This window comes from Chiloscyllium punctatum, chromosome 36 (assembly GCF_047496795.1).
Source record: "Chiloscyllium punctatum isolate Juve2018m chromosome 36, sChiPun1.3, whole genome shotgun sequence".
In the NCBI taxonomy this organism is placed as follows: Eukaryota; Metazoa; Chordata; class Chondrichthyes; order Orectolobiformes; family Hemiscylliidae; genus Chiloscyllium; species Chiloscyllium punctatum.
The window spans coordinates 3,936,966-4,081,144 of NC_092774.1; the positions used below are offsets into that span (position 1 = coordinate 3,936,966).

At 44.3% G+C, this 144,179-nt stretch overlaps 1 long non-coding RNA gene and 1 gene segment (V, D, J or C); one reads left to right on the plus strand and one right to left on the minus strand.

Annotated features, from left to right (window-relative positions):
• Positions 1–11,732: 11,732 nt before the first annotated feature.
• Positions 11,733–106,320, minus strand: LOC140460187 (uncharacterized). Its single transcript, XR_011953900.1, has 6 exons — positions 106,160–106,320; positions 79,781–80,060; positions 63,153–63,220; positions 35,618–35,715; positions 27,630–27,775; positions 11,733–14,052 (listed from the first exon to the last, which is right to left on the minus strand). It is a non-coding gene; the product is annotated as an uncharacterized lncRNA (long non-coding RNA).
• Positions 67,800–80,521, plus strand: LOC140460185 (immunoglobulin heavy constant mu-like). The segment is given in 7 exon segments: positions 67,800–67,913; positions 68,387–71,339; positions 71,431–71,748; positions 76,708–77,010; positions 77,102–77,419; positions 78,783–79,103; positions 79,802–80,521. Coding segments are annotated over 6 exon segments (2,148 nt in total).
• Positions 106,321–144,179: the final 37,859 nt, after the last annotated feature.

A 144,179-nucleotide genomic window follows, 5' to 3' on the forward strand; every position in this document is an offset into this window, starting at 1 on the left:
GGGTAGCTCTTTCTGCACCGGTTTGAATGGCCTATGTATTGTAACATTTACATGATTCTATACACATACAACATTAATGTGTTGCGTAACCAGGAAACCACTCATTTAAATGGCAGGTATTCCAGTGCTCCTTCTACAGTGATTATTAAAATTAAAAGATCATTGGAAATAAGAGCAGGAGAAGGACATTTGCCTCCTTGAGCCAGCTCCACTTTTCGATAAGATCGTGGTTGACCTGGGCTCAGCATTGCTTTCCTTTCTGTTAGGCACAACTCTCAACTCCTTCAATGAAAACTCTGTCCAACTCAGCCTTGACTGTGCTCAGTGGCCCAACCTCCACTGCTTTAAGGGAGTGGGAATTCCACAGAATCATCATCCTCACTCCATGATGAAATTCATCCTTATCTTCAACTTAAACGGACAAACACCTCAATTTTAAACTGTGATCCCCTAGGAGAGTCAAACATCTTCTGACCATCAGTCGATACTGCCAAACCCCCTCAGAATATTATTGGTTTCGTGAAGATCATCACTCATTCTTCTAAATTTCAATCCATAAGGTCTCAACCTGTTTAATCTTTCCTCAGAACTAAACTCCCCTCATCACAGGAATCAGCTGAGTGAACCTTCTCTGCACTGCTCCAACTGCAAGTCCATCCCTCCCAATATGAGGAGATCAAACTGTGCACAGTACTCCAGGTGTGGTCTCACCAATGCCCTGTACAGTCATTGCAAAACGTCTCTGTTTTTACACTTCATCTTCTTTGCAATAAAAAAAACAACTTTCCAGTTCCTGTCCCAATCACTTTGTTTGCTTACATGCTGACTTTTTTGTGATTCATACACAAGGACGCACAGTTCACAAGGTGGAACATGTATTGGTGAAGATAAGAAATGCCAAGGGTTCGAAAATATTGGTGCCTGCTACATACAGGACCCTATCCAGTCCCAGAAATGTAAGGGAAGACATTCAGCAAGAAATCAGAGATACATACAACAAGGAGCAACTGTAATTATGGTCCACTCAAATTGACATGTAGATTGGACAAATCAAATTAGCGATGATATTGTGAGGGAGGATTTCCTGGAATGAGTAGATGGCAGTTTTTTACACTAGTATGTTGAGGAATTAACTCGAGATCAGGTTTTTCTAAACTGGGTATTGTCCAAAGAGAAAGAAATAATTAATAACGTTGTTGCACAGGATCTCTTGGGGAAAAGAACCATCATACAATTTTTCATTAATGTGGAAAGTAAAGTAGTTGAATCTGAAACTATGGTCCTGATTCTAAATTGAAGGGAAATACAAGGATATAAATTACAAACGTGCAATAACAGATTGAAGAACTTTACTGAAAAGTTTGATAGTGGAGAATTATTGATGAATATTTAAACAACTTGTGCATGAATTACAATAATCATTCATTCCTGTCTGGCACAAAAATAATAGAGAAAAGACAACTCAGCCATAGCTTCCACAAGAAATGAGGGTCAGTATTAGATCCAAAGAGGAATCATATAAAATGACCAGAAAAAAGCAGCAACCTGAGGATTGGTAGCTTTTAGCAATCAGCAAAAAAGGACAAAAAAGTTGGAGCTCCAGTGACATGCCATGTTCCCACACCAACATTTCTGTCACAAGCCTGCTGCAGTGTTCCAGTGACCCTCAGTGCCAGCTCAACAAACAACAAATCATTTTCTACTAGGGCTCAACACGGAGTTGAATAACTTTAGAGTCTGATTTTGTCCTTCCATACTTTCTACCCATCTCCACCCTCTGGTCCTGTCATGACACGGGTTGTTTTCAGCACAGCCTTCCCATTCTTTCCTGCTCTCAGCTCTCCTTATCACTTATTCAGCTCCCTTCTGTATTGGCCTATTGTCAATAATCCCCTTGTTTGTCTACCCCTTTCATATCTCTCTCTTTCTCTCTCTGGTCTACATGTCCACTGACCGGCTTACGTCTCCCTTCCCCTAACCCCATCTCATCTTCAGCATAAATCCCACTTTTTCACAGCATTGTTCTAATGAAGAGCTGCTGATCTGCAAAGGGTAACTGTAAAGGGCAGCTACAGAAAAATTGTGGCTACAACAGAATTCATAGGACAAGAGCACTGCAATTGGTGAGTCGTATCTTGACTCTCCATAATTTTCTACAATATATAAGTCCCGAACCTGGACTGTGATGGGGGAATACTCTACACCTGCTTGGATGGATTCAGCTCCAGTGTATATTGATAGACAATGGCATTGGGGAGGGGATTTTAAGACTTTGGCCCAGCAACAGTGAAGAAATCTGAGTGAGGACGGTGTGTGGGTTGAATGGGAGCTTGCAGATGATCGTGTTCCTATATATCAGCTGGCCATCTCCTTTTCATGGTGGAGGTTATGGATTTGGAAGACAAGGACTGATAGGGCCCTAACTATGATAGGGCCATGGGTAGTGTTTTAGAACAGAGAGACTTCGGGGTTCAGGTACATAAGTCTTTGAAGTTTGTATCACAGATAAACGAGGCGATTAAGAAGATATTTAGTACCTTTGCCTTCATTGCTCAGACGTTTGAGTATCAGAGATGGGATATTTTGTTGAGGTAGTATAGAACATTGGTGAGGCCTCTTCTGGAATACAGTGTCCATTTCTGATCGTTCATTTGCAGGAATCATATCATTAAACTGGAAAGGGGTCATAAAAGATTTACCGGGATTTTGCCAAGAATTGAGAGTTGAGACTGGAAAGGCTTGGATAATTTTTTTCCACTGGAGCAGAGGAGGTTAAGGGTGACCTTCTTAAGGTTTATAAAATCATAAGGGACATAGATAAGGTGAATGACAAGGGTCTTTTCCCTAGGGTGGTGTTGTTCAAAACTAGCAGGCATATTCTTAAGACGAGAGGAGTAAGATTTAAAGAGGATATGAAGGGCAACGTTTTTACACAGAGAGTGATTTGTCTGTGGGTGAACTGCCAGCAAAAGTGCTGTATGAGGATACAGTGATGACATTTAAGAGACATTTGGCTAAGTGAGTGAATAAGAAAGGTTTGGAGGGATAATGGGCCAAGCCCAAGCAGGTGGGGCTGGTTTAGTTTAGGAACTTGCTTGACATGGACTAGTTGTACCGTTGATGCCCTCAGCGCATCTCATCCACTTCCTGCACCTCCGCCCTCGAAACCCACCTCTTCAACTGATGAAGGGCTCTTGCCTGAAACATCAATACTCCTGCTGCTCGGATGCTGCCTGACCCTCTGTGCTTTTCCAGCACCATACTCTTGACTCTGACCTCCAGAATCTGCAGACCTCACTTTCTCCTTGTTGTACCGAAGAGTCTGTTTCCGTGCTGTATGACTCTTAGTAAGTACAAGGCAGACGATGAAAGAATGAAAAAAGAGGGATAACTCAGGAGACATTATTAGAGATGTTGGAAATCCTGGGTATGTGAAAACTGTCATGAGGGCACTTTACCCAAATGGTCGTAGCATTTTTAACAAGGTTGATGGGTTAACAACACAAATAATTCAGAATGAATATGATTTAGTCGCCATGACAGAGACATGGTGACAGGATGGTTCCAATTGGGAGTTAAATACCCAGCTATCAGACTATTCAGAAGGAAAGACAGGAAGGGAAGGGAGGTGGTATAGCTCTGATATTCAAGGACAACATCAGGGCGGTGCTGAGAGATGATATAGGTTCTATGGAGAAGAAGGTTAAATACATTTCGGTGGAAATGAGAAATTCTAAGAAGAAAATGGCACTGATAGGTGTAGACTATAGGCCACTAAATAGTAACATCATCTTGGGGCAGGCATTAAACAAGGAACTAACTCATGCCTGTCAAAATGGTATGACAGTTACCATGGGGATTTTAATCTACATGCCAATTGGTCAAACCAGATCAGTCAGGGTAGCCTTGAGGAGGAGTTCATGGAGTGCATCCGCAATAGTCTTGTTGAACAGTATGTAATGGAACCAATGAAGGAGCAAGCTGTCCTAGATCTGGTGCTGTGTAATGACACAGGAATAATTAATGACCCCATCGTTAGGGATCCTCTTAGCAAGAGCAATCACAGTATGGTTGAAGTTAGAATACAGATGGAGAGTGTGAAGATAAAACCCAATACCAGGGTCCTGTGCTTAAACAAGGGAGACTACAATAGGATGAGGGAGGCCTTGGCTAAAGTGGACTGGAAACAAAGACTTTATGGTGGGAAGGTTGACAAGCAGTGGAGGACTTTCAAAGCAATTTTTCAAAGTGCTCAGCCAAAGTATATTCCAGTGAAAAGGAAGGACTGTAAGAAAAGAGGTTATCTACCATCGGTGTCTCAGGAATTAAGGGAGGCTATCAAATTGAAAGGAAAGGAATACAAAGTGGCCAAGATCAGCAGGAAACTAGAACATTGGGAAACCTTTAAAGGTGAGTAGAAAGTCACAAAAAGAGGTGTAAATGTAAGTAAGATTGAACATGAGAAAAAAACGAGCACAGAATATAAAGATAGATAGCAAACGTTTCTATAAATATATAAAACAAAAAAGAGTGGCTAAAGTCAACATTGCTCCTTTAGAGGATGAGAAGAGGTTTTTAGTTATGGGATATGATGAAATGGCCAAGGCATTGAATAGGTTTTTGTGTCAGTCTTCACGTGGAGGACACGAATAACATGCCAGTAATTGACAAAGAGACGAAGGTAGGTGAGGACTGGGAAACAATCTGTATTACAGAAGAGGTAGTGGTGGGAAAGCTATGGAATGCATCCAATGGAACTAAGGATAAACAAGTCTCCTGACCCTGATGGAATGCATCCCAGGATACTAAAAGAGATGGTTGGAGAAATAACAAGTGCACTTGTGGTAATTTTCCAGATTCGCTGAACTTTGGGGCAGTTTCAGCGGATTGGAAAACAGCAAATGTGACGCCACTGTTTAAAAAGGGAGGTAGACAAAAGACGGGGAATTATAGACCAGTTAGCATAACATCTGTAGTGGGCAAGATGCTTGAATCTATTATCAAGGAAGAAATAGCAAAGCATCTGGATAGAAATTGTCTCACTGGGCAGACACAACATGGGTTCATGAAGGGCAGGTCTTGCTTAACTATTCTTTTGGAATTCTATGAAGACATTATGAACAAGGTGGATAAGATGCCACATGTGAGTCTACTGCATAAGATAAAGATGCATGGCATTCCAGGCAAAGTATTAGCATGGATAGAGGATTGGTTGACTAACAGGAAGCAAAGAGTGGGAATAAATGAATGCTATTCTGGTTGGCAATCAGTAACTAGTGGTGTGCGTCAGGGATCAGTGTTGGGACCATAATTATTTACAATTTATATCGGTGATTTGGAGTTGGGGACCACGTGTGGTCTGTCAATGTTGCAGATGACACGAGGATGAGTGGCAGAGCAAAGTGTGCAGAGGACTGTGAAACTTTACAGACGAACATAGATACTTTAAGTAAGTGGGTAAAGGTCAGGCAGATGGAATACAATGTTAATAAATGTGAAGTCATCCATTTTGGTCAGGGTAACAGTAAAAAGGACTATTACTTGAATGGTTAAAAAGTTGCAGTGTGCTGCTATGCAGAGGGACCTGGGTTTCCTTGTTCATGAATCACAGAGGGTTGTGCATGAATCACAGCACGCACAGCAGCTAATTAGGAAGGCAATTGGAATTTTGTCCTTCATTGCTAAAGGGATGGAGTTTAAAAACAGGGAGGTTATGTTGTAGCTGTAACGGGGTGCTAGTGAGGCCACACCTGGAGTACTGTGTGCAGATTTGGTCTCCTTACCTGAGAAAGGATGGACAAGCAGTAGAGGGGGTACAGAGGAGGGTCTCTAGGTTGGTTCTGGAGTTGAGGGGGTTGGCTTATGAGGAGAGACTGAGTCGACTGGGATTATATTCTTTGGAATTTCGAAGAATGAGGGGGGGAATCTTAGAGATACCTATAAAATTATGAAGGGACACGATAAGACAGACGTAGAGAGGATGTTTCCACTGGCAGATGAAACTAGGACAAGAGGGCATAGCCTCAGAATTCGGGGGAGCAGATTTCGGACTGAATTGAGAAGGAATGTCTTCACTCGGAGTTTGGCAGCTCAATTTTTGGTCATTAAATGAATAGGGAGTTAAATGGTATTTTAGCTTTTGATCCAGGTGTCAAGTTATTTTCTTCCATCTTTCCTCTTCTTCCCCCCTTCAATGTGTATGATCTATCTGAAGGAAGTGCAAAATAACATACACCCCTTGTAGGTATTGCTTTCCAGTAAAATATTCCTTTTGTTGTGTTGCTGCAGTTCCTTGTCTGAAACTGTTTCTGGTTTGTTCCCTTCTCCCATATCCAGAAAGATTTTCACTCACTCTTTCCAATACAATAGTAGACAGTGTAGTTTTGTGCCTGGGTTCCTATTTCATCCAGTCTCTCAACATCTTGTGTATCAGAGCTGTTAAGGGCAATCAGAGTTGGTCCATTTGCTGACGTTTGCAGTCTATGAACAGACATGTGCCTCCCTCATTCACTCTCTTCTGAATCCACAGTTCCCAGAAGTAAAACATCTCTGCACGGGACAGCTTGTGTTTGGGAAAATCTCACCACTTTCCTTGCACAATTCCACCTTTGTAGGATTTGACCCCTAATCAGCACACTGATGGGATTACATTGACATGGCCACTATGCTACCATTTCCCCTTTCGGATGTTTAGTGTAAATGTAGAGGATTCTTGCTCCAATTACACAGAGCCCTGGTGAGGCCCCACCTCGAGTACAGTGTATATGTTAATCTCCTGACCTCAAGAAGGACATTCCCAGACTAAAGGAAGAGCAACAGATTGGGATAAGGGTATTGTCCAATGAGCAGAGATTTAATAAGGTTATAATTCCAGGAGCTGAGAGGAATGGGAGTTATTCTAATTGAAACATAACTTTAGTTCCGCACCAGATAGAATACAGTGTACAGTTCTGGTTGCCATACTAAAGGGAAAATGTGATTGCACTGGAGAGGATACAGAGAAGATTCACCAGGATGTTGTTTGAGCTGGAGCAATTCAGCTATGCAGAGATAAAAGGAAGGTCACCACCGAGCTACTCTCTCATTTGAAAGAGATGACTGGTGGTGGTTTAACCTCAGGGTCGCCACATCTCAGGTGAAGGGAGAGCTTAGCCTGATGTAGGCACTGAACCCACATTGTCCCCGTCACTCTACTTTGCAAATGAGCCATCCAGCCAACTGAGCGAACCAAACCCCACAGATGGGGCAGGTTGGGATTGTTTCCCTTCGAGCAGAAAGGGCTGAATGGCCTTCTGATTGCAGTGTACCAGGTTCTGAGAGGCTTGGACAGGGGAGATGGGAAGAAACTTTTCCTGTTTGAAGAAGAGTCAGTCACACAGTGGTACAGTTTTATGGTAAAAAGCAGGAGGTTTTAAAGGGGATTTTTCACCCAGAGGGTGCTGCATAAATGGAATTCCCTGTGTCGTTCAGTATATTGAAGGCTGAGATATTCAGATTTTTTAATCATGAAGGGGAATTGAAGGTTATGGGGAAAAGGCAGGAAAATAGAGTTCAGGGGTTATCAGATCAGCTGTGATCACATTGAATGGCAGAGCAGGTTCGGTCGGCCAAATGGCCTGATTGTGCTCCTATGTCCTACTCAGCAGCCCTCCCCTGACCTGGAAACATTGGCTGCATTTGCTGCAGAGGATACAAGCTTCCAGTCAATCCTTCTTCAATGCAGGAATGGTGCCAAGGGCTGCAGAAGAACAAAGGACATATCAACATGTGAGGTAAATCCATGACCAGTCATCTGATGAGTTCTTTTGCTTTGGGTTTATAAAACTGACTGAGTCCAGGTAATTTACAAAATCCAAGTTCTTGTATGAACTTTCGAGTGAGTGTGGCTGACAGTCACACTGCAGCTAGCTGAATGTAGTCAGTCATGCTGATCAAACTGCTGCCTTTTTCTGCCATTTGGTCCTTTTATGTCCACCTGAAAGACTTTGCACTTGGTGTTCATCTTTCCAGTTTAAACCCTTCAGTGAGCCTCAGTGAGAATAGTGCGAGTAAGTCTGTCTGGTTGTAGCTCCAGCTAGTTGCTGTCTGATTTCAAGTCCTGCTGAAAGGGTTGTGCTGACTAGTCAACACCACCCCCCCACCCACTGCCCCGACCAACACCCCACCCCTGTCACAATTTTCAATCCTGTCATATATTGTCTTATGAGAATAGGGGACCACAACTGCTTTCAATATAAGTGCTGTAACATGTTTGATTGGCACCACATCAACAAACATCCACCCCCTCCACCAATGACACTCAGAAGTAGCATTGTTCACCATCTACAAGATCACTTCAGAAATTCACCGAAGATTCTCTGACAGCACCTTCCAAACCCACAACCACTTCCATCCAGAAGGACAAGAGGCAGCAGATACATGGGAGCACCAGCCCCTGCAAGTTCCCCTCCAAGCCAATCACCATCCTGACTTGGACATATATCACCGTTCCTTCAGTGTGGCTGGGTCAGAATCCAGGAATTCCCTCCCGAAGGAACATTGTGGGTCAACCAACATCACGTGGACTGCAGCAGTTCAAGAAGACAGCTCACCACCATCTTCTCAAGGGGACAACTAGGGATGGGTAATAAATGGTGTCCATGCTACATGAGTGAGTAAGAAAGGTCTCAATCCCAGATTACAAGTCAGACAAATCAGTTTTGCTATCAGTTGTTTAATGTGACTCACTGTCTCATAACCAGGTTGAATGCCTTCTGGTCTCCATGGAGTATCCATACCACTACAGCAGGCTTCCTTGTAAGGTCTGATGGATCTTTTAGTATCAGGTTTTGATCGATCGGGCCAGTCACAGGCCCTAGTCTACCAAATCTGATTATCGCTGCATTGTTAGAAATGTCTTTATCAAGCTGGATTTTGGATCAATGCCCAGACTTTGACTCAGGATATTATAACTTTACAGCTGGGACCAGGAGCTCAGAAAGTTGTAGTGCCTGCCCAGTGCCAGGGTGAAGGGCATTTCCTGGTTCGCAGAGACAAACCTGAACAAAGTGAGATGGATGTTTCTCTACATGGACTGATGTTATCAAGGGAGAGGAAATGGAACCAAGCAGTGGGAATCAGGATGCAAATCAGCCAGGATCTAATTGGGGAACGATAGACTAGTGAGCCTGATGTCGATGGTGGGCAAGTTGTTGGAGGGAATCCTGAGGGACAGGATGTACATGTATTTGGAAAGACAAGGACTGTTTAGGGATAGTCAACATGGCTTTGTGCATGGGAAATCATGTCTCACAAACTTGATTGAGGTTTTTGAAGAAGTAACAAAGAGGTTTGATGAGGGCAGAGCGGTAGATGTGATCTATATGGACTTCAGTAAGGCATTCGACAAGGTTCCCCAATGGAGATTAGTTAGCAAGGTTAAATCTCATGGAACACAGGGAGAACTAGCCATTTGGATACAGAACTGGCTCAAATATAGAAGACAGAGGGTGGTGGTGGAGGATTGCTTTTCAGACTGGAGGCCTGTGACCAGTGGAGTGTCACAGAGTGGGTGCTGGGTCCACTACTTTTCATCATTTATATAAATGATGTGGATGTGAGCATAAGGGGTATAGTTAGTAAGTTTGCAGATGACCCCAAAATTGGAGGTGTAGTGGACAGCGAAAGAGGGTTACCTCAGAGTACAACAGGATCTTGATCAGATGGGCCAATGGGCTGAGAAGTGGCAGATGGAGTTTAATTTAGATAAGTGTGAGGTGCTGCATTTTGAGAAAACAAATATTAACAGGACTTTTTCATTTAATGGTAAGGTCTGAGGGAGTGTTGCTGAACAAAGGGACCTGGGAGTGCAGGTTCATAGCTCCTTGAAAGTGGAGTCGCAGGTAGGTAGGATAGTGAAGAAGATGTTTGGTATGCTTTCCTTTATTGATCAGAGCACTGAGTACAGGAGTTGGAAGGGCGTGTTGTGGCTGTACAGGGCATTGGTAAGGCCACTGTTGGATTATTGCGTGCAATTCTGGTCTCCTTCGTATTGGAAAGATGTTGTGAAACTTGAAAGGGTTCAGAAAAGATTTACAAGGATGTTACAAGGAGGATTTGAGCTACAGGGAGAGGTTGAATACGTTAGGGCTGTTTTCCCTGAAGAATTGGAGGCTGAGAGGTGACCTTATAGAGGTTTATAAAATCATGAGGGGCCTGGATAGGAAACATAGACAAAGTCTATTTTCTGGCCCTAGAGGGGCATAGGTTTAGGGTGAGAGGGGAAAGATATAAAAGAGACCTAAGGGGCAACTTTTTCACACAGTAAGTGGTACATGTATGGAATGAGATGCCAGATGAAGTGGTGGAGGCTGGTACAATTGCTACACTTAAAAGACATCTGGATGGGTATATGAATAGGAAGAGTTTGGAGGGATATGGGCCGGATGCTGGCAGGTGGGACTAGATTGGGTTAGGATATCTGGCCGGCATGGACAGGTTGGACTGAAGGGTCTGTTTCTGTGCTGTACATCTCCGTGATTCTATGACTATGTGCAGTCTCGGTGGATTGAACATGCTGAATTGTCCATAGTATCCAGGGATGTGCAGGTTAGGTGGGTTAGCCATAGGAAATGTGGGTTATGGAATGAAGCGGACCTGGGTAGGATGCCCTTTGGAGGGTCGGTGCAGAATTGATGGGTCAAATAGCTTGTACTTGCACATTAGGGATTCTGTGACCCATGTTCTGGATAGCAGATCATCAAATTCACAAGAACATAAAATGTCTATTTGGGACTTCGCAAGAGTGCTGGAGAGGACTGATAGTATGATTGTTCTCTCCCACTCAGGAAGAGGTTTTGCAGGCAATCTCCCAGAGTCTGTTCCAACAGATAAGGGTATAAATGGTCTGTTTCTTCCCCAAAGGTCTGGGCAGCATTCAGGATACAGGGCTACGGTCCACTTCCCAAATTCCCACAATGATCGCAAATTTCCTGTCCATCTGTGGCGAGGTGGTAACCACAGCCCGATCTGAGAGGATATTATCAGATTTTCACAAAGACAATCTGTCTTGGACTGAAAACAAAAAAAATGCTGGATATCACAGTGGGTCAGACATGCATCCATGGAGAGAGAGAGAGAGAGAGAGGAAGCTAACGTTTCGAGTTGAGTTGACTCTTCATCATAGAATGCCTACAGTGTGGAAACAGGCCATTCAGCCCAACGGTTTCATACTGACCCTCCGAAGAGCATCCCACACAGACCTCCATTTCCCCTCCCCTATCCCTGTAATACTACATTTCCCATGACCAACCCACCTTGAGGCGAATGGTCCAGGGTAAGTAAGGAAATGAAGGGATAGGGCAGTGGCAGAAACAATGCAGATCTGTCTCCCCATGGAACAGATCGAGTCCTTTCCTCCATGTGGGGCCTTGTGGGATGGCCCAGCCTCCCTTGTGTGGCCCCCTCTCCTGCCAGTGGCTGACCAACCACCCAACCTGTGGGGGGAAAGCTTCTCAGGTGGGCTCCCTGGGATGCTGCAGACCAGCCAGACCAGGAACAGCTTCCTTGAGCCTGCCCTACCTTTGATGGTCATGGGTCATCTTATTCAAGGAAGGATGTAAATGCCATTGGAAGCTGACTGGAGACAGTTTACACCTGGAATTGGCAGGTGTTTTCATGATTGAACAGATCGGGGCTGTCGTTTAGATGGGTAAGAGTCAACTTCACTGAGGAGTCTTGTCAGGGTTAAACATCACACAACACCATGGTATAGTCCAACAGGTTTATTTCGAGGTGCTAGCTTTTGAAGCGCTGCTTCTTCATCAGGTGGTTGTGAAGCAGGATCATAAGACACAGAATTTATAGCAAAAGATTACAGTGTCATCTAGCTGAAATGATATATTGAATAAACCTAGATTAAGTCTTTCATTTTTTAGAATGGGTTTGCTAGTTTCGGTTCTTTAATATGTAAATCCCAGAACTTCCTTTAAGTGTTATGACATGGGATAAACACCTCTGTTAATTCAAACCGGAAAAGATTCACCCTATGCTGTAATCTTAAAATTCGAGAGACAAAGAGTTATCCCAGAGGTCACTATTTAAAGTAAAAATTAACAACTTTAATCTTGAAGTCCAACAGAGAATATTGAAAATAACAACTATTTCCAACTCCTTTCTCTTAAACCTATCTTTTACCTCCCACTCTACAATGCTGGTCTGATAAAAAAAATGCTGATTAAGATTCACAAAAACAATCATGTTTCAAAACCATTCAGCTTTGCTGAGTTTCCTCCGTAGATTTTCCTCTGTAGATTCTCTCCAGGTCGGTTTTGATGTTCTGCTGTGCAAACTCCTACCCCTGAATGGTACCTCTCAGAGACCTCTTAAACTAGCAGCCTACATCTGTTGTTCTTTTGGCAGTTCTCTCTCAACTGTTCAAAATGTCCGGTTTCATATCCGAAAACATTGGATCATTTCATTGGTTTTAATATTATCAAAATACAAAATTCAAACTTGATTGGATTTTGGTATCTTGGAGCATTATTTAAACTGATTGGCCGAATTTGAATTTATTTTTGTCTCATGGCAACCCAGCTACTCTATTTGTGTCGACTGTGTGTTACATTGTTACCTTGTTCAGAACACTTTGTGCTGTGTCAGACAGTTTTGCTAGCCTTTCAACTCTGAAATGTACAGTACCTCTACACCTTCGTAACACCTCCCTCCTTCAGAAAATAATGAACCATCACAATGAAAGAATGGTTTCATTTTTTTCTCTAATGCTTAACTACAATATCATGACATACAGATGACTTTGATTAAAGTTCAGATTAACCTATTCCCACATAAATATAACATTGAATAAATATCAATCTCATCTATACTTTATCAGTTCAATCAGCGATAACACATCTGCGATTACATTCTTCTCACCCACAACATGTACGATATGTAAATTAAAAGTCTGTAACATAAGACCCCAATGAAATTGTTGCATATTCTTGTTTTTAAAGTGCTCCAAGAACATAAGAAGATTGTGATCCGTGTACACAACTGTATCCAACACATTGTTTGTCACATACACATTAAAATGTTGGAAGGCCAGTACCAAACGTAATTGTTCTTTTTCGATCATGGAGCATTTCCTGTGGTGGATGTTGAGTTTCTTTGAAAAGTAACCAAGTGCCAGTTCAATCCCATCATCATCTTCCTGTAGTAGTACGGTTCCAACACCTATGTCACTAGCATCGATGGCAACTTTAAAAGGTTTTGAAAAGTTTGGTGTAGCTAAAACTGGTGTAGTGGTTAATATTGCTTCCAAACGATTGAATGCCTCCTGGCATTGTTCTGTCCACTGAAACTTTGTGTTCTTCTTCATCAACACAATTAACGGTGCCACTACAGTGCTGAAGTTAGGAAAACACTTCCAATAGAATCTGCTGAGTATCAAAAATCGAAGCACCTCTTTCTTAGAGATTGGTCATGGAAATTCCTCGATAGCCTTTGTCTTTGTGTTCCGTGACCAATGTTATCTCCCAAGAACGTCACCTCTACTTTTGTGAATTCAGCTTTGTTCAAGTTTATTATCAGTTTTGCTTCTCATAGTCATTTAAAGAGCTTTGCCAACTGTACCATGTGCACTTTCCAGGATTTACTAAAGACCACTACATCGTCCAAACAGACGACACAGTTTGTTAACCCAGTCACAACTCTGTTCATGAGTCTTTGGAATGTGGCGGGTGTGTTTGTCATTCCAATGAGCATCATGTTAAATTGATACAGCCCATCTGGGGTTACAAACACAGACATTTCTTTTGCTGACTCTGGTAAAGACCGCGCAGTAAGTCCAACTTGGCGATGCAGCTGGCTTGTCCAAAGTTCCCAATACAGTCCTTCAATGTTGGAATTGGATAGGAGTCCAATTTTGTAACAGTGTTGACCTTCCGATAATCCACATAAAATTGTCGAGTCCCATCCGATTTGGGAACTAAGACGATTGGTGAACTCCACTCGCTCTGGCTCAGTTCAATGATATCATTATCGAGCATGGCCTCCACCTCCTTCTGGACCGGTCTGGCTTTGAAAGGATTAAGTCAATAGGGGTGTTGTTTTATCAGAGCAGTATTCCCCATGTCTATTTCATGTACAAAGCATGAGTCCACCCCATCTGATTCTTACATATGTCCTTGGACTGCAGTAACAAACCTTTTAACTGCGTTCTGTGATCCTGAGACAGATAGTTTACTAACTTATCCCACTCCTCAAGGACTTCTTCATTTTCATCTATTTTGAGGCACACCCCAATCCACCCCATCTGGATTTGATTCTTTTCTCTGCAGTGCCGCTCCTAACACATGTTTCTCCAGTTCTTTCTCTCGAGTATAATATGGTTTCAACATGTTCACATGACATACCTGATACTGTTTTCTCCTATCTGACATCTTTAGTAGATAGTCCACCTGACTCAACTTTTTCTCAATTTGATAGGGACTACGAAACCTGGCTTTGAAGGGACCTCCTATCACTGGTAACAGTCCAACACATCTATCATCCCCTCAGGAAAACATCCCGAGTCTCGGAGCTTGTATCTACCACCTGCTTCATTCTATGCTGTGCCCTCTTTAGGTGCTGTTTAGCTAACTCACCTCCTCGATTTAATCTCTCCCTCACCTCCGATACATAATCTAAGGATGAGATCTCTGACTTTGGTCCTGTCAATTTTTCTTTAATTAATTTCAAAGGGCCTCTCACTCCATGCCTGACTATTAACTTGATGGGACTGAACTGAGTAGATTAATTTGGGGCATCTCAAATGCGAAACAAAACGAGTGGGATAAAGGTATCCCAATCATTCGGGTAATCCTGCCAGTATGCTCTCAACATGGTCTTCAGGGTCTGATGCTCCCTGGGATTCAGGATTTAAAGTGCTGTAAATCTAATCTACCCATAACCTCCTTAAACAGCCGAGCAGTTAAATTTGTCCCTTAGTCCGACTGAATCTCTCTGGGCAGCCCATACTGTGTGAAGAAAGCTACGAACTCCTCTACCACCCTTTTTGCCTCGATATTCCGTATTCGAATTGCCCCCAGATATCTGGTAGACACATCCATTGCGGGTAACAAGTACTGGTTCCCACTTTTAGTTCTTGGGAGGGGAACCTGCACAATCAATTATAACCCGTGTAAAATGTTCTTCAAATGTGGGAATTTGCATCAAAGGTGCTGTATTATTACCGCCTGTGGCTTACCTCCCCATTTGGCATGTATGACAATTACAGCTAAAGTTAACCACCTCCTTATGCATTTGAGGTCACTAAAAATATGTTAGTACCTCAGCCTGAGTCTCTCATACCCCTCGGTGACCTCCGACAGGTAGTTTAAGTATTACCCGTAACACCACATCTCTGTATGCTACCGGCATCACAATCGGGTGCACTTCAGCCCATGTCTCCTCTGCACTAACCTGCTGTGGTCTGCATTTCCATCTCAGGATTCTATCTTTCGGATAATAACCCTCAGGAATGTACTCTGCATCTTTTTCGGAGTACACATCCAAATACAGGGGACTGTGTGTGTGTTTTTGTGTGTCTGTGTGTGTATGTGTGTCTGTGTGTGGTTTGTGTGTATCTGTGTGTGTCTGTGTCTGTGTGTGTGTGTATGTGTGTGTCTGTGTGTGTCTGTGTGTGTGTGTCTGTGTGTGTGTATGTGTGTGTGTGTCTGTGTGTGTGTATCTGTGTGTGTGTATGTGTGTATCTGTGTGTGTGTGTGTGTGTGTGTGTGTCTGTGTGTGTGTGTCTGTGTGTGTGTGTCTGTGTGTGTATGTCTGTGTGTATGTGTCTGTGTGTGTGTGTGTGTGTGTGTGTGTGTCTGTGTCTGTGTCTGTGTCTGTGTCTGTGTGTGTATGTGTATATGTGTGTGTGTCTGTGTGTTCTGTCTGGAGACTTACCCCACAAAGGCAACTACAGCAGCAACAGTCTTGTTGTGACTGTGCACTCCAGATGCCCCGGAGAGGGGCTGGGTGTAGACGGGGGAGGGGAGCGGTGACAGGGGGCTGCGATGGGGGCAGGGACTCATGCACTTTGTGCTGGGGGGCAGGGTTGGACCTGGTTTCAGGGTTGGACGTGGTTCTGTGGGGCGGGGGTTGGATGGGTTGCAGGGACGGGGTTGGACAGGGCTCTGGGGGTAGGCGGGGTTGGGGGGGCGGGAAGTGGGGTTAGACTGGGTTGGGGGGCAGTGCAGGATGGGAGGGCAGGTGGGGGAGTGTTAGACGGGGGAGCAGCCAGGGAGCGGTGTTGGGGGCGGGCGGGGGCTGCGTTGTCTGCTGCTACTAGTCTCTTGAACGTGGAAACAGACTTTTAAAACTCCAAGCTCCTGAGGAAAGGCATTTAATGGATTTTCCGAATATTCGATTATCCAAACGAAATAGTGCCCGCCCATCTCATTCGGATAATCGAGTTTCCCACTGTATATCTCCTTTATCGTCTTGTCTTTCCATTGCACGTCCCTCAGCCTTTCAGGAGTAAACACTTCTGTCTGACCCTCTCCCTGTTCAGGTCTTTCCTGCACCATTCCCTCAAACAGGCTGTCCACGAACTGAACCTCAACTCCTTCATCTTTCTCTTTAGTTTTTGCTTCATGCTGTGATTTATGATCGTGGGATCTGGTTACTACACAGACTGGGAAAATACCAGGATAGTTCTGTTTCAACTCCTCAGTTTCTTGGTCTTCCTTGGGCTTCTCTATAACAAGGGATGTCACTCCCACCTTGGATCCTGCTAAACCATTCCCAAGAACAAACTGAATTCCTGGAACTTATATTTGTCAATGACTCCCACTGTTACTTGCCCAGTCTGGAGTTGGAACTCCAACCTGATCTTACATTGGGGAGCGCTAAATTTCTGTCCATCTGTCCCACAAATGACCACATTCTCGGGTGAACAGATGAGCAGAGTGTGAATTAGCTTATCTCTTACTATCAGCGACTGGTTAGATCCTGTATCTCTCAAAATGATAACTTCTTGCCCTTCTCGCCCTGTTCTTTGAGTAAATTTTACCCACAGAAGCAAATTCTTTGTAGAGATCAGGTACTAACCCCATCCCCAGCCCCTGCCTAGGCTGGACACTCTCCTGCAGCTCCTCAGGTCCAAGTGTTGCTGCTGACCCTTAAAGGTGAGAACAAACACATGTTGAGACTCAGCTGCCAGGGGGAGAGCAAAGAAAGTATGCTGCAGGTCAGTGATGGTGAAACGCAGGCACTGACAGGGATATTGCTGAGAATGGTCACAGGGTACAACACGGCCGGGTGTAGTGGCTGCACTATTCTGTCGATCTGTCAGAGATCCTGCACTAACCTCCACTCTGGGTGTCCTAGCTTTGGGACCGGTGGAATGGGGGTATTTCAGGGCGATTGGCAGGGGACTAGATCACCCTGTTGGAGGAACGAGTCGATCAAAGCTAATGTTCCCTCTCTGGCTTCTGGTCCGGGGGGTATTGAGGTATCGAAGGCAATTCTACTCCTGGTGTAATTTGGATCTTGATAGGATCCACAGAGGTGCACCCCACTTCATGCTTAGAGGCCAACCAGAGGTCGGGAAAGGGTCCTTCTGAGGGGTCATGTCGGGGTTGGTAGTGGTGAAGTAAACCCACCACAGTGTAAGGGTTAGAGAAACAAGTTAACTTCCTGTTGGTCAGCATTTGGGTCTGGTCAGTGATCCTGGGGTCTGACTGTTGCCGTGTGCTAAAAATCCCAGGGCCTTGACTTTGTTGCCCTCGTTTCCAGATAAGGTAATGTGGGGAGAAACCAGCCCTGGTTGGTACAAGAGGTGGACAGGAACGTCTACTAAGAAGGCGGTTCCCTGCTTACCTTCAATGTGTCTTGTTACAGTAACAGTGACAGTGGACTCGAGGAAGGGGACAAAGGTGTCTGCTCAGTGGAGGCTCCAGTGGAATCGTAACAAAGGGTTACGTGGGGATCAGGGACTTGGAGAGGAGGTGGAAAATCCTTTGGGTGTAATGTGACAGCCCACCATTGGGGGGTGCAATAGACCCAGAACTGTCGGTTGGTCGAATTCTGTCTAATTGTAACGCCCTCATTAAGGCAGAGAATCTTAACCTGAAGGGCACACAACAAATCCCTCCCTGCTTGGTTAATGCCTAAATTAGGGGTTTGAGTGAATTGGACAGCACAGGTACGGGGGGCCCCAAACTGAATCATGAGTGGTGCTGTTTGGGGACACTGCCTTTCCTGTCCAGTTAGACCACTCAGGTGTACAGAGCTGTATGTGAGCCCACACAGGAAGTCTCAAATGTTGAGGCAGTGGTACCGGTATCAATCAGGAAGGGGATTTCTTTATCCTCAAAAGTCAAGCAGACGACCGGTTCATCCTTGGGGTCTTTAGACAGGACAGGGTAGAGCTGAAAGGAGGATAATCAGACTGGGAAGGGGGCAGCAGAGCAAACTCATCCCCTGTCTGGGGTTCTGTATCGCAGGTGTAACAGTGGGCAGTCTCACCACCAATGACCATCCACACCACAGTGAAAACAGGTCTGCATTGGCCGTGTCATTGTCCGTGAAGTGGTGGGGGGGGGGGGGCGGTAGCCACCACAGGGTCAAGGGCAGCCGTGTTAGTTGTGGAGAGTGGGTGGGTGGAGGGGTGTCAGGGGAACGATGAAACATTGCACTGAGGCCATTCGGGTGAGCAGCATGTGTATGGTCATATCCAGCGACCCACTCCTGGGACAAGGGTGGGGGTCCATTGGGTGGTTCCTGAGGGAGTCAGGGCCTGTAACAGGGACATTAGAATCTTTGTGAGGGGGTGGGCGGGGGGGGGGAGGGTGCTGTATAATTTCATGCTTGTCTGTTGCCTGTTTAGGGCCTTTCAGACTATGTCAGTAATAAGTGAGCGCTCTTCTCATTTGTTGGCGGGTGTTATCCGGCCAATCCATATTATTGGTTTGAACAGCAGTAGCTACCCGCTCTGGGATACATTGTAATAGTAGTGCATTAAAGCTGGGGCGAGGGATTTCCTACATGACAAGTGGTGTCCCCTACATGGGTGGAGTATGTGGAGCAAAGCCGATCTGAACTGGCCTCCTCCTGCTTTGGGCTGCACTCCAATACCCTAATTATATATACCTGGTGTTGTTGCAGACTTCTCTGGAGAGCCCCCCCCCCCCCCCAATCACCAGGATCTGGTCCCTGAGCTGGGGAACACCTCTGGAAAAGGCCTCCCAATCATTGTAACCCCCAACTGGGGTTTCCATCTCGAACCCTCGCTTGGGGCCAGAGCCAAGCAGCACAGACTGAAGAGGTCCTGAGGTGTGGCTAGATACATTTGAATTGTCCCTGTAATAAATCAATGAAATCCTCTGGACTCGTCTTTCGGTTTTTGGGGGGGGGGGCGCAGGGGGGGGAGGTGTGTGGGACAGAATCAAGCACATCTCTTGGGCTTTCCAATTTAACCCTAGGGAGCTCTAACCCTGATTTAACCCTGGGGGACTCTAACCCCGATTTAACCCCGGAGTCTCTCACCCCGATTTAAACCTGGGGGACTCTAACCCCGATTTAACCCTGGGGGACGCTCACCCCGATTTAACCCTGGGGGACAGTCACCCCTATTTAACCCTGGGGGCTCTCACATCGATTTAACCCCGGGGGACTCTCACCCCGATTTAACCCTGGGGGACTCTAACCCCGATTTAACCCAGGGGGACGCTCACCCCGATTTAACCCTGGGGGACAGTCACCCCTATTTAACCCTGGGGACTCTCACCCCGATTTAACCCTGGGGACTCTAACCCCGATTTAACCCTGGGGACTCTTACCCCGATTTAATCCTGGGGACTCTAACCCCGATTTAACCCTGGGGACTCTCACCCCGATTTAACCCTGGGGGACACTCACCCCGATTTAAGCCTGGGGGACTCTAAGCCCGATTTAACCTGGGGGACTCTCACTCCGATTTAACCCTGGGGGACTCTCACTCCGATTTAACCCTGGGGACTCTAACCTCGATTTATCCCTGGGGGACTCTCACCCTGATTTAACCCTGGGGACTGTCACCCCGATTTAACCCTGGGGGACTCTAACCCCGATTTAACCCTGTGGAGTCTAACCCCGATTTAACCCTGGGGAATCTCACCCTGATTTAACCCTGGGGGACTCTCACCCCGATTTAACGCCGGGGACTCTAACCCCGATTTAAGCCTGGGGACTCTCACCCCGATTTAGCCCCGGGGGACTCTCACCCCGATTTAACCCTGGGGCACTCTAACCCCGATTTAACCCTGGGGGACGCTCACCCCGATTTAACCCTGGGGGACAGTCACCCCTATTTAACCCTGGGGGCTCTCACATCGATTTAACCCCGGGGGACTCTCACCCCGATTTAACCCTGGGGACTCTAACCCCGATTTAACTCTGGGGACTCTTACCCCGATTTAATCCTGGGGACTCTAACCCCGATTTAACCCTGGGGACTCTCACCCCGATTTAACCCTGGGGGACACTCACCCCGATTTAAGCCTGGGGGACTCTAAGCCCGATTTAACCTGGGGGACTCTCACTCCGATTTAACCCTGGGGGATTCTCACCCCGATTTAACCCTGGGGGACTCTAACCCCGATTTAACCCTGGGGACTCTCACTCCGATTTACCCTGGGGCACTCTAACCCCGATTTAACCCTGGGGACTCTCACCCCGATTTAACCCTGGGATCTCTCACCCCGATTTAACCCTGGGGACTCTAACCCCGATTTATCCCTGGGGGACTCTCACCCTGATTTAACCCTGGGGACTCTCACCCCGATTTAACCCTGGGGAACTCTAACCCCGATGTAACCCTGGGGACTCTCTCCCTGATTTAACCCTGGGGGACTCTCACCCTGATTTAACCCTGGGGGACTCTAACCCCGATTTAACCCTGTGGAGTCTAACCCCGATTTAACCCTGGGGAATCTCACCCTGATTTAACCCTGGGGGACTCTCACCCCGATTTAACGCCGGGGACTCTAACCCCGATTTAAGCCTGGGGACTCTCACCCCGATTTAACCCTGGGGATTCTAACCCCGATTTAACCCTGGGGGACTCTAACCCCGATTTAACCCTGGGGACTCTCACCCTGATTTAACCCCGGGGACTCTAACCCCGATTTAACCCTGGGGGCTCTCACTCTGATTTAACCCTGGGGACTCTCACCCCGATTTAACCCTGGGGGACTCTAACCCCGATTTAACCCTGGGGGACTCTAACCCCGATTTAACTCTGGGGGACTCTCACCCCGATTTAACCTTGGGGGACTCTAACCCCGATTTAACCCTGGGGACTCTCACTCCGATTTACCCTGGGGCACTCTAACCCCGATTTAACCCTGGGGACTCTCACCCCGATTTAACCCTGGGATCTCTCACCCCGATTTAACCCTGGGGACTCTAACCTCGATTTATCCCTGGGGGACTCTCACCCTGATTTAACCCTGGGGACTGTCACCCCGATTTAACCCTGGGGAACTCTAACCCCGATGTAACCCTGGGGACTCTCTCCCTGATTTAACCCTGGGGGACTCTCACCCTGATTTAACCCTGGGGGACTCTAACCCCGATTTAACCCTGTGGAGTCTAACCCCGATTTAACCCTGGGGAATCTCACCCTGATTTAACCCTGGGGGACTCTCACCCCGATTTAACGCCGGGGACTCTAACCCCGATTTAAGCCTGGGGACTCTCACCCCGATTTAACCCTGGGGATTCTAACCCTGATTTAACCCTGGGGGACTCTAACCCCGATTTAACCCTGGGGACTCTCACCCTGGTTTAACCCCGGGGACTCTAATCCCGATTTAACCCTGGGGGCTCTCACTCTGATTTAACCCTGGGGACTCTCACCCCGATTTAACCCTGGGGGACTCTAACCCCGATTTAACCCTGGGGGACTCTAACACCGATTTAACTCTGGGGGACTCTCACCCCGATTTAACCATGGGGATGCTAACCCCGATTTAACCTTGGGGGACTCTAACCCCGATTTAACCCTGGGGACTCTCACCCTGATTTAACCCCGGGGACTCTAACCCCGATTTAACCCTGGGGGCTCTCACTCTAATTTAACCCTGGGGACTCTCACCCCGATTTAACCCTGGGGGACTCTCACCCCGATTTAACCCTGGGGGACTCTAACCCCGATTTAACTCTGGGGGACTCTCACCCCGATTTAACCCTGGGGACTCTCACCCCGATTTAACCCTGGGGACTCTCACCCCGATTTAACCCTGGGGGACTCTCACCCCGATTTAACCCTGGGGACTCTAACCCTGATTTAACCCTGGGGGCTCTCATCCTGATTTAACCCTGGGGACTCGAACCCCGATTTAACCCTGGGGGACTCTAACCCCGATTTAACTCTGGGGAGCTCTAACCTTGATTTAACCCTGGGGACTCTTCCCCCGATTTAACTCTGGGGTGCTGTAACCTTGATTTAACCCTGGGGCACTCTAACCCCGATTTAACCCTGGGGGGCTCTAACCTCGATTTAACCCTGGGGGACTCTTACCCCGATTTAACTCTGGGGAGCTCTAACCTTGATTTAACCCTGGGGACTCTAACCCTGATTTAACTCTGGGGTGCTGTAACCTTGATTTAACCCTGGGGACTCTAACCCCGATTTAACCCTGGGGGGCTCTAACCCCGATTTCACCCCGGGGGCTCTAACCCCGATTTAACCCCAGTTAAAATCAAAGTTTCACTTTGAGCATCAATTCCAATCTGTGAGGGATAGAAACTGGGGAAAAGAGAAATGCTCAGGTCGTAAAGGAGGATGAGATGTCTTTGAAGATAATGCAGATCGTTTATAACAGGGTGAGATTCTCTAATCCAGTTTATCCTCAGGTATGATACAGCTGGATCACAGGTGGGAGTGATACCTATTGTGGTTGAAAGGCCTGTGGAAAATCAGGCAGTAAGATGTTACAGGCAGTATATCCTGGGAATTCTCCTGACTCTGTGGTAAAAAGGTCACAAAGCCACAGGTTAAAATAGGAGGGAAATCAAAGAATAAAGATAAGGAAATTAAAGTTCAATTATCAGAAACGTTGTTTGATTGAATGGCTGAGAAAAAAAAACAGAAACAGGTGGAGGACAAAGTGGATATTTTTAGTTCAGAGAGGTTAGTCAAATTACAACAAAGCAGTTGTATCAAAAAGCGTACACAGAAGCAGGATCTGAGTGTGTCCCAGAATGTTAGGATCTTAAAATGGAAGTTTTAATGACGAAATGGAGACCATCACGTGTTCAGGTCGATATGTGGGAACACCACCAACTTCAAGTTCCCCTCTAAGCCACTGACCATCCTGACTTGGAAATATATCACCGTTTCTTCAGTGTCGCTGGGTCAAGATCCGGGAATTCACTCCCAAATGGCATTGTGGGTCAACCACAGCAGGTGGACTGCAGCGGTTCAAGAAGACAGCTCACCACCACCTTCTCAAGGGGGCAACTAGGGACAGGCAAGAAATGCAGGCCAGCCTGGCAATGTCCACATTCCACAGAAAGTATATGAGGGAGGATGGGGATGTGGGAGGATGGGGATGTAGGAGGATGGGGATGAGGGAGGATGGGGATGTGGGAGGATGGGGATGTAGGAGGATGGGGATGAGGGAGGACGGGGATGTAGGAGGATGGAGATGAGGGAGGATGGGGATGTAGGAGGATGGGGATGTAGGAGGATGGGGATGAGGGAGGATGGGGATGTGGGAGGATGGGGATGTGGGAGGATGGGGATGTGGGAGGATGGGGATGAGGGAGGATGGGGATGTGGGAGGATGGGGATGTGGGAGGATGGGGATGAGGGAGGATGGAGATGAGGGAGGATGGGGATGAGGGAGGATGGGGATGTAGGAGGATGGAGATGAGGGAGGATGGGGATGAGGGAGGATGGGGATGAGGGAGGATGGGGATGTGGGAGGATGGAGATGAGGGAGGATGGGGATGAGGGAGGATGGGGATGTAGGAGGATGGAGATGAGGGAGGATGGGGATGTAGGAGGATGGGGATGTAGGAGGATGGGGATGAGGGAGGATGGGGATGTGGGAGGATGGGGATGTGGGAGGATGGGGATGTGGGAGGATGGGGATGAGGGAGGATGGGGATGTGGGAGGATGGGGATGAGGGAGGATGGGGATGTAGGAGGATGGAGATGAGGGAGGAAGGGGATGTAGGAGGATGGAAATGTAGGAGGATGGAGATGAGGGAGGAAGGGGATGTAGGAGGATGGGGATGAGAGAGGATGGGGATGTAGGAGGATGGGGATGTGGGAGGATGGGGATGTGGGAGGATGGGGATGTGGGAGGATGGGAATGTGGGAGGATGGCGATGAGGGAGGATGGGAATGAGGGAGGATAGTCATGTGGGAGGATGGGGATGAAGGAGGATGGGGATATAGGAGGATGGGAATGGGGTAGGATGGAGATCCAGGAGAAATGGGATGACAGACAATGAGGATCTCGGAGAAGAAGAATGAGGGAGGATGGTGAGGGAGGATAGTGATGAGGGAGGAATGGGATGAGGGAGGATGGGGATGAGGGAAGAAAGGGATGAGAGTGGATGGGAATGTGGGAGGATGGGGATGAAGGAGGATGGGAATGAGAAAGGACAGAGAAGAGTGAGGATGGGGATGAGATGAGGTGGGAATGTTGGAGAATGGGGATGAGGAAGGATGGGGATGTGGGAGGATAAGGATGAGGGAGGATGGGAAAGAGGGAGGATGTGTATCGCGGTAAGTGTAACAATATGGCTCCAGTTTTATCCTCCACCACCTGGCTTTCTCAAATATAGCATTTAGTCGCAAACTCTAACATTCTTTTAAACATGTTTTGTTATTTTCTGGAACTGATGATGATATTTTAATTATCTATGTGTATGAATCCCTATGAGTCTTTGTACCATCAGTGTTCCTAGCTTATCACTGTTTTGAAAGTATTCAGATCTACCCGTTCTGGTTCTGAAGTGGATGACCACACAATTGCCAACATTGGAGTTTATTTGCCATAGTTTGGTCTATTATTTCTTGCTAATTTGATGCTTCCTGATGTTTTATTTCCAGTGCTGCTTATCTTTCTGTGCAAAGAATATTTGGATCTGGTGTTTTTGATCCCATTATTAAAATCGCTGATCACCATAGTGGGGTCACATATACTGGGAGGAGGTGGGGGTGATCATACCGGACTTGTATTTTTATATTTGTATTTGTTTGTGGGATGTGGTCATCATTTGCTAGGCTGGCATTTACTGCTCATTCCGAATTGCCCTGGGGTCAAGGATGGCAGATTTCCATCACTAAAGGCCATTAGTGAATCACATTGATTTTTACAAAGGAGAGAGGTTACATGATCGCCATTGGTATATTATTATGATAGATTTTTAATCATTTCAAATTTCACAATGTCCCACGGTGGGATTGGACCCCATGTCCTGAGAACATTAATAATGGATTTCTGGATTACTGGCCCAGTGACATTACCAATATACCTCCCCTGATACAATGCAGAAACCCAGCGTAATGTTTTCGGGTCATATAATCCCAGATACCATGGCAGACAACCCCAAGAAATATCTGGAATCAAAATCTGACCTAATGATGACCATGTAACCACTGTCGATCCTCAGAAGAAAATCCATCTGGTTTACTGATGACCATAGGGGAAAGAAATTTGCTATTTTCCATGACAGCTCCTCGTGAGGGAATTCCCATCATCTGATCTTGTCTTGGAGACACAGTATTGAGATGGATGGTCCAGTCGGTTTTGGTCAGTGGTAACTCCAAGACATTAATAGTGGGGGATTCAATGATGATAATGAGATTGGATGTGAGGGGGAGACAGCTCTGGTCTCCTTTGTTGGAAATGGTCATTGCCTGGCACTCATGTGAAAGTTCCTTCCTACTTCACGACCCAAGAGAGAATGTGGTTCAGATCTTGCTACGTAAGGATATGGACTGCTGCAATGTATGAGTAGTTATGAATGGTTGTTATACATTGTGCAATCAACTGAAAACATTACCACTTCTTTCCTAACTATGGAGCAAAGGCCATTCTTAAAGATGGTTGGGCTTGGGACACTATTATGAGGAACTGCAGCTGCGAGGTCCTGGAACCAAAGTCATTCACATCACACAGCAATAGACAACTTCTTTTGTGCTAGTCATGACCTAAAATGTATTTCTGTATCATCTCCTCAATCTGTGGAAAGCACCACACTGGTTTCTGTTATGCTTGTATACAGTTTCCTCGATACCTGTACAGTCCCACAATACAACTATGTTCTGTAGAATCCCCTTACTCTGTGTATAGTTCCACACATAACTATGTTTCTATGTAGTGGTCTATGGACTAGTGACCAGTTATCGGTGGCAAAAGCCTTTTGCCTACCAACAACTGTGTCATTAGTTTTCTGGGAACTGAACCTTTTGGGGTGGAAACACGTCACAGAGAGAAGTTGTTTGATCTCCATGGGAGTTGATTCTCTGGTCTCTCCAGTTCCAACCCATTTTAAACATGAAAATCTGTTCCTCTTTCGTTCAGCGGTTGTTGTAAGCTGTGACTTTTAACTGAAACGTCACAGCCCTTTTATCAGTGAACCATGCACTTTGTGTCTCGTGCAAAACAGTGGAAACTTTTGCAGAAATATGATTGAAAAGCAACATTCTAACTGGTATAATAATCATAAGGATCACCTCAACAATCTGTTAATAGGAACCACTGAAATGTTTACAGGTATTCCTATGTCTGAAACCTATTTTTCCCTGTCTGTTTTTCTGACTGTGAGTTTAAGGAGGAGTTTATAAGGGGATTGGAGTTTTAGTTTGTTGTGTTATACACAGATGTTTATCTGTAGCTACAATCTTTCTGACTTCTTGCTCAGGACAAAAACTTGGTCCATACTTTCTATCTACTTGGATCTGTTAATCAGATGAAATAGGAAATTCTGTGTAGTTATTTTAACATTTGGAACTTTGTACTTACTCCAGTAGAGGGCTTGATATCCACTACACACTCAAGTGAATCCTGAAAGTATAGTCCCATCTTCTAACTGTGTTTCTGTCGACTTCTCGCATTCCGATTGGGGTCTGACACTGTAACTGTGTTTTTGTAGAGCCCCTCACTTTGTGTACAATTATGCTGTCACTGATATACTAAAGTATCCCTCACTCTGTGCAGTCCCACATTGTAAATGTTTCTCCATAGTTCATTTACTCCGTGCACAGTCAGCACTGTAACCATGTATTTGTACTTCGCTCTCACTGAACAATCTTGCAACTGTGTTTCTGTTCAGCTTTCTCACTCGGCATACAGTCCCATACTAAGTATTTCTGGAGCATTCTTTCAACCTGTATAAAGTCCCACTGTGTAACTGTGCTCCTGCATAGTGTCCTCAATTAGTGCACAGTTCCCATACTGTCACTATGTTTCTCTAACGTTCCCTCAATCTGTGTACTGTCTCCCACGATAAATGTGTGTTTGTGTTGTTCCCTCAGTCCGTGTACAGTCAGACACTAATTGTGCTGACACATTTTTCTGAGAACCTTCTTTACATAAACTAAAAATCTTGAACTTAACAGACGATAAAATTCTCTGTGCAATAGTCCAATTTCCTATTCATACCTTCCTCGTGGACATGTTTCACAAAAGAATCTGAATGTTCATCGCAGGCTCTAACCATTCTGATGTGAGGTTAAAGCCATGATGTTGGAGGTCTTTTGTAATTAGTTTCAGTTCTGCCGGTCTGTCACCTTTCAGTAAATATATACCTGTTTGTTGGAGCAAAGAATAAAATCAGAATTTGATTTTCATATCAGTATCAATGTACTTATTCCTTTTAGTAACCAAGTCCCTCTGGGAGGTCCCCCTGCTCAGATTAAACCTGACTGTGATCTCTGAGAGGAAGTGGAAGGAGAAGGAACTGATCTTGATGTTATCACTGAGTTTCGGACATCTGTCACATATTAATCATAAACAATCATTGTGCTGCTCGAAAGTGGGAGCAGGTCCTTGAGAGGTTTATGAAGCTTTCAATCTATCTCCAGTCTTAAAAATACTAATCACGTCAGCTTTTTGCTCATTCTCTGAGCCTGTTCCCTTTGCTTGAATTTATAAACCTATATTTGTTGTCGTGTATTCTTATCATTTCTGTAACTCCTTCAGAAATCTAACAGAAACATGTCAACTAAAAATATCACAAAGTGCAGTCAGCAAGGAATAAAATAACAAAACTCTTAACCAACCAGATTGCATTCTTTGAAGAAGTCCCAGAAAGTGCCGACAAGTACATCCCCTGACTCCAAGTCCCTTGCGCGGGGGGACTTGGAGTCAGGGGATGTAGAGTCAGTGTGGATAGAGCTTCGAAACACTAAGGGTAAAAAGACCCTCATGGGAGTCATCTACAGGCCCCCAAACAGTAGTCTGGATGTTGGAGGTAAGTTGAATCAGGAGCTGAAATTGGCTTGTCGCAAAGATGTTACTACAGTTGTTATGGGGGATTTTAACATGCAGGTAGACTGGGAGAATCAGGATGGTATCGGGCCTCAAGAAAGAGACTTTGTGGAGTCCCTCAGGGATGGATTTTTAGAGCAGCTGGTGCTGGAGCCGACCAGGGATAAGGCGATTCTGGATCTGGTATTGTGTAACGAACCAGAATTGGTCAGTGACCTCGAAGTGAAGGAGCCATTGGGAAGTAGTGACCATAATACAATAAGCTTCAATCTGCAATTTGAGAGCGAGTGGGTACAATCTGAAGTGACAATATTTCAGTTGAATAAAGGGAAATATGGAGCTATGAGGGAGCAACTGGCCAAAGTTCAATGGTTCAATACCTTAACAGGGAAGACCGTGGAGGAACAATGGCGGATATTTCTGTGTATAATGCAGAAGTTGCAGGATCAGTTCATTCCTAAAAGGAAGAAAGATCCCAGGAGGAGACATGGGCGGCCGTGGCTGACGAGGGAAGTTAAGAAACATATAAGGTTAAAAGAGAAAAAGTATAACTTAGCAAAGATAAGTGGGAAAACGGAGGACTGGGAAGCTTTTAAAGAACAACAGAGGATTAGTAAGAAGGAAATACGCAGAGAAAAAATGAGGTACGAAGGTAAACTGGCCAAGAATATAAAGGAGGATAGTAAAAGCTTTTTTAGGTATGTCCAAGGCAAAAAAATGGTTAGGACAAAAATTGGGCCCTTGAAGACAGAAGCAGGGGAATATATTACTGGGAACGAAGAAATGGCAGAGGAATTAAATGGGTACTTCAGATCTGTGTTCACTGGGGAAGACACAAGCAATCTCCCTGAGGTAACAGTGGCTGAAGGACCTGAACTTAAGGGAATTTGTATTTGCCAGGATTTGGTGTTGGAGAGACTGTTAGGTCTGAAGGTTGATAAGACTCCGGGACCTGATGGTCTACATCCCAGGGTACTGAAGGAGGTGGCTCGGGAAATCATGGATGCGCTGGTGATTATTTTCCAGAGTTCAATAGAATTGGGGTCGGTTCCTGAGGATTGGAGGGCGGCTAATGTTGTGCCACTTTTTAAGAAGGGTGGGCGGGAGAAAGCAGGAAATTATAGACCAGTTAGTCTGACCTCAGTGGTGGGAAAGATGCTGGAGTCTATTATAAAGGATGAAATTACGGCACATCTGGATAATAGTAACAGGATAGGACAGAGTCCTATGGATTTATGAAGGGGAAATCCTGCTTGACTAATCTTCTTGAATTTTTTGAGGATGTAACTCGGAAGATGGACGAGGGAGATCCAGTGGATGTAGTGTACCTGGACTTTCAGAAAGCTTTTGATAAAGTCCCACACAAGAGGTTAGTGAGTAAAGTTAGGGCGCACGGGATTGGGGGCAAAGTACTAGATTGGATAGAGAATTGGTTGGCTAATAGGAAACAAAGGGTAGTGATTAACGGCTCCATTTCGGAATGGCAGGCAGTGACCAGTGGGGTACCGCAGGGATCCGTGCTGGGACCGCAGCTTTTTACAATATATGTAAATGATATAGAAGTTGGTATCAGCAATAACATTAGCAAATTTGCTGATGACACAAAGCTGGGTGGTAGGGTGAAATGTGATGAGGATGTTAGGAGATTACAGGGTGACCTGGACAAGTTAGGTGAGTGGGCAGATGCATGGCAGATGCAGTTTAATGTGGATAAATGTCTGGTTATCCACTTTGGTGGCAAGAACAGGAAGGCAGATTACTACCTCAGTGGTATCAAATTAGGTAAAGGGGCTGTTCAGAGAGATCTGGGTGTTCTTGTCCACCAGTCAATGAAGGCAAGCATGCAGGTACAGCAGGTCGTGAAGAAGGCTAATAGCATGCTGGCCTTCATAACAAGAGGGATTGAGTATAGAAGCAAAGAGGTACTTCTGCAGCTGTACAGGGCCCTGGTGAGACCACACCTGGAGTACTGTGTACAGTTCTGGTCTCCAAATTTGAGGAAAGACATTCTGGCTATTGAGGGAGTGCAGCGTAGGTTCACGAGGTCAATTCCTAGAATGGCAGGATTGCCTTACACGGAAAGACTGAAGCGACTGGGCTTGTATACCCTTGAGTTTAGAAGACTGAGAGGGGATCTGATTGAAACGTATTGGATTATGAAAGGATTGGACACTCTGGCAGGAGGGAACATATTTCCACTGATGGGGGAGTGCCGAACCAGAGGACACAACTTAAAAATACGGGGTAGACCATTTAGGACAGAGATGAGGAGAAACTACTTCACCCAGAGAGTGGTGGCTGTGTGGAATGCTCTGCCCCAGAGGGCAGTGGAGGCCCAGTCTCTGGATTCATTTAAGAAAGAATTGGATAGAACTCTTAAAGATAGTGGAGTCAAGGGGTATGGAGATAAGGCTGGAACAGGATACTGATTAGGAATGATCAGGCATGATCATATTGAATGGCGGTGCAGGCTCGAAGGGCAGAATGGCCTACTCCTGCATCTATTGTCTATTGTCTATTGTCTATAAGATTAATGTACTCAATGTAATACATTTGGAGTTACAAAAGGTCTGCGAGATGATACAAAATCGCAAAGACCAAATGGTGTAAATCAAAGGCCAACAACAGAATAGAAAACAAGTTGGCTACTAAACCAAACCACGAATAGTGGTTAAAGGATGTTACTCAGATTGACAAATGCTGGGAAGTGATATTCTACAAGGAACGGTGCTAGGAACACTGTTGTTCACCATTTACAGAAACAACCTGAGTTTGGGATTTGGAGAATATTTTGTCACTTCTGATAGTGTAATATGCTAATCAGACACAGCACACATCATCAAAGGAAGTGATGCTGCATCACATGATCATGCTGTTGCTTCCACAACTTTGGGTAAAATGTTGATAGCACAGTAAGAGATTGGAAATAATTGTGGGTTTCAGAGTTAACACTGAATCGACAGTTCCCTCGAATAGATTTCTGCCTGTAACTCATCCCTGTAAGTAAACCACCCAGAACCCCTCGATTGGGTTTTTGTCATTGTATACAGAAACCACCACAAAATAAAAATGTTGAGCTTGTGTAAAACACTGAGAGCACACACAGACATACACACACATACTCGCTTTCACTCTTACAGCCAACAATGAGGCTGTTCAATGGTGAGCTTGTCTATATTGTTGGGGAAGTAGGGCACAACATTGAGGGAGTCTTGCTGTGATGATTAAGGCATTTAGTGAGACAACAGCCAACATGCGTGTGAGACTGAGTGTATGTGAGTGTGTGTGTTGAGAGTGTGTGTGGGATTGTGTTTGAGAGTGTGTGTTTGTGAGATATAGAGTCAGTGTGTGAGAGAGAGTGAGTCAGTGCGTGTGAAAAAGACATGGAGTGAGTGTGTGACTGTGCGTGAGAGAGGTTGAGAGTGTGAGTATGAGAGAGGATATATATGTTCTGAAGTTGAAAACATATACTGTACCTTTAAGAAAACACTCTATCAAAGGGACCTTTTCATGTGAAAATTTACCAAGAATGTTTAGAAAGACAAAGGAAGGACATTCTTTTAGAATTCGCAAACAGGTTAGAATTGGGTGTAACCAGGGACAAAAGTAAAGCTGACATTGTAATGGAGTTGGTCAAACCCTGAGGGGTATCAGAGAAACAGACAAGTGCAATAGAGTTAGAAAAACTTCAATTAAAACTGAGGCAAACAGAGTTAGAAGATAAAGAAAAGGAATGAAGAGCCATGTTAGAGGGAAAAGGAAGGGAGAGAAGGGACTTAGCTGAGCAAAGAGAAAAAGAAAGAGCAAAGGAGAGAGAATCTGAACTTCCAAAGTTGTGAATTAGACAGGAAAGTCATGTTAACAGGATGGAGATGAAGAGAGAAGGTAGTGATGTGTACAAATATGTTAAAACATTGCCACATTTTGATGAGAAAGATGATGAAGCCTTCTTCATTTAATTTGAAAAATTGGCGGGGCCGATGGAGCGGTGAGAGAACTTGTGGGTAATGCTCATTCAGACTAAGCTGATAGGCAGAGTTAGTGAGGTGTATGCAGTGCTGTCAGATGAGGGGTCAAGATATGATGCAGATGTCAAAAAGACTAGTTTGAGTGCTTATGAAATGGTTCCAGAAGCATATAGACAGTGGTTCAGAAACATAAAGAAGGAACCAGGTCAGACTTGTGTTGATTTGAAAGATTTAAACATAGTAATTTTAGATGGGTGTGGACCTTAAAAATAGATAAGATATGTGAGGCACTAAGAGAGGTTACGCTGCCTGAGGAGTTTAAAAACTCACTTCCAGAGATGATAAGAATTCACGAGGATGAACAGAAAGTTGAAGAAGTGAGAAGACTGGCAGAGATGGCAGATGAGTGTACAAGAGTGCACAAGGTGAAATTTAGCTTCCGAAAGGAATTTCATCCTGTGCAGGATAGAAATTGGGAGAAGGGGAGAGCCTTTACTACAAAACAAAGAATAGAGCACGGTGGGAATAGTTTACACAGGTTAAAAAAGAAGCCCAAGGGGGTGGAAAGGAGATGAAAGGTGTTTTCACAATAATGGACTGGGATACATAAAATTACAGTGCCTGGGGTTTAAGAAAGGCACTGGGAAAAGGTGTTTTCACTGCCAGAAGGTGGGACACATAAGATCACAGTGCTGGTCGTTGAAGAAAGGCACTGTGGGAAAAGATGTGGTGAAAGAGGCTAAGCCAGTGGGATTAATGACAGTCGTAAAGGAAATACCAAGAAAAGTTGAGGAGCTGCAGGAGAGTGCACAGCCCCAAGGCAGGGGCTGGTTATTGAGTTAGTGCCTGATCACTATAAAGACTTCATCTCTGTGGGTAAAGTTTACTCAGGAAAAACAGTTGGGGGGTGGGGAGACGGGAAAGATGTTACAATTTGGAGAGATATGGGAGCTAATCAGTGGTTATGCCCTCTCGTACAAGCTGACATCATTACCCAAGGAAAAGGTCTTTCACTGTCTACCCTATCTAATCCTCTGATCATCTTGTATGTCTCTATCAAATCCCCCCTTCACCTCCTTCTTTCCAATGAGAACAGACACAAGTCTCTCAGCCTTTCCTCATAAGACCTTCCCTCCAGACCAGGCAACATCCTGGGAAATCTCCTCTGCACCTTTTCCAATGCTTCCACATCCTTCCTGACCCATGGAGAAGTGGGATCAGAAAGACAGTGCACTTTTCTCATCTCAGTCATAACATAAAACAGGAGGCTCACTGTGGGATACCTGATGCTACAAACATGTCAGTGGAAGTAAGGGAATAATAACTGGAAAAAGGATAAATGCCTTTGGCAGTTACAGAAACGTTCCTGAAGAGGGGCATTTTATCCCTGAGTGATGGACAAAAAGTAACCAAAGCCAGGCTGTTAGAATTGGTGAGGAAGTGGAAGTTAGGATTCAAAGCAGGGACAAGTAAAGTAGACTTAATTGGGGTAATAGCAGAGCATTTAAAACTGGAAAAGAAGCAAACTGATACAAGAGGTGAGTCAACTGAATTACCAAGGCTTCAGTTCCTGATGGAGCAGCTTGAACAAGAAAATGAAATGGGGAAACTCGAGCTTCAAATGAGGAAAAATGAAAACAAACAGAAACCAGACAAAGAATGAGGACTTCAGTGAGATGAAAGAGAGAGAGAGAATTATAAAAAATGAAACTGGAGCATTGACATACAGAGGGATCTGGGCATTCAGGTGCACAGATCCCTGAAAGTGACAACACAGGTGGATAAGGTGGTCAGGATGGCATACAGCACATTTGCTTTCATTGGCTGGAGCATCGAATATAAAAGTTGGCAAGTTATGTTACAGCTGAACAAACCGTATTTATGCCACGTTTTTAATATTGCATGGGGTTCTGCTCTCCACACTACCAGAAGTACATAGGTGCTTTGGAGGAGGTGCAGAGAAGGTTTACTGTAATGTTGCCTGGTCTGGAGAGTTTGGATAATAAGGAGATGTTGGATAAATTCAGATTATTTTCACTGGAATAATAGAAGCTGTGGGGTGTCCTGATCGAGCTCTATCAAATTATGAGAAACATAAATAGGGTGGATCGTCAGAGACCGGAATTTTAGGTGCAGGAGAAAGAGAGTGAATGAGCATTGAAAAGTGAAACAGAAGAGGTGCAGGAGAAAGGAAAGGGAGTGTGAAAAGGAATACTGGGTTAGAAAGCTGGAAGGGAGAAAGAAGATGGCTGAGACTATGAGGAGTTTTCCAGTGGGGAAACATCTAGATTCAACCCAAGAGCCAGTGGGAAGATTTTTAAATTGGTGAAAGTCTTTCTGGGGTTTGATGAAAAGGACATAGAGGCATTTTAAAATTTCTTTTGAAAGGACAGCCAAACAGATGCTGTGGTCAAAAGAAAAGTGGGCATTGCTTGGACAAAACCTTGCTTTCTGAAGAGGCTTCTGGAGATATTGAGGTGAGAAAAAGGACGATTTTCATCTCACAGGAGCTGGTCTCAGAGGTTGACAGGCAGCTATTTCTGGAATACCCAGAAGCAGTCTGGACAAACTTATAGAGAATTTGAGAGATGATTTGACTGGAGTGAAAGTAGCAGCTTCTCTAGTTGTTATTGAGAGCTCAGTGAGGTCAAGGAGGTGGAGCTGTTACAGGTAAAGGTTCCAAGAATTTATCCTTGATGTTTTATAAAACCATATACACAAGATCATTGGAAAACCACAAACTTCAATCAAACTGTAAACATTTCATTGTCATTCCAGTTTTTAAGGAATCATGTAGCAGGGTGTTAGTGGACTGTGTAAGATGTTTATTGAAAACAAAAGCAGGATACCAGCATATCCTTAACCCTGTGGATATATATGGTTCTACTGTTCCCAGAGACCATGCCCTTGGGAACAATTATTGTTCATATAGTGATAGAGAGAGTGACTCAATGCTTCACTTGATATTGTGATGAAGGCCTTGATGTATAAAGAAGAGTATTGTCATGGTAATGTCATTGAACTACTAATCCAGAACTTTAGGCTCTGAAGAGATTGGTGTGAGTCCTACTCTAGTAGGTGGCGAAATTCAACAAAAATCTGGAATAAAAAGCTGGCTTAATGGTGACCATGCAATGATTCCCATAAAAGCCCATCTGGTTTCCTTTAAGGGGGGATATCTGTTATCCTTACCTGCTCGGGTCTGCACCTGATTCCAGATCCACAGCATCCTGGTTCACTCTGAATTACCTTCCGGACAAGTCGGGATGGGCAATAAATGCTAACAAATCCTAACAATAAACAAAACCAATATTATTCATATTGTTTGGAAACCTGGGTTCTAGAGTAGAGGGAACATGTACAGCTCTGTGTTTGATCTGTAGTGGTGTTAAAAGGGAAAGGACATAGTTTCAGTTCCAGAAACAGAAAGAAACGTGATAAAAGAATCTGCGGTTTCAGACAAATAAGGTGTCCTGTGACTCAGGCTGCAGAAAGACAGAACCATCCAGAACTTCAGGAAGAGCGTGTAGTTTCCATCAGAGAGAAGAATAGAGTCAAGGAGATGTACAGCACGGAAACAGACCCTTCGGCTCAACTTGTCCGTGTCGACCAGATATCCCAACCCAATCTAGTCCCAACTGCCAGCACTTGGCCCATATCCCTCCAAACCCTTCCTATTCATATACCCATCCACATGCTTTTAATTGTTGCAATTGTACCAGCCTCCATCACTTCTTCTGGCAGCTCATTCCATATACGCACCACCCTTTGCGTGAAAAAGTTGCCCCTTAGGTCTCTTTTATATCGTTCCCCTCTGACCCTAAACCTATGCCCTCTAGTTCTGGACTCCTGCTCTTATTTCAGTCCTAACATTACATGCTGTTCCTCTTTTTATGACTTGATTTTCATCATTTATATAAATGATTTGGATGTGAGCACAAAAGGTATAGTTAGTAAGTTTGCAGATGACACCAAAATTGGAGGTGCACTGGACAGTGAAGAAGGTTACATCAGATTACAACAGGATCTTGATCAGATGGGCCAATGGGCTGAGGAATGGCAGATGGAGTTTAATTCAGATAAATGTGAGGTGTTGCATTTTGGGAAAGCAAATCTTAGCAGGACTTATATACTGAGTGGTAAGGTCTCAGGGAGTGTTGCTGAAAAAAAGAGACCTTGGAGTGCAGGTTCATAGCTCTTTGAAAGTGGAGTCACAAGTTGATAAGATAGTGAAGAAGGCGGTTTGGTCAGAGTATTGAGTACAGCAGTTGGGAGGTCATGTTGCAGCTGCACAGGACATTGGTTTGGCCACTGTTGGAATGTTGCATGCAATTCTGGTCTCCTTCCGACCAGAAGGATGTTATGAAACTTGAAAGGGTTCAGAAAAGATTTAGAGTCTTAGAGTCATAGAGATGTACAGCATGAAAACAGACCCTTTGGTCCAACTTGTCCATGCTGATCAGACATCCTAACCCAACCTAGTCCTACCTGCCAGCACCTGGCCCATATCCCTCCAAACCCTTCCTATTCATATACCCATCCAGATGCCTTTTAAATGTTGCAATTGTACCAGCCTCCACCACTTCCTCTGGCAGCTCACTTCAAAGGTGTACCAGCCTCTGTGTGAAAAAGTTGCCCCTTAGGTTTGTTTTCTTTCTTTATTTTGGAAAGATGTTGTGACACTTGAAAGGGTTCAGAAATATTTACAAGTGGAGTTGAGGATGAGCTCATGAACAGCTGAACAGACTCAATGGGCTGAATGGCCTGTTTCTGCTCCACTGTCTGATGGATTTATTGGTCAGTGCATTGAATACAGGAGTTAGGGACGTCATGTTGTAGCTGGACAGGACATTGGTGAGGCCACATTCAGAAAACTGCGTTCAATTCTGATTTCCCTGCTACAGGAAGGATGTTGTTAGAATTTAAAGGCTTCAGAAAAGATTCACAAAAATGTTGCAGGGATTGGAGGCTTTGAGCAAAAGGGAGAGGCTGAATGGGCGGGGGTATTTTTCCCTGAAGCATCAGATGCTGAGGGGTGACCGTATAGAAGTTTATAAAATCATGAGGGGCATGGATAGGGTGAACTAACAAGGTCTTTTTTCCCAAGGTTGCCCAATTCAAAACTGTAGGGCATAGGTTTAAGATGAGAGAAAAAGACTTAAAAGGGCTTTGAGGGGCAACCTTTTCACACAGAGGGTGATATGTGTGTGGAAAGAGCTGCCAGAGGAAGTGGTGGAGGCTGGGACAATTACAACATTGAAAAGGCACTCGGATGGGTACATTAATAGGATATTTTTGATTGCACAGTGTTCAGCAGAATTCACAACTCCTCAGACACTGAAGCAGTCTGTGCTCAAATGCAACAAGATCAGGACAATATCCAGGCTTGGACCAACAAGTGGCAAGTAACATTCATGCCACACAAATGCCAGACAATGTTCAAAATTCTGATAACAGCGGGGAAGAAGCTGTTCTTGAATCTGTTTGTATGAATATTGAAACTGTTATGTGTTCTGCCCTACAGGAGATAGTGGAAGAGAGTATAATCGGGGTGGGAGGTCTTTAATGATGTTGATTGTTTTCCTGACACAAAGGGAAGTATAGATGGAGTCAGTGGACTGAAGGCTGGATTGTGTGATGGTCTGGGCTATATTCACGACTCTCTGTAACATCTTGTGGTCTGGAGAAGACCAGTTACTATGATGTACCTGCTATTATAGACTCTCTTGTCTCTACCGATAACGGGCCTTTGCTAATGTAAAGAGATCTTTACATTCTGTTTTTAACTTTCCTGCTGTTTTATATTCATATTCTATTTTGTCTTTCCCAATTTCTTGGTGCTCCTTTGCTGAATTCTATGTTTGAAGTCCGATACACGTAAAGTAGTTTTCGTTCTTTCTAATTCTCAGCTGTGGACAGGGAACGATCTCTCCAGGCATCATTCAAAACAAAACTATACAGGTCGTGTCAGGGTGTACAAAACAGAAGATCATGGAAGAACTGAGTGCAACTCCCCAATATCATGAGAGAAACATCTCAGATATACCCTTACATGTGACTCAAAACCAGGGTTGGTCACTTATAAACAGTGGAGGCTGTACTGACTTGCATCTGATTTGCAGAGTAGAGGAAGAGGAAACCCAAGAAGATCATTGAACAGTTTTAAGGTGAAGGTCGATAGATCTTGACAAACGAGGGAATCAAAGCTTATTGGAGTGAGGGAGGAATATGAATTTGAGGGCATGAACTTACTCAATGGTGGAACATGCTTGAGGGGTTATTTAGCTTCCTCTTGCTGCTAATTTGGATGTTCCTGTGTCTGTCCATATCAGACTATAAACTCCAGAGCTAAACTTCCAGTTGTAGTCACTGGACATTCCACATAATTTGACGTCCAGAAACAAAGTCAGAATAAAATCTCATCCACTCTTGGATAAAGATAAAGATAAATTAAACAAAGGATTGTTTCACTCGTGACAGAACCAACAAGCTGGTGCTCAAGGATAGTCTCAATGTCCAAACCCAGAACTACCCACTATGACTGAAGCAGATACATCTTCTACAGGCCTGGGATGTGTGTTCTTTTCGATACTGAGGGAAGGAATACAGAGACCATTTTAGTTTGCATCAAGATCACTGTAAAAGACTGAGTAGACAAATAAAGAGATAGAGAAAGAAGGACAAGCTGCTACATGGACATTCACAGAGTATGTTTCTCCATTTCAAGACAGAGACAGGCCACAAACCATAAGTGAGTCTCTTCAATTACAAGTTAGCAAGAATTCCATCGTGAGTACAACAATTCTGACTGAGGATGAAGAGGTTTCATGCAAAGACACAGGATTTACTCAGAAAGCAACAGATTGTGGCAAATGCTTTGTCCCTGATATTGGGGGCAAGGCCTGATCAAGATCAAATAATCCTTGTTAAAAAGGCAGAAATTTTTACTCTCACAATGTGACAAAAGGTTAGAATGTTTACATGATTGTTATTTTTTATTATAATTAGAGTTCAATTTGGAAGCAAGTGGATGTTGGTTACTTGTGTTACTTCTTTCAGCCCAGTGATTCGAACCAGCATTTTGTCTGAAAACAGATAAAGCAGATCCCTGTCGTGTTAATACACGATATTTACACTCTCGTGTTTACAGCAGGAAGGATAAACATGCAACACCATGAGTTTTGTTTATAGATCTAAGAAAACTCGGAGGAGCATTTCAGTTTTTAAAAAATCCTTTCAGAAAGCACCAGAATTGAATGTAGAAGCAAGTTTAGTTTCTCTCTCAGAAAGTATTGGAGTAGTTCAGGGATCAATTTACTGCAGTATAAGGGTTTAGTTCACAAAACCTCTGGACCAGGAGAGTTTGGTCTGCAATCTGTTGGTGAACTTTACCTGATGAAAGGGCAGCGCTCTGAAATCTTGTGATTTCAAATAAACCTGTTGTTCAAATTCGCCTGGTGTTGTCTTTCTTCTGACCTTGTCCACCCCAGTCCAACACCGACACCTCCACAATCATGTAAGTGGTTCGAACCGAGAAAGGTTAAACTCGCCGATTTGTGAAAGGTCCACGTCAGCAGAATTGGAAAGGACTAATCAAATTGTCTCTATAACTCAATGTGAAGAATCTGTCGTCCAGAGTCAGTAAAGGAGAACACTAAAGAATTGTGATCGCAAATGGACTTGAGACTCGATATCAGAGATATTAGTAATAGGTTGAAACTTTGTTTTACTGTGCTTGCGCATTTAGTTAACATGATTTTTCTTCAGTTTTTAGATTCGAGTGGTGCTGGAAAAGCACAGCAGGTCAGGCAGCATCCAAGGAGCAGGAAAATCAACGTTTCGGGCAAAAGCCCTTCATTCATTTCATCTTCTGTGCAATCAACCTCCGCTCTGTTATTGAAGAAAATCTGCAGCCTTGCGAGAATATGTTTCTGTGACTAACCACCACATAAACTAAACAAAGCAAAATGCAATTGTGATCTGTCAGGTCAGGTTTCATTCGAAGATCTGATTTATCCAAACTACCAATAGCTCGGATGACAGGAAAAACAACCAAAAATCCATCTGTAATTCTCAGTGACTGAACGAAATCAGAGAAGCACAGAATGTGATGGAGAATGTGCTCAGGACAGAGGATAAAAACAATGACTGCAGATGCTGAAAACCAAATACTGAATTAGTGGTGCTGGAAGAGCACAGCAGTTCAGGCAGCATCCAACAAGCAGCGAAATCGACGTTTCGGGCAAAAGCCCTTCATCAGGAATAAAGGCAGTGAGTCTGAAGCGTGGAGAGATAAGCTAGAGGAGGGTGGGGGTGGGGAGAGAGGAGCATAGAGTACAATGGGTGAGTGGGGGAGGAGATGAAGGTGATAGGTCAAGGAGGAGAGGGTGGAGTGATTAGGTGGAAAAGAAGACAGGCAGGTCGGACAAGTCCGGACAAGTCAAGGAGACAGTTACTGAGCTGAAAGTTTGAAACTAGGATGAGGTGGGGGAAGGGGAAATGAGGAAGCTGTTGAAGTCCACATTGATGCCCTGGGGTTGAAGTGTTCCGAGGCGGAAGATGAGGCGTTCTTCCTCCAGGCGTCTGGTGGTGAGGGAGCGGCGGTGAAGGAGGCCCAGGACCTCCATGTCCTCGGCAGAGTGGGAGGGGGAGTTGAAATGTTGGGCCACGGGGCGGTTTGGTTGACTGGTGCGGGTGTCTCGGAGATGTTCCCTAAAGCGCTCTTCTAGGAGGCGCCCAGTCTCCCCAGTGTAGAGGAGACCACATCGGGAGCAACGGATACAATAAATGATATTAGTGGATGTGCAGGTGAAACTTTGATGGATGTGGAAGGCTCCTTTAGGGCCTTGGATAGAGGTGAGGGAGGAGGTGTGGGCACAGGTTTTACAGTTCCTGCGGTGGCAGGGGAAAGTGCCAGAATGGGAGGGTGGGTCGTAGGGGGGTGTGGACCTGACCAGGTAGTCACGGAGGGAACGGTCTTTGCGGAAGGCGGAAAGGAGTGGGGAGGGAAATATATCCCTGGTGGTGGGGTCTTTTTGGAGGTGGCTGAAATGTCGGCGGATGATTTGGTTGATGTGAAGGTTTGTAGGGTGGAAGGTGAGCACCAGGAGCGTTCTGTCCTTGTTACGGTTGGAGGGGTGGGGTCTGAGGGCGGAGGTTCGGGATGTGGACGAGATGCGTTGGAGGGCATCTTTAACCATGTGGGAAGGGAAATTGCGGTCTCTAAAGAAGGAGGCCATCTGGTGTGTTCTATGGTGGAACTGGTCCTCCTGGGAGCAGATACGGCGGAGGCGGAGAAATTGGGAATACGGGATGGCATTTTTGCAAGAGATAGTGTGGGAAGAGGTGTAATCCAGGTAGCTATGGGAGTCGGTGGGTTTGTAAAAAATGTCAGTGTCAACTCGGTCGTCACTAATGGAGATGGAGAGGTCCAGGAAGGGGAGCGAGGTGTCAGAGATAGTCCAGGTAAATTTAAGGTCAGGGTGAAATGTGTTGGTGAAGTTGATGAGGATACTGTGTCAAAGTATGGCCAGCAGATATGTCACACAGTCCAATCGTGGCAACTGATGGAATCTGAACACAACGAAGAAACCTGTTATTGAAGCCAGACTCAGGAATGATGACCATGTAACTGTCAGTGATTGCTGTAAAAACCCAGCTGAAAGAAATCTGTAATGTATAGCTGGTCTGACCCACAATGTCACAGAGTCAGAGAGATCTACAACACAGGAAGAGACCCTTCAGTGATGAATATGGGCAACACATCACCTAATTACTCAAACTCTCTTGTCAAGATGAAGAAGAAGGTTTATGTTAAGATGAGATGTGATGGCTCAGTTAGGGCACTTGAGACTTACAAGTTAGCCAGGAAAGATCTAAAGAGAGAGCTAAGAAGAACCAGGAGGGGACATGAGAAGTTTTTGGCATTTAGGATCAAGGAAAACCCTAAGGCTTTCTACAGGTATATCAGGAATAAAAGAATGACTAGAGTAAGATTAGGACCAATCAAGGACAGTCGTGGGAACTTGTGCATGAAGTCAGAGGAGATCATAGAATAGGATCATAGAGTCATAGAGATGTACAGCATGGAAACAGACCCTTCGGACAAACCTGTCCATGGTGACCAGATATCCCAACCCAATCGAGTCCCACCTGTCAGCACCCGGCCCATATCCCTCCAAACCCTTCCTATTCATATACCTATCCAAATGCCTCTTAAATGTTGCAATTTTACCAGCCTCCACTACTGCATTTGGCAGCTCATTCCATACACGTTCGACCCTCTGTGTGAAAAAGTTGCCTCTTAGGTCTCTTTTATATCTTTCCTCTCTCACCCTAAACCTATATGCCCCTCTAGTTCTGGACTCCCCCACACCAGGGAAAAGACTTTGCCTATTTACCCTCTCCATGTCCCCTCATCATTTTGTAAACCTCTATAAGGTCACCCCTCAGCCCCCGACGCTCCAGGGAAAACAGCCCCAGCCTGTTCAGCCTCTCCCTGAAGCTCAAATCCTCCAACCCTGGCAACATCCTTGTAAATCTTTTCTGAACCCTTTCAAGTTTCACAACATCTTTCCAAGAGGAAGGAGACCAGAATTGCATGCAATATTCCAACAGTGGCCCTAAGCCACAACATGACCTCCCAACTCTTGTACTCAATACTCTGACCAATAAAGGAAAGCATACCAAACACCTTCTTCACTATCCTATTTACCTGCAACTCCACTTTCAAGGAGCTATGAACCTGCACTCCAAGGTCTCTTTGTTCAGCAACACTCTCTAGGACCTTACCATTAAGTATATAAGTCCTGCTAAGATTTGCTTTCCCAAAATGCACCACCTCGCATTTATCTGAATTAAACTCCATCTGCCACTTCTCAGCCCATTGGCTCATCTGGTCCAGATCCTGTTGTAATTGGAGGTGTCCACTACACCTCCAATTTTGGTGTCATCTGCAAACTTACTAACTGTATCTCTTATGCTTGCACCCAAATCATTTATATAAATGACAAAAAATAGAGGACCCAGCACCGATCCTTGTGCCACTCCACTGGTCACAGGCCTCCAGTCTGAAAAACAACCCTCCACCATCACCCTCTGTCTTCTGCCTTTGAGCCAGTTCTGTATCCAAATGGCTAGTTCTCCCTGTATTCCATGGGATCTAACCTTGCTAATCAGTCTCCCATGGGGAACCTTGTCGAATGCCTTACTGAAGTCCATATAGATCACATCTACCACTCTGCCCTCATCAATCCTCTTTGTTACTTCCTCGAAAAACTCAATCAAGTTTGTGAGACATGATCTCCCATGCACAAAACCATGTTGACTAGCCCTAATCAGCCCTTACCTTTCCAAATACATGTACATCCTGTCCCTCAGGATTCCCTCCAACAAACTTGCCCACCACCGAGTTCAGCCTCACTGGTCTATAGTTCCCTGGCTTGTCCTTACCACTCATCTTAAACAGTGGCACCACATTAGCCAACCTCCAGTCTTCTGGCACCTCACCTGTGACTATCGATGATACAAATATCTCAGCAAGAGGCCCAGCAATCACTTCTCTAGTTTCCCACAGAGTTCTAGGGTACACCTGATCAGGTCCTGGGGATTTATCGACTTTTATGTGTTTCAAGACATCCAGCACTTCCTCCTCTGTATTATGGACATTTTGCAAGATGTCACCATCTATTTCCCTATAGTCTATATCTTCCATATCCTTTCGCAAAGTAAATACTGATGCAAAATACTCATTTAGTATCTCCCCCATTTTCTGCGGCTCCACACAAAGGCCGCAAGTCTTGCTGGTCTTTGAGGGGGCTCTATTCTCTCCCTAGTTCCTGTTTTGTCTTTAATGTATTTGTAAAAACTCTTTGGATTCTCCTTAACTCTATTTGCCAAAACTATCTCATGTTCGCTTTTTGCCCTCCTGATTTCCTTCTTAAATATACTCCTACTTTCTTTATACTCTTCCAAGGATTCACTCGATCTATCCTGTCTACACGTGACATATGCTTCCTTCTTTTTCTTAACCAAACCCTCAATTTCTTTCGTCATCCAGCATTCCCTGTATCTACCAACCTTTCCTTTCACCCTAACAGGAATATACTTTCTCTGGATTCTCGTTATCTCATTTCTGAAGGCTTCCTATTTTCCAACCGTCACTTTACCTGCGAACATCTGCCTCCAATCAGCTTTCGAAAGTTCTTGCCTAATACCATCAAAATTAGTCTTTCTCCAATTTAGAACTTCAACTTTTAGATCTGGTCTATCCTTTTCCATCATTATTTTAAATCTGATAGAATTATGGTCGCTGGCTCCAAAGTGCTCCCCTACTGACACCTCAGTCACCTGTCCTGCCTTATTTCCCAAGAGTAGGTCATGTTTTGCACCTTCTCTAGTAGGTACATCCACATACTGAATCAGAAAATTGTCTTGTACACACTTAACAAATTCCTCTCCATCTAAACCTTTAACACTATGGCAGTCCCAGTCTATGTTTGGAAAGTTAAAATCCCTGACCATAACTACCCTATTAATCTTACAGATAGCTGAGATCTCCTTACAAGTTTGTTTCTCAATTTCCCTCTGACTATTATGGGGTCTATAATACAATCCCAATAAGGTTATCATCCATTTCTTATTTCTCAGTTCCACTCAAATAACTTCCCTGGATGTATTTACGGGAACATCCTCCCTTAGCACAGCTGTAATGCTATCCCTCATCTAAAATGTCACCCCCTCTCCTCTGTCGCCTCCCTTTCTATCCTTCCTGTAGCATTTGTATCCTGAAACATTAAGCTGCCAGTCCTGCCCATCCCTGAGCCATGTTTCTGTAATTGCTATGATATCCCAGTCCCATGTTCCTAACCATGCCCTGAGTTCATCTGCCTTCCCTGTTAGGCCCCTTCCATTGAAATAAATGCAGTTTAATTTATTAGTCCTACCTTGTCCCTGCCTGCTCTGACTGGTTGAGTCACTTCTGTTCTCAACTGTACCAGTCTCAGATTGATCTCTTTCCTCACTACCTCCCTGGGTCCCATCGCCCCACCTTACTAATTTAAATCCTCCCGAGCAGCTCGAGCAAATCTCCCCGCCAGTATATTGGTCCCCTTCCAATTTAGGTGCAAACCGTCCTTCTTGTACAGGTCACTTCTACTCCAAAAGGGATTCCAATGATCCAAAAATGTGAATCCTTCCCCCATACACCAGCTCCTCAGCCATGCATTCATCTACTCTATCCTCCTATTCCTGCCCTCACTAGCTCGTAGCATCGGGAGTAATCCAGATATTCCTACTCCCGAGGGCCTCCTTTTTAAATTTCTGCCTAACTCTCTGTAATCTCCCTTCAGAATCTCAACCTTTTCTCTTCCAATGTCATTGGTTCCAATGTGGACAATGACCTCTTGCTGGTCCCTCTCCCCCGCGAGAACATTCTGCACCCTCTCTGAGACATCCTTGATCCTGGCACCAGGGAAGTAACACACCATTCTGCTTTTGTACTGCTGGCCACAGAAACGTCTGTCTGTACCTCGAACTAGAGAATCCCCGAACACAATTGATCTCTTGGAACCTGTCATACCCCTCGTTGCATTCGAGCCAGTCTCAATACCAGCAACTTGGCTGTTTGTGCTATGTTCCCCTGAGAATCCATCACCCCTGACATTTTCCAAAACAGCATACCTGTTTGAAATGGGTTTTTCCCACAAAAGATTCCTGCACTAGCTGCCTACCTCTCTTATCTTTCCTGGAGTTAACCCATCTATGTGACTGTATCTGAGAGTTTCCCACCATCCTATAACTGTTATCCATCATACACTGTTGCTGTTGCAAATTCCTCATTGCTTCTAACTGTCTCCCCAACCAATCCATTCGATCTGATAAGATTCACAGCCAGTAGCATTAAAAGAACACCGTTAGAAAGGAAAGCTGCTCAAGGAGACATTGAGCAATAGCAGAGGATGGTATTGATCCATCGACCTCTGGATTATGGGCCCAGTGTACTCCCGCTGCACCACTCCACCACCCCTAATAGGGGAAGTGAAATGAATACTCTGCGTCAGTATTCACACTAGAGAAAGACAATGTTGTAGAGGACAATAGTGAGATACAGTCTACTAGACTTGATGGGATTGAGGTTCACAAGGAGGAGGTGTTAGCAATTCTGGAAAGTGTAAAAATAGATAAGTACCCTGTGCTGGGAGGGATTTATCCTCGGATTCTCTAGAAAGCCCGGGAGGAGATTGCCCAGCCTTTGGCTTTGATCTTTATGTCATCATTGTCGACAGGAATAGTGCCAGACGACTGGAGGATAGCAAATGTTGTCCCCTTGTTCAAGAAGGGAAGTAGAAACAACCCTGGGTAATTATAGACCAGTGAGCCTTACTTCGGTTATGGGTAAAGTGTTGGAAAGGGTTATAAGACACAGAGTTTGTAATCATCTGGAGAGGAATAAGTTGATTAGGGACAGTCAACACAGTTTTGTGAAGGGTAGGCTGTGCCTCACAAACCTTATTGAGTTCTTTGAGAAGGTGACCAAACAGGTAGATAAGGTTAAAGCGGTCGATGTGGTGTATATGGATTTCAGTAAAGTGTTTGACAAGGTTTCCCACGGTAGACTATTGCACAAAATACAGAGGCATGGAATTGAGGGTGATTTAGTGGTTTGGATCAGAAATTGGCGAGCTGAAAGAAGGCAGAAGGTGGTGGTTGATGGGAAATATTCATCCTGGAGTTCAGTTACTAATGGTCTACCACAAGGATCTGTTTTGGGTCCACTGCTGTTTGTCATTTTTATAAATGACCTGCATGAAGCACAGAAGGTTGGGTTAGTAAATTTGTGGGTGTCAGTAGAGTCGTGGATAGTGATGAAGGATGTTGTAGGTTACAGAGAGACATTGATAAGCTGCAGAGCTGGGCGGAGAGGTCGTAAATGGAGTTTATTGCGGAAAGGTGTAAGGTGATTCACTATGGAAGGAGGAACAGGAATGCAGAGTACTGGGCTCATTGATAAGATTCGTGGAAGTGCAGATGAGCAGAGGGATCTCGGTGTCCATGTACATAAATCCTTGAAACTTGCCACCCATGTTGATAGGGTTGTGAAGGAGGCATATGGTGTGTTAGCTTTCATTCGTAGAGGTATTGAGTTTTGGAACAATGAGATCATGCTGCAGCTGGACAAAACTCAGGTGCAGCCGCACTTGGAGTATTGTGCACAGTTGTGGTCATCGCATTATAGGAAGGATGTGGAAGGTTTGGAAAGGGTTCAGAGGAGATTTACTAGAATGTTGCCTGGTATGAAGGGAAGGTCTGATGAGGAAAGGCTGAGGGACTTGAGGCTGTTTTCATCGGAGAGAAGAAGGTTGGGAGGTAACTTAATTGAGACGTATAAGATAATCAGAGGGTTAGGTAGAGCGGACGGCGATGGCTAGCACAAGGGGTAATAGATATAGGACAGATATCAATGATAGTTTCTTTATTCAGAGAGTGATAGGGGCATGGAACACACTGCCTGCAACAGGAGTAGACTCGCCAACTTTAAGGGCATTTAAATGGTCATTGGATATAGATGAGAATGGAATAGTGGAGGTTAAATGGGCTTCAGTTTGGTTTCACAGTTCGGTACAACATCGAATGCCTGCGATGTACTGTAATGTTCTCTGTTCGAACCCCATTTTCCATCACTTGGCCCATAGCCTATATATTTTGGCATCACAAGTGTATGAAGGTTTTTGCCTTGTGACTCCAAACCCACAGCAATATAATTGACACACAACTGCCCTCTGAACTGGTCCAGCAAGCCCTCACTTTCGAGGAATTAGGGATGGGCAATAAATGCTGCCCTTGCCTATGACACTCACATCCCTTGAAAGAATATTAAAAATCCCTGGCTATGACTGGACAGATAAGTGTGGAACCAGTGAGGACAGTCCCACTCTGCTGGACACTGGAGAAGGACACTGGACACTGGGTGATCAAGTGTGTGAAAGCCTGCAGGATGGGGATGAGAAGGGAGAGTGCACTGTGGTCATAGACACAGAGTTCATCATTTACATCAATCATACAGATCATTGAAATAAATATCCCACAAGTGGAATGACCAATCCTGCAGGATATGAACGGAAAGGCAGAAGGTTTGCTTCATGTGTGAGAGACAACTACTACGTTTGAGATTGAATTAATCTGTCAAACACATTTTTATAGAATCTCTCAATGTTCAGCAGTTGATGATAAATATTGGAATACAAAGACGGGGAATTGATGCTGGAATTGAATAGAGTTCTGGTTCCATCATTCGAGGAGAATGTCACTTGATATCAGGAATGAAGCTCAGGAAGGATGGATTGACATTGGAGAGGGAGCTGTGGAGATTTACCAGAATGATACCAGCTAACAGGGTTACAACAAGGTGGCATTTACATTGATTTGACTTATATTCCCTCAAATGTGGAATTTAGGAGATTAAAGAGTGATTGAATTGAGAGGTTAAAGCTGATTAAAGATTCAACAGGATAAATATAGAGAAATGATTTCTCCAGTGGTGGTGGGGGTGTAGATCTTTAAATTCAAACCAGGTCATTCAGGGATGCTATTAAATATTTCTCCACACAAAGGGTGGGGGAAATCTCAAACTCTCTCCCCTGAGAAGCTGATGAAGCCGGAGAATCAAGTGAAAAATTCAACATTGAGACTGACAGCAATTTTCTGAAAGAAGCATTGAAGGATCTAAAACTGAGACAGGTCAGTACACCTCAGGTATGATCTACCTGTGAATAATGGAACAACATCGAGGGGCTGAATGGTCTCCTCCAGGTCTGATTTTCTTCTGTATTTGAACAGAATCTCACAGTGTGCAGCTGTCGTGTTATGAGAAACAGGTTTGATATTTTAATTCAGAGCTGTCAGATGTGTGAAACTTGGCAACAACCTCAGGGCTATTTCCTTCTCTTAACGTTTCCTGTAGGAGTAGGCAGCACCACTGAAACTGAACAGGGGCCCTCCCAGAGGGAATAAAGTTACTAAAAAGAATAAGCACCGTGTTTTACATATGGAAATAAGGTTCTGATTTAGTGACTGACACCAATTCTTCATTCTTATATTTACTGAAAAGAGGTCTGAGAATGTGAAGGGTAAAGAGGGTCAAAAATGAATCTCCCTGTATGAGTGAAGAACAATCGATCCCTTGGACAGAAACAGCACAAAGAACAAAGATAATTTACAGCCCAGGAACAGGCCCTTCAGCCCTCCAAGCCTGAGCCGATCCAAATCCATTGTCTAATCCTATCGCCCAATTCCTAAGCAGCTGTATCCCTCTGTTCCCCACATACTCATGTGTCTGTTCAGTTGCATCTTAAATGAATCTACCATGTCTGCCTCTACTAGCTCTGCTGGCAACGCGTTCCAGGCTCCTACCACCCTCTGTGGAAAGTACTTTCTGCGTGTATCCCCCTTAAACTTTTCACCTCTCACCTTGAACGCATGACCTCTCGTTATTGAATCCCTCACCCTGGGAAAAAGCTTATCTCTATCTACCCTCTCGATACCCTTCATGATTTTGTAGACCTCAATCAAGTCCCCCCCAATCTCCGCTTTGCTAATGAAAATAATCTTAACCTACTCGACCTCTCTTCATAGCTAGCACCTTCCATATCAGACAAAATTGTCTCTAACGTAGATAATCTTCACCCTAAACTTGAAGACCTTGATCAAGATTTTAAACAAAGACACCAAATGAGATTCTTCAACCAGAGAGTGGGAAGGGCATGGAATGCCCTGCCTGCCAATGTAGTGAACTCAGCCACATTAGGGAGATTTAACAATCCTTGGATAAGCACATGGATGATGATGGGATAGTGGAGGGGGATGGACTGAGATTAGTACACAGGTCAGTGCAACGTCAAGGGCTGAAGGGCCTGTTCTGCGCTGTATTGTTCTATATTCTATGTTCCAATACAACAGAGTTTGTCTCAGATTGGGGATGGTGATTAACTGGTGAACAACAAAGTGAATTAACCTTGTGATGGAGAACAATTGAATCATCAGACAACCAATAACTCTGGGTCATTCACAGCCCATTTACAACCCACACTGTCCTGGGATTACCACCCATTTAATCTCCTTCCACATTTTATGGACACACTCCCTTATCCAAAAAGTTTATCAACTCCATTTAATCTCCTGTGGAAAATCTATTGGGGAATACTCTCTGGATATGAAAGACAAGTGAAGAAATCTCCTGAATTTTCATCAATGCTCACATCTCCATCAACAAGACTATGCCTGGATCCCCCACCCTACCATTCTATTCCCTGTAGTATTGATTCTCTCGATCAGAACCTGCTCTGAACCAATGTGCAAACCAGGAAAGGACAACTGGATTCCTTCCTGACTCGATTGCTTACTTTTAAATGCTGATGTTGTGAAATGGATTTCAAGTTCTCAAACTGGTGGGATTTGTGAATCCAGGATTCTGGATTATGAGTGCAGTAACAGAACCCCTCCATCACTGGGTCTTGCTGTCAGGGAGATTGTCAAGCAGGATGTAATCTTGGGAAACATACTTGGGAAAGAGTGGTCACTGAACCACTCCACCACACTCCTTCAATCTCATCAGTGACTGAACAACTCCCTCACACTCCTTCAATCCCATCAGTGACTGAACAACTCCCCCACACTCCTTCAATCCCATCAGTGACTGAACAACTCCATCACACTCCTTCAATCCCATCAGTGACTGAACAACACCCTCACACTCCTTCAATCCCATCAGTGACTGAACAACTCCCTCACACTCCTTCAATCCCATCAGTGATTGAACAACTCCCTCACACTCCTTCAATCCCATCAGTGACTGAACAACTCCCCCACACTCCTTCAATCCCATCAGTGACTGAACAACTCCATCACACTCCTTCAATCCCATCAGTGACTGAACAACTCCCTCACACTCCTTCAATCCCATCAGTGACTGAACAACTCCCCCACACTCCTTCAATCCCATCAGTGACTGAACAACACTCCCACACTCCTTCAATCCCATCAGTGACTGAACAACTCCCCCACACTCCTTCAATCCCATCAGTGACTGAACAACTCCATCACACTCCTTCAATCCCATCAGTGACTGAACAACTCCCTCACACTCCTTCAATCCCATCAGTGACTGAACAACTCCCCCACACTCCTTCAATCCCATCAGTGACTGAACAACTCCCCCACACTCCTTCAATCCCATCAGTGACTGAACAACTCCCACACACTCCTTCAATCCCATCAGTGACTGAACAACTCCCTCACACTCCTTCAATCCCATCAGTGACTGAACAACTCCCTCACACTCCTTCAATCCCATCAGTGACTGAGTCAGTCAAGGTCAGTGTGGCCTTGGTGAGCCCTGGGTGAGGTTTCACAACAGGGTCTTACTGAGTGAAGTCTGAGGGGTAAACAGTGAAGGAGAAAACAGGAGGGAAAACACAGGAGGGGGACATTCAAGGGTGGACAACGTTCTCAGCTCAGAAACAATTTGCTGCATGTGGATCTGACACAGTCAGTGAAACATTTCGAGTATGGTTTCCATCAATCATTGCTGATAGGGTGAGGTTATGTTTGGGTGTGTGTAACACTGCTTCTTGTTGATAAGGGCTCCATCCAAAAAGCCATTTCCGTTGTTTAACTCGAGTGTAGCAGTGGGCCAGTTCTGTGAGCAACCCACTGACCTGTGCTGGATAGGTGTTGGGGTTGGGGATGGGGTTGTGGGGTATGGGGGAGGGGGTGGTCAGTAAAAAGTAGATGATCGCTCTGGCCTCATCCACTGCTCAGCTCTGCAAATCATAAACAAGGATTGGCCATTCAACTGTGAAGCTGAAATTGTGAATGTTCACCATCATGATTAAGCCGAAGTAAAGACACATATATTGTATATATTGATTGAGATAGAAATAAACAAGTCCACATGTTGTGAATTCATGCATGGACGTATTTCTACATTAGTAAATACATAGAAAGGACAAGACAGAGATATTGACAGACAGAGTGATTCACTCATACGAGGTCAGCCCTAATAGTTCAGATAGTGTTACTGGTGAGGGTGATATACAGACACTCAGTACTGTTAGTGATGTCAGTACAGTGTTATTAGAGAGGGTAACAAGGAGGTGAGGATACAGAGTCAGTCAGTGCTGCCTCTCACAAACTGACAGAAATCAAAAAGGGATTATTTTCATGGCATGGGCTGAGGGGTCTTTCCTATTGCCCAGAAATGTAACACACTATTGTCTCGATCCCAGGAAAGACAATTTGTGATTATTGCTCTATATTTTACTGCTTGGTCATGGAATGTGAGCATCATCAGCTGGACTATTGTTCATAAGCAAAAATGCCCTTGAGAAAGTGGGGTGATCTGTCTTTTTGAACTGCTGCAGTTGAAACTATTAGGGAGAGACTTGCAGCATTTTAACTCAGTGATGATGCAGGAACAGTGATGTCATTCCAACTCAGGATGGTGAGTGAGTTACCGGGGGAACTTGCAGGTGATGGTGATCCCATACAGAAGCTGCCCCTGTCCATCCATGTGGTAGGGGTCAAGGGTTGAGAAGGGGCTGTCGAATGAGCCTTGGTGAAGTGATACAGTAAACCTTGTGAATGGTACACACTGCTGCCATTGTGGATGTGTTGAATATTAATGGTGGTGGATAGGTGCCGAACAACCCAGCTGCTTTGTCCTGGATGGTGCCAAGCTTCATAAGGGAGTTGTCTGTACACGAACTGGCATCTCTCAGTCCTCTCTCTCTCAGGAAGATACCAGGACACTGACTTGTGTCTCTCAGTCCCTTCTCTTTCACGGAGATATCTGTGTACTAACTGGTGCCTCTCAGTCCCCTCTCTCTCTCAGGGAGATACCTGTACACTGACTGGTGTCTCTTAGTCACCCCACCCCCTCCTCTCTCTCAGGGAAATATCTACAGCTGACTATTGTCCCTCAGTTCCCCCTCCCTCTCTCTCAGGGAGATATCTGTACACTGACTGGTGTCTCTCAGTCCCCTCTCTCTCTCAGGGATATATCTGTCCACTGACTGGTGTCTCTCAGTCCCCCCTCTTTCTCTCAGGGAGATATCTGTACACTGACTGGTGTCTCTCAGTCCCCCCTCTCTCTCAGGGAGATATTTCTACACTGACTGGTGTCTCTCAGGGAGATATCTGGTCACTGACTGGTGTCTCTCAGTCCCCTCTCTCTCTCAGGGAGATATCTGTACACTGACTGGTGTCTCTCAGTCCCCCCTCTCTCTCTCAAGTTAAAATCACACAATACCAGGTTATAGTCCAACAGGTTTAATTGGAAGCATACTAGCTTTCGGAGCGGCGCTCCTTCATCAGGTGATAGTGGAGGGCTCGATCGTAACACCGAATTTATAGCAAAAATTTACAGTGTGATGGAACTGAAATTATACATTGAAAAAATTGATTGTCTGTTAAGCCTTTCATCTGTTAGAATACAGTGATAGTTTCACTTCTTTCATGTGTAAATCACAAAACCTTTTTTTAAAAGTTGCATTCTCAGGTTAGCTGTTAACAATGGTGGTAGCTAGACAACATGTTGAAGGTGTTGGCCCCCGTGTCCTCTGTCTATGCCATGATGTTTAAATTGATTCTAATCTAACAAGTGAGATAACGGAGTTTCACATAAATTCAAGCAGTTTTTGAGCTCAGAGTTCTACATGAATGTATGCAGTTTTTGAGCAAAGTACAATGTAACTCTGCAAGTACAAATTCATCCCACAAAAAATATGTGTGCATGTGGGTCTTTGTCTGTGTGTGTGTGTCTGTCTGTCTGGGGTGGGGATTGTGAGTGTGAGAAAGTGTGTGAGTGTGAGAATGTGTGTGTGAGTGTGTAGTGAGTGCAGAGTGTCTTAAGTCTGTGAGGGGGTGCATGTGTGAGTGTGTGTGTGGGTCTGTATGCGCGTCTGTGTGTACCTGTCTCCGTGTGTATGTGAGAGTGTGTGTGTGTCGGAATATCTGTGTGTGTGTGTGTGTGTGTGTGTGTGTAGTGTAATGGTGATCACTTGTAATGTGACATGAACCCAAGGTCCCGATTGAGGCCCTCCCTTATGGGTACCGAACTTAGTTATCAGCCTCTGCTCGGCCACTTTTCTTTGCTGCCCCTCTCTCTCAGGGAGATATCTGTACACTGACTGGTGTCTCTCAGTCCCCCCTCTCTCTCTCAGAGGGATATCTGTACATTGACTGGTGTCCCTCAGTCCCCCCCACCCCCTCTCTCTCTGAGGGATATCTGTGCACTGACTGGTGTCTCTCAGTTTGTTTGTTCTTCACAAGCTCTTTAATTTTGAAATAATGAACCAGGACAATGTGTGACAGGATCTTTAACCTGATTATTGCTGTGGATCTGTTGCCTGTTGGAGAGAAGTGAAATCTCTGCTGGAGGCGTGGACAGGAAGCTCTGTTTCTGGTTTCAGTGGGTGGAGCTGCTGGGGAAGTTGGTGAACCTTCACTCACTTCACTCCCCTATTTAAACAGCACTGACTCCAGCTCCAGACAAAGGTGCCCTGAAGCAGCCGGATCTCTGGAGTGTCTAACTCTGTCTCTGCTTCCACACGGCGATGGGGATTACTCCTTATCTCTGTGTCCTTCTGCTCTGTCTGACAGGTGAGAGTTCCCGGGGCTTTCTCCCCACACAGTGAGACTGCTTCTTCCCAGATTCTGGGACTCTCTGTTTATCTGACCAGTTTATTAAAGTGAGCTCTCTTCTGTTTCTCTGTTATTCACAGGTGTCCGCTCTCAGATCGTGCTGACACAGCCTGAGTCAATAGTGAAAAAGCCAGGGGAGTCTGTCAGACTGACCTGTACAGTGAGTGGGTTCAGCCTCAGCCGCTACGATGTGTTCTGGTTGAGACAGGTTGCTGGGAAAGGGCTGGAATGGTTAGCATGGATAGCTCCTTCGGGTAACAAAGGTTACGCATCAGGAGTTCAAGGCCATTTCGAAATATCGAAGGACAGCAGCACAGTCTATCTACAGGTGACGGATCTGAGAGTGGATGACACCGCCATGTATTACTGTGCGAGAGACACAGTGAGACGAAATGGGGCTGGCCTGGTACAAAAACTCACTGAGAGAATCGACAGTCAGGGGAATCAGTGAAAAGGGAGGAACTATCACACACACACCCCCCAGCTACCAGCACAGCTTCATTCCCATCCTGACTGTGTTGGGATCTGCTGGTCCTGGGAATGGGGAAATGGGATTATTCACTGCTGATTCCTGGCACAGGTGATATGATGAGAAAAGGAGTTCAGGACATGAACAAAGATCTCTCTGGACTGAAACAGGAAAGGCCAGTCCCTGGGCAGGGAGAATCAGAGCAGCATTGCTCACTTGGAGCAGTGTCAGTGTGATCGGGTTAAATGTGAAATCTGACCGGACTCAGTGTCAGGGAAAGGGGAGGAGGTTCATGTACGGCTCCCTATCACAGTGTTTATATACTGGGGTGACACAGTGAGAGAGATGGGGGGTCTCCCCATTCAAAAACCTGCCACTGGAAATCTATTTAAACTGCTCTCTCCGGGTGCTATCACTGGCTTTACTTCCTGAGCTGTGGAAATAAATCAGATCCAATTCAATAATCTGGGTGTGGGAACAACTTTCTGTGAAGATATCGTTTGAAAGATGGACAGAACAGTGAGGAACAGAGAGAGGATGATGGAGAATGAAAACTCCTTGTGGATTCCCCCAGCTTCCCATACAATCCTGAAAACCCTGGCATTGACTCCTGGAGTGTGGGAGACACTCGGACACAGACTGGGGAGTTGTTTGGGACATTTGATTTCGGGCTGGATCCTGTAGCTGTGGTTTCTGAGCCCGGCTGAAACACTGTGATGGATATACTACCACAGCAGCACAAAACCTGACACAAACTGCCCCGCTCCTAATGACAGTGTGTATCCATGGATTTCACATTCCTGTTTCCCAGAGTGAAATATCTAAACACTGACTGGGATTGTCAGGGAAAATGTCGATTCCTGGGAGAAAACAAGACAAAAAGGAGGCGATTCTTTTTATGGATAACTTGCAGGAGCTGGTGTACCACAGACAGGAAAACTGTAAAAACACCGCATTTATAGATACATTTGGGACAGGATCAGGATGGAATTTCAGATGAAAATACAGGAAATTGCTGCTCCGGGTTAAAACACAGTTTATGGTTAATTCCCTGGGGATTATTATATATTGAGCTCAGGGCCAGTTATTGTATTGGGTGAATGAAGAGACAGAGCACAGTGGTACTACTGGGGGAGCGGAACCTTCCTGGAAGTGACTTCAGGTAAGACAAACTTCTCAATTCTACTATTTTCGACTATTTCTTGTATTTAATGTGTGTTTAGTGAATTTGATAATTCAGTAAAATCAGTGAGATATTTTGGACAATTACATGATTCCATCCCAGAGAGGTGAATTTCTGCAGAGTCAAGAATATACCCAGTAACTGGAGCTGAAACCTGAGACTAGATTTATTCTCAATCGTTAATATTAAACCTCAGAAAACCTAATGAAGGTTCTGGGATCTGTTTAACATGCTCAGCTTGATCCAGATTACATTATTTAGGATACTTGCTGTATTGGGGTAGGTTTAATGATTTTCGACTGTTGGATATTTGGAGGCAGGTTGGGATTTTGTTATAATCTCAGTTAAAAGACAGGATCCAATTGGGTTGTGATTTAATAGTTGGTGTTACAGTGGTTTCCATTTTTGTTTTTTTTATAGTTCATACCTTGTTGAACAGCTTTAAAAGTGTTAAGTTCCTGATTTCACTTGATAATTTTGCGAACTGAGAGAAATTATTTGGACAGAGTGAGATACAGGGATGAGTGTTTATTAAAAATCCCTCATCCCAACAAATTTGTAGCATATTCCACTGAGCTGTCCAGACAGACAGCAAACAGGCTGTGGGTGTGGAATGAAGTTGTGTCTGATTGAGACAGGATTTAGGGTGTGCTTTGACATGAATGGTTTCATTAGCTGTGAGATTTTAAACCCTCTCTCACTCTGAAATCTCTAACTAGACCCACGCTGAAAGGTTGAGAACTGAAGAGTTTCTGCTTGGTTGAAATCGTTCTTGGGCAATAATAGCATGGAATTGATTATTTTTAAATTCATGGATATCATATTTTTCCTCTTCGCTGTTTCAACGTTTACAATCATTGGATTAAAACATTTGACAAGGAAACTTCACCCTAATATATGAGCTGGACAGTGATTAAATCTCACCGTGAGTCTAAGTCCAAAGGGTTTAGTGTCAGTGGAACAAGGTTATTAATATTCAGCCAGTTCTGACCACTGCTCCTTTTAATGGAGATGGTCCCTCAAATGGAAGTAAGGCTTATGGGAAAGGAAGGGGATGATCCTTTTTCAGGGACAGGTTTATATCCACTCGAGATCAAGGAGCTTGAATTGATATTTCACAACTTTCCTGTGGAACAAGAGTTTTGTGAAGGAAACTGATTCTATCATTATTCCTGAGCACGATGATATTCTCCTGTGTGCTTTTTACAATGAGTTTTCTTCATTCTTTTAAAATGAATTTATTTTAATAACATCGTTAACTAAATTAACAGGAAGGACAATGATGATTTCAACATGTCCCCCTGAGGACATTTACCTAAAAAGATGAATTTTACAAAAAGCACACAGTAAAGTTTCCTCGATCTCCCTGGATTCACTGGGAGAGAAATTCCTCCCGGGGAGTGAGACAGATCAGGCAGTTTCCGACTTGTCACTCCTCCTGCCCAGAGCCTGATCCTGAATTTCAGGGACTGACCTGGAATTGAATACCGGGCACTGTGTGGAACAGGCAAGTGATCCGATTCCCTCAGTTCTCCCTGAACCCACCCCACCCCCACCCCCACCCCCTGGAGGAATTTCTACGTTGTAGTGTCTGATTGTAACAAGGTGTATGCAGTGGGAACATCTCTGACCACAAACACTGAGTGAGGGGTCAGTGTCACTGGAGTGAAACACCTCAGTCTGTTTGATTGCAATTCCTATTCTTCCTCACCGGGAAAATATAAAACACTGAACAAATATTTCTTGTACTTGGGTAATTTTAGGTGTGTTTCTGCAGTTGTCGTTGTTCAAGCTCTTGTCTGAATTTACTCACTGAGTGCGCTCTACCTCCTTTCTCATCTTTCTTTTTGTATTCCACTACCTTTTCTTCCTTTGTTGTCAGTTCCTTCCCTTTTCTTTGGTCTCTATTTCTCTTCTTTCCCTGTTTTCATTCCTTAGCCTTTACCTTTCTCCTCTCTCTCTCTCCCTCTGTAACCTACAATGCCAATAGAACAGTGCCCCCCCACCTCCCCCCATCACTGGGGTTAAAGCTGGAACATTCTGGAAAGATGCTGAAAGGATCAGTTCAGTGTGAGGGGGTGAGGTCTGCAGTAGGATGTTGATACTGGACTGTAATATACTGGTGTGAGATCCTGTCAGCATTGAACAGACATTTCAAGTCTCTCAGCATTTATTATTGAGAATCTCGGAGCTTTTAATCTGATTGGCTCAGTGGTGGGAAAGGTGGTTAAAATTCTCAATGACACTGAGAAAGTGGATGCAGGATATAAGGGTAAAAGGGAATAAATTAAAAGCAAACCTATCACTGACACAGTCCAGTCAGTCTGATGGTGGAGTTGAGGATATTTTTACAGTTAGTAATTCAGGATAAAATTTAAGGCAACCTCACTTACTCAGGGAGTTTCTGTGATCTGTTATATTCTGGCTGAAAGGACAGAAGAATCAGATTCTATTGTAAAGATCAACATCAGATTAATATTGAAAGGAAAACATTTGACAGCCCTCTGGGACAGTAACAGGGGGGTGGATTGAGTGGTTTGTTCCACCAAAGAGCCACCATACACTGATACACGCAGCATAGACAGAGGGGTGCCAGTGGATGTGGCATCTGGATTTTCAGAAAACTTTTGAGAGCATTTTGGAAAGGCCAATCAGGGCAGGACTTATCCACTTAATGGTAAGGGCCTGGGGAGAGTTGCTGAACAAAGAAACTTGTGGAGTTGAAAGAGGGTAAGATAGTGAACAAGGCAATTGGTGAAAGCATCCAGTTTCGGAGTTGAGAGGTCATGCTGCGGCTGTACAGGACATTGGTTAGGCCAGTTGTGGAATACTTTGTGCAATTCTGGTCTCCCTCCTATCAGAAGAATGTCGTGAAATTTGATAAAGTTCAGAAAAAAATTACAAGGATATTGCCAAGGATTTGATCTACAGGGAGAGGTTGAAGAGACTGGGGCTGTTTTCCCCGGAGTGTCAGAGATGAGATTAGTTTGGGATATCTGGTTGGCATGAACGAGTTGGACCAAAAGGTCTGTTTCTGTGCGGTACATCTCTGTGACTCTCTGCCTTTAAATTCCCATACTGGGGATAATAAATTAGACTTGGGGGAATGTATAAGTCTGGATGGAGACAGAAGCAGAGAGTTGGAATAAATGGATCATTCTCAGGACAGCAGGCTGTTACTGGTGAGATACTCCAAGGGTCAATGCTAGTTCCATAAATGCTCACAATCCGTATAAATGACAAGGATGTGGGGACCAATGGGGATGTTTATAAATTTGCTGATAACATCAAACTGTCTGGGAACATTATTTGTGAGGAGGGTGCAAACAGGCTTCAGGAAGATTTGGACTGGCTTTGTGAATGGGCTAGAATTGGGCTTTTAAAATATATTATATAGAAGTCTGAAGTTATTCACTTTGGCAGGAAAAAACAGAAAGTCTGATTTGGAAGTGCGAGTGTCCAAAGGGATCTGGGTGTCCTTGTTCATGAGTCACTCAAACCTAGCAGGTGGGTGCCACAATTACCAAAGAAAGCAAACAGGATGTTGGGATTAATTACATGGGAATATGAGTCCACAAGGAAAGGTGCCTTACTGCAGTTGTATAGGGCCTTGGTGAGACCACACCCAGAACATTGTGTACAGTTTTGGTCTCCTTATCCAAGAACAGATCATACTTGCTGTACAGGCAGTGCAATGGTTGTTTACCAGACGAATCCCTGGCAGGGTTGTTTAATGAAGAGGGATTGAGGAAACTGTGGAAACTATGTCTGTATTCTCTGGAATTTTGAAGAATGAGAGGTGATCTGACTGAATATACAAAATTCTTACAGGGGCTGATGTGAACAGGATGTTTCCCTTGGCTGGCAATCAGAGCCGGGGGAACCAAAACTCTTAGGATGAGAGGCAGGCCATTTCCAATTGAGATGAGGAGGAACTACCTCTTTCAGAGGATGGTGAATCTTTTGGAACTCTCTACCCAGAGGGCTGTGGAAGTACGATCATTGATCAGGTTCAAGACAGAAATCAGTGTGGATCTGGAGACTGATGACATTATGGGAAATGGAGATAAAGCAGGAGAATGGAATTGAGGGGATGGTCAGCCATGATCTAGAATGGCAGGTCAGGCTTGAGAGACTCAGTGGCCCACTCCTGTTCCTAAGTTCCTGTGTGTGACTGACACACAATGAAAGGATTGACAGGTCACCGGGTGTCTTCTCTCTTGGATAGAGAAGGCTGAGGGGTGACTAAATCAAGATTGTTAATGTTCTGAAAGGTTTTGATCAAATGGAGTAGAAGGAGAATGTTTCACCTTGTGGGGAAGATCTAAGACAGAGTAGACCATTCAGCCCATTGATTCTGTTCCACCATTCAATGAGATCATGACTGATCTGATCATCCTCCACTCCATTTTCCTGCCTTTTTTTCCATAATCCTTGATTCCCTTTGTGATTAAAAATCTGTCTATGCCAATATTGAATATACGTAATGACAGACCCTCGACAGTCCTTTGCAGGAAAACATTTCACAGATTCACTACCTTCTTGGCGGCATTGTGGCTCAATGGTTAACACTGCAGCCTCACAGCGTCAGGGACCCGGGTTCGATTTCATTCTTGGGCAACTGTCTGTGTGGAGTTTGCACACTCTCCCCATGTCTGCTTGGGTTTCCTCCGGGTGCTCCGGTTTCCTCCCACAATCCAAAGATTTGCAGGTCAGGTGGATTGGCAAATTGCCCATAGTCTTAGGTGCATAGTCAGAGGGAAATGAGTCTGGGTGGGTTCCTCTTCGGACGGGCGGTGTGCACTTGTTGGGTCAAATGGCCTGTTTCTACACTGTAGGGAATCTAATCTATGAGACAAAATTTCTCCTCATCTTTATCTTAAACGGCATATCTTGAGGCCATCAGTATAAGACTGTTCCCAAGGAATCCAATTGGAACCTCTTCAGCCGAAGAGTGGTGAGAATGTGAAATTGTTAAAGGATGGAGTCATTGAAGTGAAGAGTGGAGATGGATTTAGAGGGAAGCTAGACAAGGCTGTGAGGAGAAAGGGAATGGATGGTTATGATGGTTCAGATGAGGAAATATGACAGAATTGATTAGCATCCCATCGAAACCCCTCAACATCTGCTCCCTCCACCATCAATACTTAGTGACAGCAGTGTGTACTATCTACTGCAACAACTCACTAAGGTTCCTTCAATAGCACCTTCCAAACCCACAACCACCACCATCTAGAAGGACAACGGCAGCAAATACTTTGGAACATCTCCACCTACATGTTCCCTTCCAATCCACACAGCATCTTGACCTGGAGCTATATTATTGGATCTTTACTGTCACTGGCCTCAAATGCTGCAACACCTTTTCGAACATGCATGGGTGTCCACGCTTAAATGGTCAGCAGGGGTTCAAGAAACATCTCACCCTCATGTTCTCTGGGGCAATTAGGGAGAGGTAATTAATGCTGCCTCAGACAGTGACCCCCTCACTCCAGGAATGAATATAATAAAAGGAGGCTTGAGTGGACCAGAAATACCAGCATGGACCGGTTGGGCTGAATGGACACATCCTGTGCTGCATATTCTGTCTAGCTATTAAAGCTCCTTTATTATATTAGCCAATACTCATTGTCATGTGCTCAAAGTAGTTGCGAAGGAAATAACTTGTATTTTTATTGCACCTTCCATGAGTTCAGGACATACCTGACCAGTTTATAGCTTTTGAATAGATTTGAAGTGCTGTCAGTTTTTGGAAGCAGTGAATACGTCATTAAACCAGGACCCCATGACCAATAAGATACTGACAGTTTTTAATGATGTTGGAGGGGGGATAAATACTGGATGACACTTTGAGAAGTCAGTTTAATGTCTGATCTAAAAGACCAGCCCCTCCAACAGTGTAGCACTCCCTCAGTAATATCAACCTAGATGTTGTGCTCCAAGAATCAGCTAAACCCTCAACCTTCAGGTTTAAAGTGAGACTGTGACCACTGAGCCACTGCTGAGTGAACAGCTATTGTCTGCTTTACACCAGGGCCATAAGGGAACATTACCGTAATCAACTCTTCCCATTGAGTACAGTCAGAAAGAGAGCAGGGCAGATTGTAACCTGGGCTGAGATTCACTCTCACCAGAATCACTCAAGGCCAGGTTCACCCTGAATTTTATCAATTCCAGCTCTCTGCAGCCGATACAGTTACGCTCATCATTCTCCTCATTACTGCTGTCCTTCAGCACAATGCTGACAGTCTCAGGAATTTATCAAAGTTATCCCCAGATCCATCTCCTGACCCCCACTTCCCAACACTGTTTGATCCACTGATCCATCATGAACTAGACTTACTGCCCACTGGTTGCAGGATGTGAAAGACTGTCACCTGGAAACGATGTTGACTGATATGATCCTGTCACCCACACTGGAAAAGTTCAGCAGCTCCATCAGCATCTGTGGAGACAGAAATAGAATTAATACTCAGATTTCTGAAGCCCACAGTGGATTAATTTAATTTGTCTATTTTCTCAAAATGCTTGAATTTATATTGTGTCTTTGGTAAAACTTTTCACAGCCAAAGAACTACATTTGAAGTGTCATGATCAGTGGAATGTCAGGAACACAGCAGCCAATATTAAAAAAAATAGCATTAAGATCACAAGAGAATTAACCATTTTCAAACTGAGTGAATCAGACACAACATTGACTTCACACCCAAACAATATTCCAGTCTATTCAAGCCTGTGGGGTTGATGTCAATCTGCTGTTCCCCTGAATAATGCAAGATTCCTGCTTGATAATGTGGACCGTCTCTGCTTTGTCCTCCAATTCCCAGCTGTCCAGTGTTTTCCCAAGGTAACTTCAAGAATAATTTCATTATGTAATCCCTTACCGAGCATGAGCTCTCCCTTTCCTCTGACAATCACCAACTATCCATTGGCTTTTACTGGTTGTTTCCCTGATTTCACACACATTCCCAAAATCTTGCAGCATAGAAGCTCAATCTTTAACTCAAGACAGAGATTGGGAGACAATGAGTTACTCTTGACATCAAGAGATATGGAGATAATATCAATATGTCATTGAAGGAGGTGAAAATCTAAAAGACTGAATCATAAGATTGACGGTCTGTGGTTGTACATATTTCTCTGTACAATTGAAATATTACCCTTCCTATCCTTGGCCTGTCCCTAGTGTGACAGATTCAATTCCATGAAAAACCTGAAGGGTTTGCATCCACTGCCGCTCCCTCACCACCTGACGCCTGGAGGAGGAGGAACGCCTCATCTTCCACTTTGGAACACGTCAACCCCAGGGCATCAATGTGGACTTCACCAGTTTCCTCATTTCCCTTCCTCCCACCTTACCCCAGTTCCAACATTCCAGCTCAGCGCTGTCCTCATGACCATTCCTACCTGCCAATCTCCCTTCCCACTTATCCACTCCACCCTCCCCGCTGACCTATCACCTCCATCCCCACCCCCATTCACCTATTGTACTCTTTGTGACCTTCCCCCCATCCTCCTCTCTGACCTATCACCTCCATCCCCACCTCCATTCACCTATTGTACTCTTTGTGACCTTCCTCCACCCTCCTCTCTGACCTATCACCTCCATCCCCACCTCCATTCACCTATTGTACTCTTTGTGACCTTCCCCCACCCTCCTCTCTGACCTATCACCTCCATCCCCACCTCCATTCACCCATTGTACTCTTTGTGACCTTCCCCCACCCTCCTTTCTGACCTATCACATCCATCCCCACCTCCATTCACCTATTGTACTCTCTGTGACCTTCCCACACCCTCCTCTCTGACCTATCACCTCCATCCCCACCTCCATTCACCTATTGTACTCTTTGTGACCTTCCCCCATCCTCCTCTCTGACCTATTACCTCCATCCCCACCCCCATTCACCTATTGTACTCTTTGCTACCTTCCCCCACCCTCCCCGCTGACCTATCACATCCATCCCCACCCCCATTCACCTATTGTACTCTTTGTGACCTTCCCCCACCCTCCACTCTGACCTATCACATCCATCCCCACCCCCATTCACCTATTGTACTCTCTGTGACCTTCCTCCACCCTCCTCTCTGACCTATCACCTCCATCCCCACCCCCATTCACCTATTGTACTCTTTGTGACCTTCCCCCACCCTCCACTCTGACCTATCACATCCATCCCCACCTCCATTCACCTATTGTACTCTTTGTGACCTTCCCCCACCCTCCTCTCTGACCTATCACATCCATCCCCACCTCCATTCACCTATTGTACTCTTTGCTACCTTCCCCCACCCTCCACTCTGACCTATCACATCCATCCCCACCCCCATTCACCTATTGTACTCTTTGTGACCTTCCCCCACCCTCCACTCTGACCTATCACATCCATCCCCACCTCCATTCACCTGTTGTACTCTCTGTGACCTTCCCCCACCCTCCTCTCTGACCTATCACATCCATCCCCACCCCCATTCACCCATTATACTCTTTGCTACCGTCTCCCCAGCAACCACCGTCCCCTCCACCCCCCCCCCCCCCCCCACCCCGCCCCACCCCCAACCCCATTTATCTCTCCATCCTGGAGGCTTCCTTCCCTCTATTCCTGATGAAGGGCTTTTGCCCAAAAGGTCGATATTCCTGCTCCTCGGATGCTGCCTGACCTGCTGTGCTTTTCCAGCACCACTCTGATCTAAACTCTGGTTTCCAGCATCTGCAGTTCTCACATTTGCCTCTTGTATCACAATCTGTCAGCTTCTCCAGATTCTGTGATCTGGTGCCAGTCCATGCAAGTCAACAGCTTTAACCATCTCAATCAGGGCAGGTTTTGAACTCACGGCCTGTTAGACAATATATTTCCATGAGTCCTGAGTCCTTTCTTGCCCATATTGCTATTGCCTCCAGGTTAGAAATGTCACTTGTTTTGAATCTATGGTATTTTAATCTCTCAATCAATGTCACCTCAAAACAATTATTACTATCACCATAATTTTGGAGCTAGATTCTTCCATTTATGTGAAGTACCATCTGGTGCTGTCAGTTCTATATTAAATTAATCGATTAATTAATTAGTTTGTGTTTCCAGTTCAATTTCTCATCTGGAGGATGGTGGTTCAAACAGTGGAACACTCCAACAGTATCAGCTCAACTCTGAAATGAGCTTGAACACATGACCTTTTGATTTTGATGTGACCGTGAGACCAACTGAGCCACAGCTGATCTATAAATGTGTAAACTCTCTGTGTAACAGTGTAATTGTTTTCAGAAGTAGCTGGTTCTAGCTTTAACACAATCTCTCCAGTTTCATCTAATTGCCATGAATTTATTTACTGGGTCTATCTATTTCTGTTTCAGATGTCCAGATCAAACCTTCAGTTTATGCTTCCAGTACTTACTGTGAGAGAAGCTCCAACCAAGATGAGATCAGCCTCCTCTGTCTAGTCAAGGATTTTCAGCCCAAGAGCATCAATCAGAATTGGTCCAGTGACAATAGAGTGATCACAACTGGAGTAAATAACTATCCAGCAGTCTTGGGGCAAAATATGACGTACACAATGAGCAGTGTGCTCAAAGTCTCTGCATTGGATTGGAATGCCAACAAGGTCTACCATTGCAAAGCGGGTTACAAGTCAGATGAAATGGTGACAGCCGAGGTCAAAAAGCCGACACGTTAGTACAAGAGCTTACATATCATTCTAAACTGTACTAGGATCAGGGGATGAAGTTGGAAAGGAACCTTCAGCAACCAGTGAAGGAGGTTTCTGCCAAATAGACCACAAATGAATTCTTGTAGCCACAGAGTCTATCCTGACTTAACAGCAGTGCTGCTGGGAGCTAAGTAAAGAGCCATGAGAAATCACCCCAAACGACCCAAGGCAGGGCAACAATGTCATCGCCTGTGATGTCCCAATCCCAGCATTTAGTTCTGCTCAAGTCAGTGAAACTGAATATCGGGACTGGGGCAAAGGGGGGAGGGCTGGGGTGGTGGGGTTGTGACACACAGGAAACAAATCCCATAACTTTGTCCACTTTCTGATCCAGCTCCAATATTAGAGCCCTGCACCCACCCTTTAACATATCACCAACAAGATCCTGATTTAGAAAATCATACAGGAAAGGAGGTCATTTAGCCCAATAAATCTGTGCCTGCATTATCAAAGATGTAAAATTGTTTCACTGCTCTGCTCTTTATCCACGATCCTCCCAATGTTTTGTATTCTCAATAATAATTTGTTTCTCTTTCGGAAAATACAGTTGAATCTGCTTCACCGGCCCCTTTCAGGAAAATTCAAACAAATTGTTATATTTCCAAAGGAAAACGTCCTCATGCCAACCTGGGTTTATTGTATCACTTATTACGAGTGATCTCCCTGGAAATGGAAACAATTCCTCTCCATCCTTTACTGGTTGTTTACCTGATTTCACACACACTCCCAAAATCTTGCAGTGTGGAAGCTCAGTTATTCAGATCAAAACAGAGATTCATAGATTTCGAGATGCTCTTGACATCAAGAGATATCTAGATAATATGAGCATGGCATTGAAGGAGCTGCCGAGCCATGGCACATGAACAGGGGGAGGCCAGTCAGCTCCTTAAGACTGCTCCACCGTTTCATTAGATCATGGGTGACCTCCACCTCAACTTCCAGTTACCTGCCTTTGTTCCAGGTCCCAGTAAAATGTGATACTTCACTTGGGAGACCGTAGATATGCTGCTAGCACTCTCTAACCCAGCTCACTTCACATTCATGGTCATTCTCATCAGGCTGTTTATTCCCAAGTGAATCAAAATCTGTTTCCAAAACAATCACATCATCTGAAATATTGTATCTTTCCACAGCTCCCCATGTCTTCTCTGTTGTTCCATCCCCGGAGGTTGTCTACAATCAAACTACTGCTGCCCTGGGGTGCATGCTATCTGGATTCTATCCTGACAGTGTCCAGGTTTCCTGGTTTAAAGCTGGACTGCACCAATCGGGTACCAAACTCCCTTCCAAAACGGGAAAAGGCAATATGTTTGAAACAATCTCTTACCTGACTGTACAGGTGGCAGATTGGAAGAAAGGGGATGAATACACTTGTGAAGTGATCCATGAGGCTACAAGCTTCAATACCAGGATCAACATGAAGTACCAAGAGGGTAAGTAGAGTCTGACCGGAAGAAAGAATACCCTCCTATTGACTGAATGCCTGAACACTTGAATTACTGTCCTTCATTGCAGGGAGAGGTGAGATGTTCAGTATTTTCTGTTTTGATATTAAAGTCACATCTGAGTGGAGTATTGTAATGTAATGTATGAAACAGGAAGACCACCTGGGTGGGGTTGCCTGCCTATTAAATCCCTCATTCCATGCTACTCGACGTAACTGCAGTAGAAAGAAAATTAGACGAGATATCAAATGGTCTTCTGAAACCATCCACAGTCCAAATCACCTTCTGTTTCCTCCCAGTGTTACCCAAGTGCTGTTTCATCACAGAAATCTTTCCAATGCTGAATTTGAATGAATTACCATGATCTGTTTCGAAGATCTCTTGAGGGAGCTTGTCCATAACATAGGGGAAGGAGAGGTCAACATGTATAACATTTAAATTTGTATTTCTTCCAATTCCAGGTGAAAAACCGACATGCCACAGTTGTCCTCCTTGCTCTTGTTCTGACTTTGTGCCAGTACTGCTCTACCACACTAACCTTAATGTGACCCTCAAAAACGGTGAAAAGCACCAATATAACTGTGCCCAACAAAGGTGTCAAATAAAGTTGTGAGCTCATTGTGAATGGAATTGACTGTTGAACTTTATTACAAGTCATCTGGCAGGTTCAAATCCCCAGCCCATGGAGTCTGTCAGAATGATAGTGGAAAGACTGTGAGAAGTGACAGCCCTGGTTAATGTTTCCCACTCCTTATTGAAATGGTCACTGTTTGGTGACCTGGACTGGTTTAGGTTGAAATGTCCTGATCTCACAGTTTGACCGTCACCACCAAGTTGAGAAGAATTTGACGATTATTTGTCACCCATGGGGGCCACCACCTTGATCTCATAAAGTAGGATTTGGTCTCTTTCTTCAATGATGTTGGTCCTGAGGCAAGTTGGTAATTCAGGCCATAAGGACTTATCTGGTGCCCTGTACAATCCGAAAGGTTTTGGGTGGAAACACAGGATAGTAAAATTGGAGAAGTTCCCTTCGATCCTGGAGACTGACAATGGTCAATGAAAGGTTCTCAATGTTCACAAGGAATTCAAATTGACAAAGCTCCTTTTAATGTCTCCATGAGGGAATGTGGAGTGAACTGCTCCTTACCCTGTGATTTCACCATTTTACAATGGTATGGGGAGTGCTTCTGACCCTGTGAGGATTGATTGTGGGAAAGCAAACATTAAGACTTGGTTACTAATAGAATGATCAATGATAACCTGGAAGGAAATTGCTCAACATCTTGTCTGAAAGGTGGGTGAGGGAAGCAGAACATCTGAAGCTAATAACAGGCGTGACCCTGTCAGACACTGTCCTGAACATCAGCTCAAACTGCAGCCAGAGGAGTCGGTATACAGTGTTCATGAATGGTTTTGACCAGGACACAGACAGAGTCATCATTCTCTCTGCAAGTATTCACTCAATATGATATAGACAGAGAACAATCAGTGTGGATCAAAGCAGATACCCCAGTTGTGGGGGTTTGCACAGTGAATGTTTTTGTAGACTGATTCTGCAGGATATCTGAAGTGATGGTGATCCTATGACAGGCAACTAAGAAGAAGGACAGATGACAAATTCAATGAATCATTATTCTCCCAGTCTAATAGCTCTTGAACGAAATTAGAGAGGATGGGGAACATATTATATATAAATGATCACCAATCTCCAACAAGAGAGGACTTTTATTACTTCCTATGATACACCGGGTTTACTGTCCCAATGCAAAAATGAACCAACCTCCTTCACAGGCATGATCATCAGTGACATGTTGCACTTACATATCCTCCAATGTGATAAAACATCCCAAGCTGGTAAAAAGCCAGAGAGGAATTGGTACTGAGCCAAAAAATGGTGGAATTAGGATGTGACCAAAAGCTTGGCCAGTAAGGTGGTTTTTAACAGTGTCTGGAAGGGGGAGAGAGAAAGAGAGAGAACAGGTTACTGAGGCTGGGGCAGTGAGTTCTACAGATTCGGATCTTGCCACCAATGTTTGGACAAAGGGAACAGAGGATTCACACCCCGAGTTGTACAGAGTTTCCAGATTATTGTCGAGCTGAAGAAGATTACAGATAGAGGAAAGGCCAAGGCAATGGAACATTACGATGAGAATCATAAAACAGAAACTTCCAGTGCTGACCTGAATGAGAGGAAAAGTAAAGAACGATTTGCATTAATATATCGTTTTCACAACCACATGACATCATTAAGTGCTTCACAGCCAGTTAAGTATTTTAATGTGAAGTCACTCTTATAATGTAGGAAACACAGCAGCCAACCTGTACAGAATGACCCAGTGAGTGAGTGATAAAATTGACCAGAACATCAGCAGTAACCTTCCTGCTTTTCTGCAGAATAGTGCTCTGCCATATGTACCTTCCACTTGACACAGCAGTCAGGACCTCATTTTCATTTCTCATCCAAAGACAACACCTCTGACAGGGCAGCACTCCCTCTGGTCTGCCCTGAATTGCCAGCTTTGAGATTTGTACCCAAGTGGGATAAGAGCCAACAATGCCAACACAGAGGTGCCAGCAACAGTGTTTGGTTGAAAGAAATGAGCTTCTTTTTGATTTGGTGTACTCGACATTAGGAATCAATCCACTGTCACACCCAGAGAAAACAAATTTGTTCAGTTGTTCATTTTGCTGAGCAGTTTGTATCTCTGTCTCACTCCATTTCACAAATCAGAGATTACATTTATTAACAGTGTTGTCTCTGAAAACTGCTCAGCCCACAACTCAATTACAGTCCTCGCAGTGGATTCTTGATCACTTGGTAAACACATTCAAAATGGATCTGGCTCTTTCTTAATGCACTGATTGTACATTCTTGGTCAAAACTTACAAACTGAGAACCACAAAACATGTTTGAAATAACCCTTGGATTTTCTAATGATCAGGATGTCCTGCTCCAGATGTCCTGGATTAAAAACAATTCCAGTTCCAGGCCACTTCTGTCCCTATATTTCTTGTTTCTCATGACAGCTAAGCCTTCCTTAAACATCCGACACCTGCTGATACCGGAAAATGCCAATTCTTCTGAAATTTTTCCTTTCCCTCTCCCAGAAGTGTCTCTATTTCTCCAAAATCCTTCCATGCAAGAGGTTTGGATCAACAAGACTGCCACCCTGGTGTGTACAGCAGTCTGTTCTGATCCCAGCCAGGTCCGGATCACCTGGAATGTGAATGGGAAGCAGAGAAGTGAAGGGGTTATAGCTCAAGCACAGAAAGAGGAAGGCGCCCAATACATGGTCATCAGCCATCTCCGAACAACAGCAGAGGAGTGGGAGAGTGGGGTGGAGTTTGTGTGCTCTGCTCAAAGTGGTTCCTCCTCTTCTCCTGTGTCAAAACGAACAAGGAGCATAAAAGGTAGGCAAGTGAATGAAAAGTTATATCACTGACATTGCCAACCACAAAGGAAAATATTTAACACCATCTTTGTTTTGTTCATTGGTTCCAGTTCAGCCAAAAAGTCCCAAAGTCAGACTGCTGTCTCCTTCAGCCCAAGAGATCAAGAATCACAGCAGAGTTACACTCGAGTGTGTGATCACTGGATTTTACCCAGACAGCATACAGGTCTCCTGGGAGAAGGATGGCAGCCTGATCTCCTCCAACACCCGTGCTGGCCTCACTGCTCTGGAGCAGACAGAGACATTCAGTGTCAGGCACTACCTGAGTGTGAGCACAGAGGAGTGGTGGAAAGGCTCAGTCTTCACCTGTGCAGTGAGTCATCCACCCTCCAACTTTAACAGCAGGAAGGAGGTGAAGAATGTTCAAGGTAAGACCTCAGCCTGATGCCAAGATTGACATAATTCATCCTCATACAAACTCTCCTTCTGCCAGTTCAAAAAGACCAAATTCTGTCCCTGGGTGTAGTTCCATATTTCCCATCGCAGGGCAATGACGGTGAAAATGTATGCCACCTAAATCGTTAAGTCTTCCAGTTTGATTTAGGAACAGAACCCTTCCTGCATTTGTTCTCACTACATGGTGAGGTTCCTGTGTGAAGCTAACTTTGACATCATTCTCTCTGAAGGCAATATAAATGTGACCAACAAATGTCTGGAATCCATTGATGGGTTGGTTGTGAATGAATCACATTGATCTGGTAAAAGACGGTTGTTCTATTGTAAAGATGTTGGTTGTCAGTGGAATTGCTGAGAGAGAACACGAGAAATCTACTGGGCCCAATACGGTCAAGTAAACTTTGAGAACTGTTTGACTGTTGAAATGTGAAGTATTCTATTCAAATTGGAATTAGAATTCGAATTGGTTTTATTGACATGTGCACTCGAATGAGTACAGTGAAATATTTGCAATGTAGCTGCTTATGCCGCCATCTTAGATACAGGAGACCTAGGTACAGATACTGAAGTCTTTGTTATAGAATTGAAAGATGAATAAATAAAGTCTACCAGAGGAAGGGAAAGGTTTTGAGAATGGAATAGTGTAGGTTAGAGGGGCTTCAGATGGGTCTCACAGACCAGCGCAACATTGAGGGCCAAAAGGCCTGTTCTGTCCTGTAATATTCTGTTCTATGTTCTGAAAAATACTCGAATTACTCAATGTCCAGCATAAGAATAAAAAGTTTTTTAAAAGTACCCAAGCTACGTTTCTCCAAGTCAGCCTCCAGACCACACTAGGCTTCCAGTCTGCAAGGGCCTCCCCCTCCACCCCCACCCCCGGTGGTGACCTGCAGTCCAGGACTTGCTCGTGGGACTTGCCTTCTCCCTCTGGTCTCCAATCTAGGGCTTGCCCCTGGAAGCTGCGTCCAGTACTCTTGGCCTCCAGTCAGGACTCATCTCCCCATGAAGCCCACCAGTCCAGGACTCCTATCCCCATGATGGCCCCCAGTCCAGGACTCATCTCCCTATGATGCCCTCCAGTCCAGGACTCATCTCCCCATGATGGTCTCCAGTCCAGGACTCATCTCCCCATGATGCCCTCCAGTCCAGGACTCATCTCCCCATGATGGTCTCCAGTCCAGGACTCATCTCCCCATGATGGCCTCCAGTCCAGGACTCATCTCCCCATGATGCCCTCCTGTCCAGGACTCATCTCCCCATGATGGTCTCCAGTCCAGGACTCATCTCCCCATGATGGTCTCCAGTCCAGGACTCATCTCCCCATGATGGCCTCCCGTCAGGACTCATCTCCCCATGATGGCCCCCAGTCCAGGACTCATCTCCCCATGATGGCCCCCAGTCCAGGACTCATCTCCCCATGATACCCTCCAGTCCAGGACTCATCTCCCCATGATGGCCCTCCAGTCCAGGACTCATCTCCCCATGATACCCTCCAGTCCAGGACTCATCTCCCCATGATGGCCCCCAGTCCAGGACTCATCTCCCCATGATGGCCCTCCAGTCCAGGACTCATCTCCCCATGATGCCCTCCAGTCCAGGACCCATCTCCCCATGATGGCCCCCAGTCCAGGACTCATCTCCCCATGATACCCTCCAGTCCAGGACTCATCTCCCCATGATGGCCTCCCGTCAGGACTCATCTCCCCATGATGGTCTCCAGTCCAGGACTCATCTCCCCATGATGCCCCCCAGTCCAGGACTCATCTCCCCAGGATGCCCTCCAGTCCAGGACTCATCTCCCCATGATGCCCCCCAGTCCAGGACTCATCTCCCCATGATGCCCTCCAGTCCAGGACTCATCTCCCCATGACGGCCTCCTGTCCAGGACTCATCTCCCCATGATGGTCTCCAGTCCAGGACCCATCTCCCCATGATGGCCTCCAGTCCAGGACTCATCTCCCCATGATGGTCTCCAGTCCAGGACTCATCTCCCCATGATGGTCTCCAGTCCAGGACTCATCTCCCCATGATGCCCTCCAGTCCAGGACTCATCTCCCCATGACGGTCTCCAGTCCAGGACCCATCTCCCCATGATGGTCTCCAGTCCAGGACCCATCTCCCCATGATGCCCTCCAGTCCAGGACACATCTCCCCATGATGGCCTCCAGTCCAGGACTCATCTCCCCATGACGGCCTCCTGTCCAGGACACATCTCCCCATGACGGCCTCCAGTCCAGGATTCATCTCCCCATGATGCCCTCCAGTCCAGGACTCATCTCCCCATGATGCCCTCCAGTCCAGGACTCATCTCCCCATGATGCCCTCCAGTCAGGACTCATCTCCCCATGATGCCCTCCAGTCCAGGACTCATCTCCCCATGATGCCCTCCAGTCCAGGACTCATCTCCCCATGATGCCCTCCAGTCCAGGACTCATCTCCCCATGATGGTCTCCAGTCCAGGACTCATCTCCCCATGATGGCCTCCAGTCCAGGACTCATCTCCCCATGATGCCCTCCAGTCCAGGACTCATCTCCCCATGATGCCCTCCAGTCCAGGACTCATCTCCCTATGATGCCCTCCAGTCCAGGACCCATCTCCCCATGATGCCCTCCAGTCAGGACTCATCTCCCCATGATGCCCTCCAGTCCAGGACTCATCTCCCCATGACAGCCTCCAGTCCAGGAGTCACCTTCGCCTGATGACCTCTGGTCTAGAACTCACACAAGGACTTGCTTCCCGTGCCGTCCTGGTCTCAGACTCTACCCCTGTGCCGTCCTGTTCTCAATCTCACCTCCAGGTCTTGCCAACGACGCCCTCCAGTCTGGGAATCATCTTCTCCATTCCTCTGGGTAAGTTCAGAAGTTAAAAGTTTTGGAAGAAACAAAAACTGCAGCAAAGAGAAGGGAAAGAGAAAAGGAACTGGTGGAGCAGAGGAGCTCCAGCTGGAGTGTCCACTCTGCTGCCATCTTGCCGATGTACCCCATTACCCAGTTATTGACCGCAGTCCATTACACTTCAATCCTCACAAAATACCCAACTCAGAAAGTTTATGGGTTTTGAGGAGCAAATGAAATTGAACCTCGTTTGCTGAACAGTATCAGGATTTTACAACAATAACGCGTGTTCCCCACTACTCTGAGAGCTTATATGCTGAGAGATCACTAATCATTAGGGATGGTTAGATGGTGACATTTGGTCATTTATGAAGGCAGGGTTAAGCAGTTTACAAATATCAGAATATTTCTCATTACCAATGTGAATATTAAATCCAAGCTGTCAAATTGCTGACCACACCCAATGTTTATACACACTGCCTATGGATTGTGTACATTAAACCAATGATTACAACTTACTGACAACAGACTGTGATTAACTTCAATGTAATCAATCTCTCAATTTGTCAATATTTTTGTCTTGGAACTGTTCAGTATCATACGTAAAAAGTGAGGAGGGGAGAGAAACCAAAGCCATCTCAAGGGAATAAAAATCATGTTCTTGTTGGACACTGTGTGTTGAATGTCATTCGAAAATGCAGCCAGGGAGTTGATTCTCAAAGCTTTTTGAGGACTTCGTCTTGATGTTATGTTTTACATTGCATTCAACAGTTAACATCATAATATATAAGGGAGTTGTGATTTTTGGGTGCAATGTGCCTGGAAAGTGTTCAGAACACGTGCTGAGTGTGGGATATCTGAAATGACAACGAGCATTTGGAAATTTAGTAGCAATGGGGAAAATGTGTGAAGCGTTTGGTAAACCATCCACTTCCTACTCCCACAACTCAGACATGCCAGTGTCGTGCAGGATGTACATGCTTTGCCCAAATGACCCCCAAACAGTAGCAAAAGGGGGATCTTTGACACTCCCTCTGAGTTTGTGGGCTGTTCTGTTTGTTGCAAACTAATCATCTTCCTTCACAGAGTGTTACCTACAATAAGCTGCCATTCAGGAAAAGATCCTAAGGTGTTGCACTGGAGAGTTATCAATCAGAAATTGACACTCAGCCAATGGAGCAGATATCAGGGAGAAGGAATAGTTTTTTAAGGAGCACCTTACAGGACTGAGAGTTGGACATGTAATCATGATTCAGGGATGGATTTCTAGAAGTCAGGGCCTCGGTGCCTGAAGGAACAACTACCAGTGCTGGAGTGAAAGGCGTGGGAGATGTAGAAAGGGTCAGATTTGCAGGAATGTAGAGTTCATTGACACATATGCAGCTGATAAGTGTGACAGACATAAGGAGATGGGAGACTAAGGAAAGGCATAAACACAAGGATAAGCATTTTAAAATTGAGACATTCCAAGGCTGTTTCGAAAAGAGGTGAGAGGTCCTCATTGCTTCAATCTGCTCAATGTCACAAATCAGGGACTGGGCTGGAGGTGCTTTCAGTGAATAAGCCATTTTTCCGTTGTATATTTTGCGAAGCATCTGCATTTATCTCACTGCATTTCACAGAGTTTCCATTTTATTAACATTGTGACAGTTACATGTTGTCCAAACCCACAACTCAATCACAGTCCTCATTGTGAATCTATTGGTCAGAGTCATAGCAAATGCATTCAAAGAGGACGGAGCAGGATCTTGATGCTCTGATTATGTTTTCGCAGTCAGAGTGCAAGCCAAGGACTATGTGACAACGTTTAAACAATCTTGAGATTATCTAATGTTCAATTCAATGTGAGATTAACTGGCGTGTGATTTCATCCAGTATCAGCTGATGATTTTGCACATTATAAAGTACTGAAGACAAAATTCTCCTCTGTGCTGATCTGTCACCATTTCTCATCAACAGCAATATCTCTATTAACATTCTGAATCCTCCTGACACCTCCTGTCCTGTCAGTCTCCTACCACATTTGCTGTCCTGGCATGTCACTCCCGACACAAAACAATTTCAATTCTTCTGAACTTTTCCTTTCCCATTCCCAGAAATATCAGTTTTTATTCGCAATCCTTCTAAGGAAGAGGTTTGGATCAACCGGACTGCTACTGTGTTGTGTACAGCAGTCTGTTCTGATCCCAGCCAGGTCCGCATCACCTGGAATGTGAATGGGAAGCAGAGAAGTGAAGGAATCACGACACAGCAACAGAAAGAGGAAGGCACCCAATACATGGTCATCAGCCATCTCCGAACCACAGCAGAGGAGTGGGAGAGTGGGGTGGAGTTTGTGTGCTCTGCTCAATGTGGTTCCTCCTCTTCTCCTGTGTCAAAACGAACAAGGAGCATAAAAGGTAGGCAACGGAATGAAAAATTATATCACTGACATTGCCAACCTCAAAGGAAAATGTTTAACACCATCTTTGTTTTGTTCATTGGTTCCAGTTCAGCCAAAAAGTCCCAAAGTCAGACTGCTGTCTCCTTCAGCCCAAGAGATCAAGAATCACAGCAGAGTTACACTCGAGTGTGTGATCACTGGATTTTACCCAGACAGCATACAGGTCTCCTGGGAGAAGGATGGCAGCCTGATCTCCTCCAACACCCGTGCTGGCCTCACTGCTCTGGAGCAGACAGAGACATTCAGTGTCTGGCACTACCTGAGTGTGAGCACAGAGGAGTGGTGGAAAGGTTCAGTCTTCACCTGTGCAGTGAGTCATCCACCCTCCAACTTTAACAGCAGGAAGGAGGTGAAGAATGTTCAAGGTAGGTGCTGGACCTGACTCCAACATTGACACACTTGTCTCTTCATTACTATAACCTGTAATTGGGCCAGTCATGTTTAATGCTAACAGTAATGATGTCCATTATTGTAGTTACGTGAATGGGAAACTAATCTTAAGATCAGGGCAACTGAAGAAAGAAAAACACAATTATTCTTTGTGTAACTCCTTCCACAATTTCCGATTCCAAAGCACTTTACAATGCAGCCAACAAGGAATTTTTTGAAGTTTAATGACTATTGTGGTGCATGATACCTGCCATTTAATTGCACACACAATGTTCAGATGAACAGGAAAGGGAGTTTTACTGCTGCAGTATTATCCAGGGCATAAATGGGATCTCCCAGTTGTCATCTTCAAGTTAGTGGCTGTGGGATCTTCTTGTTTCACTTGACATGACAGACAGGGCATTGCCACATCCAACAGCACTGCCTCAGTGTTGACACTGATGTGTTACATTGATTATACACTCAATGACACAGAGTGGGCTTTGGACAAACACAACTTTCTGATCTAGATGAGAGAGTCCCACCAAGAAGGTAAAGCTGAAATGTTAGCGAGTTAGCCACTTTATCAAGGGATCTTTATCAAATAGGTCAATGGGCTGAAAAAATTGCTGGAGTTCAATGTGGATAAATACGAGCTATCACACTTTGGTACAACAAATAATGGTAGGGCAGATGCAATGAATGGGAGGGCCTTGGGTAATGTTGTAGAAAAGAGGAACTGAAGAGTCCAGGTACATAATTCTTTGATGTTTGTGTCACATGAGACAGGTTGGTTAAAAAGATATTTAGCATACTTTCCTTCATTACTCAGTACTTTGAGTCTCAGAGTTGGGAAGCCATGTTGAGGTTGTATAGGACATTCATGAGACCACTTGTGAAATACCTGTCCAGTTCTGGTTGCCCAGTTAGAGGAAGGGTATTATTCAGCTGGAGAGGGTTCAGAAGAGATTTACCAGGATACTGCTGGGTATGGAAGATTTGAGTTACAAAGAAGACTGGATAAGCAGGAACTTTTTCCACTGTCGGAAGTTGAGAGGCGACCTGATAGAAGTTTATAAAATAATGAGGGGAACAGACAGAGTTAATGATAGTTATCTTTTCCCAATAATGGGGGATTTCAAGAGTGTGGTGTATATTTAAGATGAGAGGAGAGAGATTTTAAAAGGACAAGAAAGGTAAAATGTACACAACAATGTCACTGATTCATAACTGCCCTCTGAAAGAGCTGAGGAAGTTATTAGTTGTATGTCTGGTGGTGAACATGAATTGTCATCTTTACAAGTGGCACACACATCCCACTGGGGAGTTAGGAATTAATAATTGTCGTTCTCCTCCCAGATGAATGTTTGGATTCCAGAATCTCGGTCACCATAAGCAAGCCTCCATTTGAAGAGATCTGGAGGAACAGAACAGCAACCATTCTTTGTGAGGTACTTCACACTGATTTAGAGGGAGTCAGGGTAACCTGGAAAGTTGATGGAATCATGAGACAAGATGGAGTGAAGACCCAGAGTCCCAAGAAGAATGGACATAAAGAGATCATCTTCAGTAGACTTACAGTCCCTGCTGCAGAGTGGGAGAGTGGGGTAGAGTGTATGTGTTTGGTGGAGGACAGAAGTTTGCCAACGCCAGAGAAGAGGTCAATCAGGAAAGCCCAAGGTACGTGTACATGGACCTGTGCATCTAATCTTAGTAAATGAAGTGATTTAATTCCAGAATGCTGAGCAGCCTAACTCTGGTTGTCAGACTATGTTACAAGCCCAGCGATGTGTGCGAGCCCCGTCAAGAAACTGAACAGATGAAACCTGAAATCACCACAGCAGCCTTGGTGTGAATCACACTAGCTCCTAGGGAATGGATTGATGGCAATAGGATAGACAGAGAGGGATTAGCAGCATTTTCAACATTAACATCCCATCAATCCAACACTGGATTGTAAGGGAGATTGGTCAGTCTGAGGTGTAGGCTGGATCTGAGCGAGTCCACGTTGAGGAAAAGGAGACAGAGCAGAGAGCACCACATGAGAATAATGTCTGAAACCTCCCTGTTGACCTCAGGAAGTGGTTCTCCATGGTTTATCTCAGAAACAGTACACTTTGAAAAGATGCCATTTGGTCTATCTTGTCACTGCCAGCTCTTTGAAATATCTCTTCAAATGATCCCATGAATCATCAGCTCCATCTCAGCAACCTTACCATTGTCTACTTTTCAATTTTCTGTCCAATTCCCTGGTGAATGTTACTCTTTAATTTGCTTAGTTGCAAAAGTTGCTTAGTTTTGTGTTAATAGACAAACGTGTCAGGTAAATACAGACTGAGTGAAATATGAAGTCTAACCTCCATTTTCTCTGTTTACAGTTGATGTTAAGACTCAGCCTCAAGTCTTTCTCCTGCCCCCTTCACCGGATGAGATGGAGACTGCTCACACTGCGACCCTGGTTTGCCTGGTCACTGGATTCTCTCCCGCAGAGATCGACCTGGTTTGGATGGCCAATGATACCCTTCTGAAGACAGGGTTCATGCATCAGCCAGTGACTGAGGACGGCAGAGGTGGCTGGAATTCAGGCAGTCACTTGACGGTCTCTGCAGAGGAGTGGAACAGCGGCACCACGTATTCCTGTGTGGTGGGACACGAGTCAGTTACAGCAAATGTGTTCAGAAGCATTAATAAATCTCACAGTAAACCCAACCTGGTTAATGTCTCACTTGTTCTAACTGATAGCTATAACTCCTGTTCATAACATCTGCTGATTTATACAATCACCCATTTATATCATCCCTGTAAATGGATGGTTAACACAACCAGAAAACTGTTGTGAGCACTTTGAAACCTCTCTTCTGGTAGCAATGTGCTTCAAACATGAACAAATTCCAACATTGCTCAGAACTTGAGAGTAAAAATAAATCTTTAAATCAGCCAACATTGTTTTCTCCAAATACCTGAGATCCTCAGGTTTTTTGGAAATGTTTTGTGTGCTGCCCCTGATTATGTATGAAATATCTGTGAATCTCCGCAGAATGTTAATTGTATGTCAATGTACTGATCAAATTTCAATAAACCTGACATGAAAAGTTTCAGTGTTAGTTTAGAGTGATCATTGTTGATGGGTTTGGGAGAAAATAAATCAATAACTTGGGACATGAGCTGTGGTGAATGCAGCATGTTCAGAGTGAAAGGTATTTTTGAATCTTTACTTGACAAAGCTCTCCCACTCCACTGTGATTTCCTTGCCTTACATCTTGGTTGATTTTAGACGAATTGATGTGATCAATTGCTGTGATTAGTCCACACTTTGATTATCATCATGTCATAGCAGTACTTGCCTTTAGTCTCTTGATTTCTCCATTTCAAATTGCAGACAGTAAGTTTCTACAATAAAAGCTTGATAATAACCAGATCATCTGCTTTTTGCTGTTGGCTGAGAGATAAATGATGACTGGCTGAGACACTGAAGAGAATCGCCCAACTCTTTTGAAATGGCCATGAGATCATAGACATCAACCTCATCAGGAGGTACCTTCTTCTCCACTCGCAACACTTTCTCAATCTTACATTGGAGTGTCAACTTAGCTGAGGATCACAAGGATCAGTGATGAAACTTGAACCCACGGTCCTGTCACCCACAAGCAAAAGTGCTCATGACCAAACCACATCACGGTGATTCATGAATTGTAGGCTTTCAGACTCATTTCATCCCTCACATCACCACTGACAAGTCTTTGTGTCATTGAGCAGATGTTCTATTCTACAATTGATATTACAAGGTGGTTTTGTGTCTCGTTTAATATTAGGTCAAATAAAACATTATATAGAATCAAAAAGAAAGACATATTTGAAGTTATAAAGGATATCATCCTGACTGTGGGGATAATCTCAGAGTGCTGCACAAGAGACTTGTTTGTTTGCTGGTCATTGAATGTTATTAGTGCCAAGGAGGCAGAAACTTGAGTGTTACAGCCTGTAGATTAGATAATGCACCAGAGAAACCGAGAACTGACAGAGTTAGAAAGATTAAGATTTTGGAAACAATTTAATGTTCATGTTGTTTGTTTCTGCATTCCTTTGGGACAAACAATGAATGTGACGAAGAGAGAGAGAGAGAAACAATGAGAGTGACAATGAAACAAAGAAGGGAGAGAATCAGCGAAGGCCAGATGGAAGGCAGTGAAAGAGGGAGGAAGATAGAGCCAATGGTCGAGACAAAATCAGACAGATTGAGAATGAGAGAAAGCTTTTCTAAAAGTTTCCTGCTCCCAGTGCAGCTCTACCATGGTTTCCTCCTTAATTGTATTATCCTCAGATTATTGAGATGCTGGTGACCTTAATGAAATGTTCACAGTCAACTTTAACAGCCACAATATCTCTCTGCTTTAGCAGTCCCTCCCGATGTGAAAGGAGAAGAAGGGAAGGAAGAAGTGGAAGATATGGATGGAGATGACAACGCACTAACAGTTGCTGCCTTTGCCATTCTCTTTATTCTAAGTTTTCTCTACAGCACCTTTGTTACTGTTGTTAAGGTAATTGGAACTTTCACTACCAAATGAACAATAACATATCCTGCCTATATGTGTAAGGTTTATGTTCAGTTTATCACCAGAATTTCTCACCTGACTCTGAGATTCGAGCTCACACATTAGAAACAAACTCAGAGTTGAATGTTGATCCTTTCATACTTTGAAGTTTTTCTCATCATTGGGTCTGTGGGTCATCATCCCCCCATAGAAGGGGGTCAGGCCCATAGGCCTTGTGTTCCAGAATAAGCTCAGACATCAAAGCACTTAAGTCTATCTCCCACGATAAGGTCAGATGATCTGACCTGAAGAACCCATCTCTGAGAATAAGGACAGCTTGTTCTGTTGGGTTACACAGCATAATCCATCATCTGAAAGATAAGTCAGCAGTTATGTACCTGAACAACAGAGTCCTGCATAATTATGGCCCTGATCACAACCAAGAACTTAATCTGTAGCCATCATCTCTTCGGATAAGGGCAGATGGCCTCAAATTTATCCATCAAATTCTTGAAGTGACAGACATTTAGAAAAAATTCATGGATCCGATCATCGCTGGCTAGACTATTCCTAAATGCCCAGAGGGCACTTAAATATCAACCACAATGCTGTGGGCCTGTACTCACTTTAATACCAGACCCGGTCAGGATACTAGTTTCTTTTCCTAAAGAGCATTAGTGAACTCGAGAGATTTGGTCCCTCAAACCTGCTCTGCCGTTCAACAGGATCACAGTTGATCCAACACCCCTCACGTTGACTTTCCTGCCCTTTCCTCGTAATCCTCAATTCCCCAATTGATCAAGAATCTATTGGTCTCAGCCTTAAGTACATACAAGGACTCTGGCCCCATAGCTGTCTGCAGTAAGGAGTTCCAAAGACATACAACCCTCTGACAGAAGAATTTACTCTTCATCTCAGTCTTGAATTGGCATTACTTTAATCTGAGACTATGTCCACTGCTCCTAGACGGTCCCATGAGGGGAAATATCTTCTTAGTATTTACCCTGTCAAGCCCCGGAAGAATGCGACATGTTTCAATAAGATCACCTCTGAATCTTCTAAACTCCTGCGAGTAGAGTCCCAACTGTTTAAACTTTACTCAGAAGAGAATCATCCAAGTGAACCTTCTCTGAACGGCCTCCAATGAAATAATCTCTTTCCTTCAATAAGGAGAGTAAAACCATTCAAACTACTCCCGCTGCGACCTCAGCAGCACCATGTACAGTTGCAGTAAGACGCCCCTACCCTTACACTTTAACCCCCCCCCCCCTCCTGAAATAAGGGCCAATATTTCATTTGCCATCCTGATTACCTGCTGAACCCTATGTGGTGGTTTGGAGATAGTAAGGACTGCAGATGCTGGAAGTCAGAGTCAATGAAATGTGGAGTTGGAAAGGCACAGCAGGTCAGGCAGCATTGGAGGAGCAGGGGAGATGATGTTTCAGGTTGGGACCTTTCATCAGGAGTGACTGTGTTAGCTTTCTGTGTTTCATGTATAAATATCCCCAAGTCCCTCAGTGTTGCAGCTTTCTGCAGTTTTTCTCCATTTGCTTGATCTTTTGTTGTCCCTTCCAAAACAATAACTTCACATTTTGTCAGATCATACTCTATTTGCCCATTTACCGAACCGATCAATACTTTTCTTTAAACTGTTTGTAACCCCCTTGCAACCTGCCTTTCTCCCCATTTTTGTGTCACCTGCAAATTTTGCGACATTACATTTGCTTTCTCCCTCCAAGTCATGAATATATAGTGTAAACAGTTGTGGTCCCAGCACTGACCCCTGCAGGACCCCACTGGTCACAAGTTGTCAACCTGAAAAAGAAACCTTTATCCCCACTTGCAGTTTATTGTCCCTTGGACAACTCCCTATCCATGTTAATCTACTATCTCCAACACGATGGGCACTTATTTTATGACCTAACCTTTTGTGGGCTAATTTGTCCATCTCCCAGAATAAGGAAAGACCACCTGTCCCTTTAGGGACAATCTCCCAGAATAAGGAATGACTATCTCACTTTTGGGGTCTGTGTCCCACAGTAAGGAAAGTCCACCTGTGTTTTTGTGTCTATCTGTATTTTTGGCTCAGACTGCCTGTGTCACACAATTGTACCTTACCCTGCTGTCTGTATTACAGGTTCAGCAGTGACCAACAGATGGATAAGACTCACATTCAGATGAATTCAAGATGTGAATAGTCCAGAAATGTAATTGTCATGTCTGAGAATGGTGCTTTCCAACTTTCAATGGAAAATACTCAGCTACTGCACTGCAACAGCTCATTCAGGGAGATAAAACTTCAATGGACTCGGAGAATTGAAAAGGGGAATTGGGAGAAAATAGGAGAGTTGACGATAAGGTGAGGGAATGGGGATTGGGAGCATGGAATGAGGAATGGGGGGAGAGTGGAAAGTGAATCAGGATGGAGTGGAAGAATGGGATGGATGGTGGAGGACTGATCCCTTGGGTCCTGTGAAAAATATTGTAGAAATAAAAGTGATTCAGAATCCAGCCTGCAGCTTTTTAAAAAGTCTTTTCATTGATGTAAAAGTTTTGATGTGAAATGAAATCAATAAAAATGAAAGGTGAAATGAAATAAGTACTGGACTGAATGACTACAGTCACTGGGCAAATATATCCAAGGACTTGATGTTGGAGGAGAACCGAAACCCCGTGTATGAGCAAATACCCCAGTTATTGAGGGACACAGTCCCCAGAACCAGATATCGGAGATCCACAAACTGATGAAGGAGTGAATATTCTACAGTGTAGGTGACAGACTGAGGGTTTGTGTCTAATGCAGTAAACAAGGTCACACAAACCAGGGCAAGATATTGGCGGGAAACCCCTGTTAAGAAAAGCTATGGGAATACCACAGCTTTATAACCACAGGAGTTTTATATCCCAGAAATAGATATTTGGTGAATTCTTCATTCATTTGTTAATGGGGTATGGGTGATGCTGACTCAGTCGGTGTTTTTTGCCGAACTAATTGCTCTGGAGAAGGTGCAGATGAATTATCGTCTTGAATCACTGCAATTCTTTGAGTATCAGGGCTGTTCGTAAGTCGGTTCCAGGTTTTGGACAAAGTGACGGTAAAGGAAAGGTGCTTTGACTCCAAATCAGGATGGTGTGCACCTTGGTCACCGCACTGCAGGTGATGACGCTGCCAGGCTTCTGCTGCCTTTGTACCTCTAGCTGGTAGAGTTTACAAGGGACTGTCAAAGGAGCCTTGGTGGGTTGCCACAATGGTTCTTGTAGATGGGACACACTGCTGCCACTGTGTGTTGGTTCTGAAGGGAGTGAAGGTTGAAGATGGCTGATGAGGAGGGAAGGTATTGTCCCGGTGGTATTATCGTTGGAGTATTAAGCCAGAATCCATATCTGAAGATATGGGTTTGAATCCTATCATGGCAGGCACAAGAATTAAGGGTAGAATGAGAACCAGGAAAGCTATGAACTCAGGGAAAAAGAATCCAGTATCAGGGTGTTATTCACCAACAGGACTCAGGTGTATTGCAAAGCAGTCACCCAGTCTATGCTTTGTTTCCCCAATATAGAGTAGACCACATTGTGATTCGCGAATACAGTCGACTAGATTGTATGGAGTCCTGATAGTTAGTCTGGTCCAGATAGTTAGACTCAAGATCTGGATGTCTGTGGCACCCACTTCAAGGCCAAGTATTGGTAGGCATTATGGAACAGAAGAAAATCTGGGAAAATCTCATCCATGTGTGACAGGAGGAACATAATCAAGAAATAGATATCATGGGCCGTATTATAGCACAAAGAGATCTGGGGTACAGGTTCATAACTCCTTGATGGTGGAGTCACAAGCAGATAGGGTGGTGAAGAAGTCTCTCAGTATGCTTGCTTTCAATGGTCAGAGCACTGAGTGTAGGGGTTGGGACATCTTGTTGCAGCTGTACAAACATTGGTGAGGCCACATTTGGAGTACTGCATGCAGTTCTGGTCACCTTACTATTGAAAGGATATTGTTGAACTCGAAAGAGTGAAGATAAGATTTACACAGATGCTACCTGGACTGGAAGGTTTGAGTTAAAAGGACAGGTTGGATAGTCTGGAACACATTTTCCCTGGGGCATAGAAGACTGATGGCTGACCTTGTAGTGGTCAAGAAAATCATGAGATGCACAGATAAGGTAGAGAGCTAGCAGCATTTCCCCAGGTTACAGGAGTCTAAAACTAGAGAGCTAAGGTTTAAGCTGAGAGAGGAGGGATACACATGGATCCAGAGGGACAGTTTTTTCACAGGGAGGGTGGTGAGTGTTTGGAATGGGCTGCCAGAGACAGTGGTGGAAGTGAATACAATTTCATCATTTAAGAAACATTTAGACAAGGACATGGAAGGGATAGGCAAGGAGGGATGTGGACCAAAAGCAAGTAAATGGGACTTGTTGAAATGTGAAAACTGGGCAGCATGGACAAGTTGGTTAAATGAAAGAGCTAATTTCTCAAAATAGAGATATTTGGGAAAATGGAATAAACATGGAAAAACATGGGTTGACCAGAACAGTCAACATGGATTCCCATAGGGAAAATCATGTTTAACTATCTTGCTGAAGGGAAAGGTTTTGGAAAGGGAACAGAAAGATTTGATAAGGGTAATGCTGTTGATGTGACGTACGTAGACTTTTAGAAGAGAGTTTTAGACACATACACACCTCCCCTCCCTCGTCAGCTTTCTGCAGGGACTGTTCCCTCTGGGATACCCTGGTTTACTCTTCTTAAACTCCCACCACACCTCCACAGCCTCATGGCATCTTCTGCTGCATCCACAGAAACTGTAATATCTGTCGGTTTACTTCCTCCCTCCTCAGTATCCAAAGGCTCAAACACACCTTCCAGCTGAAGCAGCACTTTACCAGCAGTTCACACAATCTAGTCTACTGCATTCACTGATCACAATGTGGTCTCCCCTGTCTTGGGGGAGTGAAGCATAGACTAGCGGACTGCTTTGAAGAATACTGGCGTTTTGCTTGCAAAAAAGACCCAACCACTTCAACACACCACCCTGTAGCATTGCCAACATTTCTGTCTCAGGCTTGCTGCAGTGCTCCAGCTAAACTCACTGCAAGTTAGAAGAACATGGGGACCCAGCAGCCTTCTGGACTCAATATTGTGTTCAATAAATTTACAGCTTTAACTCTCCCATGTCCTTATCACACAGCCTGTTATTACACACCACCCATTGTTAACCAAGAACAAACCCTCCGAGCCAGATCGTTATCAACTCCTTTGTCTGGCTTACAGTTCTTCTCTCTCTTTGGGCGCTCTACCCACTTATTGCACACTCCTTACCCCCTCCCTCCACTCTATCCTTGCCATATAAACCAACATTTTCCTCACGACTATCACTTCTGTGGAAGGGGCACTCAACCTGAAACATTAGCTCTGATTTCTCTCCACAAATGCTGCCAGACCTTCTGAGCTTTCCCAACAATTCCTGTTTTTTTCTTTCGGAAGATAGTTCATACAGTGACACACGACAGATCTATGAGTAAAGTTATAGGTCATGCAATAAAATTGTCAGGAACAACACGGAGACAATGTTTGCCTGAGTGACAGGGAACTGAGAGTCATGGTCAATAGATGTGTTTCAGGCTGGAGGATGTTTGTACAAGAATCTTCCAGGGGTCTGATTTTGAACACTTGCTTTCCCTGACATATATTAATGATCTAGATCTTGGTGTGCAGGGGGCAATTTCAAAGGTTATAGAGAACACAAAACCGGAAATAATTGTAAACTGTGAAGGGGACAGTGTAGAACTTGAAAAGGACGTGGAAAGGTCAGTGGAGTGGGCAGATGGGTGGCAGATGACTTTCAATGCAGAGAAGTGTAAGGTGAAGCAAGAACATTAAAAGACAACACAAAATAGGGGATACAGTTCTGTGGGGGTGCAGAAGCAGGATTACCTCAGCGTATATGTATGCACTGAAGACTGAAAGTGCAGCTCAGGTGGAGAGAGTAGAAAGGAAAGCAGGCATCATCCTTCACTTTATTAATAGGGATATCGTGTACATGATGAAGGAGGTGATCTTCAATGTGTATAAGACACTTCTTAAAGCTCAGCTGGAGATCTGCATACAGATCTGTGTGCCACATGTGTGGACAGACGTGAGCACATTGGAGAGAATGCAGCTTTACAAGAATGGTTCCAGAGATGAGGAACTTCAGTTATGGGGATAGATTCAGGAGACTGTTCTCCTTCGAAAGAAGAAAGTTCAGAGGAAATCAGGTCGAGCATTTCAAAATCGTGAATGAGCTCAACAGAGTAGATAGGGAGAACAAGTTCCAGTTTGCAAAAGGGACAAGAAAAGGGAAAGGGCACAGATTAAAAAGATCTGCAAATGAGGCAAAAGTGAAGTGAGGAGAAGTTTCTTTCGCTCAGGAAGTAGTTGGGGAATAGAATGTACTTGCTGCATGTGTGGGAAAATTGAGGCATTCAAGGGAGAAATGAGTAAATTATTGGAAAGATATAATGTGGAAGGAATGGGAAAAATAGCAGGAGATTGGCACTTGAGCATGATAATCATTTTGTGAGCTGGTGCAGCATGAAGGACTGAATGACCTCGTTCTGCACAGTAACATATCTCTGATTCTGTGATTCCTAGTTTTTGGAACAATTCTTTATCATTTCACTCCATGGTTATTAAAGAAACACAAATTAAAATAGACATGGTCTTCACAGGCTTCCAGGTTTCAACACTGAAGACAACGAAACGCCATTCCATAAAATGAGTTTCCATTGTAAAACATATGGTATATGCTAATATTGTGCTCAAAGATGCACACAATACTTCAGCTGAGATCTAATAAGGGCATCCGCGAGGAAGCTGCATGTTTTGAAAGCAAGTAATTTGCTATCAGTTGTGAACCATGTTGGTGCAGCTGTGGGTTACAGCAATGTGTAGATGAACTGGAGCCAGGGACTTGTTCCCAAGTGAAGCTGACTGGATTATGGATGAGTAACAAAGGCCCTCTGCCAGCCAATTTCAGATTCTGGGTAATCCAAGATGGAGGATGGGAAAAAAAATTGTGGCTGCAGAAGCTGTTCATTTTTTCAGGTATTTTCAGTGTTGGAGCTGATTTCCTCACATTCCAGGAGCAGTAATTACAATTCTATAAGCTGTTGTGTTGCTTTGGAACTTTGGGGCAAAAAAGATCAAACAACGGCATTTTAAAAAGGAGGAAGAGAGAGGGAAAGTCAGAAACCACATGGTTAGTGAATCAAATGAGAAAGATGACATTTAAAATGTACCTGAATGGATATATGAATAGGAAGTTTTAGAGGGGTATGGGCCAAGTGTTGGCAAATGGGACAAGATTAATTTAGCATATCTGGTCAGGACAGACATGTTGGACTAAAGTATCTGTTTCTATGCTGTACATCTCTATGACTCACTGTGACTCAATGTGATTGGTTGTCCGTTAGCTGAACATACTGGGACGATGAAAAAGACAGAGAGAAGTTGGTTCAGATCAGGAGGAAAACTACCAGGTCTGTAGCAATCAGGAGTTCCTTCTCTCATTTCTGTGCAGTAAACCACTTGAAACATCAAGAAACCTAGTTTATCTTCTCTTTAACAACTGTTGCACCAGCGATTTCTGAACATGGTGGGAGGGAGGGGGGCGGGTTTGGTTTCTAGTACATCACTACAGTGAGTTGTGATAAAGTTTGAGGGCTCTTGGCCATGACTGGAATTAAAACTGGGCAATTAGGATTTGGGTGTGATATTGGTAGATAGAAAGATGAAGGAAAACAGCAGTTTCTGTGCCTGTGTTTCAGACAGGGCACTGGAAATGGCAAAGAATGTCCAGCAGGTGGCAGACATGCCCCGGCAGTGTCTGTGGGACTTTCAAAACCCAGGTTGATTGACCTGATGGATACGTTGGAGGTCGTAATACTTGACAGAGCAAGAATGGCAGAATAATTCAGGTACTCAAAAAGCTCTTAGGTTGAAAGGAAATACAGAGGAGGTGGGGTATTTTGCACAATCAAACACTGGTATCAGGACATATTCAGTTACAGTGGCTGGAGCATCAGAACAGAATGAAGAAACGAGAGATGGCAGAAAAGGGCAAAGAAAGAGATATATAAGAAGATTGAGATGCCGATGGAAATGTAAACAGATATTCCACTGCTGTTGCTGTAGCTGAGGCTGAAGAAGTTCAAGAGAATTATTGTATTAAAAGTAGAGGTTTGATGACCAGACCTGCAGATGAAGAATTGATGGTTCTTCGTCAAATAATGGCACTGCCCAGGTATCATGAGGAGATATTGTGAATAGTACATGGAGTTCTTATGGCATGGCATAGAGGAATATGGAAAGCACAGGTATCAATAATCAGGTATTTTACATGACCAGGACTTCAGAAAGACATAATGCAGTTTTGTAAAACATATCTCATATGTCAGACGGTAGGAAAATCTCAGCAGTGCCTTTGATACCTGTACCAATTTTGATGAACTTCAATAAAGTGTCAATAGATTGTGTAGGATCATTACTATCATAGTCTAGTCAAGGTTCTGAGTTAATTCTTGTCTCCTTCCTATGCGAAGGATGTTGTGAAACTTGAAAGGTTCAGAAAAGATTTACAAGGATATTGCCAGGGTTGGAAGATTTGAGCTATGAGGAGAGGCTGAGTAGGCTGGGGCTGTTTTCCCTGGAGGCTGAGGGGTGACCGTATAGAGGTTCATAAATTCATGAGGGGTATGGATAGGGTAAATGGACAAAGTCTTTTCCCTGGAGTGGGGGAGTCCAGAACTAAAGGGCATAGGTTTAGGGTGAGAGGGAAAAGATATAAAAAGGACCGAGAGGGGCAACGTTTTCATGCAGATAAATGTGCATGTATGGAAGGAGCTGCCAAAGGAAGTGATGGAAGCTGGTACAAATGCAGCATTTGAAAGGCATCTGGATGGGCATATGAATAGGAAAGGTTTAGATAGATATGGGCCAAGTGTTGGCAAATGGGACTAAGTTACGTTCGGATAACTGGTTGACATGGACGAGCTGGATCAAAGGGTCTGTTTCCGTGCTGTTCATCTCAAAGACTCTATGACTCTCTGTCTCAACCTTTCCAGCAAATCATGAACAGCTTGGGAATAAAATAATTGAAGTCATTTGTGTATTATCTGTAAACACAGTGAGCTCTGGAGAGGGATAATCAGACCCTCAAAAGCATAATCAAGGCATACTGTCATGGATACCCACAGGAGTAGGATAAAGAATTAGATTCTTGCTATTTGCTCCCAGAGGGTCACAGATCAATCCACTGGTTTTGAATTGGTTTGGGTTGGTTTCTGGTCATGAGATTAGAGGTCTATTGAAGTTAATTGGGGAGAAATTCTTGAACAAATAAAATGATTCCTCAATAATGGTTAATGTGTCTATGGTTCAAGGAAGACTCCCAAGAGCATGTAGGGTAGCACAAAGGCATTTGAATGTTTGACAGGTGAAAATGAAAGAATGGCCAAGGAAACATTCAGCAATTGGAATGTTTCAAGGATGGCGAAGGTTTAGCATCGATGCTGTTACAAAATGAACAACTGAAAGCAAAATTCTGTGGTTCATATAAAAATGTTCAGAGGATTAGGAAAGTAATTGATTGGATAAATAATCCCGATCATAGGAAGAAGAATTGGTTATGTTACACAAACATTCTGAAATGGGATTATCATTAGGAACAGGATAAAAAGTGAAGTGGGAGGTGGCACGGTGCAGTGTGACATTAGGCACATGGACACACAAGATGGCCGCTGAGCCATAAGTTGGCCACTTGACACACAAGATGGCCGCTAAACCACAATATGGCGAGAGGCAGCAGAGCAAATACAGACACTGCCTGGGGCCACCAGAATGCCAGCACAATGCACTCACAACCTATCTGATTAGTTTAAGGCGGGTGGGGACAGAATACACATGAGTAGCGTATAGTGCCCACAGAAGTGTCTGGGTCCACCAACACCTTTGACAGAAATGCTAACAGCTTGATACAGACTCAAGACAAAGTGCTAATAGCCAGGGCTGCAGTAATTGTCCTTCTCAGGAAGAGCAATTAGTGTCAATTACTACAGCAATGGACTTCTGCTCAGACATTGAAACTGACAATGTCTGTACTGAAACTGACAACGATTCTGCAATGTTTACAATAAACAAACTATGTTACAGAGACAAGGACCTCATCACTGACCTATTATATTACAAAATATATAAAAGTATCTTGACATGTGCTCCAGGTTGAGAGAAGACTCACAGCTGACCACTGTGCTGTTGGTGTCTTTCTCTCCCCAGAGCTCCTGTATTTCCTTGTACAATAAACTCTGTCGTTGAACCCTGACTCTGACTCTGAGGCTGGTGATTTTCCCCACAATAATGGGCGCTGCAAGCAGGTGCCCTGGTCAAAGGCCACGATCAGGGAGCCAGGGTAAGAACCAATTTGTACCTGCAAACAGGAAGAGTCTGACCGGGCCAAGGACACAGTTTAAAAGGTATACCAATTGCAATGTCTAACTTGCTACAGTACTGAGTTAAAACAAAATTAAGTGCATGTCTGTGGAGAATAAGTGGTAACTGTATTAACTGTTATAAGAACCTGCTGCTTGTGCTGAAACAGCCAGAGGACAAGGTAGTGCCTGTCTCAAAAACCCCGTACTAAACCAGTTGTTACGAGGGCTAGCCTCCCCCACACGAAGATTGGGATTTGAAGTGGGAATTGTAGCGTCAAAGGTACTCAGAGTTGTGAAGCACAAGTGGCAAATCCAGGTAACATTGGACTCTGTTGGGGCGAGCAACGCAGAGTCCAATTAGAGTTTAAGTTAAAAGTTGGGTGCTGTTTAAATTTGCAATTTCCAATGTGGTGAGGAAGAGGAGCTGATCACTCTGACCAAGAGCCAAATCTCAGTGGAGCCCATGTTACCAAGCTGAGGAACATGGACACTCTGAGTAATTATGATACTCTGTCAGTCCATGGTAGAACAACAGAGCTTGAATAGTGACGGTGGCCGGGAGGGTAAAAAGTCCCACCAATAGGGAGCACACCTTGCTAGGAGGCTGTTACAGCCGTACGGACGGCACTGGGACAGTATTATCGGCCAGGGGGTAGAGAAGTCCCCACTGGTTAGGAACACTTTACTGTTGGTGTTATCTGGGCTACACAATCTGCTAAATGGCAGATCAAAGTTTTCAGGGGGATACTGCAGTTTCCCTTATTGAGAAATACAAGGCAGACAGACAAGGGTTTGACAGAGCAAATGAAGAAAAGGGTTTGGGATCCATCCCAAACATTAGGATAACAGAGAGAGTGGATAGATAAACAGAAAGAAAACAAAACTAAAAAGATAGGGGTAATGTTAGTGTACCAATTACAGGCCTAATTGAACAAGGAGATGCCTTCACTCGCAGGTGGAGAAAAGGCCAAGAACGAATTGAGGATCTGGAGGACAGGATAAAGGAGCTAGAACAAAGATTAGAAAGAGTACGGGAGGAAAGGGAGATTGACTCTATCCCCTCCTACAAAACCATCCAGCAGGGACCAACTGCTCCCTCCTTTTTGTGAACCATGCAAGAGTATAACTTAGCGCCCGTTACCAGAGGAGGAACAGACTCACAGCCCAAAGCGAATTATAAACCCTTCACTTCAGGGGAAAGGCAGCAAATTATGGCCTCCCAAGGCAACTTACAACCCTGGAGCACAAACACCAGGTTCTGAGATGAGCTGAATAGTGTATGGGTAGGGCACCAACTACACCTGAGAGAAATACACCAGCAGGTCTGGACAACTTGCCCAGCAGACAAGTGGAGTCAGGTAACTGGTGGACCTGATGCCACAGCAACCTGAGACTTTAGGGGAAGATGGTGGGCGCATGCCGCTTCCCTTACAGCTGATGTAGATGCCCAGCAGGCCTCTTCGCCAATTTTAATTTAAAAAATCCAAGAGGGTGGTAGGAAATGCTCCCACAAACTGGAGCAAGATCACGAACACTGAGCAATTTAAAGGGGAAGGAGTCTCTGAATATGGGGAACGATTATTTAGGGTCTATCAGGAATGCTCAGGGTAAACAAACTCAGATCGGGGGGCCCAGGTATTCATCGAAGCTTTTAGAGATAGGGTCTCGACGTCCACCCCACTCCCTGAAAATGGGAGTAATAATGTCCTAGGATTATGATGATCTAGTTGAGTGGGCGAGCAGGGTGCAGGAGGCAGAAGCTCATGATAAAGGCAACACCTGACAAAGCAGCCGACCGGAATGGAGGCAAGAGCAGAATAAAACTATCCTGCCACAACTGTGGTCAACAGGGTCACTTTGCTAGAGAATGTAGGGTCGCACGAGTAGGGAATAGAGCAGGGAATAATGTAAAATACTGCAGCCACTGCAACAGAAAAGGACACATAGCAGCAATGTGCTAGGAAAAGAATGGGACACCCCCAAATACCATCCAAAACACTGCAGAACCATGGGGATTGCGAGGTCAGCAGAGCTGACAACCAGCTGCCCCTATTTGTGAGGATAAGGGAGAGGGGAAAATTTATGTGCCCGCAGTAATAGCAGGGAGGAAATATGAAATACTAGAAGACACAGGAGCGGATGCATCCATCACAAACTTACCCTTACCCCAACACAAATAAAATGGGGTAGGAGGGGATAAAACACCAGCTTACCTAAGTGACACTACCTTCGTAGAAATAAACAATACATACAACAGGTATTACTCAAATACAGAAGGGCCAGCAGTCACCGAGTTGCCCAGATGCATAGCAGCCTTCGACTGTGCTGCTTGGGCCATTAGGGTTAGTGAGCCCATCGTAATGACAGGGAATGTCATCCTCCACACCAAACACACCCTAGTAGAGATGCTGAACACAGGGAAACTGAGGGCCGTCTCCAATATGAGAGGGGCAAAGTGGGAGGCAGTTCTTTTATCCCCAAGTCAGTCCGTGGTAACACTTAGGGATATGGGAGAAAACCCAGCTGAGGGAATTCTAGACATCGGGGAACTGCACAACTGTGGGGATATAGATGGGGATGAAGATAGGGGGAGAATAAAGGATACCCCCCCCCCCCCCCCCCCGAGACAGAGTGGGGGAGACCCTCTTTGTGGACAGGTCATGAAAATATGTAGCAGGGTCGCCCCAAATAGGATGGGCTGTGGTAAATGGTCAGTTAGAAACAGTTATTTCCAGGAGGATTGATGGAAGTCAGTCAGTGCTGGTAGCAGAACTGATAGCACTCACCAAAGCACAGGAACTAGCAAAAGGAAAAATCGTGAATATACATATGGACAATCAATGTGCCTTCTGTGTAGCCCATGACTACATGGTGGCATGAGGTAGCAGAGGGTTCACCACCGTAGGAGAACCCCTATCAGACACCAGTTAAGAATTCAGGCACTATTACGTGCCAGTCAACAGCCTGAAGAGGCTGCAGTTATAAAAATAAAAGCCCATCAAAAGGAGCCAGCAAAAGCGAGTCCTGGTTGGCTAAAATTCAAAGGAAACCAGGCAGCAGACTGAGCAGCTCAGAAAGCCCTAAAACAAGAAGTCATTGTCAAGGCTGCAATAGCCACAACTGAATTAGCAAAAGACGCTATCCAAATTCAGCAGCTACAGGAGGACACCCCGCAGAAAGAGAGCGAGCAATGGAAACTCAGGGAGACCCATAAACGTTAAGATGGGACACCAGCCCAGACCTAGGGGACCCTGGGGAGACCTTCAGATAGGGCCACTACCACATGCCCATGGAAAAACATACTGCCTGGTCATCACAGACCAATTTACCCGGTGGGTAGAGGTATTCCTGACCAAAAGCTGCACTATGACCACTGTAACCAGAATATTAGCGGAAGAGGTAATCCCGAGGTAGGAGGTAGGAGGTATCCCTCCAGAGCAATTCTGACCAAGGGATGCATTTTATAGGCAAGGTCATGAAGGCCACAAGCAAGGGAGAGCTTGTACAATTATTGGTGACAAAGTATCACCCATGTTATTGATGCTTCTTAGAACATTACAGAAACCATCAAGAATATCCGAGACCAGCTCGAACATTTTCGACAGGGAGCCACAATTACAGACAGCTGGCTAAATTGGTTGATAGGTAAATCTTCGGTACCCAATTTGGTACATGGGATAGTTCTCCTCATTGCAAACTTACTGGTATTCTGTGTGGGCCTCAGGTGTTTAAAGCTCTGCTGTAAGGTGCTACTGACTGTGTCAGCAGCGAGTGTCACCACGGAAGACCCCCAACGAAACTGGTACTCCACGATACCCCTCGGGAGGAGGAGCTCCTAGAGAGGGTTTAAACTAACTCTGCAGGGGCATGGGAACCTGGACTGTAGCTTTAGGGTACAGGACCTAGAGTGTAGGAAGATTAGGAACATGGCATCGATCTCGAAGGAGGGTGCCTGTAAACAGGAAGGTGGTTTGAAGTGTGCATACTTCAATGCCAGAAGTATAGGAAATAAGGTAGGTGAGCTTGCAGCATGGGTTGGTACCTGGGACTTCAATGTTGTGGCCATTACAGAGACGTGGGTAGAACAGGGACAGGAATGGCTGTTGCAGGTTCCAGGGTTTAAATGTTTTAGTAGGGTCGGGGGTAAAAGAGGGGGAGGTGTGGCATTGCTTGTCAAGGATAGTATTACAGCAGTAGAAAGGGTGATGGAGGAAGACTTGCCATCTGAGGTAGTGTGGGCGGAGGTTAGAAATAGGAAAGGTGAGGTCACCCTGTTAGGAGTTTTCTACAGGCCTCCTAATAGTCCGAGAGAAGTAGAGGAAAGTATTGCGAGGATGGTTCAGGGGAAGAGTGAAAGTAGCAGGGTGGTTGTTGTGGGGGACTTTAACTTCCCAGATATTGACTGGGAAAGCTATAACACGAGTTCGTTAGATGGGTCGGTGTTTGTCCAATGTGTGCAGGAGGGTTTCCTGACACAATATGTAGACAGGCCAACAAGAGGTGAGGCCATACTGGATTTGGTTCTAGGTAATGAACCAGGCCAGGTGTTAGACTTGGAGGTAGGTGAGCACTTCGGGGACAGTGATCACAACTCGGTGACTTTTACTCTAGTGATGGAGAGGGATAAGTGTGCACTGCAGGGCAACAGTTATAGCTGGGGGCAGGGAAATTATGATGCGGTGAGGCATGACTTAGGATGTGTGGATTGGAAAAATAGGCTTCAAGGGAAGAACACAAATGATATGTGGAGATTGTTCAAGGAACAGCTAATGGGTGTCCTTGATAAGTATGTACCAGTCAGGCAGGGAGTAAAGGGTCTTGTGAGGGAGCCGTGGTTTAATAAGGAATTGGAATCCCTTGTGAAAGGGAAGAGGGCGGCCTATGTAAAGATGAGGCGTGAAGGTTCAGTTGGGGCGATTGAGTGTTATAAGGTAGCCAGGAAGGATCTAAAGAGAGAGCTAAGAGCAGCGAGAAGGGGACATGAAAAGTCCTTAGTTGGTAGGATTAGGGAAAACCCAAAGGCTTTCTATAGGTATGTCAGGAATAAAAGGATGACTGTGGTAGGTATCGGTCCAGTCAAGGATAGTAGTGGGAAGTTGTGTGTGGAGGCGGAGGAGATTGGTGTGACGCTAAATCAATACTTCTCGGCAGTATTCACTCAGGAACAGGACACTGTTGCTGATGTGAATATTGAGTCACTAGTGATTAGAATGGATGGCCTTGAGGTACGTAGGGAACAGGCCTGGGGAATACTGGAAAGGATGAAAATAGATAACTCCCCTGGACCTGATGGCATTTATCCTAGGATTCTCTGGGAAGCTAGGGAGGAGATAGTGGAGCCATTGGCCTTGATTTTTATGTCGTCGTTGTCTACGGGAATAGTGCCAGAAGACTGGAGGATAGCGAATGTGATCCCCTTGTTCAAGAAGGGGAGCAGGGATAGCCCGAGTAACTATAGGCCAGTGAGTCTCACTTCTGTTGTGGGCAAAGTCTTAGAGAGAATTGTAAGGGATAGGATTTATGAACATCTGGATAGGAATAATGTGATCAAGAATAGTCAGCATGGTTTTGTGAAGGGCAGGTCGTGCCTCACAAACCTTATTGAATTCTTTGAGAAGGTGACCAAGGAAGTGGACGAGGGTAAAGCAGTAGATGTGGTGTATATGGATTTTAGCAAGGCGTTCGATAAGGTACCCCATGGTAGGCTACTGCACAAATTACGGAGGTATGGCATTGAGGGTGCATTAGAGGTTTGGATTAGGAATTGGCTGGCTGGAAGGAGACAGAGGGTAGTAGTTGATGGTATAGGTTCATCTTGGAGCGCAGTTACTAGCGGTGTTCCACAAGGATCTGTTTTGGGACCATTGCTGTTTGTCATTTTTATAAATGACCTGGAGGAGGGGCTTGAAGGCTGGGTGAGCAAGTTTGCGGATGACACGAAAGTCGGTGGAGTTGTGGGCAGCGAATAAGGATGTGGCAGGTTACAGCGGGATATAGATAAGTTGCAGAGCTGGGCAGTAAGATGGCAAATGGAATTCAATGTAGCTAAGTGTGAAGTCATTCACTTTGGTAGGAGTAACAAGAAGATAGATTACTGGGCTAATGGTAGACTACTTGGTAGTGTGGATGAGCAGAGGGATCTTGGTCTCCATGTACACAGATCTTTGAAAGTTGCCACCCAGGTAAATAGTGCTGTGAAGAAGGCATATGGTGTACTGGGCTTTATTGGTAGAGGAATTGAGTTCCGGAGTCCTGAGGTCATGTTGCAGTTGTATAAGACTCTGGTGCGGCCTCATCTGGAGTATTGTGTGCAGTTTTGGTCGCCATACTATAGGAAGGATGTGGAGGCATTGGAACGAGTGCAGAGGAGGTTTACCAGGATGTTGCCTGGCATGGTAGGAAGATCGTATGAGGAAAGGCTGAGGCACTTGGGACTTTTCTCATTGGAGAAAAGAAGGTTTAGGGGAGATTTGATAGAGGTGTACAAGATGATTAGGGGTTTAGATAGGGTTGACAGTGAGAACCTTTTTCCGCGTATGGAGTCAGCTGTTACTGGGGGACACAGCTTTAAATTAAGGGGTGGTAGGTATAGGACAGGTGTTAGGGGTAGATTTTTTACTCAGCGGGTTGTGAGTTCATGGAATGCCCTGCCAGTAGCAGTGGTGGACTCTCCCTCTTTATGGTCATTTCAGCGGGCATTGGACAAGCATATGGAGGTTATTGAGCTAGTTAGGTAGGTAGGCTTCGGTCGGCGCAACATCGAGGGCCGAAGGGCCTGTACTGCGCTGTATTTTTCTATGTAGATGACATACCTCCACATGTAAACAGGAGGAACAAGTGTATCAGATAATAAGGATAGTGGAAGATGATAAAATTAGTAGGAGATATTTCTCAAATCAAACCTCCTGCAAATGAACGAGCTTATTATCACATTTTCAGATAAGACAACAGGGAAATCTTTTAAGACTGCTAATGACGTGTGAGGTAATTTGTCGAGATCAACCCAGATGTACCACAATAGCTGGATATGACATGGATGTGCAGGAAATTCAGGACTGGTGAAACTACATCCTTGAACCAAGAAAAAGAAGCTCACATGGAAACAGAGATTCAGTACATGCTGGAAAACCCATGATTGAACTGAATCAGAGCAAACCAGTAGTGTTCTTTCCTGAACTGGATGGATTAGCTAGACTTTGTGGATAGATTATAGAAATGTGAATGCTGTCACAAGGACAGATTCACACCAAAGTCTATGGTTGGAAGCCTGCATTGATTAGACTGACAGTCCCTCAGTACTCTTGAAGATTTATCTAATGCCCTGTTTACATTGCTGAGGCACGTGAAGCAAATTGGAGCTAAAGTTCATAACTCCAGATTTAGAATTATGGAACCCCTACAATGTGGAAGCAGTCCATTTGGCCCATTGAGTCCACACCAACCCTCCAAGTGCAACTCCCACCCAGACTTAACCACTTACACTATCCCTGTAACCCAACATTTCCCATAGACAATCCACCCCAAACCTGCTATGGAAGGAAAACACATCCTGTGGAGAAAATCCATGTTGACGCACGGAGAATGTGCAAACTCCACACAGACTGTCACCTGAGGATGGAATCGAATCCGGGGTCCCTAGCACTGTGAGGCAGCTGTGCTCACCACTGAGTCACCGTGCCATCCTTAAATGATATTGTGGTATAAAGTGATACATGTGAGTCAGGTCAAGGACCTGTTTAAGCAAGTATAATTTGCTGCTTGAGTAATATATTTACTGGAAAGTGGATTTCTTCAGATTCTGGGCTAGCAAGCTATTGTCCTTGCTGCCAACATACAGACTCAAGACAGCAAAAGAGTCCCACATGGCCTGAACTGAATAAGAGAAATCATTGTATGATACCTGGGAGAGTGCACACCCTGGAAAGTCCACCTACATCTGGCTTGGAACAATTAAATTGCTTCGGAACATCCAAATCAGGATTCACCAAAATGAACATCTGGTGAAGTGGTCACCCAGTTCTAATGCAGGTTGATACTGGCACAGCCGTGTCAGTGATTGCAGAAGCAGTCTTTAACAAAATTCACTCTCTCCTCCATCCCTTAAGGTTATGTATGACCTCGGTGATACAGAGAACCTGCAGAAGGGAACCGTTATAGATTAAGGGGATATCTTACATTCCGGTGTCTTATGAGAAGCAGCTGCTTCAGTTCCTGATGATTGTAGTAAAAAGCTCAGTCCCCAAGCTTGATGGGGTGAAATTGGTTGAGAAAGATTCACCCAGATTGATTCAATATTTTTTGATTAGAATATGGCTGCCTGCGTGAAACCCTTCTAATACCCTAGACAATTCAGGATTGTCTAGGGACTATGAAAGGAGCCAAGGCCATCTTGCATATTGACCAAAAAGCAATCCCATAAACTTGCAAGGCCTAGCCAGTGCCATTTGCCTTACGTGCAACAATCAGGAGGTTGGAAAGCGAAGGAATCATCAAACCAGTCCAGTTTGTGGAATGGGCAGCACCGGTCATATCGATTATGAAACCCAATGGATCGGTTCACTTTTGTGGGGACCAGGCTGTGCTCCCCATTGCTTCAGGTTGAATTCAGTACTGGGTTTTCATTCTAAATGTATACAGTTAAAATTTGGGACACCAACTGGGAGGCCAAGTAGCAAATACAGATGCCTTGAGCCCCCGACTTTCTGGATATCAGTCTGGTCAACGCTGACAATATTAGACTGTAGATTCAAACAGATTCATTCCTGGCAAAGCTAAAACTTCTGATGAAAATGGGGGAAACACAACGAACATTGAAACCTTTCAAGATATGGGGTGAGACCAGATCATAATGGGGAACAGCATTGTATTATGGATAGCATCAGTGATTGTCCTGAGCAAAGGGAACATCAAATGCTGGCTGAACCCTAAGGTCTTCCAGAGGTGTCTACAATGAAGATGTTGGTGAATCTGCTGGCCAGGAATGGATGCAGACATAGCTGAATTGGTGGGCAGTGCCTTGAATGCCAACAAGGACAAAGTTTACACCCAGAAGCTCCCCCACATTCATGTGAATGGCCGGGTAAACTCTGGATTCAGTTACATGTCAACAATGCCTTTCATGGGCTCAACGTTCTTCATCATTGTGAATGCCCCATTCAAAGTGATTGGATGTGAACGGAGTTCATTCATCAACCATGGGGAAGAGGATTGAAATGTCACAAGCAGCTTTTGCAATACACAGGCTCCCCGAAGTATTGATCACAGACAATGGGCTGTCATTCACCAGCAGGGAATTCAAGTATTTCCTCAAGTTGAAAGGCATTCGGCATACAGCTCTCTACCTTCGATCATCCAATGGTCTGGTGGACAGAGCAGTCCAAGCTTTGAATACAGGCTTAAGTAAACAGCCTACAGCTTCACTGGATACCAAACTGTCCCCGTTCCTATTACTGGACCATCCCTCATGCAGCTACAGGGATAACACCAGCAAAGTTGCTAATAGGGAGAAGACTCCACAACAGGTTAAATCTGATCTTCCCGGACTAGTAGGGGATGGTGAAGCAGCAGGAGGAATGCCAGTATCCTGGGCCAGACTCCAATAAGTGAGAGAGACAGTTTACCACAGGAGATGAAGTTCAGTGTAGGAACCACAAGGTCAGGACCAATGATGTAGAAAGTTCAGGCAGGAGTGACGGATCTGAGCCACGAACTCCCTCAGAACAGTTAGGAAGACTGTCAGAAACCTTAGATTCTCCCTCTCCATGAGGAGAATGTTGAAGAGATCTCTGAATCTGAGATGGACACGGTGGATCTCACCCCATCAATACTTTTGCTGTCAGAAGAAGAGAGTGAATTCTCTCGAGGTGCTCTGGGCAAAAAGGCGAGTTCCTGAACATTACACACTGCACTCAGATCTGATACAGAGTTGGAGGAACTGAACCCGGTGCTCAAACACCCAAGGAGGCACGACAAAAAAAAAGACTGACTTATGTCCTCGCACTCAGAAGGGGAGGGATGTTGTGATTTAAAATGAGGTCAGTCAGCTTGAACTCATAGTATATCAGTTCCCTGTCTGGAGCTGTTAAAAAGAGGGAAGTGAGGACTGCAGATGTTGGAGATCAGAGTCAAGAGGTGGAGTACTGGAAAAGCCCAGCAGGTCAGGTAGCATCTGAGGAGCAGGAGAATTGCATTTTGGTCAGAAGCCCTTCATCAGGAAAGAGGCTTGTGGGTAAGGGCTGAGAGATAAATGGGAGGGGATGGGGTTTGGGGGAAGGGAGCTGAAAAAGTGATAGGTGGATGAAGGAGAGGGAGAAGGTGATAGGTCAGAGGGGGGAGTGATGGACAGGTCTGGTGGGCGGTGCCGAGTTGGAAGCTTCGGACTGGGATAATGTGGGGGGAGGGGAAATGACAAAGGTGATGAAATCCACATTTATCCCTGTGTGGTTGCAGGGTCCCAAGATGGAATATGAGGCGTCGGGTGGTAACGGTTTGGTGGTGGAGGAGACCCAGGACCTGCATGTCCTTGATGGAGTGGAAGGGGGTGTTGAAGTGTTCAACCACAGGGCAGTGGGGTTGGTGGGTGTGGGTATCTGAAACGATCTACAAGAAAGCATCCTGTCTCCCCAGTATATAGAAGACCACACCGGGTGCAACGGATGCAGTAAATGACATTGAAGAGGTACAGATAAATTTCTGATAGATGTGGAAGGATAGCGTGGGGCCTTGGAAGGAGGTGAGGCGAGTGGTGTGGGCACAGATTTTGTACTTCCTCCGGTGGTAGGGAAAGGTGCCAGGAGTGGGGTGTGGGCTGCTGGGGGGTGCGGGCCTGAGAAGTTATGAGGGGTAATGAACATTGTACAATTATCGGCAAACATCCTCACTTCTGACCTTATGATGGAGGGAAGTCATTGATAAAGCAGTTGAAGATGGTTGGAGTTAGGACACGATCTTGAGGAAATCCTGCTGACATGTCCTGGAGCTGAGATGATTGATCTCCAACAACCACAACCATCTTCTTACCTGCCAAGTATGACTCCAACCAGTGGAGAATTTAACCCCCTCATTCCCATTAATACCAATTTTGCTCGGGCTCCTTGATGCCACACTCTGTCAAATGCAGCCTTGATGGCAACAGCTGCCACTCTCACCTCACCTCTGGAATTCAGTTCCTTTGTCCATGTTTGAGCCAAGACATGAACGAGGATAGGAGCTGAGTGGCCCTGGCTAAACCCAAACTGGACATCACTGAGCAGGTTATTGCTACAAAGGTACTGTTTGATAGCACTATTGGTGACACTTCCATCATTTTACTGATGATTGGGGAGACTAATGGGGCAGTATTAGGCTGGGGCTGGGTTGGCTTTGACCTAGCTTCTTGTGATGTAATTGAACTTGAAGAACCTGGCTAGGGGAATGGCAAGTTCTGGAGCACAAGTCTTCAGCTACTCTCCTGTCTTTTCTCTTATGATTGCATTCCATTTCTATCCATTTCTCAAGTACGGTCATGAGTGAAACATTCCCATAGCCCAGAAAAAGAGGGTGATATTTCTGGGTATACAGCAGCCATAATGGTGTTAATGAGGGAATTCTAGGATTCCGATCCAGCAACACTGAAGGAAAATGGATATAATCCTAAGCCAGGATAGTAAGTGGAATCTGGAATGTGCTGCGTAGGGAGCATTTGGTGAATTTCTGCAGTACATCCTGTCAGTGGTAGATGCTGCGATTGTGCATCATTGGCAGAGGGTGCAATGTGGTGTCAGCTAAGTGTTTTGCTTTGTCGTGGATGCTGTCAAGCTTTTTCAGTGCCACTAGAGTTGCACTTATCAGACAATGGGAAGTATTCTATCACATTCTTATATGTCAGAGGATACAGCAGGACACAGATCAATTGGAGGCATGGGCAGAAAATGGCAGGTGGAGTTTAATCCAGACAAATGTGAGGTGATACATTTTGGAAGGTCACGTACAGGTAGAAATTATACAGTGAATGGCAGAACCCTTCGAAGTATTGATATGCAGAGAGATCTGGGTGTACAGGTCCACAAATCACTAAAGGTGGCAGTGCAGGTAGACAAGGTAGCTAAAAAGACCATTGGCATTCGTGCCTTCATTGGAAGGGGCATCGAGTATCAGGATAGACAAGTCAGGCTGTAGCTTTATCGAACTTTAGTTGGGACACAATTGGAATATTGTGTGCAGTTCTGGTCACCACACTACCAGAAGAATGTGGATGCTTTAGAGAGGGTACAGAAAAGACTTAACAGGATGTCGCCTCGTATGGAGGATTTTAGCGATGAAGAAAGGATGACAAGGTTTGTTTTCACTGGAATGCAGGAAGTTCAGAGGCGACCTGAAAGAAGTTTATAAGATTGTGAATGGCACGGATAGAGTGGAAAGCATGAGGCGTTTTCCCAGGTGGAGGGATCAATCACAAGGTTCGAGGTGCTGGGGGCAGTGGGGGGAAAGGTTCAAAGAGATGTGTGAAGCACATTTTTCACACAAAATGTGGTGAGTGCTTGGCATGCACTGCCAGTGGAGGAGGTGGAAGCAGACACAACAGCAGCGTTCAAGAAATATCTGGACAAATACATGAATAGGAAGGGAGTAGAGTAATATGGATCCTGTAAGGGAAAATAGTTTCAATGCGAAAGGGCAAAGTGTGTCAGAGCAGGCTTAGAGGGCCAAAGGGGCTGTTCCTGTGCTGCACTGTTCTTTGTTCTAATCCTGACTTATGCTATGTCCTGAAGAAGGGTCCTGCTTAAAATGTCGACTCTCTTGCTCCTCGGACGCTGCTGTGCCTTTTCTAGCACCACGCTTTAACAACAATGTCGATTGTGGACAGGCCTTGGGGAGCCAGGAGAGATTCCTAGCACCTGAACTCATCCGGTAGAGTGGCAGAGTGATAATGTCACTTGACTAGTGATCTAGGTGTCCAGACTAATTCGCTGGGGCAGGAAAAGTAAAATAATACAGACGCCAGGAATCTGAAATAAAACAGCAAGTGTTGAAGAAACTCAGTAGGTCTGGCAGCATCTGTGGAAGATGAACAGAGTTTACATCTAAAATCTGAGATACAGAGTCTCTCCAGCATTTTCTGTTTTTAATTCTCTGGGGACATGGACTCCAAATTGCACTGCAGCACCTGATGGAACTCAAATTCAGTGAGTTAAATCTGGAATTAAAAGCTGGTTACGGTTTTGTTGTACAGTTGTAAAAACCCATCTTGTTCACAACTTCCCTTCAGGGAAGGGAATCTGCTCTCTTTACCTGCTCTTGCCGACATGTGACTCCACATCCACAGCAATGTGACTGATTCTGATATGAAATGGATAAACAAGCCACTCAGGTCATGAGCAATGAGGAAAGGGGCAGCAAATGCTGTCCTTGGCAGTGATGCCCACATCCGATGAAATAATAAATCAGACATAATATACTGTGTAAATTCATGGCAGTGCAATCCAGGCACAGATATCTCCCTTCTCTCAATCACCACCTCTTCTACTCTGTAACACCACATTCAATTCACTTCCTCTTGTGATCTCTCCCAATCTATCACATTCCTGCCCTTATTCCTGCTTTATAACATACTATTCTCCTCCACCTCATTGTACTGCGTGCAAACACGCAGCTTCAGCAATGTCCCCAACCGAGAAACAATACCCCGCCCACTGCTCCCACAATTTGCCCATCGACAAACCCACTCTCAGAGAGGAATAAATGATTCCCTTACTGTGTCACTGCAGTATATTTGAGTCAGCTCCCAGGCATGGACAGTTCTTTTTCTTTAACTCTCCTTCAGTAAGCGAATGCTGAAACCCTCTGTCCTCAGTATAATTTTCACACTCAATGACTGCAAATAACGGCCTGGGCCTCTGTTTCCTGTTTTGAGACTGTTCGCTTCTCTCCCATCAGTTATTGTCCAGGCAGCCTGTTTGCACAACATGCAGCCAGTATCTGAGAGACAGCTTCTACCCTGTGCAGGGTCAGCTGGGACAGGAGGGAGAAGGGAGAAAGCGGAATAAGGAAAGGAGAGAGAAAGGGGAACAGGAAGATAGAGTGGGAAAGGGACAGAGTATTGAGGATCAGATGTGGGGAGATGAGACCACTAGGCCATCGACTCCCCTTTTTTAGCCTTTATCCACTGTTTTTCTCTGTCTGCCCTCCCTCTCCACCTATTCATCACTCCTCCACCTCCCCGCCCCTCCTTAACTCCCCATGATCAGCATAAAAGTCAGTTTTCCCTAGCTATCAGTTCTGAAGGAGGATCAATGGACTTCAAAGATTAACTCTGCTCTTTCTCTATATATGCTGCCAGACCTACCAAGTTTGTCCAGCAATTTCTGTTTCCGAGTGCCTGAGAGCTTCATACTGGAGAGCATACCCAGGGTGTGGGTAAACGGTGTGTTCCCTGGTTACTGACAGCTACAACACCAGTAAATTTTCTGAAAGAATATACACCCCAGGACTAGATATTGAGGGAATATGAACAGATAATTGAAGAGATTTCTTCTGCCAGGTTATAAGGGAACTGGTTCTACAGTTGGGGCAACATCCTGAATGTAAGTTTTTGGAAATATGTCAGAACCGGACACTGAAGACATGCATCCCAGGACAAGACATTATGTGAGTACATCCTAGGAACACAAGTAGATACCTGGGGGAACACAATTATTAGATCAGTGATGAGGGGATTTTTCCTGTCATTTAAGACTGAAGTATGAATTAAGAAATTGAGGCATAAATCACAGACCAGAGATTCCACATCACATGAGAAAGAACACCCCCAAACCACTCTGGAAAATGCACAACTCAACACTTTTCAACTCCTAATGTCATCACTGAATCTTTCTCTCTCCGACACTTACTCTTTTCCTGTTTAATTCATTTCTCCTTCTATCTCCTTTCCACTTATTACAGAATGTCACTACAATTCCTGTTCTTTCTCTGTCCCATTTCAAAACACACTTTTACCCAATATTTCCTCTCTTGCTCTCCACATGCAGTTCCATTTGATCCCTTTTCCAATTACCCCGGTATCTCTCCCACTCCAGAACATACTCTGCCCCTCTTTCTTTTCACACTCTCTCTCTCTCTCTCTCCCTCCCATATTCTCCTGTTTATCACAGCAGTCTGTGTACCATGCAGCTGCAGAATTTCTACCAGAAAACAGAATCTGCTACTAACCAACAGAAGCTCCTCCCACCCCTGAGGTCACCCATCTGTAAATTCACTTAATAGAGTTACCTTACACACACAATTGCTCATAAGGAACAGGCTGGTCCTCTGCTTCCTGTTTGAGCTGCTTGTTTCTCTCCTCTCAGTCAATTGTAAAGGCTGTCAGCTTAAACAATGGGCAGACAACCTGGAAGTGCCAGCTTCAGTTTCTGTGCAGCATGGAGAGGGAGGAGGGAGAAAGTGGGAGAAATGGCAGTCTGTTTGTATACAGTGCAGCCAGATTGTGTGTCACATTAAGTGGCAGACAGACGGAAACAGGGAGAAAAAAAATTCAAACCTAAGAAAGTATGAAATATTGTAAGGAATCAGCCATTGACTCCTGAGAGCTTGTCTCGTGTTGCAACAAAAACTTGTTTGCTTTCTCCCAAATCTCAGTTTCTCACACTATCATCACATCCCTTCATACCCTAAACCTATTGAGGCAATCATGAATTTATTCGATAACTCAGAATGCACAGCACTCTCAGGAAGACAACTGAAAAGATCAGAATACTTTAGATGAAGACATTTCACCTCACCTCAGTTGTAAATAAACAGCTCCTGAAGCTTAACCTGTGATTCCTCATTCTAACCTCTTTAATGTCATGTTGAGGTATTGGGGTTGCCACTCAATCATTAAACAACCCAGTTTAATGTTCTAGGAGACAAGTTCAAATATCATCATTTTCGTGAAGCGTGTTTAGTATGAGACCCAGGTTCAATTCCCACCTCAGGCGACTGTGTGGAGTTTGCACGTTCTCCCCATGTCTGCGTGGGTTTCCTCCGGGTGCACCGGTTTCCACCCACAATCCAAAAAATGTGCAGATTAGGTGAATTGGCCACGCTAAATTGCCCGTAGTGTTAGCTGAAGGGGTAAACGTAGGCGAATGGGTCTGGGTGGGTTGTGCTTCGGTGGGTCGGTGTGGACTTGTTAGGCCGCAGGACCTGTTTCCACACTGTAAGTAACCTAATCTAATAATGATAAGCTCGGCTAATAGTGACCATAGATTGATAATTATCATACAAATTCATCTGGTTCACAAATGACCATTTGGGAATGAATATCCATGATCCTCTGTAATGACTGGTATGTCATTACAGATTCATAAAATTGTCCTTGAGTTTTCGATGCCCTCTGAAATGACCAAGCAAGACATTCAGTTGTACCTTAAGACCTGTGCTCCAGTACTAATCTACCCCTAACCAAGCTTTTCGAGCACAGTTACAGTACTGCCATCCCCTGACAATGTGGAAGGTTGCATGGGTATATCCTGATCACAAAAAGCACAACAAATCCAACTCACAAATAAAGCCCTATCAATATACTCTCAATCATCACCAAGGTGATGGAAGGTGTGGTCAACAGTTCTACCAAGTCACACTGACTCAACACTAACAGCCTCACCCCTGCTCAATTTGTCTTCAATTTGGACCTACTCACCTCCGATCTCATTGCAGCCTTGGCTCAAACATTCACAAAACAGTTGAAAAGAAGAGGGGAAACTGATGGGGTCTGCCCTTGACATCAATCCTGCATTTTACTGAATGTGATATCACACATTGGTGTCAAGCCTACAGTCAAAGGGATTCAAAGTAAGCAATCTCTTCCACGAGTTGGAGTCATCATTAACACAAAGGAAGATGGATAAATGGTTGTTGGAAGCTAGTCACCACATTCTGAGGACTTAATTATTGAAGTTTCTCAGAGTAGATAATGTATAATAAACCTGTTGGGAGATGTTATTACACATCTCTGAGTAGGTGACACTTGAACTCAGGTGTCTTGCCTTCGAGGTATGGACACTAATCCCCTCGGCCTACAATCTTCAACTGCTTCTTTGAAGAACTGTCCTCCATCATAAGGCCAGCGGTAGGAATGTTCTCTAATCATTGCATAATGTCAGCAGCATTCACAGCATCTCAGATACAGCCTGTGTTCATTTGCAGCAAGACCTGAACAAAAATTCAGTTTTGGGTACACAGTACATAGAACAGTACACCACAGTATAGGCTCTTTGGACCTCGATGTTGTGCCGATCTTTTAGCCTACTCTGAGATCAAACACACCTACATTGTACGATCATCCATATGCCTATCCAAGAGTCACTTAAGTCTCCATAATGTATCTGACTCTATGAACACTGCTGGCAGTGCATTCCACTTTCTGTGCAAAGAACCAACCTCTGACATTGGGCTTTCATTTTGGCAGTGGGGCTGAGTGGGAGTGGTCAAACTGCACTCTGGGAAGGTGAGTGAACTGATATATTTGGGCAGTGGTGAAACCCTGAGACACTACACATGCAGTGTCTCTCACCCACCCTCCTCCTCTAACGGAAAATAAAAGACTCTGGTGTATGGTTAGGGAAGGGTTTTCTTTTTTTTCTTTTACCATATGCTGGTAAGTACTGTGATTTATTTATTTTATTTAATTTATCTATTATTTGATATTATAGTTGGGCTAAGTTAAGCTCAATCATAAAAATGGCAGGAGATCCCAGACCTGTGTTGTGCTCCTCTTGCTCTGGGACACGGCTGATATCCCTGACTCCTTCACGTACAGCAAGTGTGTCCAGCTGCAGCTCTTGTGAGACCACATTGATGGCTCTGGAGGTGCTAAGGAGGTCATGGATAGCACATTTACTGAATTGGTCACACCGCAGATTAGGATTACTGAGGGTGAAAGAGAAAAGGTAGAGGAAGAGGAGGAAGGCAGTGCAGGTATACCCTGCAGTCATCACCCTCCAAAACAGGGATACCATTTTGGATACTGTTGGGGGAGATGGCTCACCAGGGAAAGGCAGCAGTAGCCAGGTTCACGGCACCGTAGCTGGCTCTGTTGTACAGAAGGGCAGGAAAATGAGTGGATGAGCTATAGTCAGAGGGGCTTCAATTCTAAAGGGAGCAGGTAGGTGGTTCTGTGGTTGAAAACAAGACTCCTGAATGGTATGTTGCCTCCCAAGTCACGAGTCAGGGATGTCTCAGATCGGCTGCAGGACATTGTGAATGGGGGAGGGTGAACAGCCAGCTGTCATGTTGCATATCGGCACGAATGATATCGGTAATAAATGAGATTAGGTCTTCCAAGCAGAAGTTAGGGAATTAGGAGCCAAGTTAAAAAATATGAGCTCAGAGGTAGTAATCTTAGGATTGCTACCAGTATCACATGCTAATCAGAGTCGAAATGGAAGAATGAATGATTGGCTCGAGAGATGGTGCAGGAGAGAGGGATTCAAATCTTTGGGAGATTGGGACCGGTTTTGGGGGAGGTGGGACTATTACAAATCACAGTCTACCCCAGGGCAATGTCCTTGGGGGTGCTTTTGCTAACGCTGTCGGGAAGGGCTTAAACTAATGTGACAGAGGGATGGGAACCAAATGAGGAAGTTAGTGGACAGGAAGGAGGTAGTAACTAAAGCCTGTAAGGAACAAGCTGATGAAGTCAGCAAGACTAAGAGGACAAATAAGCAGGGAGCAGATGATGAACACAAAGTGACAGGTGGTCTGAGGTGCACTTATTTTAATGCGAGTAGTGCAGTAGATAAGGCAGATGTACTGAGGGCTTGGATTAGTACCTGGGTGTTGGCTCAGATATTCTCAGAGCACATGTAAGTTACAAATTAAACACACTTTTTTGAAACAAAGCTGGTGAGAGATCAATAGTCTATAATCCAGAATATCAATCAAGATATCCCTGAATGTATTAATCATGTAATCTCTGATGTTTAATAAAAAGGCAGCATATTTTATAGCCCTTATGTGCATAACAATATTTTTTTCCCAGTTCCACAAGATAACGCTTCTGACTTTAATGAAGTTCCCATAATTTGAATTAGGTGATTAATACATTTGTCAATGTCTCCTTGTAACCTCCAACAGCCCTCCACACTATCGACAACTCCATCAACCTTAGTGTCATCGGCAAACTGACTGAGCCACCCTTCCACTTCCTTATCCTAGTCATTTATAAAAATCATAATGAGAAGAGTTCCCAGAACAGGTCCATACAGAACATCACAGGCGACATAGCTCCAGGCTGAAAACTTTCCATCTGCTACCACCCTCTGTCTTCTATGGGTCAGACAATTCTGAATCCAGACAAATTTCCCTGTGCCCCATACCTCCTTACTTTCTGAATGAGCCTATCATGTGGAACCTTATCCAATGCCTTGCAAAAATCTATGTACACTCCTCTACCTCCATGTACACCTCATTCACTGCTCTACCTTCATCTGTGTTTTCTCACATCCACAAATAATTCAATAAGACCTGCTCCTCGCAAAGCCATGGTGACTATCTCTAATCAAACTATGGCTTTCCAAGTAATCATAAATCTTGTCTCTCAGAATCCTCACCAATACTTTGCCCACCACAACATAAGACTGGCTGGTCTGTAATCCCCTGGATTATCCCTATTATGCCTTTCTTGACCAAGGGAAAAATGTTTGCCACCCTCCAATCATTTGACACTATTCCAATAAACAGTGGAGATCATCACCAAAGGCACAGCAATCTCTTCCCTTGCTTCCTGTAGTAACCTTGAGAATATCCTATCTGGCACAGAGGACTTATCTATCGATCCTCTTGTTTTTCAAAATGTTCAGCATCCTCCTTCTTAACATCAACCTGTTCAAGCACATCAGTCTGTTTCATGCTGTCCTCACAAATGTCAGGTCCCACTCAACAGTGAATACTGAAGCAAAATATTAATTACCTCCCCATCCTCCTTGAACTCCAGACACATATCCATTCCAATATCCCTGATTGGCCCTACCCTCACTCTGACCATTCCCTTGACCCTCACAGAAGTATGTAACGCCTTGGGATTTTCCTTAATCATACTCACTAAAGCTTTTTCATGACTCCTTCTAGGTCTCCTAAGTCCATTATTCAGTTCCTCCTTGGCTACCTTGTAACTCTGTCAAACCCTGTCTGGTCCTTGCCTCCTCAACTTTAATTAAGCATCCTTCTTCCTCTGACGAGATGACCCACATCCCTTGTTACCCGAGGTTCCTTCACCCTACTATCCCATCCCTGCCTCAGTGGGACAAACCTATCCAGAACTATCAGCAAGTGCTCCATCAACAAGCTCCACATTTCTGTCGTGCATTTTCCTGAGTAAATCTGTTCCCAATTTAGGTGCCCCAATTCCTGCCTAATAGCATTGTAATTCCCCCTCCACCAATTAAATACTTTCCCATAGCGTCTGCTCCTATTTCTCTCCGTGGCTATAGTAAAGATCAGGGAGTTATGATCCCGATCACCGAAATGCTCTCCCACCCAGAGATCTGACACCCAGAAATCCAATATGGTCTCCCCTCCAGTTGGCCGATCTAAATTTTGAGTTCAGAATCCTTTCTGGACAAACCTGAAAAAAACTGCTCCATCCAAACTATTTGAATTAAGGAAGTTCCAATCAATGTTTGGGAAGTTAAATGGCAGTAACCCTGTTACTTCTGCACCATTCCCATCTGCTCCTCTCTGTCTCTGTTGCTATTGGGAGTCTGTAGAAAACTCCCAATAAAGTGACTGCTCTTTTCCTGTTTCTGACTTCCACCCTTACTGACTCTGTAGACAAACCCTCCACAATGACCTCCCTTTCTGCAGCTGTAATAATATCCCTCATTAGCAATACCACTCCTCCTTCTCTTTTCCCTCCCCCCTATTCCTCTTGAAACATCTGAATCCTGGAATTGCTGTCCCTGTAATATCCAAGTCTCTGTAATGGCCACAACATCATAGTTCCAAGTACTGCTCCATGCTCTAAGTTCATCATCATTATTCCTGATACTTCAAACCATCACACTGACTGCAACTTTGCCCTAACAACTGACCATCCCTCCTCACAGACTCTCTGCATGCTGTATCTGGCTGTTCGCTAACTACCCCATCCTCAGATATGTAGCTCCAGTTCCCACCCCACTGCCAAACCAGATTAAACTCTCCCAAAGAGCTCCAGCAAACCTCCAGCTCTGGATATTGATGCCCCCTCCAGTTCAGGTGCAACCCATCCTTGTTGTACAGGTCCCACCTTCCCCAGAAAGTATCCCAATGATCCACATATCTGAAGCCATCCCTCCTACAGCAGCCCTGCAGCCTCGTGTTCATCTGCACTCACTCTCTGTTCCTAGCCTCATTAGCTCGTGACATCGGTAGCAATCCTGAGATTACTACTCTGCTCATAATGCCTTTTAGCTTCCAACCTAACTCACGATCTTCTTTTTTCAGGTCCCTATCCCCTTTCCTACCTACATCATTGACACCGATTTGTGCCACGACTTCTGGCTATTCACCAGTGCCCTTACGAATCCTGTAGATTCGATCTGCACCAGCCCTGACCCTGGAATCTGGGAGGCAACATACTGTCTGAGAGTCTCGTTCACAACCACAGAAACTCCTGTCTGTTCCTCTCACCATTGAATCTCCTATCACTATCGCTTTCCTCTTCTCTCCCTTCCCTTCTGAGCCACACAGCCAGGCTCAGTGTTAGAGACCTGGCCGCTGAGGTCGTTGCCTGGTAGGTCTCCCCCCCTTAAAAAAAAAACAGTATGCAAAACAGTAGATAAGTTATAGGTATTGTTCAATCATGTGCCAAGCAATAGCCATCTTTAACAAAAGAGAAACTAAGCTTAAATCCTTGATGTTTAATGACCTTCCTATCATTGGAATTCTCCACTATGAATATCCTGGGATTAACCCTGATAAGAACGTAGAACAGAGAACAGTACAGCACAGAACAGGCACGTTGGCTCTCCATCTTCTGCCGACTTTTTATCGTACTCGAAGATCAAACTAAAATCCAAACCCTTGATTGTACTATCTTCCATGTGCCTATCCAAGAGTCACTTATATGACCCTAATGTGTCTGACTCTCATTCCACGCACCCAACACTCTCTGTGTAAAGAACCTTCCATTGACATCTCTCTTTAATCTTCCTCCAATCACCTTAAAATTATGCCCCCTCGTGATCGTCACTTCCATCCTCGGAAAAAGTCTCTGGCTATCCACTCTATCTATTCCTTTCATCATCTTGTATACATCCAAAAAGTCCCCTCTCAGCCTTCTTCACTCCATTGAGAAAAACCCGAGCTTTCTCAACTTTACTTGACAAAACAGATCCTCCAGTCCAGGCATCATCCTGGTAAATCTCCTCTATATGTTCAGGATTGGAAAATTGCTAATGTGACACTCATTTTTAAGAAAGTGGGGGGAGGCAGAAGACAAAAACAGTTCAAGTCGGTTAGCCTGACCTCAGTCACTGGGAAGATTTTAGAATCCATTACTAAGAATGAGATTGGGGAGGACTTGGAAGTACAAGGTAAAATAGGGCTGAATCTGCACAGCTTGGTCAAAGGGAGGTCATGTATGACAAGTATGTTACAATTCTTGGAACAGGCAATAAGCAAGTTCAACAAAGGAGTACAAAAGCAGAATTTGCAGGGAAAACTCAGCAGACCTAGTAGCATGAAAGGAGGGAGAAACAGAGTGAACGTCTCAAGTCCAGTGAAGAAAGGTCACAACTCGGCCTTCTGTATTTGTCCAGCAAACTCCCTTTTTTGAGATGGAGATGTCAGTGTTGGGCTGGAGTAGACAAAGTTAGAAGTCACATGCCATCAGGTTATAGTCCAACGCTATATTTAAAATCACAAACTTCTAGAGTGATGCTCCTTTGTCAGGTGAAGTAACTTCTGATTTGGTCTTTTTTTCCTGCAAGCAACTTAGCTCATCGATCTCCCCACAGTGCTGCAAATCTCTTGAAATAATTATCCAATTCCCCGCTGAAAGCCACAACTGAATCAATCACCAACACATTCTCAGGCACTGTAGTCAAAGATTGTAACAATACCATTCTTAAAAAAGTATCCCCCAAATTCACCTCTTACCTTCCATCAACCACTGAAAACAGTTGTGTTCTGGCCACTGATCTGAGTTGTGAAGCACTCTGCTCAAACCTGCACTTAACTACTTACTTGTCATTCACTCTCCTTTTCTTGGAGTCAGCATGAATCACCAAACTCAAACATTCATCTATCTCCCTCTGTTGGACAATCACTGTATCACTCACACTTGTCGGCCATGCCTTTATTTATTTCCTTTTATTCGGTTCCCAATGAATCACTGAACTCAAACATTCATCTGTCATTCATCTATCTTCCTATATTAGACATTTTTTGTATCACTTGGTCTCAGCTGCAAGGCAGGTTGAAATAAGACCCTAAGATGTTGAAGTAGGGAGGCCATTCAGCCCCTTGAGTCCAGTTCACCATTCACTGAGATCATGGTTGATCCTATAATCCTCAACTCTACTTTCCTACCTTTTCCTTAAACCCCTGGATTTCTTTACTGATTAAAAATCTGGCCATCTCAGCCTTGGATTCACATAGTGACTCAACCCTCTGTGGACAAGAATTTCACAGATTCACCATTCTCCCAGTACATGCTAAACTGCAGCAGAAGTAACCAATGGACATACTGAGCAGTTCCATAACAAGTGGATCAGATCAAGTCTGTAATCCTGCCACATCCAGTCCTGAATAATGGTGAACAATTAAGCAACTAAACTGCTCGATATGTTCAGAGGAGAAAGTTCAATGAATCTTCCGACCCTGAAGCCTGGAAGTCCAGCACAGCTGGGAAAAGACGTGATTTTTAAAATTTTTTCCCTGGAATATCAGTGTCACTGGCAAGACCAGCATACGTTGCCCCATGTCTACTTTCCTTTTAACTGAGTGACTTACTCAGGTATTTCAGACGTCATTGAACATCAAAAGTTTTGCTGTAACAGAAACAGAAATTGTTGGTGAAACTCAACAGGTCTGGCAGCATTTGTCGAAAGAAAGCAGTTAACATTTTGAGTCCAGTGACACTTACTCAGAACGAAAACAAACTGTTTCTGGAGAGATTTCCTTCTCTAAACAAATTCTGTGAACTGGATGGCTTTTCACAAAAATCAACAAACGTTTCACAGTCACAAAGACTGAGACTTGCTTTCGATTCCAGATTTTATCAATTAAATTTACATTTGACCAGCGGCCATAGTGGGACATGAGCCGCTGTCCCCAGGGCATTAAGGTCTGCCAAAAACCTCGCTCCAGTTGAAAGAGCTGACTTTGACCGAGTCTTGCAGACTGGCACATTCCAAGTTCGGGACCACATGCTGAGGGATGCACTAAAGCCAAAGTGAAATGGGTAAAGACCAATTACCTAAGGTATTTCCATCAAAATATAACAAGTGTCTGTTAAAATTCATGATATCATTATAACAAGAGTGGTTTCCATGATTCAGAATTGCATTTTTGTTGCAAAGGGTTTGAAGCTTTAATGAGGAAACTGAAAAATCCCACAAAAGTCCGTGTGGACATGTTTGTACTTTTGCATTTTCCAATAATTTACGAATAAAGTATATTCTGAAATTTTAAAAAAAAAGTAAACCTGGGCTGGTGGATTACTCATCAAGTTATTTAATCACCACTCTCCACCATCTTCTCCCTCACATTTTCGAGCCATTTTCTTCCACCATGATCAAGCAAATAATCCATCTCAATCTCACCTGATGCTCACAGAATTCCTCTCACCATATTTCAGCCACTTCAAACCATTTCCCAGAGTATGAAGAAATTACTGAATGTCCGGGTTACAATGATAATGATGGGGTCTGATAATATTCCACTTGTGATACTGGAGACTCTCATTCTCGTGGTGCCCTGAGCCATGCTGTTCCAGTGCAACCACAAAACAAGCATCTGTCTGACACAGTTTCCTTGAAAGGGTTTTTCTTTCTCTTCCCAAGGAATGCTGACCATTTGAAAGAACAGGACCTGGTAGGGGTGATAGTTTTTTTTTGGACATCCATCCAGAGTGGCCATTCCAATAAAGTTGATGTTAAACAAGTTGTGCCTGAACACCTATCGATCCATTTTCAACAAGGCCACATGCATTTTTCCATTGGTTCTCCCACTGAATCCAGAGGATGGAAGCATTGCTGATGGAATTTCTGTTGCATTCTTCTGTATCACTGATACACAGTACAGCACAGTACTGGAACACCTGAGTGTGGTGATGACAACTGCGCAATATGTCATGGTTTTCATTCACTTGTCAAAGTCCTGCTGTGAAACATTTGTTGCCTTACTTGGTGGAAGGCTGAATTGGTCAGATTTGTTCTCCTCATTGATGGCAGCCTTTTTGAGATAGGGAGCTGCCAAGGTATGGGAAGTCTTAACATAGTTCAGAGTCTCTCCTTCAATTTATGTCGGGGTGATCAGTTGTAGGTTGATCTCAGTTTTATTTTGACACTATTCAAGAACAGGGTTATTGTTGTAGTTTTCTAAAGAGGAGACTTAGAGAAATCTTTGTTGTAAGTCACTTATCATTGATTTTGGATTAGTGGTGCTGGAAATGCACATCAGTTCAGGCAGCATCCGAGGAGCAGTAAAATCGACGATTCGGGCAAAAGCCCTTCATCAGGAATACAGACAGAGTGTCTGAAGGGTGGAGGATGCTGCCTGAACTGCTGTGCTTTTCCAGCATCACTAATCCAGAATCTGGTTTCCTGCATCTGCATTGTTTTTACTTATCATTGATCCCCAATGGGTGTAGTTTCAAAAAAAACTACTTATACACAACAGTGGCCAAACCCCATGAAACTATCTTGACAGATGAACAAATCCACATGACAGTAGCAGCTATGTCTCTCCATTGGTGAATTAGGATTCAACTAACCCTCCTTTTTAAGTTTAATCACCAAAGTGAGTGGAATAGTTCAACACAAATTCATGGCTATCATGCTACTGTGTAAAGCTGAAGCATGAGGTGTGTGGTCAGGTACACAAGTTCCAAAAATCATCCATTATTTACAGAATGATCTCTAAACATCGCAATTTAATCCAACCACTGAGCTCAGACATACCTGGAAGGGCAAGTCAGGGTGACACTGTGGAATGATTCCTCACCACAAACGAGTCACCACAGTACCAACCAATCAATTTATCATACTCCTTTCATGGGGCAATAAGTGTTCAATGAAACAACAGACATAATATACTGTAACCACAATCTAGCACATCAACAGCTCAAGCCACAGGACCTTCTTCCATCAGACTAAGGTTGCCTCCTGAGTGATGAAGTAACCCTCTTCAGGATCACATGTCTCAGCACCATGACTAGATGGGGCTGTTAAAAATGCTCTCCACATTATCTGCTTCAATTGTCCAGGCCAGTTTACCCTGAGTAATTGTAGTGTTCAGCCAATTACTGTAAAGAAGACAAGCTCATCCTTTCGAACATCAACATAGAGAATGTCAAAAATCTCATGACTATTCCAGAGCAGGAAGATCAGAGAAACAAAGAAAACGGAGAGGTGATACATCCAAAAAGCAGTGTTTTAGGAAGATAGGAACAGGAGGAGGCCATACAGCCCCTTGAACATGTTCAGTGTTTCAATAACCTAATCTGTGGCCTAACTCCATTTGACTGTCTTGAGCCTATATCCCTTGTAACTCTTGCTAAATAAAAATTAGTCCACCTCACATTTAAATTTTACAATGTGACTTTGCATTCAACGATGCTTGAGGAAGGAAGATCCAAAGCTCCACTACCCTTTGCAAGCAGAAGTGCTTTGTAATATCTCTCCTGAATGGCCTGAACTTAATTTTTAGACAATGCCCCCTGTTCTAGAATCTTATCCGGTGGAAATAGATTTTCTTTATCAACCCTGTCTTTCCCTGTTAATATCCTGAAGGCCTTGAATAGTCACCCCTTAACCTTCTAAATTCTAGACTATAAAGAATAATTTGTCTCATCTCTCCTCATAACTTAACCCCTGAGGTCTAGGTATCATCATTGGAAACCGGTGCTGAACTCCCTCCAGGGCTAAACATCTTTCCTTAAGTGTGATGCCCAGAACTTGAAGTGGGGTCGAATTAGGGTTTTGTATAACTTTAGCACAGCATGCACCTCTGTACTCCAGCCCTTTAAATATGAAGGCCAACATTCCATTAGCCTTCTTGAATACGTTCTGTACCTGTTCGTGGCATTTCAAAGAGCTATGCACCTGAACCTCAAATCTCTTTAGACCTCCACTGTACCTAACTTGGAACCCTCTAAAAAATACCCTGATGTATCTGCCTTCAGTCCGAAATGGATAATGTCACACTTCAAATCCATCTGCCCCTTCATTAAACCTATCAATAAGCTGTTGCAATTCTACGCTGTCATGAACACTGTCTACAATGCTGCTCAATTTTGTGTCATCAGCAGGTTTGGATAGTTGACATTTCCTGCTATTATTCAAGTTGCTAATGAATATTGTGAATAATTGAGACCCCAACACAGATCACAGTAGGACAACACTCGTCATGTCATACTAATTTGAGTACTTACCCATTACTCTCTGTTTCTTGTCACTCAACCGATTTCCAATGCAAATCATTAATTTGTCCTCAATGATGTTGGCTTCCAGTAATAGTCTCTTCAGTGGGACTTCTGATAAAGTCTTCTGAAGATCCATCGAAACAGCATGCATTGACTCACCCTTCTCCACCAGCTTTCAAAAACTCTCTGACCAACCTTCATTAGTCCACGCTGACTCTCTCTGATTAACCAAACTTTTTCAAGGTGATCAGTTTCACTATCTTTGACTGTAAACTCCAACAATTTTCGCATCATAGATGTTTGGACAACTGGTCTTAAAACTCTAGTTTCCCTCTGCCACCATTCTGAAACAGCAGGGTGCCATGAGCAAATTTCTAATCCAGAGGTCCAACTCCTGAATCTAAGTAACTGTGAGAAAATATGGTTATGGCAATAGCAATGTGTTCTCCTACCTGCTTTAAAACTGTGGAAGAAAGTGGCATGGAGAGTCCATGACACCATGAGTCTGCATGATCCATGCAACTAGGGATTTTGTTTTTGCTGAATGAGACATAGGGAGAAGTGCATCCAGAAAAAGAAAGTTGCATGCATTTTGGTTTTGTCTTGTCAATTTGAACACTTTGCATGTTGTACAACATTTGATGTTGATGCCACTTTCACTGGTACAGAATGCTTCAGAAAGCATGGCAGAGAAAATCCTGCTGAATGGAATAACAGCCAACTCACAGCTCTGCTTCATTCGCTTTGTGAATTGGAAGGTGTGAGAAAACTGTCTACCAATCAGGACATGAGCATATATGGCATCACAGAATTACCTCACCACAATGATGACAGCTTTAATCAGATTAACAATATCGATGACAAGATGCTGTCATGCTCTTACGACCTCTCCAGAAGCTGCTGAGAAGCTAAAGGCCAACTGTACCATGACTTTTTCTGGTATTACATTCACTCGTTGGTCGAAGGTTCTGTTTAAGATGTAGTTCTGGATTAGTGGTGCTAGAAGAGCACAGCAGTCCAGGCAACATCCAAGGAGCAGCAAAATCGATGTTTCGGGCAAAAGCCCTTCCACCCCTCACAATTCCTCATGCATCTTAAGATGTAGTGTCAAATTACTTAGCAGGACACTTGCAAATATTTTCTCAACATTGCACAATCCTGCAATGGTTGCTACTAACTCAACAACTTTGCTTCCTTTTGTAAAAATGAGAAAATGTTGCATCTTCAAATTCAACAGGAATGGTTTCCTCCTTCCACACTATCTGGAACAATTCAGTTGTATTGTTAGTGAGTAGAGAGATTGCTCTCTTCTATATTTTCCCGAGTTTTGATTCTGATAATACTGCTTCACCACTTGACAGGAATATGGCTGCTTTGATGGTCTCAGCTTTCTTGGCCATGGGAATTCTGTGACAAGTAACTCACTTCCTGACTCCCTAGATCCTGACCACTATCTTCTAGGCAGAAGTCAGGAATATGATAGAACACTCTTCAATCACATGCTAAATGCAGCTCACCAACACTCAAAACGATTCACACAATCCAAGAGTTTACAATCCATTTGATTGACATCCCAGTCAGTTCCTTAAATAATGATACAGAGCAGCAGCAATGCGTCCTATTTATAAAACTCACTGCAATACCTTGTCAAGGAAGCTTCTGCAGCACTTCCCATACCTGCAAAACCTACCACCTAGACAAAGGGCAGCAGGTTCCCAAGTATACTATCACCTGCACATTCCCATCCAAGGAGCACATCACTGACTGGGAACTATATCACCAGTCCCTTCAGTGTTGCTAGGTCGATAACCTGGAACTCCTACCTGATCTATAATGTGAGTGGAGCTTCACTAAATGAACAGCAGCAACTTGATCATTTGACTATGATCAAGTGTGATACCCGTCTGATCTGAGTTCAATCCTCTTTATTTTATTTTGAACATACCCCCGCCTCCCTGGGTCTTCAACCTAATGCTTCAAAACCATTTGAGTTCTCCTCTGATTGGTGAATGTTCCCTCTAGTTCACACCTAATGCAAATAAAGAAATGACTTAAAAATCCAGAATGACCAGAAATAACCTAAATCCCAAGCCAAGGGGTTCACATCTCTGTGGTGGTAACTGTGAAGAAGACAGAATTCATGCCACTGAACTGAGGCTTCCTTATTCAAATGCAATCAACTTCAATCTGCAAAAATCTTCTACCTACAGGGATTTCTCAACACAGAAACTTAAAAACTATGTTCAAAAACATCTAAGGATAGCTGGAATGTCTGAAAGCATTCAAGGACAAGGGTAATGGGTCATTACTTTCAATCTTCACTGTGGAATCACTACATTCACTGACATTGCAACAAAACCACATTGTGACCACTCATCTGTCCAACAAGATATCCCTCATGTCAATGTCAAAAGACTGCAGGTTGGCAAACATGGTGCCACTATTTAAGAAAGGTGGTAAAGCCAGGGAACTATAGACTGGTGAACTGGACACCAGTGGTGGGAAAATTGGAGGAAATCCTGAGGAACAGAATTTACATGTATTTGGAAAGGCAAGACATGATTCGGGATAGTCAGCAAGGTTTTGTGCATGGGAAATCATGTCTCACAAACTTGATTGAGTTTTTTGAAGAAGTAGCAAAGAGGATTGATGAGGGCAGAGTGGTAGATGTGATCGATATGGACTTCAGTAAGCCATCCAACAAGGTTCCTCATGGTTAGCAAGGTTCGATCTCATGGAATACTGGAAGAACTAGCCATTTAGGTACAGAACTGACTCAAAGATAGAAGACAGAGGGTGGTGGTGGAGGATTGCTTTTCAAACTGGAGACCTGTGACCAGTGGTGTGCGCAATGATTAGTACTAGGTCCACTGCTTTTCGTCATTGATGTAAATGATGTGAGTGTGAACATAGGAAGCATAGATACTAAATTTGCAGATGACACCAAAGTTGAAGGTGTAGTGGACAGCGACGAACGCCACCTCAGAGTACAATGGAATCTTGATCAGATGGGCCAATGGGCTGACGAGTGGCAGATGAAATTTAATTTAGATAAATGTGAGGTGCTGCATTTTGGAAAAGCAAATCAGAACAGGATTTACATCCTTAATGGTAAAGTTCTGGGGAGTGTTGCTGAAAAAGGAGACCTTGGAGTGCAGGTTCATAGTTCTTTAAAAGCAGAGACACAGGTAGATAGGATAGCGATGAAAGCATGTGGTATGATTTCCTTTATTGGTCGGAGTATTGAGTGTCAGAGCTGGGAGGTCGTGTTGCGGTTGCACGGACAATGGTTAGGCCACTTTTGGAATATTGGGTGCAATTCTGGTCTCCTTCCTATCAGAAGCATGTCGTGAAACTTGAAAGGGTTCAGAAAAACTTGACAAGATGTTGCCAGGATTGGACGATTTGAGCTATAGGGAGAGGCTGAATTGGCTGGGTTTGTTTTCCTTGGAGCTTCGGAGGCTGAGGGGTGACCTCATCGAGGTTAATAAAATCATGATGGGCATGGATAGGAAAAACTGACAAGATCTTTTCCCTGGGGTGAGGGAATCCAGAACTAGAGGGCATAGGTTGAGGGTGAGAGGGGAAAGGTATAAAAGGGACCTAACGGGAAAGTTTTTCACACAGAGGGTGGAACATGTATGGAACAAGCTGCAAGAAAAGCAGTGGAGGCTGGGACAATTACAGCATTTAAAAGGCATTGAGATGGGGAAATGAATAGGAAGGGTTTGGAGGGATATAGGACAAGTGCTTGCAAATGGGATGAGATTAAGTTCGGATATCTGGTCGTCATGGACGAGTTGGACTGAAGTGTCTGTCTCCATGCTGTACATCTCTATGACTCTGAGATTTTTTACCAAGTGCATTGACGTGATTGGAAACAGCACTGAGGTCAATGAACTGTTCAGGATATGGAGCAGCAGGTAACACACCAAATAGACCTTGAGAATGAATGCTGGAGAATCCATCCGTCGTACATATATCCCTTCAGCTTTACTACTGCAAGAAGTTAGGGCTTCCAGGTCTAAAATTGTAAACTCAGGGTACTTGTTGCACACATATATTTGGGCACCTGTTGGTCAGCAGTAAAGCAAAGGGAGGTTGCGGTGTTATGGTAACACCACTGGATTAGTATTCCAGAATCCCACACTAATGTCCTGGATCAAATGCAGTAAATACTGAAGAAACTCAGCAGGTCTGGCAGCATCTGGGGAGACAGAAACAAAGTTAACATTTCAAGTCCATATGGATCACTTTGTTTCCTAATGTACTGAACTGTTCACCTCAAGGATTAAACAGTCGCATTACACAAACTAGTAAACAATCTCCAGGGAACCATGCAGCGCTCACAGAACAAATGGAAAATGAAACTAAAACTACGTAGACATACAGATCAAATTTAAAATGATTCATCACTCATACACTTTAGAACCCAAGGTTTGAAACGACAATAGATTATAAACTTCATAAGTTATATATGGTCACAGTAAGCACTAACTTTGTCTGTCTGCTGGACGATCTGGTGGGATCGATGATTACCTGGGCACCACATACACAGTGTTGACAAAAATTGGGAGAAGATGCCAAACGCCACGACGTCGTCAGCCAGAGGTCCTGCAGATGGTGCCCCAAAGGGATCTTTCCCTCCAGCTCTTTGGGGATTTTCCTTTTAGTTTTGACCAGGAATGACGATGTCATGCCCCACCCCACCCCCAAATTCATTCCCCTGTGTTTTTTTTTACCCCCCCTTGTCCCTGTGTGGTATGGGTGAGTGACCTCCCTCTGAGCCCTCCCTCCCTCCACAGACTGACTGCAGGAGACTGAAAGATCGCGCAGCGTCACCCTCAGCCCGCGCGAGCTCGGGCCTTTTCAAACCGCCAACGGCCGGAGCGCGAGCAGAAACGCGAGGCTGTGATTGGCGGGGCCGCTCCGCTCTCGGGGGAGGGGCGGCCGCGTGGCGCGAGAGTTTGGGTGTTTAAATCTCAACGGCCAGAGCGCGAGCAGCAAAGCGATTCTGTGATTGGCGGACCCTCCTCCGCCCTCGCGAGAGGGGCGGCCGCGGGGCGCGGGAGATTGGGGGTTTAAATCCCAACGGCCAGAAAAGCGATTCTGTGATTGGCGGACCCTCCTCCGGGGGAGGGGCTGCCGCGTGGCCCGGGAGATCGGGGGTTTAAATCCCAACGGCCAGAGCGCGGGCGGAAAAGCGAGGCTGTGATTGGCGGGTCCCGGAGGAGGATGTGGCGCCGCCTATCCTCCAAGAGGGTATACAGCGTGGAGGACGGAAAGGTTGGAGGACGAAATAGAAGCAGCAGCTGCGAAGAGAAATGATGAAAATGCAGATGAAGAAATGCACAAGTTGGTCTCATCAATAACCCCCAAAGCCATAGATTGTAGTTCAGTCCAGTTTAAAATCCTGGATTCATTTGGGGGGAGAGCAAAGAAGGGAAGTATTTTCTTATTCTTCCAATCAATGATGTCAACGAATTACGATTTTTGAGAGAGACTGGAACTAATCAGTCACCAATGCTGGATGGTGATGATGCAAGTGGATTTCCACAGGAATCAGTGAAAGGAAAATATAAATTGGAGGGATATACTGGTCCCATTATGGAGAGCTGGATTGAGGAATGACTGAGCAAATGTTGAGACGTTGGGATTGGAATAGTGTACCAACAGTGAAGAGGAGGAATTGATTTTATCCTCGTCTACGACCTGTCTGGTTCAAAGATATTGGTCTCATTGAGGATGGTGCAGTAACCAGAAAAAGTAACAGTGACTGAGATGCTACAGGAGGAACATTCTGTGCTTTCTGACTATGTTGTGATTAGATCTCAGTCTCTCAGATTTAGAGAGAAAGAGGAGTCAATGAAATGGGAGATGTCATGGAAATGATGTTCCAAGTTGCAATTTTTGAAAACTTATACAATAGGGTCAAAGGTAAAGCTAAACCTATTTAGATCACCTTCTTGAAATGCAACAAAATGGCAGATCCTAACTGAGAGATCTGTATCAAACAGGCCACACCAAAACAGGATCAAAATCAATGTCTGAATGTCATGACTTAAACAAAAAGTACCATGACGAAATGGAAACCATCTCACATAGTAGCCAGTAAGGAATGGGCAGTCATTCACTGGGTGGTCATTCCGTGTGAGTATTGGAACAATATTTCACACGTGACTCAAAATTCCAATAACCAGTGAAGATGCAAACTAAAATAACAAAACATTTTTATTTCATAATGATGTGGTTACATTTTCCAGACATTCCTTACAGGTCAGGTCGAAGGTGTGAGAAACAAAGCCCACTCACTTCAATAATTTCAGTCCGAGACAATATCTGAATCAGTAGTGCCATTTATTTTACACTTGCAAGTGGGTGTGATGTCCAGTGCCTATAAGGTCGAGGACATACACACCCCAAATTCAATTCATACACAACATTTATATGATTTGATGTCTATTGTTTTACACTGCTCCCTCCCCTGTTTACATCGTCCACTTCCCTAAGACCGGCCCCCATTACCCCTGTTTATCTCTTGCCTTATCCGGCCTTGTCTGTGACAAAATGCTTATTCCTGGCCTCACAAGGCCGTTTGACCTCATCCTGCTGTAGGTCATTGTTAGGCATATTCTTTCTTCATCATTATCTACCCCCTTCATCTGTGCCTTTCCCGAGGCCGTTCTGATCCCTATGACCCTTTTAATTGGGGTTTGTTCCTGTGTTTTTGTAAAAGTGGGAAGCACATGTTTATATCTACTGTTTGTACAGGCGTATCTAGCTTAACTTCATCCCCTCACAACATCTTATCTACTTGCCCATAATGTCTACCTTCTGACATACAGTTTTAGCTAATACAAAAACAATTATATATTTCCTCCACATCGTTTCCATTCTTGTTGACTCAGCTCTTGGCTAAAACAATTACACACTGGTGTGAGTTCATTTTACTTTGTAAGATGGAATTGCAGAATTGCAGAAGTAACATCAATTTACCTATATCCCACAATTTCCCACTTTTCTTTAATTACCATTTGTTATCTTCTGCATTTTTCTTTTCGGGGCACCTGTTTCATCAAGGCTGTTTCAATCAGTCTTTGGGTGAGCCCTCATATACAGGGTATGATCATTTTTATTAATTGTTACCCACCAAATGAGAGCTGACACAAAGCCTGCTGCAATCTGGTTACAAGCCTTGAATTCATTAGGTACCCCCCAGGGACTCCTACAGAATTGAGATAAATCCTGTCATCGAAAGAAGTGTCTAACAGTAATCTCTTACCCCTTCCCTTTTTCCCTCCTATCTTTTCCTTCTGAAATGCCAAGGTAAATGGAATTGCCAATTGTACAATTGCACATACCCCTCTCCAATCCGGAGGGAGGGTGGGTCTCTATATTTTGCCTCCACAGTCCCACCACAGATCCGCTCGGGGAACATTTAGTGCTGAGTAGTTCCCTCCCTTCTCCATTTCGGTTACATTCTTAATTTCTGTACATAATTTCAGCTCCCCCAAATCTTTCGACTGACTTGTACCTCATCTACACACACGATGTGTGATTTCCAACTGTGGCAGAAAACAGGGGGGGGATCTTTTACATCTTTCTTCTCCAAGGGAGGGAACATCAGAGATAGGGAGGTACAATTTCTATCATTCCATGCAGTCTCATCCTGGTACAGGGCTATCATACATTTCATGCCCTTCCTGTCTTGCTTCCACCTGAGCGGAAAGGGAACCACCTGGGCCACTGGCCGACCGGAGGCACATGCATAGCAATTGCTTTTGTTTAGACTTTTCACAGTATACTTTACCCATTCAATCCAGGCATTTGCATTCCCGTACCCAGTTTCTATTTCAATGGTCTGTTTCAAGTCCTTTACCTCTATAAATTTTACTACTTTAGGATCAGCGGGAGTGGTGAAAGATTGTATCTTATAACCCAGTAGTACTACCCGTTTTCCCTGTCCTACACTAATTCGAAAACAATAGCCCAAGAAATCCTTCCCATTTACTTTCATTTCTATCCCAAACATTTCATTTCATTGTATCTCATAGGTGCCCCCCCCCCCCCCCCCACCAGGATTGTTTCGTGCCATGTGGTTTTCCTTATCGTTAGGTATATTGGGTTACACTTTTTATCAGGACAATCACGAGCTGGTCGGAAGGGGGCCTGGTGTACTGTGACGAGACCATTATACTAAGTACCATCCCCAAGGCTATCCCCATAGGACTTAAGATGTATCTCAGAGCTGCGGTACTGTCTCTGATTATCTACATCCCCACAATTTACTAAGCTGCATACATCAGCGTCTATTACTTGTGGATTATCAGACTTGGGGACCGTTAATAATACATATGAAAATGATATTTGACAAAATCCCAATACTAAAAGGGCTAGCATCATATCTCTAGCAGCATTCCCAGTATTCTAACCATCATGCTGAATATACAATCTTACAGAAATAATCCCGCGCTCGCGTCGCCACTGTATAATCAGTTACTCAAAGTCTCTTTAGCCTGAGTTTCAGCGAATCTTGCGTTGATTCGGCTGTCCAGACTTCTTCCTCAACTGGAGGGTCCACTTGCCCTTTGATCCGAGTGTAGTGAGTCCAGCCTTTCTCTGCTGTCCTTATCGCTGTTTCAGGGGTCAAAAGAGCCTGGTACGGCCCTTCCCAGTCTGGCTGCAATTTAGTCTCTGTCCATGATTTTACTAAGATTCAATCGCCCGGCCGGATGGGATGAATGGTGCATTCAAGGGCTGGAGTCTGTGCCAATAAACCCTGTTTCCTGAGGAAAAACAAAGAGGAGGACAAGCCCAGTATGTACTTCTTTAAAAACAAATCTTTAGTTTCGGGACTTGGCAATTCTCCATTCGTTTCTAAGTAAGGTAATCCAAATAAGATTTCATAGGGGGATAGTCCCAAATCTTTCCTTGGGGCTGTTCGTACTCGCAAGAGAGCTATAGGTAAACATTTGATCCAAGGGAGTCTGGTTCCTATTATCAATTTAGAGAGCTGTCGTTTGAGTGTTTGGTTCATTCTCTCAACCCTTCCCGATGATGGCGGGTGCCATTGAGTATGGAACTCCCAGGAAATTCCCAACCCTTTCATTACCCCCCATAACACTTTAGAGGTAAAGTGAGTTCCTTGGTCGGAATCAATATGGTTCACGAGCCCATATCGGGGAATTATGTGCTCCAATATTGTTTTAGACACTCCACTCGCAGTGGCGGTAGCTAGGGGGTATGCCTCAACCCAACCAGATAAATGATCTACTATGACTAGCATATATTTTAGTCTCCCTACCCTGGGGAGTTCAGTATAATCTACTTGTATACTCTGGAAAGGTCTCAGTTCTGGGTCTCTTCCTCCCGGGGTCTGTTTTCTCAAGACTTTCTTATTTACCTTTCTGCATATGACACATCCCTCACATATTTGTTTAGCAATTGTATATATTCCTTTACATCCATATTCCCTAAGAACCAAATCACACATTGCTTGTACTCCCCAATGGCTGCCTTGGTGTAGGACAGCCATAATCTCTCGCATCATCATTTTGTTCAACATTCTCCTTCCATCAGGTAACATCCAATGCCCGTCTGCTATTTTTACAGCCCCTAAATCTCTCAATTCTTTTTCTTCGCTTTCAGTAAATATAGGAGCTTCCCGAGGACCTGGGACAGTAGGTATTAGGGAATGAATCACCACTTCTTGTGGGTTCAGGGCTGCTTCCTTAGCCACTTCATCGGCTAATCTATTTCCCCTAACCTCTGGTTCATTTCCTTTCTGATGACCATTTACATGCACTACTGCTATTTCTCGGGGAAGTAATAGGGACTCCAAGACTCGTTTAATCAATTCTTCATGTACTAATTCCTTCCCCCACCTCTGGGTCAATACTCCCAAAACCGCTCCCTTATCCACGGTAGCAAAGAGGTGGAAAGGTTTATCTAGGGAAGGTAAGGCTAACACGGGGGCATGGATCAGATCTCTTTTGCCTCATCATCCTAACTTAGACATTTTGGTTCCCCCTCTAATAGTTTGAGATATAATTTCTTAGTCTTCTGTCCATAGGAATCAATCCACAATCTGCAATAACCCGTGATACCCAAAAATTTGTGTAACTCCCGTTTAGTGCTGGGCAGCGGCATTCCCACTATTCCCTCTATCCGTTCCGGGCTTATCTTTCGCTTTCCCTCACTAACTAAATGTCCCAAGTACTTCACTTCTCGCTCCACATATTGTGGTTTGTTTTTAGATACCCTCAGTCCCTGCTGGCCCAGGAAATACAATAATTTGTTAGTGGCTTCTGCTACTCTTTCTCTTCTTTTTCCTGTTACTAAGAGGTCGTCTACATCCTGCAACAGGGTAGTCCCCTTGGGGCTGCTAAATTTCTCCAATATTTGTTCCAACATCTGTCCAAATAAATTCGGGGATTCCATAAACCCCTGGGGAAGCACAGTACATCAGTATTGCTGTTGCTGTCCTGTCTTCGGGTCTTCCCACTCAAAGGCAAACAAATTCCTACCGTCCTCTGCCAAGGGACAAGCCCAAAAGGCATCCTTTAAATCTATCACACTAAACCATTTGTGGTCATGAGGGATCTCACTTAATAAGGTATAGGGGTTTGGCACCCTGGGTGCCTGATCTGTACTATTCGATTTAATGTTCTCAAATCCTGCCCCAATCGATAAGTTCCATCGGATTTCCGCACTGGTAGAATTGGGGTATTATAAGGAGACATACATGGCTCCAACAGTCCATCTCTAATCAATCCCTCAATTACTGGCTGCAGTCCTCGTTTACCTTCTATGGAAATGGGATATTGTCACTCAAATTTTTTAAAATTTACTTCAAGGGGAGGGATCTGTATTTTTCCACAATTCCCTTCCCTAGCCCATACAATAGGGTCTATCTCTCTCTCCACATCCTCTGTCAACATTGCCTTTTGTACAACTAATTCTTTTTCCTGAATTCCAATCCCCAGTCCTAAGAGGATAATTAAATCTCTCCCTAATAAGTTACTTCCTATATCAGGGATATACAACAGTTCCCCTGTGACCCTATCCTTAGGACCTTCTGTCATCATAGGTTCAAATACTGGAACAGTAAATCCTTCCCCTTTTTACCCCCAAAACAGTAACTGACCGTGTTGACATTCCTACTTTCTTTGGTTTAAAATTCAGCGATGACCGTGCTGCCCCCATATCTACTAGGAAGACTACCTCTTCCCTACAGGGTCCCACCTTCAGGTTTATCAAGGGTTCCTGGTGGGTCCCCGGGGGCAGGAACCCCTGACACCCCTATGCTTCATCAAAATTCATAAGCGGAATTGCCCTCTCTTCCCTTTTCAGAGCAGGACACTCCCGCTTAAAGTGCCCTATCTTTCCACAATAATAGCATCCTGCCTGTGGAGACCTCCAGCTCTGCCCCTGTCGCTCGAACCCTCTATCAAACGCTCCCCCTTGTCCTCTCTGTCCTACATGCTGCCACCCGCCCCTCCGGTTGGTCACTATTGGTTCTACTCTTTTCTTAACTACCTCATCAACCGCAGCTACCATCATTTTCACCTTCTGTTTCTGTCTCTCATCCTCTCTCTTTACAAACACTTTCTGTGCCTCTCTTAACAATTCATCTAATGGCTTTTCACTCCACCCTTCTATTTGCTGTATCTTTCTCTGTATGTCTGGCCATTCCTTTGTCACAAAAATGTACTTTCAAAAGACCCTGCGCCACTGGGTTCTCAGGGTTCATTCCAGAATATTTCCACATTGAGTCTCTTAATCTCTGCAAAAAAAAGCTGAAGGAGTCTCATCTTTCTCCTGTCTAACTTCAAAGACTTTAGTCAAATTCTGTGACTTCGGAACTGCCTCTCTTATACCTTTTAGAATCAGGTCTTTCAATTCCCTCATTTCTTCTCTATGCTCCGCATTTTGGTTTTCCCACTGGGGGTCTCTGAGGGGAAACTTCACCTCTCCCTGTCCAGCATCCCCATCTCCAATGGGGTGTTCCCTGTCCCATATTTTAATGGCTGCTCCCCATATAAGTCCCCTTTCTTCCCCAGTAAATAGTATATTCAAAATAGACATTAACTCAGCCCAGGTATACAGACTGCGCCCCAAAAATTGATCAGTTTGTTCAGACAACCCTACCGGATCCTCAACCAGGACCTTCATTTCTTTTTTAAATATTCTGACCTCCCCACTGCTGAGGGGGACACTTACAAACCCAATCTCTTTGTCCCCTATTGGTACCTCCCGAAGGGGATAAGTCATTACGTTCTTCCCCTTTTTCTTTTTTTAAAGAAATATTGCAATATTTCTAGCTCCCCATAACTTCAAACACCAATTCATCAATTCATGCTTGACTAACTTTAAAGCCTGTTCCAAACTTGTAAATATATTTATATATTTACATTCATTTATTCAGTATTTAATATTCAAAATGTAAAATGCATACAGTTCTCAATTTTGAAATCCACTGTAATCACCCAGTTTTAGTCCCTTAATTTAAATCCAAAATTAGTTTTCTTAAGTAGTGCTGACTAATCATTGCTCAATTACAATACTATAGGTCTTGAAATAATCAGAGCTGCCTTAAAATTATTTGTCTATTCAAATTAAAAAAAAAACTTCTAATGCATGAACAATGGCCGAATCCAAGGTCACAGATATTAACCATAGGATCTTGTTTTTACTACAATCTAATGTTGAACTGAAACTTCAACTGTCCTCCATAAATCGCTTTCATGGAAAGATAAAAGAGATTAGTTAGAAACTGATAGTAAGGCAGTCATGACCTGGAAGAAGAACAGGAGTTATCATTCTTTTTTTCATAATCTCTACAGAATCCTTAACCTTAAAAAAAATCATGTTAAGTTTCCATAATAAAAATCAGATTCAAAACAGTCCCGGAACTCAAGCTCCAGGGAATAAAACACAAACATTCAATCACCAACAAACAAATGTGCATTCAAACCAAATCACAAAGGGTTAAACTTTCTACCAGCTGTACAGCTCTCTTCATTCTCTCTCTCTCTCTCTCTCTCTCACTCATTGACAAATAAATTCAGATATTTACAAACCCAGTCTTTGTCCGACCTGAATTTTGGCCAAAAGAGGCGGGACAAAGAATGGATTCCTTAGTCCATACGAAGCAACAATATTTAATCATCTTTTTCCCCTGTACAAGTATTATTTTGCCAATTCCACAACATCCTCCCCAAAGGACTTTCTGGAGGTATGTTGTAAGGGACCCCGCCTCCATTTCCATTGCTTTTTCCTTCTTTTGTTTTCCCGGAGGCCTTTTCCTTACCCATGGCACAACCCATATTGAGTTCCTTCGTTAGTCCCTTATTAACTACTAAAACTCAATCCCGGCCACCAAGGCAATACTTAAAAGTCAGGTTTCTTACCTTGGTCTGTGCACAGAGTTGCCTGGCCCCTTTGTGCCGTATTGTCTATCGAGCTCCTATCACTGTCTGATTCAGGTGTCTCTCTTGTGGGATTCGTACCAGTTGCCCAAGGGAGCAGACCAAACCAGGACACGAGACCGCTCCTCAATGGGGAACGGGACGCGTCTTCCCAGTGTCCAAGGCCAGCCACTCCCCCCGGTGATGGAAGAAAATCCCGGACAGCCCCCAATTGTGAGAAACAAAGCCCACTCACTTCAATAATTTCAGTCCGAGACAAGATCTGAATCAGTAGTGCCATTTATTTTACACTTGCAAGTGGGAGTGATGTCCAGTGCCTATAAGGTAGAGGACATACACACCCCAAATTCAATTCATACACAACATTTATATGATTTGATGTCTATTGTTTTACACTGCTCCCTCCCCTGTTTACATCGTCCACTTCCCTAAGACCGGCCCCCATTACCCCTGTTTACCTCTTGCCTTATCCGGCCTTGTCTGTGACAAAATGCTTATTCCTGGCCTCACAAGGCCGTTTGACCTCATCCTGCTGTAGGTCATTGTTAGGCATATTCTTTCTTCATCATTATCTACCCCCTTCATCTGTGCCTTTCCCAAGGCCGTTCTGATCCCTATGACCCTTTTAATTGGGGTTTGTTCCTGTGTTTTTGTAAAAGTGGGAAGCACATGTTTATATCTACTGTTTGTACAGGCGTATCTAGCTTAACTTCATCCCCTCACAACATCTTATCTACTTGCCCATAATGTCTACCTTCTGACATACAGTTTTAGCTAATACAAAAACAATTATATATTTCCTCCACATTGTTTCCATTCTTGTTGACTCAGCTCTTGGCTAAAACAATTACACACTGGTGTGAGTTCATTTTACTTTGTAAGATGGAATTGCAGAATTGCAGAAGTAACATTAATTTACCTATATCCCACAAAGGCAAACCCCAACCGCCAATACACCTGCATCTTTAATTGCGATACCAGCTTTTGAAAAACTGTTCAGCAGGCTCTTAACAGATTGTGGAATGTGCTGTGTCAGGAACATTTGACGAATTTCTGCAGTGCATCTTGTAGTTGGTACACACTGCTGTTACTGTACATCATTGACGGAGCTGCAATGTGGTGTCAACCAAGTGTTTTGCTGAGTCCTGGATGGTGTCAGGTTTTTTGATGGTCACTGGTGTTACACTTATCAGAGCGATGGTGCAGCTGTACAAATCTCTGGTGCGGCTGCACTTGGAGTATTGCGTGCAATTCTGGTCACCGCATTACTGAAAGGGTGTGGAAGCCGAGGAAAGGGTGCAGAGGAGATTTACCATGATGTTTCCTGTTATGGAGGGAAGGTCTTCTGAGGAAAGGCTGAGGGACCTGAGGCTGTTTTCGTTAGAAGGTTGAGAGGTGACTTAATTTAGACATATAAGATAATCAGAGGGTTAGATAAGGTGGATAGTGAGAACCATTTTCCTTGGATGGTGATGGCTATCATAGGAGAGATCGCTTTAGATTGAGGGGTGATAGATAAAGGACAGATGTCAGAGGTAGGTTCTTCACTCAGACTGGTAAGAGTGTGGAACATCCTGCTTGCAACAGATGTAGACACGCCAACTTTAAGGGCATTTAAATGGTCATTGGATAGGCATATGGACGAGAATGAAATAGTGTAGGTTAGATGGGCTTCAGATTGGTTTCACAGGTTGGCCTCAGACGTTCCTTTGCGTTTTGTATGGCTTCCTGATATACCTTATTCGCTTTCAGACGGCTTTAAGTTTACCCCACCAATCCTCATCCCTTACTTCGAGGTTTCCAGATATTCTACTAGGCCGCACCCCTAGATTAAAATAAATTCGTATTTCATTCTACTCAGTCCGACTCAGCCTAGAATAGGGCGGTATCGTGGTAAGCCTCACAGTACCAGGGATTCGGGTTCAATTGCAGCCTTGGGAGACTCTCTCTGTCAGGTTTGCACATTCTCCACATGTCTGCCTGCCTGGGTTTCCTCCGAGTGCTCAAGTTTACTCCCACACTCTGAAAATGTGCTCAATGCTAAATTGTACTGTGGTGTACAGTTTACCTGGATTAGCAATGATAATGGGGATAGAATAAGATGCTATTCCGAATGGCCCACTTCTGTACTGTAAGGATTCTGTAATTATATGAGTCCTTTGGTACCACAACTTACACTCAGTAACTACACGGTTATCCCCTCTAACTACGGGCAGTGAAATGAATGTACTCACCACATATCCACTCACAACTTTGCTCACAGCCCCAACTGGTAGGAGGTTTTCAGTCCCAAGTTGCTCTTAAGAACACGTACTATGTTTTTCTGGGACAGCCTCAAAGTCTGGCTCAGAGAGGTTTTGCAAGTTCCAGTCCAGAGCAGCATATTTATACATTTTTGAGTTACAATGGTTACATGCAACGTCAGAATAAATTAAGCACCATGTCAATTAACCTCTTGTCAGTTCCCAATTATGGTTTTCATGTTTTCACCAGACCTTCCGATTCCCTTCTTTCTTTGCATGGCTAATCTGTTTTCCCCATTTATCCTCCATGTCCTGTATTCCTGTTCCTAACTGACTGTACTGTGTGATGCCAATAACCCATGGTCCAGGGATCAATATAGCATGACCATCTTGCTCAACACAAATAACAGCTACTCCTTCAGTTAGATTGTTCCCTTTCTCTGCCCCTGCTGTGAGATTGTCAAAGCATGCACAAACTATTTCCTTATATGGATATATTTCACTCAGCACTACCACCTACCGCTTACACAAGTTTATTTTCTATACTGCTACTTTCCTTGGGTTTTCCCTTTTTACTCTCTCCTTCTCTTTCAGGATGTTTTAAAAGAGACTTGGATATATATTTGAAAGTGATGAATTTAGAGAGCTGCAGGAATAGGGCTGGAGAATGGGACCAGCTGGGTAGCTCTTTCTGCACCGGTTTGAATGGCCTAGGTATTGTAACATTACATGATTCTATACACATACAACATTAATGTGTTCCGTAACCAGGAAACCACTCATTTAAATGGCAGGTATTCCAGTGCTCCTTCTACAGTGATTATTAAAATTCAAAGATCATTGGAAATAAGAGCAGGAGAAGGACATTTGCCTCCTTGAGCCAGCTCCACTTTTCGATAAGATCGTGGTTGACCTGGGCTCAGCATTGCTTTCCTTTCTGTTAGGCACAACTCTCAACTCCTTCAATGAAAACTCTGTCCAACTCAGCCTTGAATGTGCTCAGTGGCCCAACCTCCACTGCTTTAAGGGAGTGGGAATTCCACAGAATCATCATCCTCACTCCATGATGAAATTCATCCTTATCTTCAACTTAAATGGACAAACACCTCAATTTTAAACTGTGATCCCCTCGGAGAGTCAAACATCTTCTGACCATCAGTCGATACTGCCATACCCCCTCAGAATATTATTGGTTTCGTGAAGATCATCACTCATTCTTCTAAATTTCAATCCATAAGGTCTCAACCTGTTTAATCTTTCCTCAGAACTAAACTCCCCTTATCACAGGAATCAGCTGAGTGAACCTTCTCTGCACTGCTCCAACTGCAACTCCATCCCTCCCAATATGAGGAGATCACACTGTGCACAGTACTCCAGGTGTGGTCTCACCAATGCCCTGTACAGTCATTGCAAAACGTCTTTGTTTTTACACTTCATCTCCTTTGCAATTTAAAAAAAAACAACTTTCCAGTTCCTGTCCCAATCACTTTGTATGCTTACATGCTGACTTTTTTGTGATTCATACACAAGGACACACAGTTCACAAGGTGGAACATGTATTGGTGAAGATAAGAAATGCCAAGGGTTCGAAAATATTGGTGCCTGTTACATACAGGACCCCATCCAGTCCCAGAAATGTAAGGGAAGATATTCAGCAAGAAATCAGAGATACATACAACAAGGAGCAACTGTAATTATGGTCCACTCAAATTGACATGTAGATTGGACAAATCAAATTAGCAATGATATTGTGAGGGAGGATTTCCTGGAATGAGTAGATGGCAGTTTTTTACACTAGTATGTTGAGGAATCAACTCGAGATCAGGTTTTTCTAAACTGGGTATTGTCCAAAGAGAAAGAAATAATTAATAACGTTGTTGCACAGGATCTCTTGGGGAAGAGAACCATCATACAATTTTTCATTAATGTGGAAAGTAAAGTTGTCGAATCTGAAACTATGGTCCTGATTCTAAATTGAAGGGAAATACAAGGATATAAATTGCAAACGTGCAAGAACAGATTGAAGAACTTTACTGAAAGGTTTGATTGTGGAGAATTAATGATGAATATTTAAACAACTTGTGGATGAATTACAATAACCATTCATTCCTGTCTGGCACAAAAATAATAGAGAAAAGACAACTCAGCCATAGCTTCCACAAGAAATGAGGGTCAGTATTAGATCCAAAGAGGAATCATATAAAATGACCAGAAAAAGCAGCAACCTGAGGATTGGTAGCTTTTAGCAATCAGCAAAAAAGGACAAAAAAGTTGGAGCTCCAGTTACATGCCATGTTCCCACACCAATATTTCTGTCACAAGCCTGCTGCAGTGTTCCAGTGACCCTCAGTGCCAGCTCAACAAACAACAAATCATTTTCTACTAGAGCTCAACACGGAGTTGAATAACTTTAGAGTCTGATTTTGTCCTTCCATACTTTCTACCCATCACCACCCTCTGGTCCTGTCATGACACGGGTTGTTTTCAGCACAGCCTACCCATTCTTTCCTGCTCTCAGCTCTCCTTATCACTTATTCAGCTCCCTTCTGTCTTGGCCTATTGTCAATAATCCCCTTGTTTGTCTACCCCTTTCATATCTCTCTCTTTCTCTCTCTGGTCTACATGTCCACTGACAGGCTTACCTCTCCCTTCCCCTAACCCCATCTCATCTTCAGCATAAATCCCACTTTTTCACAGCATTGTTCTAATGAAGAGCTGCTGATCTGCAAAGGGTAACTGTAAAGGGCAGCTACATAAAAATTGTGGCTACAACAGAATTCATAGGACAAGAGCACTGCAATTGGTGAGTCGTATCTTGACTCTCCATAATTTTCTACAATAAATAAGTCCCGAACCTGGACTGTGATGGGGGAATACTCTACACCTGCTTGGATGGATTCAGCTCCAGTGTATATTGATAGACAATGGCATTGGGGAGGGGATTTTAAGACTTTGGCCCAGCAACAGTGAAGAAATCTGAGTGAGGACGGTGTGTGGGTTGAATGGGAGCTTGCAGATGATAGTGTTCCCATGTATCAGCTGGCTATCTCCTTTTCATGGTGGAGGTTATGGATTTGGAAGACAAGGACTGATAGGGCCCTAACTATGATAGGGCCATAGGTAGTGTTTTAGAACAGAGAGACTTCGGGGTTCAGGTACATAAGTCTTTGAAGTTTGGATCACAGATAAATAAGGCGATTAAGAAGATATTTAGTACCTTTGCCTTCATTGCTCAGACGTTTGAGTATCAGAGATGGGATATTGAGTTGAGGTAGTATAGAACATTGGTGAGGCCTCTTCTGGAATACAGTGTCCATTTCTGATCGTTCATTTGCAGGAATCATATCATTAAACTGGAGAGGGGTCATAAAAGATTTACCGGGATTTTGCCAAGAATTGAGGGTTGAGACTGGAAAGGCTTGGATATTTTTTTCCACTGGAGCAGAGGAGGTTAAGGGTGACCTTCTTAAGGTTTATAAAATCATAAGGGACATAGATAAGGTGAATGACAAGGGTCTTTTCCCTAGGGTGGTGTTGTTCAAAACTAGCAGGCATATTCTTAAGACGAGAGGAGAAAGATTGAAAGAGGATATGAAGGGCAACGTTTTTACGCAGAGAGTGATTTGTCTGTGGGTGAACTGCCAGCAAAAGTGCTGTATGAGGATACAGTGACGACATTTAAGAGACATTTGGCTAAGTGAGTGAATAAGAAAGGTTTGGAGGGATAATGGGCCAAGCCCAAGCAGGTGGGGCTGGTTTAGTTTAGGAACTTGCTTGACATGGACTAGTTGTACCGATGATGCCCTCAGCACATCTCAACCACTTCCTGCACCTCCGCCCTCGAAACCCACCTCTTCAACTGATGAAGGGCTCTTGCCTGAAACGTCAATACTCCTGCTGCTCGGATGCTGCCTGACCCTCTGTGCTTTTCCAGCACCATACTCTTGACTCTGATCTCCAGAATCTGCAGTCCTCACTTTCTCCTTGTTGTACCGAAGAGTCTGTTTCCGTGCTGTATGACTCTTCGTAAGTACAAGGCAGACGATGAAAGAATCAAAAAAGAGGGATAACTCAGGAGACATTATTAGAGATGTTGGAAATCCTGGGTGTGTGAAAACTGTCATGAGGGCACTTTACCCGAATGGTCGTAGGATTTTTAACAAGGTTGATGGGTTAACAACACAAATAATTCAGAATGAATATGATTTAGTCGCCATGACAGAGACATGGTGACAGGATGGTTACAATTGGGAGTTAAATACCCGGCTATCATACTATTCGGAAGGAAAGACAGGAAGGGAAGGGAGGTGGTGTAGCTCTGATCTTCAAGGACAACATCAGGGCGGTGCTGAGAGATGATATAGGTTCTATGGAGAAGAAGGTTAAATACATTTGGGTGGAAATGAGAAATTCTAAGAAGAAAATGGCACTGATAGGTGTAGACTATAGGCCACTAAATATTAACATCATCTTGGGGCAGGTAGTAAACAAGGAACTAACTCATGCCTGTAAAAATGGTATGGCAGTTACCATGGGGATTTTAATCTACATGCCAATTGGTCGAACCAGCTCAGTCAGGGTAGCCTTGAGGAGGAGTTCATGGAGTGCATCCGCAATAGTCTTCTTGAACAGTATGTAATGGAACCAATGAAGGAGCAAGCTCTCCTAGATCTGGTGCTGTGTAATGACACAGGAATAATTAATGACCCCATCGTTAGGGATCCTCTTAGCAAGAGCAATCACAGTATGGTTGAAGTTAGAATACAGATGGAGAGTGTGAAGATAAAACCCAATACCAGGGTCCTGTGCTTAAACAAGGGAGACTACAATAGGATGAGGGAGGCCTTGGCTAAAGCAGACTGGAAACAAAGACTTTATGGTGGGAAGGTTGACAAGCAGTGGAGGACTTTCAAAGCAATTTTTCAAAGTGCTCAGCCAAAGTATATTCCAGTGAAAAGGAAGGACTGTAAGAAAAGGGGTTATCTACCATCGGTGTCTCAGGAATTAAGGGAGGCTATCAAATTGAAAGGAAAGGAATACAAAGTGGCCAAGATCAGCAGGAAACTAGAACATTGGGAAACCTTTAAAGGTGAGTAGAAAGTCACAAAAAGAGGTGTAAATATAAGTAAGATAGAACATGAGAAAAAAATGAGCACAGAATATAAAGATAGATAGCAAACGTTTCCATAAATATATAAAACAAAAAAGAGTGGCTAAAGTAAACATTGGTCCTTTAGAGGATGAGAAGAGGTTTTTAGTTATGGGATATGATGAAATGGCCAAGGCATTGAATAGGTTTTTGTGTCAGTCTTCACAGTGGAGGACACGAATAACATGCCAGTAATTGACAAAGAGACAAAGGTAGGTGAGGACTGGGAAACAATCAGTATTACAGAAGAGGTAGTGGTGGGAAAGCTATGGAATGCATCCAATGGAACTAAGGATAAACAAGTCTCCTGACCCTGATGCAATGCATCCCAGGATACTAAAAGAGATGGCGGGAGAAATAACAAGTGCACTTGTGGTAATTTTCCAGATTCGCTGGACTTTGGGGCAGTTTCAGCGGATTGGAAAACAGCAAATGTGATGCCACTGTTTAAAAAGGGAGGTAGACAAAAGGTGGGGAATTATAGACCAGTTAGCATAACATCTGTAGTGGGCAAGATGCTTGAATCTATTATCAAGGAAGAAATAGCAAAGCATCTGGATAGAAATTGTCTCACTCGGCAGACACAACATGGGTTCATGAAGGGTAGGTCTTGCTTAACTATTCTTTTGGAATTCTATGAAGACATTATGAACAAGGTGGATAAGATGCCACATGTGAGTCTACTGCATGAGATAAAGATGCATGGCATTCCAGGCAAAGTATTAGCATGGATAGAGGATTGGTTGACTAACAGGAAGCAAAGAGTGGGAATAAATGAATGCTATTCTGGTTGGCAATCAGTAACTAGTGGTGTGCGTCAGGGATCAGTGTTGGGACCATAATTATTTACAATTTATAAAGGTGATTTGGAGTTGGGGACCATGTGTGGTGTGTCAAAGTTGCAGATGACACGAGGATGAGTGGCAGAGCAAAGTGTGCAGAGGACTGTGAAACTTTACAGATGAACATTGATACTTTAAGTAAGTGGGTAAAGGTCGGGCAGATGGAATACAATGTTAATAAATGTGAAGTCATCCATTTTGGTCAGGGTAACAGTAAAAAGGACTATTACTTGAATGGTTAAAAAGTTGCAGTGTGCTGCTATGCAGAGGGACCTGGGTTTCCTTGTTCATGAATCACAGAGGGTTGTGCATGAATCACAGCACGCACAGCAGCTAATTAGGAAGGCAATTGGAATTTTGTCCTTCATTGCTAAAGGGATGGAGTTTAAAAACAGGGAGGTTATGTTGTAGCTGTAACGGGGTGCTAGTGAGGCCACACCTGGAGTACTGTGTGCAGATTTGGTCTCCTTACCTGAGAAAGGATGGACAAGCAGTAGAGGGGGTACAGAGGAGGGTCTCGAGGTTGGTTCTGGAGTTGAGGGGGTTGGCTTATGAGGAGAGACTGAGTCGACTGGGATTATATTCTTTGGAATTTAGAAGAATGAGGGGGGGAATCTCAGAGATACCTATAAAATTATGAAGGGACAGGATAAGACAGACGTAGAGAGGATGTTTCCACTGGCAGATGAAACTAGGACAAGAAGGCATAGCCTCAGAATTCGGGGGAGCAGATTTCGGACTGAATTGAGAAGGAACGTCTTCACTCGGGGTTTGGCAGCTCAATTTTAGGTCATTAAATGAATAGGGAGTTAAATGGTATTTTAGCTTTTGATCCAGATGTCAAGTTCTTTTCTTCCATCTTTCCTCTTCTTCCCCCCTTCAATGTGTATGATCTGTCTGAAGGAAGTGCAAAATAACGTACACCCCTTGTAGGTGTTGCTTTCCAGTAAAATATTCCTTTTGTTGTGTTGCTGCAGTTCCTTGTCTGAAACTGTTTCTGGTTTGTTCCCTTCTCCCATATCCAGAAAGATTTTCACTCACTCTTTCCAATACAACAGTAGACAGTGTAGTTTTGTGCCTGGGCTCCTATTTCATCCAGTCTCTCAACATCTTGTGCATCAGAGCTGTTAAGGGCAATCAGAGTTGGTCCATTTGCTGACGTTTGCAGTCTATGAACAGACATGTGCCTCCCTCATTCACTCTCTTCTGAATCCACAGTTCCCAGAAGTAAAACATCTCTGCACGGGACAGCTTGTGTTTGGGAAAATCTCACCACTTTCCTTGCACAATTCCACCTTTGTAGGATTTGACCCCTAATCAGCACACTGATAGGATTACATTGACATGGCCACTATGCTACCATTTCCCTTTTCGGATGGTTAGTGTAAATGTAGAGGATTCTTGCTCCAATTACACAGAGCCCTGGTGAGGCCCCATCTCGAGTACAGTGTATATGTTAATCTCCTGACCTCAAGAAGGACATTCCCAGACTAAAGGAAGGGCAACAGATTGGGATAAGGGTATTGTCCAATGAGCAGAGATTTAATAAGGTTATAATTCCAGGAGCTGAGAGGAATGGGAGTTATTCTAATTGAAACATAACTTTAGTTCAGCACCAGATAGAATACAGTGTACAGTTCTGGTTGCCATACTAAAGGGAAAATGTGATTGCACTGGAGAGGATACAGAGAAGATTCACCAGGATGTTGTTTGAGCTGGAGCAATTCAGCTGTGCAGAGATAAAAGGAAAGTCACCACCGAGCTACTCTCTCATTTGAAAGAGATGACTGGTGGTGGTTTAACCTCAGGGTCGCCACATCTCAGGTGAAGGGAGAGCTTAGCCTGATGTAGGCACTGAACCCACATTGTCCCCGTCACTCTACTTTGCAAATGAGCCATCCAGCCAACTGAGCTAACCAAACCCCACAGATGGGGCAGGTTGGGATTGTTTCCCTTCGAGCAGAAAGGGCTGAATGGCCTTCTGATTGCAGTGTACCAGGTTCTGAGAGGCTTGGACAGGGGAGATGGGAAGAAACTTTTCCTGTTTGAAGAAGAGTCAGTCACACAGTGGTACAGTTTTATGGTAAAAAGCAGGAGGTTTTAAAGGGGAGTTTTCACCCAGAGGGTGCTACATAAATGGAATTCCCTGTGTCGTTCAGTATATTGAAGGCTGAGATATTCAGATTTTTTAATCATGAAGGGGAATTGAAGGTTATGGGGAAAAGGCAGGAAAATAGAGTTCAGGGGTTATCAGATCAGCTGTGATCACATTGAATGGCAGAGCAGGTTCGGTCGGCCAAATGGCCTGATTGTGCTCCTATGTCCTACTCAGCAGCCCTCCCCTGACCTGGAAACATTGGCTGCATTTGCTGCAGAGGATACAAGCTTCCAGTCAATCCTTCTTCAATGCAGGAATGGTGCCAAGGGCTGCAGAAGAACAAAGGACACATCAACATGTGAGGTCAGTCCATGACCAGTGATCTGATGAGTTCTTTTGCTTTG